Source organism: Peromyscus eremicus, chromosome 20 (assembly GCF_949786415.1).
Source record: "Peromyscus eremicus chromosome 20, PerEre_H2_v1, whole genome shotgun sequence".
NCBI classification, from domain to species: Eukaryota; Metazoa; Chordata; class Mammalia; order Rodentia; family Cricetidae; genus Peromyscus; species Peromyscus eremicus.
Window position 1 is genome coordinate 2,775,395 of NC_081436.1, and position 121,896 is coordinate 2,897,290.

Genomic DNA, 121,896 nt, shown 5'->3' on the forward strand with positions numbered 1-121,896 from the left:
CTATGGGTTAGCAACTCGTGGTGCATCCAGATGCCCTGGGTGTGTAGCAGGACCAGGCACCTTCCACCTCAGATCATCTATGAGTCTCCAGATCTGTCCCCATCCCCAGAGCCACCTTTAGAGGTCACCCAAGGTTTCCTAAAACTCCAGCAGCAGAAATGCTTCCTTTCCTCCTTGAGCTGTTCTGTCTCGATTCTTTCCCATTCTACTCGATAATAATTTAGTTAACCTTCTATCCTCATTCCAGACATTATTGCTGCCTCTAAATTTACTGTTCTCTTCCACAGAGATAGATTTTAATACCCCAGCTCCCTGTGATGCCGGCAGTCTCCAGTCTGAAGATTTTATCTCTGAGATTACCCTAATCTCCTCAGCAAAGGCAGGTCTTGCAGAACCCCGGCAATGGGGACGGTACCGCTCACTCCTTTCTGCTGCAACCCGTGTGAATTCCCATGATGCCATGCCTCCTATGTTAGCTGCACAGCTTTCTCCTCTTATCTGGCTTTTGATTGTTGCATTGCAAAAAAAAAACAACAAAAAAAAAAAAAACAAAAAAAAAACAAAAAAAAAACTTTCCCAGGCTGCCAAGATGGCTCAGCAGGTGAAGGTGCCTGCTGCCAAGCCTGACCACCTGAGTCAATCCCCCAGACCTACATGGTTGGAAGGAATGAGTCAACTCCCACAAATTATCCTCTGACTTCCACATGCCCACTGTGCATATGCTATACACACACATGTACACACACCCACATACATGTGCACACACACATGCATACATGTGCATACACACACATTTTTTAAATTATTTTAAGTCCCTAGCTAATTTGCATCCGTAGGAATATGCCTCATGCCTGAAGCTTGGCATCTAGACCCCACTGATGGTTCCACAGAGCATTTCCTGTAGGCTTCACTCTACAATAGGCCTAGTTGAGAGGCAATGTTTGCTGTGATCATGCATGTAGACCATAGTGACAGACATAACGGATTCAAATCCACACTTCACCATAGCCTTTTAATCTTGCTCAGTTATATAACTACCAAGCTTTGGTTTCCTCGCCTCCGAAGTGGAGAAAATGTTGGTTCTTGGATCCTGGTGGTTTTGACAGGATCTCATTGGTCTGTGTACATAAGCACTTAGTGTGCTGTTTATCCCTACTAAGCACCTAACAGGTGTTAGTAGATTTTAAATATGGCCAAGAGAGATCTCACTTATAGAAGACCGCCAAGATCCTTAATACCAAAGGTCCTTAGTTCCCTGTGTCCCAATTTCCTCTGTCATTGCCCTAATTAGCTCGTGCTACTACTACAGTGATGAGAGAATTTTTAACAGAGCGATTCTTTCTCCTTTCCATCGCAGGGTCCTAGAGAGGGCAGAGCACATTGATCTGCCACGGTGGCTTTGGATCAGCTACGGACTCCGTTCAGTGAGCAGGGACGGTAATAGCAAAGGCTTTCCACGTGCCTTCACATGAGCTAAGTCTGTGGCACAGAGGTCAACTCTAAGAGCAACCTGCCCTGATTAGTCCCTGACAGAACTCTGAGGAGGTCAAGGAAGAGATCGGGAGCTGCCCCAAACCAGCCTGGAACCCCTCAGCCAACCTGTAGGCTCATTATCGAGGAAAAACCTGGAGTGAAAACACATTGTCACAGAATTAATTCAGCAATGGCTGACTCACATGGCCACCCTTTAGTCTCTGTACCAGCTGCTCCCCGTTCCTGCTGGTCTCCATGCTGACATATTTGTCTTTCTGAAATTGATCACATCAGTCACCATAGGATTCTCTGACAGCTCCCTGTAGTTGACATAATAGAGTTTAAACTCCACAGTACCTCATTCAAATCTAGTCGTAGTTAGGCTCTGGGTTACCTCCCTCTCCTCCTCCTTTGGCCTGTATATGTGGCATGTAAGCATGTGTGTACGCATGGGCACACATGTGAGTGTGGGCGAGCATGCACATGTGTGTGTGTGCGTGTAGAGGCTTGAGGTTGGCATCAAGTATCTTCCCAGACTACTCTCCACTTTATATGCTGAGGCAGGGTCTCTTGAGGAACCCAGAGGACACTATCCCGGCTTGTCTGGCTGCCCAGCTTGCTACAGGGCTTCAGTCTTTGCCACCTACTTGCTGAAATGGCAGACGGCTGCCACACCCACCTGGCTTTTTATGTGGGTTCTACAGGTCCACACTCTGGTCCTCAGGCTCACACACAAGGTGCTTTATCCACTGGTGGTTTGAATGGAAAATGTCCCCCATGGGCTCCTGTAGTTGAACACCCAGCTCCCAAATGAGGACGCTGTTTTGGAGAGGTTATGAAGTCTTCAGCAAGTGGAGTCTTGCTGAAGGAAGTATGTCATGACCCTCACCCCACTTCTAGGGTTTTCCCCCCCCCTCTTTCTCTGCTTTGTGTCTGCAGTTGACGGTGTGATCTCTCAGCATCCTGCTCTGACTACCTGCTGTCATGCCTCCCCCACCACCATGGACTCTCCTCCTGGAACTGTAAGTTCCTTCTGGAATTCTGGATCTTCCTAAATAGCCTTGGCACATGGTCACTGCAACAGAAAAGTAACTGATACACCACTGAGCCCCCTACCCACCTGCCAGAGACTACCCATCCACTCTTCACCTGTGGTTTTAATCCATGGGCCCAGATCACACGGTCCTGTATCATTCTCAGATGTGCTAAGCAGCACCACATCTGCACAGTTGCTTATACAGTTCACCCTTTCTTGCCTTGATTTTTTTTCTTTTCCTGTGTAGCCCAGGCTGGCCTCAAACTTGCAATCCTTCTGCCTCAGCCTCTTCATTGCTGGGATTTAAGCATGCAGCATCATGCCTGGCCTGGTCAGCTGTCCATTGCAGCTCAAGGTCTAACATCCATCCCATGGTTTATAAAGCTAAGCCTTCTCTAACTTCCTATCAAGTCAAAAATCAATAATATATAGTTAAAATTTTAAGATACTTCATTTTGTGCATGTGGTTGTTAGAGGACAACTAGCAGGAATCAGTTCTGTCCCTCCACCGTGAAGGACCCTGGGGATGAGGTCATCACAATGCGTTATGGCTATTCGTGCGTATGTGTGAATACATATGCTTGCTTGTCTTTCTGTCTGCCTATTATCTATCTCCTGTCATCATTATGCACCTATCACATGTGTTTTCCAGAGACTGTGTGTGCCCAGTGTTCCAGCTGCCTAGATAGAACATCACTAACCAATCATTCACAAGCGCCCCATGTCTGATACTTACCCTTCCTTTCACTCCCCACAGCCCTGGAATGCTTTTTGTTCCTTTAAATGCCCAAAGCCTTCAGCTTCCTAACTACGCATCAAGGCATCCCAGGACACGAAACTGCCAGGGGCTTTGGAAGATATTTTGGCTTTTTGAGAGAAATGCCAACATTTAGTGTCTGTCACACACCATGCAACCTTTAGCTTGAAGGTGCTCACAATTTCAGCATTACACGACAAACTTTCTTTTAAGTGGTATCAACTCTTTATAAAGCTGCATTTTCAACACTCTTTACAAAGAAAAGACTGTGGCAATCAATACAGAAAAGGAAAGTGGGGTGGTGGATCTAAACCTAAGGTCAGACAGGGAACCTGTGTGATGCTCAGAATGCACCTGCTGGAGTAAACTATTACTGATGTATGGGTAAAGTTATCGCTTGATTTCAGGTTAAGGAAGCAACCCTAACTGTTGGGGGCATCGCTGCTTATTACGTTTTCGGGGTCTAAGTAGCCAATAATGGGATGCTTCCCAGGGATACCATTCAAAAGTTGCCAAGACATTAAGGATTCAGTAAACTCAGAAGGTTCGGGAATGTCTGCCCCATGATGTACCCCTTTTGCAGACCTTTCCCCAAGATGCAGCCACACCTAGATGCCCCGGACCATCTGGAAAACTTTATGCTTCAAAGGGATGAGCCGAGGTTCAGTCTCCCTCAAGATATCTGGCTTTCACAGATGGGGACAGAGGGGATGCAGACATCCTGGCCCAGCACCTGCATCCCAGGGACGCCTGCATCTCTGCTTGTCAGCGTTCTATGTATAGTGGAGCTCATCAAATAATAAAAACTTTGCCCATTTGTGGGAACTGTCTCCAAGAAAAAACCCCGGAGCCACGGCTGAGTGCTGTCTCTCTCTCTCAGCCCTCTCAATGGAACTGTCAGCAAATCCAGGCTTTAAATTCTCCCCGGCGCCCCTCCCACAAGTAGCTGGCATTTTTCACCAGACTTGTCTCAAAGGCTTCTTGGCTGGTGTCTTCACCTGGGCCCTTCCGCAGTCTCACTCCGCCCGACAGGCACAGGGATCCTCTAGAATAGAGGTCAGACCGAGCTATTCTACTTAAAACCCTCTTTTGGCATAAAAAGTCAAAGGCTGAGCCAGGCAGTGCCGCAGGCCTTTAATCCCAGCACTCGAGAGGCAGAGCCAGGTGGATCTCTGTGAGTTCGAGGCCAGCCTGGTCTATAGAGCGAGATCCAGGAAAGGCAGGGCTACACACTGAGACCCTATCTAATATATAGTTGTCTTACTCCAAGCAGACTCATAAAACTTACATGAACGGATAGCTTAAATTTCAGGAATTTTGTGAACATTTTGCTTAACATAGTCTTCATTAAGTAAATGATGCAAACTTAGATTTTGGAAAATTTTACTGAAGATCATAAACACTACCAAATTATCACTTCCTGGTCACTATTCCTGTCTGTCATTTTTTTTTATTCTTTACTCTCTTGGGGGGCCTGCCTCCCCACTCCCAAATAAATACACATGGAGTTTTATTCTTTCTTATAAATGCCTGGCCTTAGCTTGGCTTGTTTCTTGCCAGCTTTTCTTAAATTATCCTATGTATCTTTTGCCTCTGGGCTTTTACCCTTTTCTATTCTTGTATTTTTTTTTTTTTTTTTTTTTACTTCTTTCTCCATGGCTTGCTGTGTAGGTGGGTGGCTGATTCCTGGAGTCTTCCTCTCCTCCTTTTCTTGCTCCTTGATCTCTCTCACTTCCCATCCCTCTTTTTCTCCCCCTATTTATTCTCTCTGCTTGTCAGCCCTGGCTATCCTTTACCCTGCCTTGCTATTGGCTGTTCAGCTCTTTATTAGACCAATCAGGTATCTTAGGCAGGCACAGTAACACAGCTTCACAGAGTTAAACAAATGTAACATAAAATAATACAGCACATTTTTGCATCATTGAACAAATATTCCACAGCATAAACAAATGTAACACATCTTAAAATAATATTCTACAATACCTGTCTTCACTGTTGCTAATGCTTTATGGTTATTTACCTCCCTTGTGTATATGAGGAATGCCATAAAATGGTATTACTGTTCACCTCTTCCCAGGTCCACTTTCCATTCAGTGAGGTCGTACTGAGAGTTTGAGACTGGCCAAGAGCCGAAGGCCTGCATTTCCCCAGCTGTCTCACAGTGAGAAGGCAGTGGGAAATATTAATAATGCAGGGTAAGCGTCGATGTGCCGTGTCCGTAGCTGCTGCATTTTGCATAAGGCAAAAGCACCAAGGAAATAATCATCCCTCCACGAGCTTTGTCTCCCACGCTGCTCTTTTTCATGAAAGTAAATAAAGCATCAGCCAATCGTCACCTCAGAAGTGTGCTAACTCATCATTTGCAAACGCATATTGGTGAAGGGCACAGAGCTCAGGAAAAAAATTTTCAAAGTGTTGCAATAATCAACTGACAACTCACTAATGCCAGAATATTATACAGTGTGTGTAAATCATCTGTTACACGTATGTTGTGTGGCACTGTTCCAGGGGAGGGCTGAGCAACATCTAATCACCCCAGACAGGGAACTGATGACCCACTGAAGTGCGGCTACCACCAAGTCAGCTATATGGTCAATGAATTTTATCGGGGTTCCTTACAGAAGTGACTAAAGACAGCTGCATCACCAAAGCCCACCCCGTGCGCATGTTTTCACATTTTTATTACATTCATGCATTTTGTGTATGTGTGCATGTATGTGTGTATGTGTGCCATTGTGTGTGTGTGTGTGTGTGTGTGTGTGTGTGTGTGTGTGTGTGTAAGTCTAAGGACAACTTGTGGGACTTTGTTCTCTCCTTCCACCATGTGAGTTCTGGGCACAGAACTCAGGCGTGACAGCAAGTGCTTTTAGACTGAGCTATCTTGCAGCTCCTCATATATTTCACATCAGTGAAATGGGTAAAGAGCGCATGTTAAAGTGGTTCTTAGGAAGAAGTCTGTAATAAAACCACCTAGATCTTTGGGGAAAGGTGTGATATATACACCTTTTTGCTAAACACTCGTGAGAACTTTGCCGCTCTAAGCAAAGGACCATGTCACCCAGTGGGAAGGGAGTGAACCCCATTTCTTCATATCACTTTAGCCACACCGACCTCCAATGAGCACAGTCAGTTTGTCTCATTTGACCCATTCCCTAATTTTCTTCCTGGTCCCTGGAATGAATACATCATCACCTATTATTCCCCAATTCCACACATGTAAGACTCCTCTTAACTCCATAAATAGTAATTTTCTGATTTTGCTTTTTCCCTCTAATACCCCGACTCATCAATTCTAAGATGTCGGCCTGACCAGTTTTATTTTCTTCTTCTACACAGATGTTTCACATCAAACGTTATGCATTGCTTGGCACATATATCAAATGCCTTGTAGGTTTTGATACTTCACTTGAGAAGTCCAATGGCGACTTTGAAACTAAACGAAGCTTGTGGACATGACACTTTCTAACTCCATCACGCCTGTGTGTTTATGTCATTAATAATACAACACAGCTAAGTGTAGCAGTCACCTCTGTAATCCCAACACAGAAGAGGCTGAGAGCATCACTGTGAGTCTGAGACCAGCCTGGATAACACAGCAAGTACCAGGACAGCCTGGGCTACAGAGTAGGAGCCTGTCTCGAGAACAAACAAGTGGAAAAGATTATAACGTAAGATCATATTTTGTTGTTTGAGACTGAACGTCTCTGGCTTCAAACTCTCAGTCTTCCTGCCTCAGCCTCCAAGTGCTGAGGTGAGAGGTACCACACCTGACCTAAACTTTTCCAATTAACTTTGAGGTTTATGGATGTTCTATACCTGAGACAATGCAAACATTGTAAGTGTATTTTCAATGAATTATCACAGAGTGAACTCCACCACATAAAAAGAGAGGACATCTCAGAAGCCCGTGTAGATTCTTCTTATTCACTATCTGCTCCATGAAGTTAACATTACCCCAACTTCTCACTCCACAGACTAGTCCTGCCCATTTTAAAACTATAAACAAATGAACCAGCTTTTTTTCCCTTTGGCTTCTTTTGCTCAGTAATACTGTGAAATTCATAAACGTTATTCTGTGTAGTCTTAACTCACTTGTTTTCATTTTATTATTTTATTGCGTCAGTCTCGTTACCGTAACAAACTGTTTGAGATAATCACCTTTAATAAAGAAGAACGGTCTGTTTTGCTCACAGTTTTGGAGGCATCAATCAAAAAAACCACTGACCCTGTCACTTTGGGTCTGTGATGACACAGTGTGACATCACAGCCGAGCTCATGATGAGGAAACTCACTCCAAGGTTGAGTGCTGAAGGAAGAGGGGTTCCCACAATTCCCACCAAAGGCACACTCACACCGATTGGGCCCTGACAAGGCCCCACTGTGGTAGCACCTAGCTAGTGTCCAAGCCTTCAGGGGACAATCTAGATCAAGCTGTAGCAAGTGGACCTTCCCTCCTTTGTCTAACCTGCCACCACTAGGGCGTCTCCATGTGGAGCTGTTTTTAACACAGCTTCAGTAGACACTCTACTATGTCTTTGGGGCCAGTGTGAATGCGTTTCTGATTGTATACATTAGGAGTGGCTTTAGTGGCCACTGCGACTGTTTCAGTCCAGTCCACACGGCCACGTGCCTTGGATGTCCACCAAAGGCACCACAGGCAAACAACAGGGTAAGAACTTTTACAGACCAGCTGAACCTTTGTCCTTACTACACACCACACACAAAAATCAGCTCCAGGTGAACGTCATGTACAGGTCAGCAGTATGTGCCACCATGCATCTGACAGCGTGGGTTCTGTCCCTGGAACCCACAGTAAAGTGGAAGGAGAGAACTGAACCAGCTCCACAAAGGTGTCCTCTGACCTCTGCAAGTACAGTGTGGACCACACATTTCTCTCACATCTCTCTCTCTCTCTCTCTCTCTCTCTCTCTCTCTCTCTCTCTCTCTCTCTCTCTCTCTCACACACACACACACACACACACACACACACACACACACACACACACAACAATAATACATTTTTAAAAGAAAAATCTTAATGTGTATGAAAAAATACTCTATCTTCTAAGAGGCCACAGGACAATAAACAAAAAATTCAGTAAAAACACTTCCCTGTTTTGTTCTTTTGTTTTAGTGCCTGGATGGAGCTCAGGGTCTTCCCCTAGGTGAAGACTCTCCCACTGGGCCACACCAGCAATGCAAGGCAGTTTTCAAAGGCACAGGGGTCATTCCTGAGGCTTCCAGGCCTTCCTGTAACTGTTCACAGTCCCCTGGGCCTCCTGTCTGTCCATCCCTCCCATCTGTGTCTAAGTCCCCCACTAGCTGGGAACTTCTGGTGTATTTTCCACTTCTTGTTTTTATTTTGAGACACCATGTAGCCCTGCCTTGCCTGGAACTCACTATGTAGACCAGATTGGCCTTGACCTCACAGAGATTCTCCTGCCTCCTGAGTGCTGGGATTAAAGATGCACACAACTGTGTTTGCTTTTTTTTTTTTTTAATTGTTAACAGCAAAGAAAGATTTGAGGGTTTATCCCCCTTTTCCTACGGGGATTATAAACACAGATAACCAGACAGGTAATGAGAAGGTCTCTTTATGAAACCATTGCATTTAATAAAGAAGGAATGGCAGAGTTAAAATATTGTCACTAGAAATACATTGGGCACAATCACCAGCTTTGCCAAAGGAGACACAACCACAACCACGGGGTTGTTGTTGTTGTTGTTGTTGTTGTTGTTGTTGTTATTCTTCTTCTTCTTCTTCTTCTTCTTCTTCTTCTTCTTCTTCTTCTTCTTCTTCTTCTTCTTCTTCTTCTTCTTCAATGTTTTTGGTTTGGTTTGGTTTTTCGAGACAGAGTTTCTCTGTGAAACAGTCCTGGCCATCCTGGAGCTTACTCTGTAGACCAGGCTGGCCTTGAACTCACAGAGATCTGCCTGCATCTACCTCCTGAGTGCTGGGATTAAAGGCGTGCACCACCACCGCCCGGCCACAACCATGTATTTTATATCAATCTAAAAGAGTCCTTTCTTCAACTAAGCCAAATTACTAACTTGACATACAAGCGGTAGGAATATAAAAACACAGGCTTACAGTCAGCCAGGTCCTGAGAGGACAAATGATCTACTTTGTCTTGGGAAAATTACAAGGGAAAAGAAAAAGGAGAGAAGAGATGGACTGAAAAAAAATTGACAATCTGGAAAAAGGGCTCAGTGGTTAAGAGAGCTTACTGCTGTCGCAGAGAACCAGGGTTCACTTCTCAGCACCCACACGGCAGCTCACAACTGCCTGCAACCCCAGTTCCAGGGGATCCAATGCCGCCTTCTGGCCTCTACAGGTACTGCACACACATGGTACACATACACTCACCAGGCAAACACACATACATGTAAGTTTAAAAAAAAACAAACTAGGAAGACATGAAAATCAGCTGCAGTATGTAAGCCTTATTTGGATCTCTACTTGAACAACAATAAGCGTGCAATCCTTGATATTAACACCTGATGTTAAGTAAATATTGTTTGTTTTTTGTTTAATTTTCCAAAACAGAGTTTCTCCGTGTGGCCTTGGCTGTCCTGGAACTTGCTCTGTAGACCAGGCTGGACTTGAACTCACAGAGATCTGCCCACACCTGGCCTTTTGAATATTGTTAGTATGTAATATATGGTAACAATACTGTATATTACATATTATGTTATGTTATGAGTCCTTGTCTTGAGTTACTGCAAGAAGTGGGTAAGGTGGGAGGCGTGGTGGGCTAGGAAACCAGAGCTTTAGAAAACACAGCAATCCCACAAAAGCCTTGGTTTGTAACATTTGCTCTTCCTGGGTGGCAACACTCTCATTATAACCAATTTGCAAACAACGAGAAGAGGAAAAGGGAAGGGAGTGCAGCACTCTAAATAATTGATTAAGATTTAATTAATGATTATGGGGAATTGTGTGACCCATTGAATAAAGAATCCAAGAGTCCATGGGAATGAAAAAAATAAACAATTTGATGGTTAATGGCTAATATGGAAGAGATTAATTTTTTTTTAGGAATGAGCATTTTAAACTAATCATTTTGCAGACATAAAGTCAGTCATCTGTTGATGTTAAATTTTTTCCATTTTAATTCCAGCACTTAAGAGGTAGAGGCACCCTGGGCGGTGGTGGCGCACACCTTTAATCCCAGCACTCGGGAGGCAGAGGCAGGCAGATCTCTGTGAGTTTGAGGCCAGCCTGGTCTACAGAATGAGATCCAGGAAAGGTGCAAAGCTACACAGAGAAACTGTCTCGAAAAACAAAAAAACAAAAACAAAAACAAAAAAAAAAAAGAGGTAGAGGCAGGAGGGTCAAGCTAGCTACAACTGTGTAGCAAGTCTGAGGTCACCCTGAGCTACACATAGATACACACACACTGAATTTGATTACTATAAGGTGGGAATGGAAGCATATATCCCCACTTAAGCAATGTATACTGGGGCTGGAGAGATGGCTTAGCTGTTAAGAGTACTGGCTGAAAAGGTCCCAGCAATCACATGGTGGCTCACAACCATCTGTAATGAGATCTGGTGCCCTCTTCTGTCATGAAGACATGCATGTAGGCAGAACACTGTATACATAATAAATAAACACGTCTCAAAGAAAAAAGAAAAAAGAATGTATACCAAAGGACTCACATGCAATCTTTTCTCAGATTGCTTAGACAAACATCACTGTGTCTCTACATAGTATAGACAGGCGTGTCTGCTTATAATGCTTATAACACAGAAGAGGGCTGAGAGAGAGAGAAGAAAATACAGCATGATGTTCAAACTTGGTAAACATGCATTACACTCACACTGAACTCTCTGTACCATTTTGAAATTTCTCTGTAAATCTGAAATGATTTCAAACATTTCCAAAGCCTTAAACCATGGCGAATGAGCTGGCTCAGAGGTTAAAGGCCCTTGTTCTCAAGCCTGGTGACCTGGGGATAACATGTGGACTCACATGGCAAAAGAAGAGAGCCAACCTGTGCAGCATGCCCTCTGACCTCTACACTCATGTTAAAACAGGAGTGAAAACTATCCAAAAGGTAACGAACCATAGTTAACCAGGGACGCTGCCAATCAAAGTTGATAACCAGGGACACTGCCCATCAAAGTCCTTAACCAGGGACACCGCCAATCAAAGTCCTTAACCAGGGCCACTGCCCATCAAAGTCCTTAACCAGGGACGCTGCCAATCAAAGTGAAACATGAACACAAGCTGAAAGCCTGGGGTGGGGGTGGGGCAGCTATTTGCGGACAGGACTCTTAGTGTGGTCCCACCAAGGGACAGAGAAGGCAGGCGGAGGCTCTGAAAGACATCGTGGTCTGGACACCTGCCAAGTGCCCAAAGCCACTGCCAGGAGGCTGAGTCCCCTTCTGCCCCCTGGTCCCCTCAACCACTCTGTACAGTGTCACTTTGGAGAGCACTTGGTCTGGGACATACATGAACAGCTGTTGTGTTTTCTGTCTTCTGTTGCTGAACTCCACCTGGAGGTCTGAACCATCCATCTGTGGATAGAACTGAGGGAAACGATAAGCCTGCATGTGAAAGGGAAAAAAAAAACTATTTTTTTTTCCTGATTACTAATGTAGAATTGGCATTATATTTAATTATAAATGCAGTCAACAAACCCCAGCAGAATTACCAGTCCTGAATCTGTCACCAGCAAATCCCACCGAGCCTGCCATATCATGCCACAGCTGTGGCAGATGCTGTAACAGATTTATCTGTATTGGTTGCCTCCTGTGACCTGGGTGTCTAGTTGCCAGGAGCTCTGCCGTGACCTGCTCCAGACAGACACTGAGCAGTGGGTGCTGAGCTGTGGGTGTGGGTCTCCAGCACAGGCTGTGTTCTTGGCGGATGCTCGGGACTGGCTGCTGGAAGGGTTTGAGACTAACTTCGTCCACATTCACCATCTGAGGTGCCCTTCTCTTCACCCCGCAGCAGGCCGCCACTTGGCCCCTTCCATCTGCCGCTGCGCCTCCCTTGGCGAGCTCACTTCCTCCCGCACAGTGTCAGGCTGGAGACACCAGCCACTGAAGAACACACTATTCTTGTGTGGCTTCAGACATCCTGCTTCTCTATGACAACTGCCACTGAAGCAGGGGTCTAGTTTCCCAGGGAGGGCAGCTCATTCCCAAGATGGGTGCGAATTCCCGACGGGGGCGGCAGAGCTGCTGGGTGTCCTGGCAAGCTGAGCTCTCTTCTCCTGGGGCACGGTCTGAAGCCGGGGACCGGGTCAGGAGCAGCAGGAGGAAACACCCGCTCTGGGTGAGTGTGGAGTCAAGCCCGTGGTGAGCCTACTTCGGCACACAGCGGTCGCTGTGTCTGCTCTCCCTGGACTCCCGCCCGGCCGGCTGCCCTCTGTGCCGACACAGCTGCACTGTCTTCTCTCCAAGGGTCTTGTTCGTGCATCTCTGCTGCCTGAGGGGTACTGTGGAGAGCTGTCTCCGGGAACAGACCAGGCCCTGCTATTGGCAGCTCCAGCTGATAGGAATTGGCCACTGTGGCTCCCACACCAGGCAGCAGGCATGGAGGAGGACCGAGGCCCAAGTCATCCACTCCTCAGGTCTTCTATGGATAGGAAACCTGGGGCTGGTTTGCAACATTTCTGCTTAGTTACTGGCCAAGCTGGAAGTGTGTGTGTCAAAGTCAGTCTAGAGACTGTGTCACATGACCCTGTCCCCAAAGTGCAAAATAAATGACAACAAAAGCCCGAACCATCAGCGAGACTTGTCAGAAGGCAACCCTCGTTGCTGATTGGCTGGGAAAGGTGGGTTACCTGTGACCTCACTCCTAGCTAAATGCTGTACTTTGGGAGGATGGGAAGTGGAGAGCAAATGTTCAGAGAGCCTGCCAGAGCCGGGAGATAACTCAGTAAGGTGCTTGCCACACACGGATGAGGACCTGAGTTATAGCTCTGTACCCACGCTGTTGTGGTGGCCACCTGGGATGAGAATGGGCCCCCTAGGCTCATACATGTGAATGCTTAATCATCAGTTGGTAGATTGTTTGGGGAAGTTTAGGAGGTGTGGCCTTGTTGGAGGAAGCATGAGGCTGGGAGTGCACATTGGGCTTGGAGGTTTCAAAAGACCACACCAGGCCCAGGCCCAGGCCCAGGCTCTCTCTCTCTCTGCAGATCAGGATGTAGCGCTCAGCGTCTTCTCCAGCACCATGCCTGCCTGCACGCCACCATGGTCCCCACCATGATAATGGACTAACCCTCTGAAACTATAAACAAGCCTCAAATCAAATGCCTTCCTTTATAAGAGTTGCCTTGGTCGTGGTATCTCTTCACAGCAATAGAACAGTGTCTAAGAGACCACCCCAGTGCTGGGAATGCAGAAACAGGTGGATCCTTGGGGCTTTCTGGCCGGCCAGCATAAACTATGTTGACAGCCTCTGGCCAAAGAGAGACTCTGCCTCAAAACACAAACCAAATGAAATCCCCAAACCAAACAGAACGAACAAGTAGACCCAAGGTGAACAGTGCCTCAAGAATGCAAGACAAAGTTGACTCTAAAATCCCACACCTGCACCCAAACCTAAGTGTACACACACACACACACACACACACACACACACACACACACACACAAGGTCATAGAGTCAAAGATCTGTAGAGGCAGAGAGTAAGGAAGTGCTCAGAAAACTCAAAGGTAGGATTGGTGGAACATTTGCCCAGCCTGTGCAAGGCCCTGGGTTCAATCCCCATTACTGGAGGGGAAAAAAGATGCCATGACTTAGATGTTGTTTATGCCACAAGAATTCATGTGCTAAAGAACCCGGTCTCAGTGTGGAAGGGGGTTTATTGAACCGTGAGTCCGGTGACGGTGCTGCCCTTGGGCCCTCAGGAAGAGCTGAAGTCGCTCCTGTGTGATTGGTAGCCTGGCCTGCACGGATCCCTGGCTTCCTGAAGGCACGGTCCCACACACGTCCTGTCATCGGCGTCTGTCATCAGGTGACACCGCCAGTGAGGAGCCCTCTTTGGAGTCTGTGCCACGCTATTTGGATTTCCAGCCTCTGTGATGGGTAACATTAGTCACCAGCGTCACTGGATCTGGGACCAACGAAAAGGCAAGCCAGTTAGCATGCCTGTGAGGGATCTCCTTGTCTTGGTTATTTAAAATGAGTGGGGCCACTCTCACGTGGGCAGCACCTTCCACGGGCGGCCAGATGAAACGAGGTCCGGCACAAAGAGCTTGGCTTCCGCCAGCTCCTGCTTGCCTTTGCTGGTGCGCTAGCCCATCCTGTGGCTGCGGCTGCCACTGCTGCCATTGCTACCTCAACACCACGGCTGCTGGGGCAGGACCGCGGAGGTACCCAGCCTCGTGGACTGACCAGCTACAGAGTTCTCTACTGGGACAGCTGTTGCTGGACTGCTCAGACCATACTGTATTATATTAACTCTGTGAGCGATGTTCATCGTCCACTTGACCAGAATCACCTGGGAGATGGTCTCCGGGCATGTCTGTGGAAGAGTATCTTGATTGCTTCAGTGTGGAAGACCTGCCGCCGTGGATGACCCCAGACTCTGTAAATGGAGGGATGGAACTGAGCAACCGTATTTATTCACGGACCTCTGCTTCCTGAGCGTGGGCGCCGTATGATTGGCTCCTGCTGCTCTCTCTGGCTTCCCCACCATGATAGACTGTAACCTCGAACTGTCAGCCAAATAAACTCACCCTGCCTCAGCTGCTTCTGTCAAGATATTTTGTCACAGCGAAGGGAAAGGAAACTCAGGCAGCCTCCACCTCTGCATGCTTGTGAATGTCTGTTAGCCCACCCTGGGTAAGCATTGTACCCACAGAAAGGGGACTAATGATGTCAGACACAGAAACCAACTCTAAAAAGCTCCCAGTGGCTGAGGCTAAAATCATTTGGTCAATAAGTGATGTGGTATTTGATAGGAGCCCAAAATATAGTCTATAAATGAATCTATATGGTATAAATTAATGATTCGATAAATAGGTGAGAATAAGGAACAAACCTTCCTTAAAGCTGAATTATAAATAATATATAATCCCCTCTTGGAGGTGGAATTTGTGCCCTTTATGTGTGGGAGAGACTCCTATCCAAACACATCATGGAAGGGAGAGTAGTGACTTTACCAGGGGACACTTGGCAAACTCTGTGAGGGCCAGAAGTTAGCATCCCCAGCGATGCTGTGTGGTGTCACGCCCCTGATAGGATACAATGAACAGGGCACTTAACTTCTGTGCTATTCTTCCCCAAAGCCACAGCCCTCGCCCAAGCCTGAGAAAAACATCAGGTAGATCTAAATGGAGGGACATTCTGCAAAACTCTGCAACCGACCTGCTTCCGGTGGGAACGAAGTCACAGGTGGGAGCTCCTGTGCTAACCACTGATTCTAGGGTCCTAAGGATCTCCCCCCTGCAGATCACACCACCCCTCTCAAGCCTACAGGGCACAGGGGGCACCAGAGGGCTGAGAAACTGTCACAGACCAGGTGGCTACAGAAACGGATAATTAAAGGTAAGTGGTTCCCTAGATCAGATCATGATACCACTATAAAAATTGGTGAAATCCAAATGAATTCTAGAGTTAATCGTTAGTGTCATTCATGGTTTCTTGGTTTTAGCGGTACTGTTACACAACACAGGAGGGGAAATGGGTGAAGAGGGACAAGGGACTCCACCGTCTTTATAACCTTTCTGTAAATCTGAAATTATCCCCCAAATAAAAGTTTATTACTAAATATATATGCACATGGTATGTATGACGTGAGACCAGACAGGACTGTGGTAGCACTGGGGGTGAAACTGTAAAATCCTGAAGGAAACTGGCCTTTGATATGCAGGGCCATTTGACAGACTTGGTAAGTCCCAGGGACCCCCAGTTTTATTATAGTAAGTATACTAAAATGCACTCACACTCTACATTAAGCACAATTTGCCCTGGAAACTTGAGAGAGGGGGATTATAATTTTGGTTTGGAACTTCTGTGGCGATGAGTAATATTTAATTGCAATTGGCTACAATTCCCCAGGAGTCAACCATTTCTACCCGGGAATTCTTATGAAGTGAGAGAATCTAACCCTAACCCTTTAAAACGGAATGAATATTTATCAACGCCAGATTTAACATTTAATAAACTTGACATAACGTTGTTTTACAGACATTCAGTTAAGACTACTGGTTGCATTTCACTAGACCTTTCCGCGTTTGGACCCAATTCATTTCTTTTGAAGTCCTTTGAGATAACCACCCCCAGAGCGAGTATGAAATACTGTTCTGGCCCCCTCCAGCTCTTAAGTCTCCCCAGCCCTCCCCAGTCACCTTGCTTCAGAGTTCCTGTTCCTCAACCCTCTCTTCCTTTATTCTAGATTTTCTTCCTTTTCTTGTCTTTGCTACTTAACAGTATTTCCCATAATGTCATTGGCTCTGAGCTCTGGACTCAGCTAATGTGTCAACACCCTGAGTGGTTAATGACTCACTGTCCAGGCAATTTGTTTACATCTTTTAATAGATGTATTTTAAGTGGGCCTCTTTGGAGATGTGGCATTTGAATTCAAAGGACTCCCTTCAATTATGTGAATTTAGCACTTAGTTATAACAGGCATTTCTAGGCAGGTGCAAATTCCTTTGGGAGTAAACTTTTTAAAAATATCCTTTCTTCCTGGGAACTCATAAATTAGTAGAAGAGAGGACGTAGGCAGTGTCTTCCTGCGGCATAGGTGGGCAAAATCAGCAGGGAAAAGCAAAAAGAGAGGCTGTGGGTGCTCATGGCCGAGCCTTTGTGCAGCATGCAGCAGCAGGCATGAAACAGGCTTCCTGGAGGGAGTGGCCTTTCAGGGGGACCCTGGAGGGTCAGTGGGACTGGGTAGGGGCTCTGGAGCCCTCCCGGTTCCTTCTCCCCTGACCAGCTGCTGATCATGAATTGTTCCAGCAGAGGGCATGCCACACAAAGACCGGTTTCTTTAGCCAAGTCTGTGGATCTCTGTGCTGCTCTGCATGGACAGAGCTCTCTCGACTTACTATGAAGGACAAGTAGTCTCTCGGAGATATTTAGAGTTGCTTGCTCCCAATTTGGACTCCAGGGCTCCACCTTGTGTTTGCCTGGAATTAGCAATGAATTTGCATTTTCTATCAACTTCACGTACTTCCAGGGCAGCCTGGTGCCATCTGTCCGATTCTACCTCCCCACCAGCATTAACATACCCTTCTGGGAGAAGCCAATCTTGCGAGTCTGGGCTGTCTAGGCTGGAGAAGGGAGTAGAAGGCCTCTGTGGGTTGTCATGGGAACGGGTTCAGCCCTCCTTCTTAGAGAATTATGAGCCAGAATCTAGTCTGTTTGGCATTTGAATTATTTCTTGGTGTGCCAGGTGTGGCAGCGCATGTCTGTGCCCCAGCTCTCTGGAGGTGGAGGTAAGGGGATCAAGAGTTCAAAGGTATGGTGGCTCACACCTTTAATCCCAGCACTGACAGTGACAGGCAGATCTCTGTGAGTTCAAGGCCAGCCTGGTCTACAGACTGAGTTCCAGGACAGCTAGAGCTGTTTGTTACACAGAGAAATCCTATCTCAAAACAAAACAAAACCAACCAACTAAACAAACAAAGAGTTCAAGGTCGGAGCTAGTGCAGTGACTCAGCTGTTAAGAGCACCCCGGCTTTATTCTTGCTGAAGACCCTACTTTATCGCCCTGATCCATGTCAGATGTCTCATAAATGCCTGCAGCTCCAGCTCTCGAGGGATCTGATGCTCTTTTCTGGACTCCAAAGGCGACTGTACGCACACACGCACACACTCACACACAGACACATAATTAAAAATGTAAAATAAACCTTAAAGCAAACCAACCAAACCTGAGTTCAAGGTCATCCTTGGCTACATTAAAAAAAAAAAATCTGGAGAAGAGATGAGACAGAATTTTGAGCACAAGTAACTAACTCAGGAATAACCTCAGGAAAACCCTAGAGAGAGCAGTTAAAACAGAACAAGGAAGGAGAAGACAAGTGTCACCTCTGGGGCACCCTAGCCTATGTACAGACGGGAGGCAACGCCCTATTCCTGGCTCTGCGGAGCTTATGTGGCTTGGGGCAAAGTCCCCAGGCTTCGTGCCCTGTCCCTTACAGGCTGTTATTGTCCCAGGAACATAAGCTGACCAGCACCTCTGGTTCTTGATGCGTTCTCATGAAGGGGCTCTGAGGGCCCATGCTTCATCCTCTGCAGACAACTGTGGTCATCAGCCCTTGGCCACTGAGTGCAGAGCTGCCAGAGGACTGTGTCAGATCCAAAGGAAACTTCAACCCTCCAAACTCCAAAAGGTGTCCAAATACCCAGAAATGAACTCAACCTGCACTATAAGAGAATTTCTGGTGGTTATACAAAAGCCAAAAGCCAGTCTTCCTCAGGAACTTGTGAAATGGGTTCCCTTCTGCCAAAAAGAGCGATTTCCCTTCCCTCTGGCAGAAAGGGCATTGGCTACCTATCGCCTATCAAAGCACACGCTGGCCTCCAGGTGCTCTCAGAATCACAAATAGCTGTTACATAGTTTAAAGTCTGCTCTAGCATCCTCGGCCACCTCACCTCCCCAGGCTTCCCACCTTCCAGCTATTCTTTTGTTCTTAGGCGTGTGCTACTACCACCCGGCTTGATTGATATGTATTTCTGACATAGTATTTTCTCAGTGTTTGTTAAAATTTTTTAAAAGATTTGGGTCTGGTTAATTTCAGTATGTGATGATTTTTTTTATTTGCAACTTTTAAAAATAAGTTAAAAATAAAGTTATTTTTAAATAACAAAAAAAAATATCCTTTTGTTCTTTATGGTAGCAAAGTTTCCCCTACACCTGGTTCTCCCTGAGCTCTCTCTATCCTCTATCTCCTGCGATTCTCCTCTCTCCCTCCAGCAGTTCTGGCCACATCCAGTCTGCTGGCCATGTTCAGTCTTCTTTCTCTTTCTGCTCTGGACTCTTCAGATGCCTCTGGACATGTTCTCTCTTATTTATAGTACTGCCCCACCCCCGCCCCAACCGCACCACGGAGTGGTCATGTGGGAAGTTTTTTACTGCACCCCTTGCATACGGACTTGAGGACAGCGGGGTACAGCTAGGACAACGGTTGAGGCTCACCAAGGCCCCTCCTATCGACGTCCTTCATGGTCTCTTCCTAATTGGTCCCTTTCATTACCTTCTTAAGGACACTTTCACTTTTTTGTGAGTCTACCCACCGCATTCGAAAGTGTCCCTGCGAAGGTCCCTTGCAGCTGGCTTTCACCGCAGCTCAGCACATCCCTGGATATGCTGTTGCTCAGCCCAGGGAAGCAACACTTGGGAAACCTCAAGGTAGAAAAATGCAGAAAAGCTCCGCCCCCATTCTCTTCTCCCATAAAGCCAGTAGACCGGTGGTTCTCAACCTTCCTAACGCTGCGACCTTTTAATATAGCTCCTCATGTTGTGGTGATCCCCAACCATACAATTATTTCATTTCTCTTTCATAACTGCAATTTTGCTACTGTTATGAACCATAATGTAAATATCTGATATGCGATCCCCCAAAGGGGTCACGACCCACAAGTTGCACCAGACTATGGCAAAGCCAGGAACAACAGTTCTCCGACACAAAGGCACAGTGAGGCCTAGCTGTGGCGGTAGGCTGCCGCAGTTCTCGGGGCCTCCTGCCACTTTGACTATGCCGAGGAAGGTTATAAGAAAAAGCTCTGGGGACAACCCCAGAACTAGAAGCATAAGGAGGGAGCAGACTTCATCCGCAGGCTGTGGTCTCAAGAGCAAGGGGGGGAGAAAGCAGATTGCCTCACTCCATCCTCCCTGAGACAGCCATGTCCCAGTTCTGATCCTCATCATTGCTTCTGTGTCCCTGTGCACAGCATCAGGTCCACTCACACCCAATAAGTACTTGTGGATTAAACACCAAGAACCATTCTCTCTGAGGATGCCATCTGTCTGATACTCATGTACCCAAAAATAAACAGTAAAGATGCGGCGTGGAGCAATCTCAGATATACGACAGGGACCAAATGAAAGACCTTAAAATACACAGGAATTCAATAGTTTCTTTTTGCAGAAGAGGAAATTGATAGAGTTGGGAAATATCTCTTGGGGTGGGCACACAACACACTCCAGACAGAGCTGAAGCAGAAAGGCAGCTCAGAGTGTGCCTTCTTGATGGGAGTCTAGATAAGGAAGGAGAGTGCTGCTCTCCAACGCACTGATGTGTATGTGGGAGGGCTCTCCCAGGGTCTGGACACAACACTGCACCGGCAGGTATGTGGCAGCAGGTGTACCCCTAAAGGTGGAGAACCCACACGTTCTTTTCTACTATTAGGATGACCAGAGGAGGTCCCGCCCAGCGTGCTTCCTCTGGCCCGGGAAAGGCTGTGCACCTTGGTAAAGACGCTGTTCAACTCTGGTGGATGATGAGGAAGCTGGGCCCCTGCCTGGGTGTGGGGGGCTGAAAGCTCAGTCTGGTGGAGACATGGAGATCCTGCTCAGGATTGATTGACCGTCTCCACCCAACCGAAGTCCACACGGTTCCTAGCACAGTGTGCGTGCTCAGCCTGGGGAGGGAGTTTGCTTGGCACTTGAGCAGTCAATCCAAGCAGGAGCTTTACAAATTGGCATGTCCTTTAAGCCAATAATTCTCATTACAAAATCTGTTCTAAGGAAACAGTGTGACATACAGAAAAACCTTTATGCTAAAAAGTGTTTGTTACAATGTTGACAAAAGGCAAAAATTATAGAAGCAGCGGAGGCCAGCTATGGTGAATTAGTGAAGTGAGTCACAAAATATCCCATAATAAGCTGCTGTGTACGCATGCAGGAGTCACAGTAAAGAAACTACTAAAATGACCGTTCCGTGGTTGTGGCTAAGGGGAGGTTTTTATTGTGGGTAAGAGAAAGAAAGTAGCCAGAGGCATCAGGAAGAGTCCAGAGCAGAGAGAAAGGACGCAGGCTGGACAAGGCCAGGGCTCTCTGGGAGAGGCAGGAGGATGGTCGGAGTCAGGAGGGAGCATGGCCAGGGAGGGGCAGATGGCATAGAGAGCAGGGATCTGAGGTGAGAAGGGCCAGGATGCCAGCATGGACTTTGAAATGTAGAGCAGGGCCTGAGGGAGCTGGCACAGAGCCTGACAGGCAGCCACAGGTAACGTCAATGGAACCTTCCGCCCCCTCTGCCAGCAGCAAGGGAAATGACTCCTTTTGGCAAGTGGGAACCGGTTTCACACGTTCCTGAGGAAGGCTGGCTTTCATCTGACCACCAGACATCCTCCTATGGTCCAGCGGGAGCTCATTTCTAGACATACAGACTATATATGGACTGCCTGAGACCTACTAGTGCAGTCACTAACCAGGGTGTTTGTAATGATTTTTTTTTTTTTTATCAGTACTGGGGTTTAAACCCAAGACTCACCCATGCTGGGCCAAGGCTGTTCACCAGCTCTACATTCACAGCCTTAGAACAACTTTCGATGACTTCACAACCAAAATAATTCCATGCTGTCACCACAATTTTTTAATTTTATTTTATGTGCGTGGGTGTTTCACCTGCATGTTTATGTCTGTGCACCACACGCATGCCCAGAGCCTTCAAAAACCAGAAATGGGCACCAGATTCCCTGCACCTGGAGTTACAGACAGTTGTGAGCTGCCCTGTGGGTGCAGGGAACCAAATCCAGGTCCTCTGGAAGAGCAGCCAGTGTTTTTCACCATTAAGCCAATAATTACACAAGTTGTTATATATGATAATGAGCTTGATATTGTTGTCATTTTGCAATGCATATGAAGATAGAAACCTTGGGTTGGGTCAGGCATGGTGACCCCCCCCCCCAGTACTGGGCTTTTTCCTTTGGGCCACCAACCAACTCCCAAATCATGACACAGAGACTTATTAGTTTTGAATGTTCCAGCTAGCTTAGGCACATTTCTGACTAGCTCTTTTAACTTAAATTAACCTGTTTCTCTTTATCTACTGTTTTGCCTCGGGGGTTTTTACCTTTCTTCCTTGTGTCTGGCTGGTGGTGGCAGCCTGGCGCCTGGTACCTGGCTTCTGGCTCCAGGGTTTCCCTCGTTCTCTCCTCCTCCTCTCATTCCTTCTTCTCCTCCTATTTATTCTCTCTGCCTGCCAGCCCCGCCTATCCCTCTCCTGCCTAGCTACTGGCCAATTAGCTTCTTATTAGACCAATCAGGTGCCTTAGTCAGGCAAGGTGGAACAGATGCAATGCATCTTTACATAATTAAACACACATTCTTACATCATTAAACAAATGCAGCATAAACAAATATAACACATCTTTACACAGTTAAAATAATATTCTACAACACCCACCTTTAATCCCAGAACTCAGAAGGCAAAAGCAGGCAGATCTTTGAGTTCAAGGCCAGCCTGGTCTACATAGTGAATTCCCAGACAGCCGGAGCTACACAGTGAGACACTATCTCTGAATAAAACAACGAAAGCACATTAAGTTGTATACCTTACATATTTCATTTTTGTCAGTTAAACACCATACAGCTGGAAAAGAAAATCCAGGTTCAAATAGCACATACTGAGTGATTTTAATAACATGAAAAGAAATGGCCAGAAAAAGACTAGGAGGAAATGTACCAAATGCTAATGGCTCCCTTCAGCAATAGAGCCATGTGGAAGATTTTCTTCTTGTACGATGGCATGGCATTTTACTGTGGCAGACAGTCTTCTCAGGTGGTTCCTGTGACTGTCCTCAGGCATCTTATTTTGTTTCTAGTATAAACTGATAGCATAACCACTCCATGGTATGGTTAAAGAGAAAGTTTTTATTGTAGCTGTGAGAGACATCTGGAAGAGTCCAGAGCTGAGTAGTAGACTGAACATGGCCAGGAGAGAAGCAGGGGCAGAGAGAGAGAGAGAGAGAGAGAGAGAGAGAGAGAGAGAGAGAGAGAGAGAGAATATAAAAAATAGCAGGGTTATAAGGAGAATGGGTAGCTGGGGGAGGAGGTGGGAAGCCTGTGAACTGGAGACAGTTTAAGGTGAGAAGGGCTAGAAGGCCAGCATGGGCTTTAACACATACACCGGGTACTTGTGGTACTGAGGGAGCCTGGAGGGCAGCATATGCTTTGGTATGCTAATAGCACCACAGGTAACCATTTGTCCCTTCTGCTGGTGATAAGGGAAATGGCTCCTTCAGGTGGAAGAACTAACTTCACCAGTTCCTGAAGAATGCTGTCTTTTATCTAACTGCCAGAAATTCACCTCTAGTCCAGGACTGCCTGCTGTGGTTCCTGGTTGAGATGCATCAGATTTGATCAATCGAGACCTCCTGAACCTGGACAGATGGTATCTATCAGCCAAGGTTATTGTAGTGGTATTTGTTCTGCCCATGACCCTGGGCTATATGGCCCAAAGGAGGCGATGCTTCCTGCCTTATAAGAGGTCATACACAACGGCAGGAAGCACTTCCTCCTTTGGGCCATATAGCCCAAGGTCATGGGCAGAGCAAATACCACTACAGGTTATAGCTGGTCTTCCCAGGACTTGACCATTATCTCAAATTTTCTCAGGATCCCCATAAGATTACCAGGGCCCCTAATCAGTAGGAAGTAGTATAGAAAACTATACCCAAATTCCCAAAATATTATTTATGAATGTTTGTTTCCATTTAAAGGTTATAAATGGTTAATGGTCATAGTCAATCTCTTTATAAAGAAAAAAGGGGGATATGATATAGAAATGATGAAAAAAAAAGGTAGATTATTGGGTCTACTTTAATCCAAAAAACAACTATTGGTCTCAAAATACTTTACATTGGTGTGGATTTTGGTTTATTAATACAGGTTTAGGGTCAATTTTGTAATATTATATGTATATTTCTGCTCTTGTTTGGGGTATTATGTTTATGCAGCTCATTTGAAATTGTAATGTATAATTAAGAAATACAGATTAATAGTTATAATAGTCAAACTTATAGTCATATTACTTAGGTTTTCTAGGTATACAAAGATATATTTCAGATAGATAGGTAATCTTCAAACACTTCAAAGACCTACAGAATATGGCATTTAAAATGTTTTAAGAACTTAGACTCTTCTGGACAATTAGACATGTCTGTTCCTGGCAGCACCAATTACTTCAAAGAGGATGATGGGGGCTGGAGAGATGGCTCAGTGGTTAAGAGCACTGGCTGTTCTTCCACAGGTTATGAGTTCAATTCCCAACAACCACATGGTGGCTCACAACCATCTGTAATGAGATCTGGTGCCCTCTCCTGGCCATGCAGACAGAGCACTGTATACCTAATAAATAAATAAATAAACCTTAAAAAAAAAAAAAGAGGATGATGAGCATCGAAGAAACTCATTATGGAGTTTGCTTACAATGTGGAAAAGGCCAGCCATTTGGGAAAGAAACTGTTCCTGGAATGCTTGACAGTATGTTGTGTAAACTGGACATGCAGGACCCATGGGAAGATGGCCACTGAACTTTGCCAAAACAAGGCGGGATGGTCCTTTAGGTTCCTGCTTCACAGAAGAGTCTGCCAGACATTCTGCAGGACACAGAGGAAAGCAGCTGACAAACTTTGCCAAAATAGGCAGGACAGTCCTTCAAATTTCCTTCTTCACTGAAAAGTCTGCCAGAGACTGTAGGCCTGTTGGCTGAAGATGGATGCCCCAACGTTACAGAGGAACTTTGGATGACTGTCCAGGCAGCTAGATGTCTCTGTCACTTCTAGAATTTTGGAAGTTTTTTGCAATGCACTTCCTGTTTACTCAGATAATATCCCTCTGTGGTCTTTGATAGAGTTGAAGACTAGATAGTTATAGTTATAATTATACTTTTCCTTGGTTATGATAAAAGGTAAACTAGATATGAAACTTTAGACTCACAAATATAGGATAGATGATAGAGTATTTTCTTTAATTTTGCCAAATACAAAGACTAGATCTTGTAACTGCAATTCTTGCTTGATAACTGTTTTGTTATATTTAATTTTAATATGTTAAAATGAAAACCTTCCTTTTTGGTTAGACAGACAGAAAAGGGGAAATGCTGTGGGATGGTCTTTCTGTATGCTGTGAATATGTGTTGCTACTATTGGTTAATAAAGAAGCTGTTTTGGCCTATGGCAAGGCAGGATAAGAACCAGGTGGGAAATCCAAGAGAGATACAGGGAGAAGAAAGGTGGAGTCAGGGCAGATGCCATCCAGCTGCCCAAGAAACAGGATGCCAGCTGACCAGTAATGTCATGGCCACATGGCAATATATAGATTAATAGAAATGGGTTAATTTAAGATGTAATAGGTAGCTAGCAATAAGCCTGAGCCATAGACCAAATAGCTTGTAATTAATACTAAGCTTTTGAGTGATTATTTTATAAAAATGGCTGCTGCCTGAGTGGGACCAGGTGGGACCAGGCAGGACTAAGAAACCTCAGGCTACAACTGCCTTTTAGAGTCTGGGGAGCCGGTGTTTCCTTTGGCCCTAGCATCCAGGTTCTATGGTTCTGGGATCCAACCCAGGGCTTCATCCAAGCTAGGTGAGCACTCTACTAACTGAGCTACATCCCCTGCCTCTCTTTGAAGACAGGGTCCCACTCTGTATCCTAGGCTAGCCTGAAACCATGTAGCCCAGGTTAGTCTCAAACTTGTAATCCTCCTGCATGAATTGCTAAGCCCAGTACATATCTTTAAGCTAAAATAGTCACAGACTACTAGTGGATAGCAGATTGGACATCGCAGTTCTGTAGGTTAAATGTCTGTGTTCTGAGAATCCGCAAACCTCACAAGAAGTCTCGGGACAAGAGGGACGGCACTGAATGACCCTCTGACCCTGAATGTTCTTGTCTGTGAGAAGGAAATGGCTCCCTCAGTTTCAAGAGTCTCCTGTGTGAAGACACCTGCTGAGAAGGAGGCCATGCCTGTGACTCTCCACCAGAACAGGCCACATGGAATGCCAGGGAGCTGCTGCCTGGGACTGTAGATGCTTTCTAACCAAGAGCAGGTGAGGCAGGGAGGCCCCACAGCCTGTGTCCCTCCTGGGGGCTGAGCAGGTCTGTCTTCTGAATGTTGGTTATGATTCCAGCTCAGAGGTTCTTATGCCTCCCACCCTGGTTCTCTGGCTCTTCCCTGTTCTCCATGGCATGCTCCTCTGAGTCTAGGGGAATGCAGACTTTTCCCAGAGGGAACTATTTCCCTGAGGCAGCTCCCGCACCCCGCAGCTAGAGCTGGGGTGGGGGTGGTGAGAACCTCTTTTGGGAATGCCTGGCAGACTCCTTGGCAGGGGCAGGGAGGGAGCAGGATGCAGAGTGAGGAAAAGTATATTTAATATTATGAAATAATTGTATATTTGGATAATGAAAAAATAGCTGTTTTCCTTGTGCTACAGGAATAAAAGCAAGGAGAAATCCTGTCCCTGGGGAGTGTTGGAAAGCAAGGGAAACTCCCCCTGGAGGCTCTGGGAGGCCAAAGAAGCCACTTAATTTTTTTTTTTTAGGTTGTGTGTGTCGGGGTGGGGGGGGCACCTGTGAAGGACAGAACACAGTGCTGGACCCCTGATACTGGAGTTACAGACAGTTATGAGCCATGTGGGTGCTGGAAACCCAACCCGGGTCCTCTGCAAGAGAAGCCAGTGCTTTTTTTTTTTTTTTTTTTTTTTTGGAGACAGGGTTTCTCTGTGTAGCTTTGCACCTTTCCTGGAACTCACTCTGTAGCCCAGGCTGGCCTCAAACTCACAGAAATCCACCTGGCTCTGCCTCCCGAGTGCTGGGATTAAAGGCATGCTCCACCTCTTAACTGCTGAACTGTTCATGACAGAAGGGCCTTGAAGACAGATCAGTCACTCTATAAGCTGTGCTGTTTCGGGGAAATTACTCAGCATCTGGAACCTCAGTGTCTTTAATCCATAAAATAGGAATAATTATGCCTCCTACACAGAACTCCACACATGGTATGTTTTATTTGAAACGACGTCTAGCCAAAAGCATCCCCTTGCCTTGTTAGTCCCAGGAGGAGTATGGAGAGGAGGTGGAGCTTGAGGTCCTGCAGGCAGGCAAAGACTGCAGGGTCAGCATGAGGGAGCGGGGTGGGGGTGGGGGGGTGGGGATGGGGAACGGGGGGACCTGGAGTTGGGGGTCGAAGAGAATAAGGCCCCACTTTCTACAACGTATGACACGTCTAGTGTATTTGTCCTACTCAAGGGGAGGGAAGTAGGTGAGGAGCTGGGAGTTGAAGGTGTAGCAGGGAGAGGGGCTTCCTTCCAGGAGCAGCTGAAGAGCGCGCAGGACCAGAGGTAGATGGACGCCAGGCTCCCCCTTCCCAGAGCAGCTGCTGAGACAGACGTGGTGTACACAGTATGACAGTAGTCCGAGGCCGGTCCCTTTTTCCTTTATGGTGTTCATGTCCTCCCTTCTTGTTTGGGGCCTTGCTGGTGGGATAGACTCCTGTCCAGGGATGTATTTGATCTAAAGGGTCAGTATAATGGCCAGGTGGTGGGTAGGGCTCTTCCCACACTAATGCAGGGTTCACCTGGTCAGATTTTTTCGATCGTCCCCAACCCTGTGATAATATGAAGCTGTGTTCTCCAGACCAAAGACTGAAGGTCACACACTCTTTACTTTGTTTTTATCAACATCAATGTGTCAGTGCCAGAAGACACACAGGGTCACAAGAACTAAATGGTCTCTTTTGAAGCTTTGAAGGTCTAAGGACTCAGGTTCTTGGCTGCTGGGTTCCAGACTCCAGTCTGCTGGAGCCTTCTGATGGTCCCTGGTCCCTTCCCCTGACTCTCAGGATGCACCTGTCCACTCTGGCAGTCTTGTCAAATGTGTGTGGCTTCTGGCTCCCCAACGACTGAGCCTGCTGAATGATTCCCGACCTCATTCTAGACTCAGGGAATGGTGGGACTGTAAGAGAGCTTAGAAGCCATGTAAACACAGCTCCTCAATTATACTGAAGAGGAAACTGGATCCCAGGGAAGGCAATGGAAGCTCCCAACAAGCAGCATCAGGACCAGAACCAGCATGGAATCTACTGACTCCTCCCTGGCCAAGATCATGGGACAAACGTGATGCAGGGGTCACTTGCGAAGGTTTTTTCAGCTGTCCCATCAATATGATCAGCCTCCCGGGGCTGGAGAGACGGCTCAACAGTTAAGAGCTCTCTTCCAGAGTCTGGGGTTTGATTCCCAGCATCCCATGATGGCTCAGTAACCATCTGTAACTCCAGTTCCAGAGGATCTGATGTCCTCTTCTGGCCTCCTCGGGCACTGCATGCAAGTGGTGTGCCTGCATACATACATGCAGACAAAACACCCATACACATAAAATAAACCTTTTTTTTAAAAAAAAGACCAGCCTCCTCCTCAATTCATATTCATGTATGCCACCCCCTTCCCCGTGTGTCCTAAGCATAGGGGACAGTGTGTGGCACAGTGGAAATGTCATCAATGCAATCCATGCAGATATGACCAAAGCAAAGTACTCCACTCTCCAAGGGTCTTTGGGGCCTGGAAAATACACTGAACCCACTTTGCCAGGACAGTGAACTGAAGCATGACTATGCTTGGGACCTAGAAAAGTCTCATCTTACGTCCCAGCTCTGTCACCTGCTGCACAGGGGCAGCCAGAGTGCTTCACTTCCAGCCTCAGTTTCCACATTTAAGAATCAGGTGCATAGCTCAACAGGCCGCTGTGGCAGCTACACCGTCCAAGAAGCTGACTCAGCCCCGCCTGCACACCGAGCACTCACACTGTGGGGTTTTCTATAGGAGAGAAGCAACATGCTGCCGGCCCTGCCCTTGCCTCTTCCTAGGAGCAATGCCACTCTGCACATGACCTGGCCACCGGCCAGAGGAGGGAATCAGGGGAGGGGTCACGCTACTCAGTCGCCTTCTTTGAGACTTGGGCCTTGTAGGCAGTTGCTGCCTTGTGCTGAAACCTCTTTTGGCTCATTGCCCCCAACCAAAAGAATCCACAGGTAGAAGGTACCTGAACCCTGGCAGCAAAGGCTCCGAGCCTTTGGATCATGGCACTGCTGTGCTGAGGGCCTGAAGTCAATGCCATCGTACACAGGGCTGTTGGCCCGGCGTGAAGTGGGCTGGCACAGCACATCTGTGGGTGGTGGAGATGATGGCCGCAGCAGGGGCTTGCTCCATGTGGGCATGACAAAGACAAAACTGGAGCCTGAGCAGCCGACACCGGGGTTTCCATCCTCGTCAGGGGGCAGGATTCAGCCCAGGGCTCTTGTAAAGGGGACCAGGAAGTACAGTAGCAGGCAGGCACAGGGACCATCGGGGCAGCATTCTCCTCTGGTCTTGTGGAATCCTATTTTTTTTAACCTGTGTCTCATGGAATCCAAAGACACAGCCAAGAGCAACGGAGATGTGAATGCCAAGGCCCTCACCCACCTGCTCTGCCTCAGACGCAGACAGCCTCATCCATCCCACCCTCTCTTCCCAACACCCATGTGCTCCCTCCTCTCAGCTCAGACATCTGTTCCCCACCCACTCTTCATCACCACCCTCCCATCTCCCAGCCTGCTCCCAGGAAACGCTGTCTGTCTGCAGCACCCTCCTTATCCCTGCCAGAGAACCATGTACTCCGCTGTCCACCCTTCCACACCTACAGCACCCCAGCACCCTCTCCTCTAGTGCTAGCATGGTCAGTACCAAGACACGGATTGAATTTTTGGGCAGTGTTGGCCGAAAGGTCCTTGAACCGGGTCAGGGGTGTGGTCCATGTGTGACATTTGCTTATGTGGAAATATCACCGTGAACTCCATGGATTTGTACAAGTAATAGTTTTAAACAGGTGGCTGGGTAGATGGCTGAGGAGGTAGGGTGCTTGCTGTGCACAATGATGTGTGGACCCTCAGCATCCACGTAGAAAGATGAGCATGCTCGTGTCTACCTGTAATCCCAGAGCTGGGGGGCAGAGACAGGAGGGTCCAGGGGGCTGCTGGACAGCCAATCTAGCCAATCAGTGAACTCCAAGTTCAGTGAGAGACCCTGTCTGGAAAAGCAGAGAGTAATAGAGGGAGATACCCCATGTTGACCTCTGGCCTCCATGTATGTACTACATACAGGCACGTGCACACATGAAAAATACACACACACACACACACACACACACACACACACACCCCTAAATAATTTTAATAATTTCTTGGCAATACTAGAGATTGAACCCAGAGTTTCATGAATGGTAGGCAAGAGCTCTACTGAATTACATCTCCAGATCAGTGATTATTAATCTTAAGAAAACAGATTTTAAAAGATTTTATTTTGTATGTATGTGTTTTCCCTGCATGTATGTGCATGTATTGCATGCATGCCTGGCCCCTGCAGAGACCAGGAGGAGGGTATCAGGTCTCCTGGAACTGGAGTTACAGATGGTTGTGAGTTACCATGGGGATGCTGGGAACCAAACCAGAGTCCTCTGCAAGAACAGCAAGTGCTCTTAACTGCTGAGCCATCTCTCCTGACTCCAAGAAAACAATTTTTAAAAGGCAAAAATGTCGAGAGGCTGGGGAGATGGTTCAGTGGTTAAGAACACTTGATGTAAAAGCAAGAAGTCCTGAGTTCAAAGTCCCCAGGTCCCATATAAGAAGCCAGAAGTGGGCACATACGCCTATGAGCCCAGCATCAGGGTGGGGCCAGGGGCAGGATCCAGGAGCTCTCTGCACACTCACACGGGCACACACAACACAAGCATGGGCCTGTGTACACACAGCTTCCCAGGAGACAACCTGGCCCTAGCATGTCTTTGGAGCCTTTTCCTCCCAGGTCAGTGGTCCTGAGCGCGGTTCCACTCCACCTGCCTGCTGGACCCCAGCTGCTCCTTGGATCCAGCCTCCTGTTTTCTTGTGTCTCCATCAGTCTCGTCCCTGTCACCACTTGTCTTTATGTTGGCCCAGCTAGGTCAAGCCTTCTCCATCGCTACACCACGAGTTGTTTTCAAAACATCAACATATCCCAAAGCATTCATCTACGCCACTGGAGTCCTGCGCAGCAGTTAAGGCCTTCCTTTGGCTCCTACGTTTTATGATCCGTGGCTTCTGACCCAGGATCCTTCATGGTGAGCACATCCCTCAGCACCCTGTTGTCTCAACCTCCTGCCCACACTCCCACCCCTGAGCTCCCGGCTCCTCTTTGGCTTCCCTGGCTCTGAAAGGACCCTTCTGCCCACAGGACTTTGCAGGTGCCATTTTATTTCCAATGCTAGTCTAATTGCAGGTCCTCTGAGAACTCTGACGTTCCCTTTTACAGAATGAGAGCATCCCAGCTGTCAGGATTCTGAGTGTCTCTCCCATTCCTCTCAGGAGCACCTTTTAAAAACGTGTTTGGTTGCCGGGCGGTGGTGGCACACACCTTTAATCCCAGCACTCGGGAGGCAGGGGCAGGCGGATCTCTGTGAGTTCGAGGCCGGCCTGGTCTACCAAGTGAGTTCCAGGAAAGGTGCAAAGCTACACAGAGAAACCCTGTTTTGAAAAAAACAAAAAACAAACAAACAAAAAACAAGACAAACAAACAAACAAAATGTGTTTGGTCATCTCTATTTCTCCAGTGGCCTCTGAACAGCCCATACTATTCACTGTGAGGTCTGGCCACCACCAAGCCCAGTGAGACCAGAGGGGAGCCAGGCAGGTGGTGGCTTCTGATGTGACAATTTGGTCACCCACAATTATTGCATTCTGCTGCCAAGACACCCAATCAGTGCTTTGTTTCCTGGCATCCGAACCCTGCACCCTGGTGCCCTTTATCCTGGGAAAGATCTTCTAGATTGTTTGGGAGTAGCCATTGAGCCTTAGCTTTTCACGAGGGGGACAAGCTGCATGTCCAGCATTTGTAACAAATGCTTTCAGGGCATATATTTTATTCTTTGAATTTGTTGGATCATTCCCGAATAAGAATTTGGGTTCTTGTTTGTTTTCTTGACTTCTGTTATTTATAGGCAGCTGGGATGCTTTCCCTCAGTGTTGTGTTCTGCAGTACGGCCTTTTCTTGATCCCTCTGTATCAAGCTGCGTTTTAGATGCAGACCCAGAGTCAGGCACTGTCCTGTTTTGCTCTCTTGCTGTGACAAACACCATGACCAAAAGTAACACGAGAGTTTGTTTGGTTAGTACATCATATTACAACCCATCATAGGGGGACATCAGGGCAGGAACCTGGAGGCAGGAAGTGAAGCAGAGGCCATGGAGGGGTGCTGCTCACTGGCTTGCTCAACCTGGCTTGCTCAACCTGCTTTCATGTAGAACCCAGGACCACCTGTCCAGGGTGACACCACAAGAAAATGCCCTATTGGTATTTTTGAAGACTTTTTGTTTTCTTTTCTTTTTTCTTTTGGTCTTATTGGTCTTTAGCATCTTTGGTTTTTGTTTTTGTGGGGTTCTTGTGTGTGTGTGTGTGTGTTTCTTGGGAATATTTTGTTTGTTCGTTTCTTGTTTCTTTGTTTTTCTTTTCTGGGAGAGAAAGAAAGAAAACTGTATGGATAGGGAATGGAGAGGATCTGAGAAAGTTGAGGGAAGGAAAAACATGATCAAAATATATTTTATGAAAAGATATTTTTAATATAAAAAGGATTAAAAAAGAAAGAGAATGCCTTACAGGGAATTTGATGGAGGCATTTTCTCAACTTAAATTCCTCTTTCTAGACAACTTTAGCTGTGTCAAATTGAAAAATGAACAAAACCCCCACAAAAACAGGACAGGAACCCTCTGGAGTCAGCAGAGTGGAAGCTGAGAGCACAGATCTGAAGAAAAACCAGGCTCCACCCTTGGCTCTGCTGCTTAGCTGTGCGAGCATCACAATGAGCACCACGTTCCTCATCCGCAGCGCCCACTGCATGAGCTGCAAACACTGGATCAGAATGACTCTGAAGCACACAGAACACAGACACTGGCCCTCACTGCAGCACACACTGACACCCTGGATCAGAATGACTCTGAAGCACACAGAACAGCAGACACTGGCCCTCACTGCAGCACACACTGACACACTGGATCAGAGTGACTCTGAAGAACACAGAACAGCAGACACTGGCCCTCACTGCAGCACACACTGACACACTGGATCAGAGTGACTCTGAAGCACAGAACACAGACACTGGCCCTCACTGCAGCACACACTGACACACTGGATCAGAGTGACTCTGAAGAACACAGAACAGCAGACACTGGCCCTCACTGCAGCACACACTGACACACTGCATCAGAGTGACTCTGAAGCACAGAACACAGACACTGGCCCTCACTGCAGCACACACTGACACACTGGATCAGAGTGACTCTGGAGCACAGAACACAGACACTGACCACTTGCAGTGATTCTCAGGTTGAGAGCTTCAGCACTGCACAGTAAGAGGACAGCAATGACTGGACTGCTGGAGCAAGGCAGGGAAGCCCTTGTGACCCTGTGGTGGTTTGCAAGAATGATGGCTCCCTAGGGTCATGTTTGGGATGCTTAGTCATCAGGGAATGGCACTGCTTGGGAGGGGCTAGGAGGTGTGGCCTTGTTGGAGGAAGTGTGTTACAGGGTGGGCTCTCAGTCTCTCTCTTCCTGCTGCCTATGGATCCAGATGTGGAACTCTCAACTACATCTTCCACGACTGTGTCTGCCTGTGTGCTGCCGTGCTCCCCACCATGGCAGTGGACTAAACTGCTGAAACTGTACGCCAGCCCCCATGAAATGCTTTCCTTTGTAAGGGTTGCTGTGGTCATGGTGTCTCTTCACAGCAACAGAACACTAAGACAGACCCCAAACTAATGCTAGACTCTCACAACTCAGGGTTACATGAAAAGCAGCCAAGCTGGGCACTTCTGTCTTTCCCACCATGACTGTTAGGGAAATTAGATAAGGACCGCCCACTGGGATTCCTTAGCTGATGGGTGGGTTTTGGAATTAGGGTAATAACAGAGGTCACTAACCTGTAGGAGCTTGGGAAACCTACTCAATGGCCCTCTCCCCTCCAGGCAAAGTGTTGACAAACCTGGGAACTAGTGTCCCATGACCTCACAGGTGATAGCTAGACCCCTAAGCTGGAGAGCATGTGTATCCCAAGAGCCCTGAATGTGGTGCTTTCTTCCTATGAATAATGCAAACCGCTCAGAAACCAGTTACAGACTCTGGGTCATGGAGGCCAACCCAGCACACAGCTGCAGTGCCACAGGGCAAGAAGATGGGGGTACACTGACTAGAGGGGGTGTGCTGGGGGGCACACTGAGACTAGAGGGGATGTGCTGGGGGGCACAGACTAGAGGGAGTGTGCTGGGGGGCACAGACTAGAGGGGATGTGCTGGGGGGCACAGACTAGAGGGAGTGTGCTGGGGGGCACACTGAGACTAGAGGGGATGTGCTGGGGGGCACACTGAGACTAGAGGGGGTGTGCTGGGGGGCACAGACTAGAGGGGGTGTGCTGGGGGGCACACTGAGACTAGAGGGGGTGTGCTGGGGGGCACAGACTAGAGGGGGTGTGCTGGGGGGCACACTGAGACTAGAGGGGGTGTGCTGGGGGGCACAGACTAGAGGGGGTGTGCTGGGGGGCACACTGAGACTAGAGGGGGTGTGCTGGGGGGCACAGACTAGAGGGAGTGTGCTGGGGGGCACACTGAGACTAGAGGGGATGTGCTGGGGGGGCACACTGAGACTAGAGGGGGTGTGCTGGGGGGCACAGACTAGAGGGGGTGTGCTGGGGGGCACACTGAGACTAGAGGGGATGTGCTGGGGGGCACACTGAGACTAGAGGGGGTGTGCTGGGGGGCACAGACTAGAGGGGGTGTGCCTGCTGTCCCCCCTCCCTCTGCCTCTACTGCTGGCTGTGTAAATTATCTTTCCCATTTTGCAGGTGAAGAAACTGAGGCACAGTTGGAGTGAACCGCCCGAGGTCAATTGGCTGTAGAAACACAGCTGGGCTTGACCTCAGGCAGGCTGGCTGCTGACGGATGGCTGCAGGCCAGGTGTCTTCTGGGGGTCTCAGCAGCAATTTTCAGCCTCCCAGCAGGTGCTTCCCTCCATCAGAAATACTAGAAAGTGAGGGTTAGCGTCCGTGGCATGTTTGGTGGACAAGCGGGCAGTGGAGTGTCCTGCAAGCTTGTACCTGTATGCAGTTAACCCCAGCCGACTGTAAACGGAATGCTGTGTCCCAGCTGGAACCTGAAGAATGGCCTTTGGCCACGACTAAGGTGTCTCTTGGGCCCTTGCCTGCTGAGGGAAACTGACAAGCACAGTCCTTCCCAGCCACGTTTGTTGGTTTGTTTCAATTTGATTTTTTATTTAGGTGTGTGAGCATCTGCCTGCGTGTGTGCCCGGTGCCTGGGCAGGCCAGAGGTGGGTTTCAGATGCCCTGGAACTGGAGTTAGAGGGCTGTGAGCTGCCACGTGGGCCCCAGGAAGAGCAGCCAGTGCTCCTAACTGCTGAGCCATCTCTCCAGCCCCACAACCCTATTCTTTTTTTTTTTCACCAATTTTCTTTTTCTTATTAATTAATTTTTTTCTAATTAATTAATTTTTTCATTCATTTTACACACTAATCAAAGCTCCCCCTCTTCCCTCCTCCTGCTCCCCCCAGCCTCCCCCTCCCAACCCAAACCCACTCCCATCCACAAGAAGGCAAGGCCTCCCATGGGGAGGCACATCCAGTAGAGGCAAGTCCAAGCCCTTCCCCTGCCTCGAGGCTGCACGAGGTGTCCCACCATAGGTAGAGGGCTCCAAAAAGCCGCTCGTGCACCAGAGATGGATTCTGATCCTACCGCCAGGGGGTCCCTCAAGCAGATCAAGCTACGCAACTGTCTCACCATGCAGAGGGCCTAGTCCAGTCCCATGTAGGCTCCACAGCCACTGATCCAACTCTCAACAACCCACACCTGCTTCACCCACACCTTTCTCCTACTGCCCGAGCTGTCAGGGCCCTACACTGTGGCTAATAAAAAATGACAAGTAGGAACCCAGAGCTTTGTCAGGCTTGGGAATCATTTTGTAAGTGCAGAGACAATGAAGCTGGGAGCATCTGGAGGTGGTAAGGCTGTGAGAGCCTGGGCAAGAGCTCAAATGCTGGGGAACATTCTAGAACCGGGTGGGAACAAGCACCAAGCTAGCTGGAGGTGAAGCCTGGCAGCACCGAGCCACAGTGAGCAAAGGTGAGGTGCTCTAGCAGCTGACGCTCAGCCTGGCTGCAGAGTGGGGCCACCTGGAGAGTTCCGGTGCCTGTGCTCCCCAGCATCTGTTTATTTCATGTGGAGCAGCGTGTGGATACTGGAAATCCCCTCAGGGTGGAGGAGCTGACCTTGGCGCTGAGAGCTCCTGCTGTTCTCTCCAGCGAGGTCCAGCTATGCCAGAGGCTCCTACCAGCTTATTCTTTGCTACGGAATTTTGTACAGGGTTAGGACAGAATGTGACCAGGCGCTGACCCCAAAGCGCATCCTTGTTTCCCACCTTAAGAGACAGGTGTGTGATCCAGCTCTGGCCAGTGCTGTGTTGGCTGCTTCTGGGATCCTCCCCATGATTTAATGAATGAGAGATGGAGAGGATGAGAGAGGGAGAGAGAGACTGGAATACCACCTATCCTGCATGTGGCAGTGATCTTGACCAATGTAACTCCTACTAGAGTTTCAGGAGCCATCTTGTAACCCAGAGACTAGCAAAGGAAGACGCATCGAAGAAACTGACCAGCACCCTGATGCGGTCGCTGCTGAATTAGCCTAGGAACCCTCGACCTTTGTGTCTCTCACGGCTCCTTCCGCTGCTATGAGCCAGGTGCTTCCTAAGGACACCTGACTTATCAGCTAATGGACTCCTTAACCCTGGGTGTGGGGTGACGATGCCCTCTGGAGCTTGAGGCATCGGAGCTGCCTGTGTCCCACAGGAGCAGCTTCCCCAGTACTGGCACCTCACGTGGCACACCTCTGGGAAGTAGGCAGAGGGCGTGTGCACACGGAAGGGGTTGAACAAACAGCCAAAGGCAGCCCAAGTCTGGGAGCTGGTGAGTCCCAGGCCTACAGACTGCAGGTCCAGCATGGCTGACTCTCACCTCTGTGAACGTCCACACTGGATGCTCCCCAGGATGCTTTTCTTGTCATCCAGTCGGGCATCCTGCCTGGCTCCCCACACTCCCCTCCCCCCCCCAGCTCTGTTTCTACTCCACCCTGTCCATCTTCCCCTTGTCTCTAACCCTTGAACTGAAGTTTGAGAGTTAAAGTAATCAAGTGCCCCCCCCACTCTCCCAGAACCAACCTTTAACAGCCAGATTCTAAAATCTGTATTTTGAAGCACTGGATAGTGTTTAGATATTGGTCTCCATAGCCCAGGGGTGTCTTCAAAACACCCCTTTTCCTTTCCTGCTGATCCTAAGAGAGAGGCCCCAGTAGCCCGTGCCATGGCTCAGCCTAGGTGCTCTGCTCAGAACTGCACCAGGGAGGACTGTACACAGAAGCCACAAGGCCCTTCTGCAGTATCCTTGGCAGATAAACACCCCCCACACACACACACACCTGTCCACCGTCTTCAGGAATGTTCTCCACACAACCTGAACTCAGGCCCAAAAACAGCACAGAAGCAAACAGTTTCTGCAGACTTTATTTGTCACCCAAAGAGGTGACCACACACGAGAGTGGGCAGGCAGGGGGCTGGAGATACACTGCCACAGTTACCTGCCCTGGTCACAGACAGACCAGAAGGGGGTCTTGTTTTTAGCACATATTGCTATGGGATAATCACAATGACACATTTTATTCCCAGTTCTATTTACACCGTGGAGTGTGGAGAGGGTACACTTCTTACACTAAAAATATAGACTTTGGAATCTCTAAAACAAAAATATCTGCCTCTACATGAGACCTAGAGAGAAGCACACAGAAAATGAGGAAATGTACCAGCACCTCAAGCTGCCCCTTCCGTGGGAAGGTTGCCCTGCTTTCCACCAGACACCATCAGCCACTTCTAACCAACGACAGACAAGAGACAGGAGGAGGCGTGGCATCTCTGAGGAGTGGGGAGGACAGGAAGGATTTTGGCTTCTCTCACAAAAGGCATGATTGCACGTTCAGGTTAGTGCTTCTGGTCCCAACAGAAGTAAAAAACCTGCTGCAGAAGTCACCCATGAGCCTGCTAAGCAATGCCCAAGCCAGCCAATTGCTCCTGGGCTTAGAAAGGGGTTGTAGGAGGGTAGGAGGGTGCGTTCTCCCTCTTGCTCAGAAAACATCAGCTAGGGAAAACACTCTCTATTTGCTAATGCTGGAAGTGGGTTAGATTTGGGGGAGGGTGCTCTTCCTTTTCTCTTCAGAAGGACCCAAAACCATTCCATTCTTATTGAGCACAGAATCTCCTCAAAGGATCATGCTTATGGATGGATGACTCACTTCTGACGGCTATGGAAAAGACTCCATTCCTCTCACACACTCCAAACAGCGATAGTTACTTCACACCTCCTTTGCTTATGAAAATTATCCTCCTTTCTGGCCACAAAAAAGGTAACTGAAGAAAAAAATGTAACTGAGTCAGCCATCCATTCTCTATAATTAATGCTAAGAGAGACCAACAGCAAGCCAAGTATGGTGGCACATGCTTGGAACCCCAGCACTTGGGAGGCAGGAAATCGGCTGCAGGCTCAAGACTAGCTTGGTCTACACAGTGAGACCCTATCTCACAGAGCAAGAGTGTTGGAGGCGGGAACCAAGAGTCACTTAAAAATAGTCAAAGCAGAAAAGTTGCTTCTGTTTGAATTTCGAATGTTTTTCTGTTTACAATGAATGTAGAACAATACAGACGAACATGGGAGCTTAAAAATGCTTAGTCCGTCCCCAACATGTCATGTCAGAGCATAACCATCCAGTCCCGAACATAACCATCCAGTCCAGAACATAACCATCCAGTCCTGAACATAACCATCCAGTCCAGGACATAACCATCCAGTCCCGAACATAACCATCCAGTCCAGAACATAACCATCCAGTCCAGAACATAACCATCCAGTCCTGAACATAACCATCCAGTCCAGGGCATAACCATCCAGTCCTGAACATAACCATCCAGTCCAGGACATAACCATCCAGTCCAGGACATAACCATCCAGTCCAGGACATAACCATCCAGTCCAGGACATAACCATCCAGTCCAGGACATAACCATCCAGTCCAGGACATAACCATCCAGTCCAGGACATAACCATCCAGTCCCAAACATAACCATCCAGTCCCAAACATAACCATCCAGTCCCAAACATAACCATCCAGTCCAGGACATAACCATCCAGTCCTGAACATAACCATCCAGTCCAGAACATAACCATCCAGTCCCGAACATAACCATCCAGTCCCGAACATAACCATCCAGTCCTGAACATAACCATCCAGTCCCGAACATAACCATCCAGTCCAGGACATAACCATCCAGTCCCGAACATAACCATCCAGTCCAGGACATAACCATCCAGTCCAGGACATAACCATCCAGTCCAGAACATAACCATCCAGTCCCAAACATAACCATCCAGTCCAGGACATAACCATCCAGTCCTGAACATAACCATCCAGTCCAGGATATAACCATCCAGTCCAGGACATAACCATCCAGTCCAGGACATAACCATCCAGTCCAGAACATAACCATCCAGTCCCAAACATAACCATCCAGTCCAGGACATAACCATCCAGTCCTGAACATAACCATCCAGTCCAGGACATAACCATCCAGTCCCAAACATAACCATCCAGTCCCAAACATAACCATCCAGTCCCAAACATAACCATCCAGTCCAGGACATAACCATCCAGTCCTGAACATAACCATCCAGTCCCGAACATAACCATCCAGTCCAGGACATAACCATCCAGTCCCGAACATAACCATCCAGTCCAGGACATAACCATCCAGTCCAGGACATAACCATCCAGTCCAGAACATAACCATCCAGTCCCAAACATAACCATCCAGTCCAGGACATAACCATCCAGTCCTGAACATAACCATCCAGTCCAGGACATAACCATCCAGTCCAGGACATAACCATCCAGTCCAGGACATAACCATCCAGTCCAGGACATAACCATCCAGTCCAGGACATAACCATCCAGTCCCAAACATAACCATCCAGGCCCGAGAGGTGTCAGCAGCCCCTGAACTCAAAGCTCTCACCACCTCAACTGGTGGCGCTGTCAGGAGCTCTGATTATGACTCTTTCCTCAGAGGGAACTTGAACAATGGCCAGAAGAGCTGAAGGAGAGAGAGTTCTTGGAAAGCTGAGGCAGAACAAGCAATAGCATGGGTGAAGTCTCACCTGACCAGCCAGAGCCGGCTAAAAGATTTCCACCAAGAGAAAGTCAAGATGGTGGAGAACACTCAGTGCAGGGCCTGTGAATGTCCAACAAGGATGGAGCTTGGAAACTTGAAGGAGAGTATGAGAGAGAAGAGGGACAAACTGGCTCAACCCCACAGTTTAAGAGCCCTGGGAGCTGAGGACATGGTTCAACAGTTAAGAGAAGGACCCAGGTTCAATTCCCAGCACCTACATGGCAGTTCACAACTATCTATAAATTCGATTGTAGGAGATCTGACGCCCTCTCTGTCTCTTCAGCAGCAGGCACACACAGGTACAAAGACATACATGTAGGCAAACACCCTCACATACACAGTTAAAGTAAAATTAAAATTCCTAGGAGGTGCTGTCACTCTTGCAAAAGACCTTCAGAGACACTGTAAAGTCTTAGGGGACACGTGTGACATGATGTCTCTGATGCTCATTAAAGACTAAAGGAAACCCAGGGGCCTAGATCCTAGCTAGCCCTGTGCTTCAGGATCACTAGAGAGGACACAAGGACAATCACCGCTTCCCTGGCTAGGAAGGGAGTCTGGAGAGCTGAGCAGGTGGAGGAGAAAGTGGAATGAATTGTCCTTTTTTGGATGATTGTAAACCACGGACTCTCCAGAGGGGAGACTGGAAGGCTGCAGCCATCAGCACCCCAGCCTGAGGGCAAGTCAGGGACTTAGTCGATGCCAGATCTTTATCCAACATTTATAAGTAATTTAAAAGTCTGTTCTATCACCAACAAAGAGAAATTACAACTATTCACATTGTCTTTGGGAAGATATGGCTCACTTTCCCTCCACCATGAAGGCAAGTTTCCTGAATTAAGGAGACCTGGGATGGGGCTGTGAGTGGCAAAGCCCAGAGCCTCCTGATCCCTCCCAAGCTGCACGGGTATTACCCAACCAAACACAACAGGCAACCTCACAGCTATCTCTTCGGGTCTTCACCCTCTCCCTAGAGCGACCCTTCCCGGATCGGCATCAGGAAGCAACCTGGCCACTTAGGAACCCCACATCTTTTCCTTTAGAGTCAAGGCTTCACTACCAACATGTTCTTGAACCTCAGCCTCCCCCCACTCACTCTGTTCACGTCACCAGTTGACATCACCAGGATGTCAGGACATTGGCTGGCAACACTCAAGAAGCTTCCCTTGTCAGAGAAGAGGTGATCACTTCTCTGGTCCCAGCAAATGTTGGCATGAGAAAAAAAAATCAGAGGTCCCATAGCTGCACTGCTCAGAGCTAACAAAGGCAGCCCCCACCCTCCAGCAGCTAAACATGTAGAGGGCAACTCAAGAATCAGTGCTTGGAAAGAGGTATTTCCCTAGGGACACTGTCACCGGCTTCCTTGCACGATGGGCCCCTCACTGTTACACGCCTCTCAGGCGCACCGAGTCCAGAACAGTGGGTGAAGCAGTCACCAATTCCCTACACACGTGCACGCGGTTGCATGGGAATACAGGAGGAAAACGACGGGGGTGTTCCCAGGGCACTAAAGCAATGGAGGAGACGGAAGTTCAAGGAAGTAGCCAGAGGGGGGGGAAGTCATCAAGACAGTTTTCCCACTGACAGGTGCTTCTGAATCATTCTGAGCTGGGTAAGGGCTACAACTGTTAGATCTGGCCTGAAGTGATGCGCTCTGGAATTTGGCTCACAGAGACTTTATAGCCCACTGACTTCTGTGACACCTGCCTGTTCCAGTGTGTAGTCCCTGAGAGCAAGCCAGGGCTGCTGCTGAGACACAACAGAGATCTCTCATGTGCAGAGATCAGACAAACCAGGAACAATACCTACATTTCAGAGGATGTCATTTTAGGATTTGAGAGTAGCGAGGCATTCATTCATCCACCAAGCACTGAACAGCAATGCCTGCTACTATTTTACAAAGGATATCTGCTCTGCGTGGCTTGCGTCTGTCCTGTACCAATTGTTAAATATCTTGAAAATCATCTCTGCATCAAAATGGCAGTGGTCCTAACAGGCAGAGAAGTAGTGATAACACAGGTTCCCTTCAACACCAAAGGCCTGCAGAGAATGACCAGATGCCTTAGAGTACGTGCAGAGTCCAAGGTGCAAACTGCAATAAAATGATGCAGCGCTTCTTCACCCAGGAATGACAGCACGCACTCACTGTGTGTGTGTGTGTGTGTGTGTGTGTGTGTGTGTGTGTGGTGTCTTCTGTACAACGATGCAGGTGGACAACCAGTGTGACCAGCTCGCTGGTCACTTCTGTGCACAGAGGAAGGAGGAGTCCACAGCGCTGAGGCCCAAACCCTTGATGACAGTTTTAGAACACAGAAAAGAAAAATCATACATATACTTTTAAACTTAGTGTCCAAATTGACTTCACCACTTACAGTTCATTTCTTAGCATGGCTTTTTACATCTGAGAGCCAGAACTTCTGTCAACCAAAAGGAATCTGTGGCGAGGAAGCCACATGGCTGAAGGCAGTTTTGATCCACTGAGTGATGATGATGGAGTTCGCTACGAAGGCAGCTAAGGAGATGTCCATGAGCACTTGGGTCTCTCCAGGGTGAAGAAGCAATGTAGCCTCATGAGACAGCAGCAGAATGTCAAACAGTCCCACAAAACAGCCAACAACCCCAGATTCACCTTTCTACCCACAAACAACTGGTATCAGATCTTTCCTAGATGGCTACAAACAGACCTGGTAACAAATCCCCAGGCTAGGGAGTCTTCCCTGGTCTCTAGATTAATTCCTCGGCTAGCAGGCTCCTTCTTCCTCAAGGAAACCCAAGGAAAGACATTCATCCTCCTACTTTGCTGGTGTCCCCGAGGCCTTTCCTTTAATCAGCTGAGCTCTCGCTCTCACACTTGGCCCTGCTTCTTCCAAGGGTCTCATCGCCGTGTGTTGACTGCTTCTGGGGAGTGATATGGATGACCCCAGGCCAGCAGCATCTTGCCAGCTCTGGTGGTGGCCATTGTTGATGCTCGGACGGCCGACCTCAGACAGCAGACCTGCTACAGTGTCTGGTCTGACCAGCACCCCTTCCCAAGTAGAAATGGAACCGAGGCCCAGGCTTCTCAGGAGCCTGCAGCTGGCAGCAGGCCCAGGAGCCTCCCCTCTCCGGCTTCTCTGCTACCACCCCAAGCCACCATTCACGAAGAGGGACCTCAAGAAGGAATCCTCAATGACAGAATGGACTCATGTGGCTCACTAGGCCAGCAGAGAGCACTGGAGAAAATGTCTGAAAATGGGAAGCTGGCTCTTTAATGGTGGCAGTTCTGAAGAGAAGGAAGAAAGAGGAGAGGAGGCAGCAGGAAGCCAGCCTGACGGTGGCCCCGCTGGTGCCTGGCTGCTGGTATGAGGGGAGCTGGGTATCCTCCAAAACGCACACCGACAGTGACTGAATGCTTCCGTGTGGCATGGCTTTGAGATGACCAAGGACGGGGCCAGACTCAGCCCGGCTTTTCTCTGATAGACTCACCATTTTCTCGAAAACCAGAACTTCTCTGAGGCACCTCATGGCCCAAATCTTCTACCCCAGCAGAGGCTCTCAATTGAAGAGGCTGGATGACAAAGTTACAGTGAGACAAAGGGGCACAGGACTCGCGCCTGCTCTCAACACGGTACTCTGAAGATGCCACAACTTGGCTGTATCTTAAGTTCATTTACAAGTAGACTAGTTCTCAACTAAAAATAACCACATGTGTTATACATTTCCACAGCTGCCTGGATTTTCCTCTGAGAGAAGCCAGATTCTGTGTCTCACCTGCATTCAGCACAGATCTATTTAACCCACTCAGGGAAGGAATGGGGGACCCACATGCCGGTAGCCGTGACTCTGAGGAGACTTTGGTTGCTGCTTAGCACCCACATTCTACCACTGAGCCAAATGCCACAAGTGGCAAAATGCCAAGTTACGCCCAGAAGTAGGAGCAGGACCAGTTTTCCCAGTTCCTGGCTTGTATGTTTTAACAAAACCTGTTATCCGTATCAAGACCTCGAATTTTTGCCTTCATTTTTCTGAGGACTTAAATGTCAGTGGTGTTCGGGCTAAAATCGTAACTTATATACATAGCATTCCTTAATGCAGGCAAAGACGCCTCCAATCCTTTCTGATTAAAACTGATCTATGTTCTATTAAATGATACAGAGAAATTTCTTTGCAGAATAAGAAAACTGTTATGTTTAGCAAAATTCTAATTTCAGAACCTAAGTTAAGTGAGTTAAAGTCTGAGCCAATACTATCATTATTTATTAGTGTTAATGGTATTGATACAGGCTTTTAGCAATTTTCCAGTTTGTGTGGTTGCAGTAACAAGAGACAACCTTCAGATTCTGAAATGAGAAACTTTCTCCAAGTAGATTAAAGAAACTAAGCAGTTAAAGCAAATTTACATTCCAAAATAATTACAGCCTGCCCTTGGGACCAAAGGAAATGGGCAGTTCAGAACAACCTGCCTTTTCAAATATTTGGAAACTTTTTATTTTTATTTGTCTTACTGTACAGTTAGCAGAAAGAGTTTTGTTATTTACTAGGCAAATTCAATCCTGTAAGTAATGTACATCTTACCTTTAACATTATTGCCATTCCAAAAGCCAGAAGTAAATAAAAATGGGAAGTTAGAATTCTCTTTACCTTTTTTCCTTTGTATTTCCAGAATTTATACTGAGAGCCTTCCAGACCGTGGTTTTAGGCATTTCATCTGATATATTAATCTCAGAGGGGTCACATCTGAAATCAAAGCTTAGGCAGTGAATATCGAATATGTGAGTAAAGGACACACCCCAGTTTACCGTGACCACCACCCCGTGAGAAGGGAGAGTGGCCTGAGGATGAGTCTGAGAGGCAGGGCATAAAAAGAGGCTATGTATAGGGCTGCAGGCCGCTGATGCCCAGGTGGTGGCTGGTGCTTTAAAAGAGTTCACAGAGGACGTGATACTGAAGCCAGGAGCCACCGCTCCCTAACTGCTGCTGTGTGGCACTCTGGTTCATCCTCATTTACATAACACAATCTCTTCCGTTTATAGTTTACAAAAGACTTTCACACTCTATGAACTTAACAATCATAGCAACAGAGATCAATCACAACCCTCATTTTGAAGGTGTAAAACCCGAAGGTTTCAGGGCTAAGTGCCCATCCAAAGTTAAACTACAGCACAGAATCAAGACTCTAAACACAGTCCTGGGTCCTGGGAAACCCGACTACTCTAGAGCCATCCATGGGGGCTGATCTCCTGAAACGCACAGAGAAGAGACAGCATCCCACAGGGAAAGGAGCACTGATCCTGCTTCGCTGCCAGAGACATCAAAGCCTATGGTCTCTTCCATAACAGCACAGAGACACCTTCTTAGGGACCCAAGAAAAGGTTCCTGATCTATCCGCAGTATAAACCACAGTCAGTCTAATCATTTAGCAGCTAATGATTCCCTGGGATCCAGATGTGGCACACCAGTCTTTCTTCCTTCTCTAGCTGTCCTTATCTCCAGGCTGCTTCAGCCTGGGTCTGCTGATTCCAGACAGACCCAGACGTCAGGCGTGAACCCACGTTCCAGGCATTCGGTACCCTGTGCTTTGTGGAGAGCAAAGAGCTTGGTAGAAAAAGGGGCTGAGACTCCAGCACAAGCCTTGCCTGGGCTTTGAGATCAGTGTCCCCCTGGCTCCCTGGACTAAAAATGCTATAACCCACACTGCAGTGGCTGTCTCTGCCTGTCCCCAAAGGCAGGCACGACACACCCACCAGGCTGAGGACACACTACTGACCTTGGGGAAGTGGCAGAGAGGTGCCGTCTAAATCCTGACCTGTGTGAGCAGCACTGTAACCCTGGAACAACGTCTCATCAGCTTCCTCACTCGTACAAAGTAGCTAATGAGCCTCTGAGGACCGCTGTACAGCCCCCTGTCCACCCTGACAGGAGAAGGCATTGGGACACTGGCTCCCGCCTCTCTTCCTGTGACTCCCAGCCCTATGAGGCCGGGAGCGCAGCAGGTGTTCAGTGGAATGGGGTGGCATGGCGGCTCCTCAGAGCAGCCGCAGCACGGCAGCAGGAATCCGCAGCAAGCTCTGTGGTATTTGGGGGCTTACCTGAAGCTGATGCTCTTGCCAGGACTATTTAGCAACTTCCTGCTTTCGAGGGGGAACTTATCACCCCCTATGTCCAACATCTTCTCAGCCTCCTGGGAAAAAAAAGGAACCTTAATATTGTCAGGTCCAAAGGAAGCCCCTACTCTCCAAACTTGAAAAAGTACAGCATATGGCCAAAAATGAGTCTCAGCTCAGCTCAAGCTGGACTACAGGACTGCTAAAAGCCTACAGCCAGCATTTCTCAGGAACCCTTGAAATGGGTTTCTGCCTGCCAGAAAGGGCCACTGCCAGCTGGTTACCCGTGGTTGCTAGCTCCCACACTGTGGGAGTTCATAGGCTGCCTGACTCCTGGAGACCTGCTCTGTGTAACAGCAAGGTTTTCCCCACCATTCGTGTGTGTGTGTGTGTGTGTGTGTGTGTGTGTGTGTGTGTGTGTGTGTACATGTGTGTCCCATCAAAACATGCCATTCACAGACAGCCTGGTTATATCCAGGATGCTTCTTTTTCTCTCTGCTCTGGACTCTTCCAGATGCCTCTGAATGTTTTGTCTCTCTTTTACCTACAATAAAACCTTCCCCTTAACCATGGAGTAGCCATTTTGGTGGTTTCTTTACTAAGCCCTAGCTACAATCATATCTTGGACCAAGAAGATCCCATTTTCACAGTTTCCCTCACATTCATAGAGTTAGGTCCTTCTACGGGTTTGACTCCTTGCAAGAGTGAGGCAGTCAAATAATAATACACACGGAAGAGTACTGAAAACAATAATAACCTGAATGTAAGCCTCTACAGCAGTGGTTCTCAACCTGTGGGTCATGACCCCTTTGGGGGTTGCATATCAGATATTTAGGATTCATAGCAGTAGCAAAATTGCAGTTCTGAAGTAGCAATGAAATAGTTTTATGGTTGGGGGTCACCACGACATGAGGAACTGTACTAAAGGGTCGCAGCGTCAGGAAAGTTGAAAACCACTGCTCTAGAGCCAGGTTACTAGGGACACAGGGCACAGAAGAGCATGTCAGTGTTACCAAAGAACTGCCTGATGAGAGAAACATCCTGGGTCGAAGACCCAGTTTCCCAACAAAAAGAAAAAGGAGAGCCCTAAAGTGATATGATGTGGAAATCAGCCAGTTATAATGTATGGTCCTTTGTTAGATCCTGATCCAAATACACAAGCTGTTAAATAGTAATGGAGTCTGGGAAGGTGGCGGAGGTGTGAAGTGTCTGTGGCGTAAGCATGAGGACCTGAGTTCGGGTCACCAGGCCCCATACACAAACCGAGCATGGCAGCGTCCCTGTAACCCTGCTAGGGAGGCAGAGACAAGAGGACTGCAGGCTGGCCGGTCAGCTGACCAGCCCACACAGGCAGCACATGAGGACCACAGGCTGGCCGGCCAGTTGAGCCAGCCCACGCATGAGCTCCAGGTTCAGCCAGAGACCACAGTTCTAAAAATAGGGTCGGACACAAAAGACACCTGACGTTAACCTCTGGCCTCCATCTGCCCATACACACACAAACACACATATCCCAATATGTGAAATTGGGGAAAAGTTTTCTCATTTTTACATATATTAAAATATTTTCTTAAAAATTATGCCAATACAAAAAGATTGGGAGTTTGAGTCCAGCCTGGATTATATAGTGAGACCCTATCTTACTAGTAAAATAAAAAAAAAAAAATTATTTCTTAAAAAAAATAATGCTACTCACTTAAAGGACTAATTATAGAGGGAAAAATTATCTATAAACATGTTTGAAATATAACAATAATAAAACTTAAAAGAACTAAACATTTTAACAAAAGTTTAAATTTTAATAATTCAGTGTATAACACTATAGTGAACACTATTCAGTTATAACTTAATTTTCTTTTTTGTGCTAATAATCACACTTATTTAAAACCTTTATTCATTTATTTATCTATCTATTTGTGCGTGGGAGGTGCTGACGGTGAGGCTGTGCATGTGGGCACTGAGGACAACTTCTGGGAGTCAGTTCTTTCCTGCACTATGTGTGTCCCCAGGATTGAACTCAGTCTATTAGGCTTGGCAATGGGTACCTCTCCCTGCGGAGCCATCTTGCTAGGCGAATTATGTCATAGAAACATGAGTAAAATATTTTTGTCTGTATCGCTTGACTATTCTCAGGATGAGTTCCTGGGTCAAACGGCATAAACATTTTTCTTTCTGATACAAAGTCCAGTGTTGACCAGGCTGAACTCCTCGGTTCAAGCTGTCCCCCTGCCTCAGTCTCCCAAGTGTTGGGAATGTAAGTATATGCTACAGTATCTAGCTTAAGAGGATACATATATGCATTTGTGTGTGTGTTCATGTGTGCCCTTGCGCATGCATACCACGTGTGTATGTCATGTGGCTGTGTGTGTGTGTTGCCTACATGTACGTATTTATATCATGTGGTTGCCTGGTGCCCAGAGAGGCCAGGAGGGGATGCTGTGTCCCTGGACCTGGAGTTAAAGGGAGTGAGCTGCCACTTGTGCTGAGCCAAACTTGGATCCTCTGGAGAAGCAGCCAGTGTCTAAACCAGGAGCATCACTCCAGCTGTGGCAGATGTGCATTTAAGACTTGATGTCTCCCGCTCATACTGCACGTCAGTGTACGCGCGGCCCGTTCCAAACAATGTTGGAGGGTTAGTTCCCATCCGTTTACTTTGTTGTCATTTTGATAAGTGAAAAAACAAACATTCCCAGCCACAACAGGCGGGAGGAACGCAGTTCCGTTTTGGTTTTTCATTGCTTTTGTATCTAAAAATTCAGTTTATCTAACAATATAAGATTTTTTTTTTTTTTTTTTGGTTTTTCGAGACAGGGTTTCTCTGTGTAGCTTTGCGCCTTTCCTGGAACTCACTTGGTAGTCCAGGCTGGCCTCAAACTCACAGAGAATCACCTGGCTCTGCCTCCCGAGTGCTGGGATTAAAGGCGTGCGCCACCACCGCCCGGCCCAATATAAGATTTTTTAAAATTCAAGACATTAGACATTAGGAAATTTTATTTTAAAATATAGTTGAAAAAGACGGCAATGTCTGCTGAGTGACAGACCGGGCATCTCCAGGTCAGAGCTGGCAGCAGGAAAACCACGTGTGTGTATGTGTGTGTGTGTGTGTGTGTGTGTGTGTGTGTAGAAGTGTGTAGATAGACGATAGATAGATAGCCTGAAGGACAGACACTCTTCAGGACACTCCCAGGCCCTTCACTTCTTGGTCTGGTGTTTCCGTCTTGCCACACAACCTTTCTGTATGTGTTTAGGCCACGGCTCGTGGTCCACTGTGCCAACAGCTGAGGGCCATGAAGGACAGAAAGTCCCTCACAAGCTGTGTTTGCATGGTGCCAAGCACAGTACATCTAGGTGTGTAGCCAGTACTCTCAGAAATATGGGTTCTACACACTTGTCAAATCAGATCTTCTGGAGAAAAGGAGCCATTGGATCAGAGAATCACAGAGTGTACGTCCATATTCTAGTACGATCCTGGGGTAAAATCCAAGGGGGAAAGGACTAGTTACCAACTCCAAAACATGATGGTCAGACAGGGCCAGGACCCCTTAACCCTTCGGCAGCTGAGGACACCTTGGGGTAACACTCAGCCCCTCAGTGTAACCCTCAGGATCCCAACACGCTGCCCCACACACGGCCCTCCCTCCCTCTCCAGGCCCTCAAATGCGAGGCTCTACCTCCTCCTCCTTAGCCTTCTTCTTGGCGTCATCCAGCTTCTTCTTTTTGCTTTCAGGCATGAGGTCATCCAGCCAGCTCAGCTCACGCTTGGAGAAGCAGAGATCCATGACTTTCCTGACGAAGACCAAGGCCAGGACCTGACAAGAAGGAGTGAAGTAACGGGAGCTTCTCTGGACGTCCCCAGCGCTCTAGGGCATTTCAAGCAGAACTGGATGACCAGAGCTGCAGTCACTCACTGTGGGCCACTGGCACTCAGCATGAGGCTTTTTATAGAATTTATTTTAAAATGTTATGTATTTTTAAAATATGTTTTTATGTGTGCTACGTATTTATGTATGCATGTGTACTATGTGAATGCCTGGTGCCCATGGAGGTCAGGGAGGCACCAGTTCCCTAGGAACTGACATTTAATCTATAACAGAAATGAACAGGGCATGCATTATTCAAACTTCAGGAAATTCTGACCCAGGGGACAACATGGACAACAGGGAAATGACAATGTCACATGATCACCTAGGGCGGCAGAAGTCCCAAAGGTGGAGAGCAGAACTGTGGGTGCCCACGGGTTTGCAGGAGGAGAGAATGAGGCATGGCAGTTTAATCAGTCTGGAGTTTGTTTTGCAAGAGGAATGTCTAGAGACGGATAGTGACGTGATACCTCAACAGTGTTCTTAATCCCACTGACCTGTACCCTTAAAAATGGTGAACACAGGATGGGTGGTGGTGGTGCACGCCTTTAATCCCAGCATTCAGGAGGCAGGGGCAGGTGGATCTCTGAGTTGGAGGCCAGCCTGGGCTACAGAGTGAGATCCAGGACAGCCAGGGCTACACAGAGAAACCCTGTGTGTGTGTGGGGGGGGGGGGAGGGAAACTTACCATCATTGGGAAAACAATGGCAGCTGGCGATGCCTTGATAACCCAGAGCAGGACGAGGCAGGTGAGCTGGATGAGGGTGAAGAGGTGCACTTTGCGCAGCGGCACGTGCCGCAGGTAGATGAAGTCTGGCTGGTGCTTTGCAGGCATCCCAAAAAGCTTCAGGCGGTCAAAGAACTGGAGGGAAGAACACGCACTGGCTGCGGCAGGTCCCGGGGAGGAGCCTCAAGCCCATTTGTGGCCCTCCCCACCTGCTCTGCACAGCAGCCAGGCCCTGCCTCCAGGAGAGATGGAAGCTGGGTCTCTGAGACAACAGGCGATTTGGTCAGGTCAGTGAGGGGCAGTAAACACGTGACACCACCTTTTCTAACTCCAGGTGCGAACTTCCTTCTCTCCCCACACCGCAGCCCCCCCGCCCCACCCCTACATTGCAGCTGCGGAGAGCGTGTTCCCGGGGTGGGTGACCAACAAGCTAACTGCTTCTTTGTGCAAACCATCAAAACCAGCCCACCCAGGCGTAATTACAGATGGGCTGGGGCAAAAGGATGCCCAAGTGTGAGGCCAGCCTGGGCTATACAGTGGGTCCCGAGTCAAACTGAGCTGCAGAGTAAGGTACTGTTTCAATGGACAAATTCCCTCCCCCCAATCCCTAAGTTCCCAAACCCCAACTCTCCTGCTTGTTCTTTGAAAGATTTGAAGCTACTTATTGACAAGACCAAAAGAGACTCCTAAAATTCTGGCTAGAGGAATGATGACATTTGGGGCCAGTGAGACGGCCCAGGAGAGGTGCGGTACACAAGCCTGAGTCAAATCCTGAGACCCGTATGCTGTGGGATGTTCTGTATGGCAAATGTGTTGCTAATTAATCAATAAAACACTGATTGGCCGTTGGCTAGGCAGGAAGTATAGGCGGGGCAAGGAGGAGAATAAAGCTGGGAAGTGGAAGGCTGAGTCAGAGAGACACTGCCAGCCGCCACGATGAGAAACAGCTTGTGAAGATGCCAGTAAGCCACGAGCCATGTGGCAAGGTATAGATTTATGGAAATGGATTAATTTAAGCTGTAAGAACAGTTAGCAAGAAGCCTGCCACGGCCATACAGTTTGAAAGTAACATAAGTCTCTGTGTTTACTTGGTCGGGTCTGAGAGGCTGTGGGACTGGTAGGTGAAAGAGATATATCCTGACTGTGGGCCAGGCAGGAAAACTTAAGCTACACCCGTATGAAGGTGGAACGAGAGAAACAACTCCACAAAGTTGTCCTCTGACCATAACATGCATGCTGTAGCACGTGTGCCCACACATACCACCCCCCCACACACACATACATACACACCACCACCATGCCGTGGCATGCATGTGGAGGTCAGAGGACTACGTACAGCAGCTAGTTCTCTCCTTCCACCATAGGTTCCAAGGATGGAACTCAGATTGTCAGGCTTGGTGGCGAGCACCTTACAGGCTTGGTAGTCAGCACCTTACAGGCTTGGTGGCGAGCACCTTACAGGCTTGGTGCAGTCAGCCCTTCCTGCTGAGCCACCTCAGTGGTCCTGGTCTACAGGAATTTGGCAAAGCGTCCCTGGTTTAACGCCAACTAACCGCTGTGTAAGAATGACCAGAACTGTGACATCAAGCCGTGTCATTCTGGAGGTCAAGACTCTCACGCCAGCCTGACCTGTTTTGTGCCCCACATCTGAAGACATTGCTTGGCCAAACGGCAAGACAGGAAGTTGTCTCAGGAACTGGCTGTGCCTCCCTTGGGGGACTGTGCCTCTCTGGTCAGGACAAGTGAACACAGGGCAAGAGCCATGGCCCAGCCAAACCACACGATACCTGGATTCCTTGTAGAGAAGAGACTCCCATGTAGAGGAAAACTCCGTAGAGCACTGGCATCGGGATGAACTGCAGGTAAGGGCGGAGACAAGACATGGGGCACCAGCAGGGTTACCGCTAGCTATTCTTCTTTTTGAGACACTCTTACTGTGTAGCCTTGGCTGGCTTGGCTCAATATGTAGACCAGGCTGGCCTTGAACTCATGAACACCTGCCCATCTTTGCCTCCTGAGTGCTGGGATTAAAAGGTGTGTGCCACCATGTACCATCTCTATAAATTTTTAATTTTGAAAGTGAAACAAAGGCACAGACAGCTTCATAAACTTCTCCTTCAGTTAAAGTAGAAACAAAAGGGTGAGCTGGTGATGACCAAAATCATTTTATTCTGAAATGAAATTGTTATCCATAGGTAAGTCATGGGCCTCGCGTCTCCTCCAGCCTCTCCCTCTGCCAGTCTTCCTCCTCCCTAGATATGAGGGCACAGATGGGACAGGCCCACACTCATGGTCATGTGCACACACATGCATACACACTCATGGTCATGTGTGCACACACATGTACACACATGCATACACACTCATGGTCATGTGCACACACACATGTATACCTGTACACATTCGTAGTCACATATACACACATACACACACTCATGGTCATGTGCACACATACATATATACATGTACACACATGCACACACTTGTGGTCATGTGCACACACATGCATACACACACTTGTCATGTACACACACATGCATACACACTTGTGGTCAAGTGCAAACATGCACACACAGGTGCGCACACGCACGCACACGCACACACATACTCACACATACTTCACTGATGTAATTTAAATCTTCTATATTCAACATCACCTCCTCAGGAACTTAGTGTATTTTGACACAAACTGCAAAAAAAAAATCATTTTTACTGACCTAAGATTTGAGGGCACCAGAGAGGAGACTAGCTGAGAACATGTTGTTATACTGTGTGCTTTTTAAGGTGGTGGACACAGCATGTGACTGTGGCTTTCCTGTCACATCATGTCTTTCAACTTAGATAAAGTTGGTCTTGACCTTGCTGTGTACGAAGGATTTCCGACCTCCATCCACATCAGCCCCCGCCTGCTGCTCTAGTGCTGAGGACCAAATCCAGAGCATTCGACAGCCCTAGTCCTCAGTCTGCTTTTATCCTGGCGATAAGAACAACGTAACTCCTCTCAGAGTTAGAAAGTCCACACTGGATTTCTCTGCCGCCCCAGCCCTAGAGAAACCAGGCGTCCCTGTTTGTGGACAAGTCTGTGGCACTGCTGGATGGTGTCTTTACTATCCACTTGACATGAGTTCAGAGTGACCTGGAAAGAGGACATCTCAGTAAGAACTGCCTGTGGGACACTGTCCTGATTAAAGGCGAGTGTGGGAGCCCACTGTGGGCAGTGCCATCCCCGGGCAGCTGAGCACGTGCCAGAGTATGAGCCAGTACACAGCGTTCCTCCATGGTTTCTACTTCTACATGATGCACTGTTACCTGGAAGTGTAAGGTGAAATGAACCCTGTCCTCCCCAAGTTGTTTTGGTCATGGTCTTTATCACAACAATAAAAAACATACTAAAACAATATCTATGATCCCAGCCATCAAGAGGCAGAGGCAGTTAGGACTGCCACAAGTTCAAGGCCAGCCTAGTCTACATAGTGAGTTTTAACCAGTCGGGGCCATATAGACCTGTCTCAAGAACGAAAAGTGAGGGGTGAGAAGGGCCAGGACATAGCTCAGCAACACGGAGCTTGCTAAGCGCTCTGCACGCAGAAGGCCCTGGGCTGGACCTCTAACATGAAGGGAGCTATTCAAACAAAAGGAAACGGCAAGACAATGGTCCATCAGATTATTTACTACATTTTATAATGTTTGTTTTCTTAAGCACATTTAACTGTTTTACCCATAAGAATAAATTCTTCTGGGCTGGAGAGATGGCTCAGAGGTTAAGAGCACTGGCTGCTCTTCCAGAGGTCCTGAGTTCAATTCCCAGCACCCACATGGTGGCTCACAACCATCTGTAATGAGATCTGTCACCCTCTTCTGGCCTGCAGGGATACATGCAGGCAGAACACTGTGTACATAACAAATAAATGAATCTTTAAAAAAAAAAATAGAATCAATTCTTCCAGAGCCGGGGTCTGTGTATGTCTATACTGGAGCCCTGCATTTCCAGCACGGTTCCTGGCACAAAGGCCCTCCATGAGTGGTTACCTTTAAGACAGTCGTCATGAAGACTGAGCAGCCCATCAGCACGAAGATCATTAGGCCTGTGACTCTCTGCTCTCGGATGCCCAGGAACTTAGGCTGTTCCCCAGGAGCAGAGCATTCAGACTCCAGCTTGAGGCTATTCACATGTGTGATGGACAGGACAGTCGCAGCCACAAACCAAGGCAGGCCCATGATGGAGCAAACGCCCAGCATGACGGCCACCATCAGCAGGTCCAGATGGTAGCCACAGCCTTTCTGTGGGGGAAATGGTCGCTTTCAGTGAGCTGGCTGCAGCAGGTCATGGAACAGTGAGCTAAAGGCTTCAGGCTCAAAGCTAGTTGGAGTAGAAAGGGGAAAGAGTCCAGAGAACACTTACAACCCTCCCAGTTTGGAGGGAACAGATAAGAAAAAGCGAAGTTTAGCTTGTCATATATATATATATGCGCCAACATCTGGTCTTTATACAGTTGCCCCTAGCTTCCTCTGATTGAGTTTCAGACATTCAAAACTCAACCCTTCTTTGGAAGAGTAGCAGGAAGCAAGCCACATTGTGACCGTCCTAGAAACTACAGAACAATGCTTTTATTGAGTTCCTGGACACCGTTCCCATCCTTGCCAAATCTGGATTTTGCCATAGAGATGGAAGGCATGTGGCATCTCACTAATACATGAGTTAGAACTAATCCTAGCCTGAGGAACCCTAACTCAAGATTCACAATGGAATTCACATTGAAACCTCACAATGGACCTCAGTGGAAGAATTCTTGCCTCTGGGAAACAGAGGTCCAAAGCCCTGAGCCGAACCATAGGAGGAAAAGCTGTATAGTTGTTGATTCAGAACATGTAGCTATTTAGGGACCACCAGGGCCTCTGGCCACCCCCTCTACCCAGTCTGAGAGGAGAGTAATGGAGTCCAAGTCCCCCCACATCATGCCACATGCTCCGTCTGGTCTCACCTCCAACCAACCTTTGTTATTAACAGGCAAGCAATGAAAAGCCTTCTGAGACTTTCTTCAGCTCAGTTCCTGGTATAGCCAGGCTTAGCCTAAGTGAGGTTAACAGGCTGCCGCTTCAGCCTCGGGTCTGAAGCTTAGTTACCTTGAGCTTATGCTCCTTCCGGTTAATGATGACGGCGGTGATCTGCTGGTCCATGAATATCAGGATGGTGCACAGGAGAGCTGGGATGGTCGCAGCTAGCACCGTCCACCAGGGATTGGGGCCGATGGGATTGATAAACCATCCTCGATCGTCCCTTGTCGGCTAAGAGATAAAACAAGCTGGATTTTTGTGTCTTAACTCTGGACAAAACAAATCAAACTGAATCATTATTCTGCTTTTCTTTTTGTTCTCATTTGAATAAAAATCCTTAGAAAACAAAACAAAACATGAAATACAGCAACCCCTAAGGAAATCTCTGGCCTTTTTTTCCAAATCCCCCTTAGTGGTCAGTCATCACTTATCAGCTTCCTGTGGAATATTCATTAACCCTCCATTTACTCCCCAAGTGCAGAGAAAGCAACTTTATCTCACAATCAGCCCAAGTAAATATATCAGTAACTAAATCTGTTGTTAAAAAAACTGACTTCCCAAGACAAAGTACATAACACAGATGACCCTTACCACTCCTCGCAGGAGCCATGGATTATGTCTGAAGTACAAATAAAAGCCAACTGGACCCATGTGTACTCAGATTCTTGGGCTGAGAGTAGAGTGTCCCTGTGCCCTCATCAGTGGTGAAACAGGAGCCCAGGTACTGGAGACTTAGGAGTCCCAAAGCTTGGGATGTCTGACCTAGGACCCTCTTCAATGGCTTTATAAGCCATTTGTTCAAACTCTCAATCCCACTCACCCTTGGTGCACTCCGAGAAAAGACAAATGGTTCTGGAGGCCAAAAGGCTATCACCCGGAATGACCCCAAAACGCAGCAAGTAAGCGAGAGAGAGATTGCTGAATCGGAAGCATTTGGTTGCTACATTAGATACGACACTCGGGTTAAAGAACTCTTCAATAACACTGGCAAGTCCTGAATTTTGAAGGGGCTAAATAAATTCTAAAAGCTTTAGAACCTATGCTTAGAGACTATGCAGTCTTAGGTAGCAGTTCCGTTCTCAGACCAACACAGAAACTTATTAACGCATTATTGATATCATAAGTAATCACACAGCCAGGCCTGCTAAATCTACTGGTTCATTCTACACCTGCAGACTCAATCAACCGCAGATTAAAGATGCTGAGGACATGCCGCTGTGCTAGACACATTCAGACACGTGCCACTGGTCTCTAAATACTACAGGATAACGCCACTTACACTGCTGTAGATAAAATCGGTCTAAGATGGTTTAAGGACAAAGGAGCTTGCACACAGGTTGTACATAAATATAGCATTTCCCTTCTGGAATGGGGCATCTGTACCCTGGGTCCTGGAACTAATCCCCAATGGATAAGAAGTGATTACGCCAGCCTTCAGCCTGGCCTCGGGAGCTGGGACTGGCTGGTTAAGGAGAGAAGGCAGGAGATGGCTTGCTCTGCTTCCTGGGCGGTCCACACCAGCCATGTCTCCTTGGTCTTCTACTTCCCTCCCTGTCTTTCCCTGCCTCCCAGAGGTCCCAGAAATCAATTCAGGTCTTAAGTCTGTGCATCATGGAACTTTCCCAGACTGCTTAATGCTCCAAATTTGCCATTTTTTATACAAAATCCATTTGTCCTGCAGCCAGCTAGGAATTAGAGAGAAAGCTGATGGTGTCTGTTCATACAGGGATAAGAACACCATGCTCTGGGAGGTGTTACACTTCTGGAGGATGTTTTTCAACCCATTCAGCATTTTAACAAGTTTAACAAAATTAAACAGACAAAATAGAAAAACAGACAAAACAGGGAGAGAGACAGTATGTCTCCTGACAACCGGTGTAAAGACAGTGAGGAAGACGCAGAGTCACTCACCATGCAGCATCCCTGCCTGGCCTGGAACGCACTCTGTAGCCCAGGCTGGCCTACAGATTCACAGAGATCCACCTGCCTCTGCCTCCTGACTGCTGGGTTTAAAGGCGTGCACCATGGAGCACCAAGGACTGCCTCTATACTGTCTGTCTTCGGCCATCCTCAGCCCCTCCTATTCTGGAGTCTTCTGAAGGAGCTAAGCATACCCAGGCTTTCTGACCTCTCCACCCAATGAGGGTCTGTGGAACTAAGCTCAGCTCCCCTGTCTCATCTACTTATTACACTAAGGTAGATTTGGGATCCCAATGATTGATCATTATTTCAGTCTACAAGTAAGTTTTTAAACTACTATGGATTATAAATAACCAAACATAAAATACGGTTGAAGAGATGTCCAGATGACTTCTTAGGTCTTAGGTCATTTCTACTCCTTCCCAATTCCTTACAGCTGCAGCTCTGTGAAGGTGATGTCACCCAAGTGTGCTCCCGGGCCCACCTCTCCACAGCAGCACATCATTATGTAAATGGGCACTTTCTATCCCCTAGAGCTTAGCAGGGCGCGTACTCATAATAACACACAATGCGTTTGGCCTCCTGAACCTCTGAGACCCCTGTCGGATCAGCCTACACTCGGGCATCAGGCTCCCGAGACTACTTACCTTGAACACGCTGGGAACCTGAAGCTTTGGGGACGGAACGCCAATCAAGAAGTCAATGATCACCATTGTGAAGATGGTGAGGAAGACGGCGAAGTCACTCACCATGGAGCGGACCTAGCACAAGAAAGAACCAGAGCAGTTACCACAGCAGAGATGCTACAACCCGAAAGAGCTACGGTTTCCCAGAAAAACACTGTGCAGCTGAACTAATACAAAACCATTCAGACAGACTACTTTAGTATACTCAAAGTAATGCCCACAATGTGTGTGTCTAATATGGAACAACAAACCTCTGACCAAGTCTAACATAGTCAAGACCAGTCTCCAAAGAGCAGAGTCTGGGGTGCACAGGCTCAGGTTCAGATCTGGGTCCAGCCGAGGTTGTCTGTGCTAGCCCAAATCTCAGCAGCACCTTCACACCCTTCCCACATCCTGGATCCAATCCATCCACAGGCCTATCAGCCGCCATTCAGAACATACCCAGAACCTGAGCATGACTCGTCACCCCAGCTGTGCCCACACTCAGCCACAGTCACTGCCATCTCTCACTGGGGTCACCTTTGTCCTCCAGTGTTCTTGAAACAAAAGCTCTGGAGTAATAACCTAAAAGCCAGGTTGCATCATGTCCTTCTGCCCAAACCCCAAGAGGCCTCCTTATTTCACCAAGTTCAAAACCCCAAACCCTCTCCTCCCCGTGAGGTGCACGGAGCCTCCAGAGCTGTCCCACCTGTTCATGCTGCTCCAGCCACACGGGCTCTTGAGTGTGGCTCTCTCATGCTCTGCCAGCCCGGCTCTCTCCAGCTCAGAGTCTCTGTATTGCTCACCTCCCTCCCCCTGTTCATGTCAGGTGATCTCTGGGAACTCCACAAGGCCCTGCAGCTTAACTCAAACACGACCTTCTTTCTGAGATTTTCTTAAGCCAGGACAAAAAGACAGGGACTCTAAGGGGACTGGGAAGGGACAGGGCACCCACTCTGGATCTGCCTGCACGGTGCTTGTCTTCCTGAAGACATGGAGATGGTCCTTCCTCAGGCCTTGAGTGTGGCTGTGTCAGCACACGTCAGGACGACCGCACAGTCTCAGACAAAAGAAAATCTACTTTCGGAGAGTTTTTACGTAAACCAGCTTGTTGGTTGTTTTGTTTGTTTATGAACTCACACATGTGTGGGTACACATGCATATATGTGCACAAGTGTGTGGAGAACCAGAGTCACCTTTGGGTACCACCTTTAGGAACACCATCATCTCCTCTGAGACAGGGAGCCTGGAGCTCACCAATGAGGCCAGAGTGACAGCCAGCAAGCCCCAGAGATCAGTCTCGTCCCCTCCCTACAACTAGAATCACACGTGTGTGCCGTGACACCGGGACTTCTTCCCTGGGTTTGTGACTTTTCCCACCATGGCCTCATGTTTGCAAGGCAAGCACGCTGCTGATAAAACCAGCTCCCAGAGACAGAATACGTTCTTAATTTTAAGCTTCAGTCCTCAAACCTTGCTGTAAATGACATCCTGTGAGCATAGTAACTAGAATGGTACTTAGTAACTAGAATTAGTACTTAGTACATAGTAATTAGAAAAACACAAAATCATACATACGCCTCTAAAAGCCCCAAGTGTGACTCTGCATGTCTTCAGTGTGTATGTCCTTTCCCTACATGACCCTGTCTAAACACGGTACATAAACTCTCCGATCTTCTTCACTCCGGCTTGTCTGAAATTCTTTCTGTGGTGTAGCCAAGGACTGGCTTTAACTGAAACTCCTCATGCTAGTGGCCATGCGGGACGAGTCCTCTCAGCACCGCTGACACCCAACGGTCCTACTGAAAACCCGCCACTGCCCCCAGCACTTCTTTCCTGCTGCATTTTTTCAGTAGTGCTTATTTCCTCTGTGTGTGTGTGTGTGTCTGTGTGTTTGTGTGTGTGGTGTGTAGCTTATGTATTGTATGTGTACATGTGCGTGTGTGGTGTGTGTGCATGTGTGTGGTGTGTACATGTAGTGTGTATGTACATGTATGTGTGTGTGGTGTGTATATGTATACATGTGCTTATGTGTGCGTGTGTGTGTGTATGTGTGTGTGCACATGTATTCCCATCCATTTTACAGCCTGTCCCAGGAGGACCACCCCATTTTAGAGCCTAGGTGAGTTTTAATAAAATATAGGGATGAGCACCCTGGTCTCAGCCTCCCACAGGGAGGAGGTAAAGACATCTTGGCCGCACACAGCATCCCTACTTACTTTACTTTGCTTTGATGTCTCAGATTTGCCACACTCTCCAGGGTTTTGTTAATCCCCGACTGTTCCATGGAGTCTCTAAGGACTCATGCCCATACCTGCACCATGAACCAACCCTGACCCCCCCCCCCCGCCCCAGGACCACATCTTCCTTCTTCCTCTGAATTCCTACGGCACTGACTTTCCAGGTAGATGGGACCAACTGCCCCCTGGACTTTCCCTTCATATCCACTGGAGGACACTACTTTTGAATTACTTTTAAAAGTCTTTATTTACTTATTTATTCTGTGTATACGTACACACACCATGATGCACACGGAGACAGAAGAAGTTGTTCTCTCCACCATGTAGGTCCCAGGGATCGAACTCAGGTCATCAGGCTTGGCAGCGGAGTCTTTACCCACTGAGCGCCTGCCTCACTGGCCCTGCAGATATCTTTAACTCTGTGTCCCCCACGGCACTTACCCAGGCGTGGGCCACTGGTCAGTATGTAGCAGCCACTTGTTAACTATTTGTCCGGACAGGAAACGGATGTGAACTTATTTATTATGTGCTTCCCTCAGCCACGCTGCGGACTCACTAAGGCCTAGGGATGGATTTTAGCCATGGATATGTAGATGGTAAGTAACCAACCGAGCCCTCCACCCACAAATTCAAGTAGTCTGGTGTGTGGATTTGCCTGAAGGAGAGATCTCACAGAAGCCATGACCCACATGGCTGCTCAAACTCAGGCTTCTAATTCTGCTGTCTGAACTGGCAGAGACCCTGATCATGACATAAACAATAGCTCTTGAGGCTTCAGATGGTCAGGAAAGGAATCCAAGCCAGGGACAGGCTGGTTCCTGCAGCCAGGGGGTTCATAATCTATGGCGGGAACCACACCTTGGAAGGGGCTTTGGGGTCCTTTAAAGCACATAAAGCCAATCTCTCCAGCAAGCCTGCTCTAGTTTTACATCCCAAGTGTCTCAGAATCCCACACATGAACTTCAACAGCATTCTGGAGAGACGTAACCTTCAGAGGACATCACCACCACCTTCAACTTACCTGGCCCTTTTCAATCAAAAAGGTTTTAAGCATCCTCATTCCATACCATGGAGCTGAGACGAGGCTACCAAGACGCCTGCCACCGTGCAGCTCCTCAGGACAGCTGGTGCCCTTCACGCTGCCAATCTCTACAGCAGAATCCTAACACAAAAGTAATGTAGGAGCAGCTACCTACTCTGGTCGGGAAATAGCGGCTTGTCTTAAATGTCTTTAAGGTGCTTGAGAGGATGAAGGTGGTGAAGAAGAGGATGCAGGACCAGAACAGCACGTCGGGAGTGTAGGGTCCATGATGACCACACGACGACCCTATGAACTCTCCATGCATGTGCTGGCATTCCTGGAGGGACAACAACTCTGGGTCACAAAAGGCGGGCACACGGGGACAAACAGCTGCTTCCTGAGGTCACCACACTGCCATCCCACGGTTGCGGGAAGCACAGGCCTCCAGCACTATCCACTTGACCACCATGCAGCTAGGGCCCTCACGAGCAGGTCCCTGTCAGGAACACTGGTGGTCCTAACCAATACACTTAGGCATGAGGTTAGAACTATGCGAAACAAACACTTCTTCTGAGGCTCTGGGAAGAACTTAGAAGTTGATATTATTTGTATTATAGAGACCCTTTGAAAGTTGAATATTCTTCAAGTTCCACAAAGCCTGGATCTGTCACTGTCCCCACATAATCTTATCCTCACATGTCCCCAAGTCACAGGACGGGGCATATGTGGAAGAAAAGAAGGGAGCAGCTTTCTTTTCCCTCAAAGTATGAGAGGATTTCAGAAAGGGAAAAGAAAAGTTAGAAATATTTAGGTTTGATTAAGCTTTTGTGTTTACTCTTTCATTCATTTTTGTGAGTTTTTTTTTTAAACGAAAATCAGCTATCGTGTTCATATAAAACAAAGGAATGCAATAAAGCGGTCACTGCCATCAGTGGCAGATTCTCCAGGCGCTGTGGAGAGACTCTGATAGAAACAAGCACACGATGGGAACTGTAGCACTTCAGAACCTGGCAGTCATCTGAAGGATCTCAGGGAAACCCCCGTTACTGGAGGTGCATACACCACCACAAAGATATACCAGTGTTTTCCATAACTTATAAACTCATACAGATTCCAAGGCAGTTTTCAAAAATAAACAAAAGAAGGTGATTCTTGAGTTCATCTTCCAGAAATGAGTACCAGCTAACTGTTGCCACTAAGGGTGATACAGAGATCAATCAATAAATAAAATGTAGCAGTTTTAGCATGATAAAGGCAAAGAAATCGATAAGTGTATCAATATGATGAAACAGAGCTAATCGATAACAGGCCCAGGCCACACAGTCACTGCCGGCATGATCAAAATGGCCCTTTCCAAGACCCCGGTGGGTCTCTTCCGTCAACCCTGGACAGCCTTAAACTTACAAAATGTTCCCACCTCGGGCTCCCAAGGGCTAGGATTACAGGTGTGTGGCACTACATCCAGCTCAAGCTCAAATGCCAGGGTCCAGCAAAGGGCCCCTCTACCTCCATCTAGAAGTCCTTCATAGCCCAGTGGTCACAACAGAGGGCTCTGTCCACACCCACACTTACACTGACAGTCAGGTTCGCCCAGTTCACGTCTGCAGTCACAATGTTGTGATCCTTCCAGTACTGTAAAGTATGGTTGTTGGGACTCTCCGGGAGCGTGCACCTGCAGCTAGGGAAAGAGGAAAACATTCCTAACCAGAAGCAGCCAGCTAACTATTAAGTGCTCTCAGCAATGACTAGGTTAAGGGCTCTGTGGGAGCCTTCCTCCTTTCTTTCTCATAAACTTCAGATCTTGGAGATGGGTCCTATTGGTCAAGACAACTTACCAATACAACCACACTCTGAATTTTCAGTTGGTCATGACTAAAGATGTGTCCAACCCAGTCAGCTTGTGGGTCTTGGATAAAATAGTGTGGACAACCTTCGCCTGGCGTGTGATAAGCCCAGATTCTTAAGCTCTTGCTATGAATCAATCAGCAGAGAGGAGGTCCCGGTGCTCCACTCAGCTCTCAACAACTCCTTCCAGTCTCAATCCCGGACTCCCAGGCCGCCATCAGCCCCTCCTGGAGTGAGTCCCCTGCACAGCCACTTCCTGCCTCCTCCCTCCCTCCCTCATCCATCCAGGTGAGACATGGTGTCCTGGTGTCCGCGGGCCACCATGTTGCCCCCAACCTCAGCAGGCTGACAGCTGCTCTTGCCGCTTTGGCTTCACCTGGACAACCAGAAGCCAGGCCTTCCTTTTATAACAGAATTAAGACGCAGATCTCACCAGAAGGAAGCCTCAAAACTGCACTTAGGTTTTTGTTTTTAAAAGCCAATCTCGGGGCTGGGAAGGCAGCTGAGCGGGCAAAGCGCTTGCTGAGCAAACAGAACCTGAGTTTAAATCTCTAGAATTAGACACTTAGGAATGCCGTGTGCAGCTGCAATCCATCACACTACGATGTAGGTCAAAGTGGAGACAGAGGACCTGGAACCTTGCAGGTCAGCTCACTAGGAACACAGTGTCAAACAACAAAGAGACTATGCCAAACAAAACGGGAGGTTGCTAGAAAAAGGGCGACGATTTCTTCAGTGGTCTAACCATCGGCAAAAGGTCTGTGTTCTTGTAAACAACTCCTACCACCTGTGCTCATGTAAGCAACCCCAATCAAACTCAATGGGACACACACACAAACACGCACATCACACACAGACATACACACACACACATGCACACTCACACACGTGCACACGCACACACATGCACACTCACACACATGCATACTCACACACATGCACACACACACACACACACACACATGAAGATGTAAAAGGAGAAGGAAGACTGGTTGGACAGAAGAAAAGCATCAGTGGAAGGTGGCAGGGTGGAGGAGTATGATGGAAAGTGATTGGGGTGAACATGATCGAGATGCATTACTTAGTACATGTACTACATTGTCAAACATGAAACCGTAAATTACTTGATTACCATGCCTTGGTAAACAGAAAGTTCCTAATTCTATAAGTGAAAAACAAAAGGAAGAGGAAGAAAGGCAGGAAACATACTTACTAATAGAGGCTAAGGTGGTCCAGCTGGCTGTGCATGTGGATGGGGTAGGTCTCCGCCAGGTGAATCAGCTTTTCTATGGCTTCATAGATGAAAATGATGCAGATCAGGGAGGCAAACGCTTCTTCGGTGAAGCGAGTGATGTAGCAGACGAGGGAGCTGGCATCAGTGGCCACAAGGACGACGCACAGGAAGGCAGTCCACAGCCCGATGCAGGCTCGCAGGGAGAGGTACGAGAGGGCGTAGTCCCTGGAAGACACCGAAGCTCATGAACAAACACGGAAGGGAGGCAGGGAGGGACAGACAGACACTGTGGCTGATTCGGCTCAGCGTATCCACACCAGCACTGCAACCCTTTGTCCCTAAGGCTGCACGCACTGCACGTACTGCACGCACTGCACGCACTGCACTCCTCAGCAAAGCCCTGGGACGGCTTGTTCAACATCTTCACAGGAGCTGCTTGCAGGGTAAAGACAGAAGACAGAAAAGGAAGAAAACACTGTGTGCAGCATTTCTGCCGTCACCACCCATGTGATTATAAGCAGGTTGTGCAAAGAGAAGAAGAGGCTGGCTCTGGTCCCATGTGCGTCTACAACGTGGGAAAATGGTCTTCTAGGGTGGAAACCAGAGCATCGCTAGGCCCCAGCACCATCCACAAACAATAAGAAGAAAGGACAGTAGACCCAATTTAAAATTGTCCTAAAACATAAAAGGGAGGGAGTCTGCGTCAGTTAGGATATTGGGCATGGCCGTGCAGCCTGCAATCTAGTGCTCAGGAGATCACAGCAAGAGGAATGTGAGCACAAGGTCACCTGGGCTACACAAAGAGACCTTAGCTCAAAATAAACAGCTGGAGAGATGGCTCAACGGTTAAGAGCACTGGCTGCAATTCTGGAGGACCCGGGTTTGATTCCCAGCTCCCAAATGGTGGCTCACATCCACACGTAACTCCAGCTCCAGAGGCTCCAATGTCCCTTCCGATTTCCACTGTGCACTGTGCACACGATGCACGCAGGCAAAATGCCTGTACACGTACAATACATAAACACACATCTCAAAACTGATACATCTAAGAGACTAAAGATGTAAAGACTTTCAGGAATGGTGAGGAGACACTAAGCAGGCTCTGGAGAGGAGGAGGCCTGCGGCTACATGAACTGTGGGAGGATGGCAGGCCAGAGACTCCCGCCCCTCAGGTTTGTGTCTGCTGTGGGCCTGTACGGAGCTGCTGCTCAGCTTTGGTAGGTGGCAGCCACGTCCACTAACCGTCAGGAAAACAATGTCTTACTTGCAGAACTTGAACAGAATCTTCTCAAACACGAGCACTGGCCCAGTACTCCCCAGAATGGTGAGGGGCTGCCCAGCAAACAAGGAGTAAGCAATCCCCGTCATGGACGCTCCAAACAAGGATTCAATTGCACTCTGAGGAGGAGAAAAAAAATCAGAGTCCACGGCCGTCCACAGACAGGAGCTGCCTTACCTACGCTGACTCAGCTGCTCTATGCCTAGACAATCATTTGCTTCTAAGCAAGAGTGGGGGTACCCAGGGCCTAAAGCTCTCGCAAACAAACACTACTTTAACAATTCAGGTACCCAAACCATCTTCCATGATTCCTTAACTAAGTTTTATCCTTCAGCTCAGTTTGGTATTCAAAGATATATAAAGGCACAATGTCTATACAACATCCTATCACACAGGGTCACTGAATCTTGTTTTCAAATGGATTCATTATCAGTGGATCCATTTTCCATTCTTGGGAAAATGAGCAGTTCACCTAGGCAACCAGCTACTAACAGTGACGTACAAGCAGAAGGTATATGTGTGGGAGGCAGAACTGGGCTCCTCTGTAGGTCGGAAAACCCAGTCACTCAGGACAAAGGACCCCGTCTCCTCAGCACTGACTACGTAAGGTGTCCCCAGAGAACTTGGATGCCACCACAAGATTTGAAGTCTTGTCTTGGGCCATTAGAGACGATGAAAAGCTCTTACTATGCGTCCTTCAGTGGCCTCTCCCAGCAGTCCCCCAAAGGTGATCACAGGCGACATGCAGGCACAGTACAGGAAGAGGAAGGAGGCCAGACACTGTAAGCTGAGCGCGTCCCGGTAGTCACTCCAGTACCAGGGAGCCTTCCGCTTGACGTCCAGCACCAAGCCCCCAAACAGCCTGCAGAGACAGGGCGTCAGGCCTCTAACGCGGTCCTCTTCCGAGGACCCAGCACAGAGCACATCTGAATACTGCAGATGTGCTCGTGACAGTTCAGCTCCAACCTCACCCCAAGCACGTCTCTTTGCACAGACAGACTCTGTTATAATCAAGGGTATGGCATATGGTAAAACTGAAAATGTACCAAGCATTAGAAAGGTTAATTTAGGTATGCATACTGCCCATTTATCAATATCCATAATTAACAAGAAGGCAAACCTTAGCTTCAGTTTCAGTCTCTAAGCTGTTAGGAAGAATTGTGAAAAGCAGCTCAGGTTACTAGTGTTGTTAGGGTTTCCCAGGTATAAAGCACTATGCATGCACATTCCCACTCTGAGCAGCCCCCTGCCAGAGTCTCTGCGGAACCACTGACTCATGCACTGGACAAGCAGAAGACAGCCAGTACCAGGCACGGGGCCGGGCACTGGAGACACAGCACGGAGCAAGACAAACACAGCCCTTGCTCTCCAAGACCAGCAGCCCAGTGCAGGAGACAGGCAAAGTGTGACAATGGGTGCTGTGGCAGCACAGGCTGGGGAGGGGCATCTCAGCAGCGACTCAGCAGGAAGGACGGGGAGACAGCCAGACAAGGCAGAGGGACCAGCACTGGGACACCCCAGGGTTCAAAGTGCTAGCAGAGATCAACAACACAAGGGAAAAGACAAGGTTGGGGAAACTGAGTCACAGAGGCTGCGAATGGTTTCAAGAAACTGGAACCTACTCCTAACAGCATGTCAAGTTACTGATGGATTTTAAACAGTGGAGCAGCAGCACCCAACATGCATTCTAGAATCATCACCCTGCGGCAGTGTGAAGGCAGTGTGGACTGAGCTGAGGGGAGGTGGTGGGTTCAAGGGCTACTGGGGAGAATCAGCAGGACTCCATGGCAGCTTTAGGCGCTCACAGAGGAGGCCAATGAGGAGCAAGACACACACCAAGGAGGAACACTGCCCCCAGCTAGTCAGTTCCTCAGAGTGGAGCCTTAGCGCCACAGCGACCTAGCTTCGGATCGATGGCATGGGGGGCGGGGAAGGAAAGGGATAGGGGATGTTTTAGGGCAGGAACTAATAAACGCAAACTTTGATTGGATCCTACATCAACAAATAAAATCCAAAAGATGTTAATAATCTCAGGAAAAATGAACATGGGCTGAGCACTGGATAATTTAAAGAAAGATAGTTAATCTTGTTAGACTTGAGATCAGCATAATTGTTTTTGAATCATCCTTATTAAATGAGATACATACTGAGGTATTTACAGGAAAAATGATATCGATGATTTAGTTTAAAATAATCTAGAAAATATAAAAACAAGTGAGAGGGAATAAATGAAACAAAATTGGCAAAATGTTGGTAACAGCTGGTGGGTATCTGGGGGACCATTATATAATTAACTCTTCTTCACATTTAGTTTAGAATTTTCTACATAAGGAAACTGCAATAACAAAACTATTTTCTCTATTGGAGGGCAGTGTGGCTGACCCTTGCCTCTTGTCCTAAGAGCTAGGGAACTGTGAAGAGGTCGGGACCTACACCCAGGGGACAAGCCAGGCAACCCTGCCCCACTCAGGCCCTGAGGGTGCGGTGAGAGAGAACACAGGGTAGAAACTCCCCACTCGCCCTCTCCTCTGGCTGTGGCACTGTTCCTCCATTTATACCAGGAACATCACCATCTGGCTGTGGTCTTAAGAAGGGACAGGAAAGCCACCCCCAGGACCTGCTTTAGCATCTGCATGTACCACAAACCAGCTCAGGCAAAGGAGCTATCTCCAGGAGCCAGCCTACATCACCAAAGGTCAGCCTCTGGGTTGGGACCAAAGACCTGTTTAAAACAGAGTGCCATTTTGTCTTGCTCTCTCTGTACAAAGACCCTCAGGGACCTCTGCGGTGGCCATGACTAATCTGGGACATTATACAACTGTTTCAGGGTCCTCCTACAACAGGGTCCTGTACCAGGAACCCATCACCTTTCACCAACAACCTCCCTCTGAAGGGAAAAGAATCTCTACAGCTCACTGAGGCTCCTTGAGACGCTCCCCCAGTGGCCAGCCTCTGGGCACAGGAGGTAAACAACAGACATGTTCTATGAAACAGAAGACATCCGCCTAGTAATGCTTGAGAGGCGGGCCAGGGTCACACTAACAGCATCACTAAAAACTATGAATAATTTCTGATTACTCCTTTTATTTTTGAGATAAGGTCTCTCTATTACGTAGCTCTGGCTGTCCTGAAACTCACTCTGTAGACCAGGTTGGCTTCAAACTCTCAGAGATCCGCCTGCCTCTGCCTCCCGAGTGCTGGGATTAAAGGTGTGCACCACCCACCACCCAACTCTGACTGCTTCTTTTAGAGTCAGCCCCATACCTCACTCATGCATAAAATCAGACCGTAATGCAGACATTAATCAGACGTGGATGCTTCTCTTCATATTTGAAATTTCCTTTCCCTTCAACACGCTCCTTGATGTTCAGTGTTTGGGGCAGAGGCACACAGAGATATGAATTGAAGCTTGATGCAAGAACAGACTTACCCGTGGAGAGGGTCACTAGGCTCTGGACCACTGACTTAGGGAACCCTTCCCTGGAGGGCTTTAGGGACAGGCCAGCCATCCATTTGTCTGGTGTGCTTTGAAAGAAACCTGTTTGAAGTGTGGGGGGATCATCGAGACAGCAGCTCTGGATTTTTTTTCATTAACCCTTCCTTCCCAAAAACGGGTTATTAATCTACCCCAAAAGCCCCTTCCCAGAGGATCCTGCTGTAGAGCTTCTGGGTTGCTAGGAAGCATCCAGTCACACTTTCTGTTTTGTTACATGATAGCCCACCTAAGTCAACATCAGGATGCCTCACGACACGGTCTTAACCCTGGCTCAGAGGGTCAGGAAACAGAACAAAGCAGAGTGCTTCCCACTGACTTCCTGTTCCTTAGACTCCACTCTACCTCATCTCCAAACCCCTCTTCACCCAGCATGAGAACTGTCCCTAAGTCTCTGCGTTTGGCCTCAGGGTTCTACAACATGATATGCAGAAAAAGACATCTGCATTCAAATGGTGTGAAGAATTAGAACTGTGTTTTGTGACTTGCAGTCCAGAAAGCTCCAGAGATGTTTACGTATCCAGGGTCCACACTCACCTTTGACATAGTTAGAAGTGGTCTAGGGGCCAGAGCTGACCTGGAACTGGGATTTCTCACAGAGGCAGTGGGTCACCTGGCCTGAGAGGCTACCGTGACAGGAAGGCCATGGCCCTGCTGCCCTTCCCTAGGTAGTCTGAGGATGACATCATCAGCTCAGGAGGAGGACAGCCAAGCAGAACTTAGGCCACAGCTTTCTCTGAGCAGCGTCAATCCACTGCTGTGTGAAACACGCAGACTCCTCCCAATCCTGCTTGCATTTGTGAGTTAAGATCACTGGGTTTGTGATAAGGGTGTTTTCCTTGGGAAAATCGGATACTATTTCCAAGATCCTATAGCTGTTGAAATCCAATCTAACGGTGGCGGTGGCCCAAAGCCCCACACGGGACTGACTTTAAGCCGTGATTCTCAGGAGAAATTCCTCAGAGAAAACCTTGTGGCCTCAACCCCATGGCTTCAACTATGCCTGGGTACAGATACACTTACACATCAAAAGACACACTGGAACACTGAAACGTTATCAGACCCTGCCTCCTCCCGGACAGCCTCAGCCTTGGAGCCTCGCTCCAGATGCTCCCCTCACTGCCACCAGACACCAGTTCGACTCTTTCTTAGGCTGCTGCTCCCTTTAGTGAGAGCTACCTCCATGAAAGGCTTCTCCTTTCTGCCTATGTTATCCCAGAATGGAGCTACTTTCAAATATCCTCTCAACCAGAAAAACGTACTCCTCCATCAGGACAGTGCTAATTAAGGGCCATTCCCACCCCCCATTTCCTGTCCCCTTCGTGACTTCTCCATAAATTTCTAACAGTAGAAAAATAAATCATGCACTATATTAAAAAATTAAACAAAATCACCTGAGCTTCCAGAAAAGAGGAACAAGCCAAGGGGATGGCGTGAGAATCATCTCCGCGATGCGTCCAGCCCTGAGGACCCCACCCACTGGATCCTCTTAGACAAAACACAACATCTAGAACCAGCCCCAGCCTCTCCCACACCAGTGCCTCATGTCATCCTCTTAATCTCTCTCCTACCTGGGAAATGAACTTCCTAGTCTGTGGACTAGCTACCTTCACCTACCATAGGTAGGACCTCTGCCTTGGACACCTGTCTCTAAACCAACGGCCTGGAACTGTAGGTCTCCCCTCACAGACATCTAATGTAACGCCCATCCTCCTGCCCTCAGCCAGTTTCTCATCCTAAAATGACGACCCAGCATTTACTCATCCCTTGTCCATTCCATGCTGCACATAGGCACCATGCTAAAAGTATTCATTCATCAGATAGTGTGTGTCTACTTGACACTGGGCACTGTGCTGAGTGCCAGGAACACAGTGCAATATTTGACTTTTTGGAGTCAAGAGTCTAGTAGGACACACCCACACACCCACACACACACACACACACACAAGGAATAATAATGAAGTATGATATGGTCTATAATGAAGGGGAGGTAAGAGGGGAGTTTAAGATCAATACTGTAGACGTATGTCATTTTAGCCACAGAGAATACTAGAAGGCTTTCCAAAGGAATTGGTATCTAAGTAGAGACAAAGGATGAGTGGGGAACACCAGGAAATGAGGAAGGAGAAGGGGCTGTGTTCACATCAGAGGAAACAACATCTAGAAAGGACTGGAGGACAGGCAGAACATAATAAATGGTTTAAAAAACCTGAATGAATGAATACAATATTAGACACACCCGTACTATGTACAGTAGATGGTCCCATCTGAAAGTCAACCACAGACAAGGATGCCTCATTCCTTAACACAGGGTCTGCCAGTGAGCAGCACCAGTGAGCAGCACCAGTGAGCAGTGTCTTAGAACTTACCGCCCCGTCCGTTCAAGCTCTGGCCCGCTGTGGCCCCCGTGTGGCTCTGGTTCTACGTGGCAGATGTTTCCATTAGGAACCCCAGGCATCTTCCTCTTCTCCTGTTGACAAAAGACCACAGAGCGAGTCAAGCCAGCGTCTGTCTGTCTTTGCTCTTCTCCTGTGTCCAAAAGCCAGAAAAATGTTCCAATGTTCGCAGCTTCCAAATGTATTCTGATTTGACGCAGCTGGCTTTCATGGGGGTGGGAGATGTGTGTGTTTACATATAGAAAACAACTTCCCCAACAGAATCTGATGCCTAATTAGAACTTTCCAGAAATAAGATATGACCTGCATCCCAGTTTCAAATCTGCATCCCTATAATCTCACCGTCCTTTAAAATCTTATCCTAGAAGATCAGTTAATTCTGTAAACTAGAGATAAGAGCACAAGGGTGGGAGAGTGGGAGAGGGGGATCTGAGAAGGCCAAATTTACATGGCTAGAAATGCCTGGCCTCATCTGGTACATACAGGAGCTCTCTTCCCATCCTTAGTATGTCAGAGAACCATCTGGAAGCCTATTTGCTCTTTCATTATACCATGTTTTTCTCACTTGATTATTTTGTAAATAATGTACTTCTAAGAAATATTTTCTCTCTCCCCTCTGCCATTCTCTATCAGTCCACCCCAAGTTTGGCTTAACATCCACTCCCAGTTAACAATGTCTCATCACATCCGAGCCTACCTGTTATTGTACGTTAATCTTTTATTCCTAGTCTGACATTCAAGAACTCCCAAACAGGGACATGTCTCAGTATATTCAGCACAAACACACATAATATTGCTTGTCTACGGAAGGAACAGCACCCACCAATAGCTTAGATGCATACGTTACCTGGGAAGGGACATTTTTGGGTGGCTCAATTCTAATGGATGGGTCCCACTCCCCCGGAGGGAGTACCGTCACCTGGTCCAGGAACTCGTCAATCCCTGCCAGGAGGTCATCTCGCTCCTTTGCTTTATAAGCCACATCATGAAAGATCTACAGGAGGGAAAAAAACATAGGAAAACTCAAAATTATTTTATTTACAACACTCTCTAATGAATAGTGATGAATGGATACAGCCTCTTGGTTTTTATCTCTGGCATGGACATCTAAGACGTAAAACTTAGTGCTTAAAGAAGCACATGGATTTTAAAAGGAACCTAAAGCTCAGTGTGGAAGCGCATGTGCCTGTGAAGCCAAGTACACCAAAGGCTACGGCAGGAGGATCACCGCGAGTGGAAGGCCAAGCTGGATTACAGAGTGAGACCCTGTGTCAAGGAGATAAGACACAACTCTAAAGTCATCCTATCATCTCCACAGGAGAAAGAGCAAGACACACAGAAATTCTGTTAGTCATGTTTGACTTACTAATGAAGGTCTTCTGGGAAAGAACCAGAGAGAGATCATAAACTCAGCCCACGCTTCTTGCCTTGGAAACCCACTGTCCACCAGTCCTCACCAAGTCCAGAACAATGGTGTGGGCAGACACTTCCGCCTGACACCGCCCGAGGACACATCCTGACCTCATGCAAACCGTTCTCCTTTCCATGGAACAGGAGCATTTCTTTATGCAAATAACTTCACTGTATTTGATTCACCGTATTCTCTAGAAAGGTAACTCAGGCTTCATGAGTTACATTAAATATGAGTCTACACATTCTACTTGGCAATAATAATTCTCCCAGAAAATGATTTCTCTGCATCCTTGATTACTTAAAAGAGTAAAGTGGCCATAGCGGTACATGCTTATAATCCCAGCACTGGGTGTTCAAGGCCAACCTGGGCTACATGTTAAGAACCTGTCTATAAATAAACAAACAAGAGATAGTACAGCCAGGAAAGTCTCCAGAGGGTGTAGTTTGCTCTTGAATGCTCAGAAAAGTTCTCGGAACGCTTCCCAGCAGACACTGTGACAGTCATTATTTTATCCCCAACAACACACACAGTTTCTGCAACAGAGTAAATGCTCAATATTTAGGACATGAGTGAATAGAAGGCAGAAGTGGCGTGTACCTCATCCGTCATGATGGTGGCCATGGATCTGCCAATCTCATGGTACTGCTGACCTTTTCCTACTGGACCCAATAAGATAAACAAAAATCTGCCAAAACACGCAAAAAAAGAGAGAGTTACATAAATAAAGACAGAGAAGTGACATCTTATCCACTCTAAACAGCAATCTCTCTCCCCCACTCCACACAGAGTGTCACTGCCTTCCATAAGAACACGTACTAACATGCAGAGAACATCACTGTGCTACGGCCAGACAGCATTTGGAGCTATTTATACAACATCATTCAATGATGCGGCTGGCTGGATTTCCTAGAGTTACCATAGACACGACTCCTAGCTATAGAAAGGATGTCTTTTCAAACACTACAGCGTTGTGGAAATTCCAGGTTATCTAATTCCCGTTCATTGTTCTAATAAGAAAATGATAGGGAAAGGGAAGGATAAGAAGTAGGAATGACCAAGCCCTGGAGAGGAGCCTGAATTGTGTTCTGGACATCTGAGCACTCTCTATAATTAGTGGGGCTCTGAATCACGGCATCACCACCTCAGGGCACACAAACAGCCAAGCCCTGCCAGCGCTGTGGAAAGACATCAGTACCTTTGCCTAGAGACAGTTCCCTGGATACTGTTCTCTCAAACTGGGAAAGGGAGACCGAGGCCTCCTGGTGTGACAGGCCACTGGTCCATGCTGGACTTCACTGTTCACTAGGCTCCTTTTCCAAGGCCAGCAGTACTCCACGGTCACAGCCCCCACCCCTAGTCGCACCCCCACCCCGCTTTCATAGCTCTGTCCAAACAGCCAGCCCTAACTTCTGGTACTAGCTAGCTTCCGGCACCAGGGCTGGCATACATCTCCAAGTTACCTTGTGGGGATGGGCACTTCCGTCAGGCCTGAGAGAAGCACAGCCGGGGAGAGCCTCACAAAGGCCACGATGGGCCGGTCCAGAGTGTCCACCTCTCCAACCAGGACATTGGAGGCCTCTGCCCCAGTGGGAATTTTTTTCATGAAATGAAGGTCCACCTGAAAGTGCACAAGGCACCGACTTCAGTGCCAATCACGCTCCTCACACCTTACAGTGCATGTGTCACTCAGGGTTAAAGAAGGTTCTCATTGCTTTATTTGATCTCTACAAAAACCCTGAATGGAGGTATCATGGATTATATCAGCCTCACTATTTAAAAAACAAAGGGGTAAAAAAGCGATTAACATTCAGGGAGAGAAAGGTGACTAGAACTAGAGAGCTTAGAATACAGATATATATTTATTTATAATTTATGTCACGTGTAAATTATACATAATTTAGTGTGTGTGTGTGTCTTTCGTTTTTGTTTTCTTTTTTTTTTTTTTTTTTTTTTTTTGGTTTTTCGAGACAGGGTTTCTCTGTGTAGACCAGGCTGGCCTCGAATTCACAGAGATCTGCCTGGCTCTGCCTCCCAAGTGCTGGGATTAAAGGCATGTGCCACCACCACCTGATGTGTGTGTCTACATATGCTGCAGCCCCTGTGTGGAAGCCAGAGAACACCTTGTGAGAATCAGTTCTGCCCTTGCACTGTATGGGTTTCTGGATGGAATTCAGATCATTTGAAAGCAACACCTTTATCCACTGCGCCACCTCAAGAATCAGAGTTTCAATCCACCATGCTCTTCAGAGAGGAGGTGCTTCAGAAGCTCTGGGTCACGTTATTTCTCTTTTCAAATACCTGACTAGTTCATCAATACAGCAGTCACAGCCCCCAAGAAGAGTCCGAAACATTGGGAGCTTTAGGAGGCAGCTGCATACTTGAAGACGAGACGGAACCACAGAGCATCAGATACCAAAAGGCAACTCAAGAAAGTGGGGGGGGGGGGGAGTGGAGCCTCGGGAGTAGTCTGTCTTCACTACGCTGAACCTGGAAGGACACACTGAGGAGCAAGCCTCACCCAGCTGTGCGCGCAAAGGGCGAAGACTAAGAAGACGGCACCCCTTCCCACAGAAGCAGCGCTGGTCTTGGGGGAAAGACCATGAAACATCAGCGCTTACCAGATCCCAGAAAGAGTCCCAAGACACTGGGCTCCACTACAGACAACCTTAGCCTAGATGCCAGCTGGCCACGTCTCCCTCACCTTGCTTAGATCCACAGGACTGTGTTCACAACTCACTCCGTTTTTCACCTCCAGATTCGTAGTTGGAGCAGACTGAGGAGAAACAGTCTGACCTGTTTTGGAGAAAGTCAAACAGAACTCGCTAGGGCTTGCCTCTCCTCTGACACAGACGGTCATCAGAGCCAGCTTGTGACTTCTAGAGGCTGGCAGGTCTACGAAGCAGGGTCCACTCACACCTGTCTCCACACTCAGTGCTAAGAAGAAGGTGATCCTCCTTCACCTTCCTCTCTGGAGGCAGTGACCCTTAACCTCCGTGCATGAGGACCTCTACTGTTGGCCAGCAAAGGTCTAAACTTGATTTACTAAATGAGGAGATAATACAGAGGAGGACTTGCCCAGCCTCAGCAAGAGAGGCAATTAGCAGCTGGAAGACTTTGCAACCCATCTGTGCCTGGGCACAGGCTTTGGACATAAGTTAACTCACAGAAACCCCATAATAAACGGAAGGAAGGTCCTGTCATTGTCCTTGTTTAAGCAAGTTGTGAAGAGCTTTAAGAGATTGTCCAGGGCCATATACTCTCCAGGTGGTAGGCCAAAAGCACAGGCCTGACCACACTACGGTATTTTGTGTCTAAGCAAAGACTTTCATTTAGTTAGAAAACGCTGCAACTCACCTTCTCTGGCCCCAGATCATGATCAATGTGGACATTCTCCCCAAAGCTACAACCTCTCTGGAAGCATGCCGGGAATATATCCCTCATCTTGGAGATCTACTTGGAATGCTTTCCAAGCACACAAGGGAGAGACGGTACCGTTTCCCAGCTGCCCGGCTTACTACCGTCCAAAAGTTCAGGGGTCTATGTGTCACAGCCTCTACTCTCTAGTAACTGCATCTCCAAATGTCCCCAAATGTGTGGTCAATAAAGAGAAACAGACTGAAATCCGTACCGTCTCTATCCATGGAATGTGGGTCAGATTGCTTCTTGCCCACCTCAGCGAAGGAGCGGACGATGGGGATGAGGTTGTTCCTCTTCCTCTCATTCTGATGGTGGTGCTTCTTGAGAAGGGCCTCCCGCACTTTCACCCTCATACTGTCGTTCAGGTCGCTGAACAGTTCTTGCTGGTCCAGGATCAGGTCTGGAAAGCGAGCATGCACAGCAGCATTCAAACTGAGCTCAGGAACCCCAGGGGAATGGCGTCAGGCAGCTGGGGAAGGGGCAGCAGACAGAAGCAAGCTGCTCTACTAGGGTCACCGAGGTGGTCTCAGCTTCCTGTCCGGAAGAGCGTTTGCTTTCTGTAGCTGTGAAACACTGTCCTTTGTTTATTTAACAATGAGAACACATCAGAGATGGGGTGTCACTACGCTATGTACGCTGGTCGTGAATTCCCGAGCTAATGTGACCCTTCTGCAAAAGTGGGGCTTACAGGAGCTGGAGAGATGGCCCAGTGGGTAAGAACACTGGATGCTCTTACAGAGGACCTGGGTTCAATTCCCAGCACCCACACAGTGGCTCACAGCCATCTGTGTTCCAGTTCTAGGAGACCCAACACCCCCTTATAGTCCCCAAGGGCATACACATGCAATCAAAGTACTCATATATATAAAATAAAATTAATTAATTAAAAAAAACTTTAAGGTAGGACTTACATGGTGACGTATGTCCTTATGCTTAGCTCAAATCATTGCTTTGGGGAACAAACCTATTGAGTATTTAATACATACCTAGAACTATACCATGAGCTTTACATCCGTTATCTATACAATACTCACTAAAATTGAAAAAGTGGATATTTTTATGACAATTTTTTTCTATTTTTAAAATGTATTTATTTTTATCTTTCTGTGTGTGTATGTGTGTGTGTGTGTGTGTGTGTGTGTGTGTGTGTGTGTGCCACATGTGTGCAGGTGTCCATGGAGACTAGAAGAGAGTTATCAGATCCCCTGAGGCTGGAGTTACAAGTGGCCGTGAGCCACACAATGTGGTTCTGGGAACCAAATTGGAGTCCTCTGGAAGAGCCGCAGATACTCCTAACTTCTGAGTCAGAGTGTGCTTCCAAATAAGGAAACCAAGGGACGATTGTTACAGAAGTCCGCAAACTCTCACACCCGCTAAGTGGGAGAGCAAGGGTTCATATCCAGTACTGGCTGAGTCAAAAGCCCATGGTTACCCTCTAATTCTATTATCCCTTCTTCCAAGCACTCGGCCCTGATGCAGCTGCCAGGGTGCTGCAGCTGTGAGCTCCAGGGGCTGCCTGAAAGCGGAGCCCGAAAGAAAAGTTAAATTGGAGCTGGAGAGGTGTCAGTGGTCAAGAGCATGGGCTGCTCTTCCAGAGAGTACAGATGCAGGCAAAACACACAGATATGAAATGAAATAATAAGTTTAAAAAGTGTATTTAAATTAACCAACTGCTCACTGAAGGCAATTACCAGCACTTAAACTATTAAGCCCAGTGACTGGGGAGGATAATTACTTGTTTCTGTCAGCAGGACTCTAGATACATGTCTAGAGCTTCAGACCTTACACTTCCTTCCTAGCTCCATTATTCTTGACCCATCTGACCTCGGAATTACATGACCACCCTCTACTCTGTCTCCCCATCTACAGAGAGGTACAGCACCGAAGTCTCCACACCCCCGGGAAGGCTGTCACTGCAGCAGCTAGTTTCCAGCAGTTGGTCTTCCTGCCTGTACTTCCTAAGTCCTGGGGCCACAGGTGTGAACAGTCAATAAGTGCTGGGACCACAGGTGTGAACAGTCAATAAGTGCTGGGGCCACAGGTGTGAACAGTCAATAAGTGCTGGGACCACAGGTGTGAACAGTCAATAAGTGCTGGGGCCACAGGTGTGAACAGTCAATAAGTGCTGGGGCCACAGGTGTGAACAGTCAATAAGTGCTGGGGCCACAGGTGAGAACAGTCAATAAGTGCTGGGGCCACAGGTGTGAACAGTCAATAAGTGCTGGGGCCACAGGTGTGAACAGTCAATAAGTGCTGGGATCACAGGTGTGAACAGTCAGTAAGTGCTGGGATCACAGGTGTGAACAGTCAATAAGTGCTGGGATCACAGGTGTGAACAGTCAATAAGTGCTGGGAACACAGGTGTGAACAGTCAATAAGTGCTGGGATTACAGGTGTGAACCATCACGACCAGGTTCCTGCATATTTAACCTTTATAATGATTGATTTCTTCCCTCCTATTACGCTCATGCTTCCGAATCCTTCATCTTAAAAAGAAAAAAAAATTCTAACCAGGTCCCTCTTCTACGTACTGTTTTTCACTTTTCTCTTCCCACTTAAAATTCTCAAAAGAAGAAAAATCATAATTCAAGAATGACCTGCAGTTCCCACTGGGTGCCAAAGGACCACAGAAAATCGTTTCTGCTCTGGGCCTTTAGGAACACAGCCCTACCTATAACTCACTTCAGATTGCTGGCTTCCAAATGTACTGTTTGACTGTTTTTATTTTGAGATGAGATCTTGCTACAGGCTGGTCTTGAACTTATCTACTTGCCTTAACCTCTGAGTGTTGGGAATACAGGCAGGAGCCACCACACACGTGGCCATGTGTCCCAGCAGTCCTGGCAGGCTAACAGACTCGGCGGTCCTTCTCTGGTTCTCATCTCACCTGCTATGGGCACTCCTGAGCCTGGTCTCCAAGGACGACACTCTTCTGTCAACCTACTTATGGCCCCTGCTGCCAAGCCTTAAATGGCTGGCGTCCACATTTCTGACCTCATTCTCAACTGCCCTTAAGACTGTAAGCACCAAACGCCTATGAACCGATGACCGAAAACTACATTTCAGTTGAGATCTATCTCGAGTCACATCAAAGCTCCAGTCACCTACAGACATCATCTGGATGTCCTCACACCCTAAGACTCGGCGAGCACAGAACGAAACCCATCCTCTTCCCACCCACCAGACCTGCTGATGTTCTAGGCATCCAGCCGTAAGCCAGAATCCTAACACTCTGCCCTTTTTACCCAACCAGTCCATCAAATCATCCCCATCAATTCTGCCTCCTGAGTTGCACTGGAAACTCTCTTGCTGCACCGCCACTGAAGAAACTCTAGTCTACAGGAGGGTGGCACACATGGCTCTGGCAGCCTTCTCCCCCATTCCCTCTGCCTTGCTAAAAATCATTCGATCACCTCCCTAAAGCTGGCCACCGAGGTCCAGTCCCTTATTTGGCCACTTCCTCCTCCTGAGGCTGACTACCAAGGTCCAGCTATCAAAGTGTTGAAGTCCAGCAATCAAAAGCCCCCTTTGGCTCACCTAATTAACACGCCCAATTAAAATTAAACACCTCATCCGAACACAGGGTTTTCCATTTTACCTTTATAAACCATCATTTGCCTATGGGCCACATCTGTCTCCTCTCTATCCAGAGGCGGCCTCTGTCCCTCTGGGACAAATACCTCTGCCTTCCCCTTGTCCCCTTGCCCTTCTCCCTCATCCCCTCTCCTTTACCTTCCCACCCCATCCCATTCTAACACAGACCTCCCCTCTTCTCCTCCTAAAATTACACCTGCGAGGTCATTGGCTGTTGTTTTCTGCCTGAGTCAGAAGCAGCCACTATAACTTTTCTTCCCCACTTAAGAAAGGTTCTCTCTGTGGAAACAGGTGTTTGGATGTGGTCCGGGAGGCAACCCCACCCCCACCCCATGCGGGGGATGGGTCTCCTTCCCCCACATTGCAGGCACCACCTCACCTGGTCTGATCCAGTGGCCTGGTTTACTCTCCCTTCACCCTCCATCATCTTTCTCACAACTAATTTGACCAGGCACTACCCTGCCAAGACATCTGCAGGATCTCCTCATTGTTATAACGCCACTAACTCCCCGGGGTTCCTCCACCGAAAAACAGGCCACAAACGTTCTTGGGAACCTTCATGGGCATTTAGACACAGAGCTAGAAGTCAGTGAAATAGAGATGTGACCTGGTCGGAACACAGTCCAAGAATGGAGTTGTGTGAAGAAAGATTTCTGAATGCTTGTGAGAAAACTCCAAGAAACCAAGACAAGAGTCTTGTGACCTCAGTTTCTTCAAAATCACGGAACTGTTCTTGGACTGTGCTTTCGTGCCCTGTCCGGGTGTACTGGATAGACGTTTGCTTCAGATTACTCATTACGACTGGCTATTGTTATCTGTTAGCCTCTACAGAAAAGCACGTTTTTGCCACATGCCGCACAGCTCACCCGCTGCAGCGCCCTCGGTATAAACTGTATAAACTGTCTGATGCTCATTTTGGGTTCCATTTTCCCAGGTTCCACTGCCTCTAGAGCAGTAAACAGGACCGTGACACGGAACTCACTTTTTTTAAAATTTCCACTTTCCCCACAGTTGGTGGTACATCTGGGGCACCACCTTCCAAAGGAGTCGACACAGGATTCCATCAGTACTGACCTCCAGCCCCCAGAGTCCCCAAAGGTCCTTAGAGAGGCATAATAGGTACTTGGAATGGAGAAATCTTTACTCTGTCCAGTAGAACAGAGTCAATCTGAGGGGAAAGGGTCCAAACGCAGCCAGGTACTCTCCAATGCCGCTCCCCATATACGGTATCTTAATATCCGTTCACATCAGATCTAGCAGACAGGTTTCCCTGTATGCTGTGCTCGAGCACGGGAATGCTATGGCTCACTTTCCCGCATATCTGTTCTAGATGATGTATTTTGTACTTTTAAATCTTTAATTTTCTTCTTAAAGTTATTATTGTTGTTGCAGTTATTAGTGTGTGTGTGATAAAGGCATGCACCATGGCGCGCTCATGAGTGTGGGGGGGGGGGGGGGAGATGAAGGCGTGTGCCATGGTGTGCTCATAAGTGCGTGCGTGCGTGCGTGCGTGCGTGTGTGTGTGTGTGTGTGTGTGTGTGTGTGTGTTTGGTGAAGGCGTGTGCCATGGCATGCTCATGAGTGTGTGTGTGTGTGTGTGTGTGTGTGTGTGTGTGGTGAAGGCGTGTGCCATGGCGTGCTCATGGAGGACAGAGGACAACTCCCATCGGCTCTTCCAGCCCGGGTTCCAGGGGTGGGACCCAGCTTGCCCAGCAAATGCTTTTACCCACTGAGCCCTCTCAACAGCCCTTCAGTTTTCTTTCTGGCTTCATTGTTCTGTTTTGCTTACGATAAAGTATCACTGTATAGGGTAGGCCTCAAACCTGTCATTCTCCTGCTTCAGCCCTTCCAACTTCCAGGATTACCCGAATGCTTGCCTCTCCCACTTCTGCGTTTACACAGAACGTCTCTGCCCTTTGCTCGGCCTTACCTGCAATCTCTTCTATGCTGCTTGCGCGCATGTCCAGGAGGACGGTGCCGTTGATGAGGCAACTCCTCAGCTCAAACAGGCTGTGCAGGGGGAGGGTCGCCACGTACGGCTTGCTCCAGCGCTCTCCCCCGTCTTCCACGTCCTCCTCAAACTTCAGCCACCTGCAGACAACGACCAGACGCCACAGACAGAAGGTGGGTTTTTCAAGAGGGTAAAACATCTGAATGGCAGAGAGAAGACTGCAACCCTGGTCTAAGTCCAGACACAGAAGAACTGGAAGAAAGAAGCTGTGGCACAGTGCCACTCTAATCCACCCCTCCCCCTTTTTGTTTGGTTTGATTTGGTTTTTTGAGACAGAGTTTCTTTGTGTAACAGCCCTGGCTGTCCTGGAACTCGTGCTGTAGACCAGGCTGGCCTCGAACTTATCTGCCTCTGCCTCCTGAGTGCTGGGATTAAAGGCGTGTCCCACCAATGCCCAGCCCCAATCCCATTTTTATTTAAAGCCAAATCTAAAATTACAAATACATGTATGTATAAGACCCCAAAAATATTCCCTGTTTTATCCTTGTGGCAGTAAGACTGAAGGTAACTATCATGTTCTTCCTTTTGTTTATCTTTATTTTCTAATTGTCTATCATAAGTATGACTTTTAAAAATCTAATCTATATCATTTGGACACATTGACAAACCACATTAATAAAACAGTAACATTTTTTTTATCAGTGCTCTTTATGACTTCAGAAATCCACATGGACAGAAACATCAAAGACTGCCTTTCACTTGGCATCATGCAGCTGGCCTGTGTAATTCTCGCGGCCCACGGAAAATGTCCACAGTAGCACAGGCATCAACGCCACACCAACGTGCGCTGGCGCCAGGCTTCCTCGATGCCACCTCACCCACGAAGAGACAAAGGCCGTTGGCCTTTGTCACTTGTGGAGAGGTGTGCATCTATCTGCCTGTCCCTAAGCTCCTGCCGGGTACTGCAGGGCCTCACCTGGCTGTCTCCTTCCACTCAGCCTCTTCCCCCTCTCTCATACATATCTCGTCCAGCTCTGTGAACAGCTCATGAGGCACGTGCTCTTCATCCTCCTCGGTGCCAAGAATGAACTGAACACGCTGAGATGGGGTGTCTAGAAAGCCAACCAGAGAAAGGTCTGGATGTGTATCTATCCTCCCAGTCGGAACAAAAATAGAACTCTGCCTAACCGCTTCGGGAATATATAGACGATGTCCTGAATACAGATTTAAAAGTTCCTTTGTTCTTAGAGAGAAGGCTATTCTGTGGAGGCATTTAAACAAGAGAGCAAAGTTATGAACTAAGACCACTCACAGAAGTCCCATGAGAACTAGAAATCAGGAATGGAGAGACGGCTCAGCAGTTGAGAGCACTTGCTGTTCTTCCAGAGGACCCGGGTTCAGTTCCCAGCTCCCACATGGCAACTCACACCTGTCTAACTTCTGTACTAGGGATCTGACGCCCTCTTCTGGCCTTCAAGGGCACCAGGCATGCATGTGGCACACAAACATAAATGCAGGCAAAATACCCAAACAAATAAAAATAGATTTTTTTTTTTAGTTTTCTAGAAACCTGACAAATTTTAAATAGCAAAGGATTACTTATAGTACTGATTAGGGTGTGGAAATGTCAATTTCAGGAAGACATTTCCAGTTCTTAGAAGCATTCTTTCCTCTTGGGAACCCTAGCCAAGGGCTAGAGAATCAAGACCACCTGCCTATGCCTCCTGCATTCCCATGAATCTCCACACCACCCTGTCATGGACACTGGTCCTCTCTTCCCAGTCATTACTCCCTCTCCCCCCGGGGTGTTAACCCCCCTCTCTCCAGGGTATTACCCCCTCTCCCCAGGGTGTTACCCCCTTTTCCTCAGGGTGTTACCCCCTTTTCCTCAGGGTGTTACCCACCTCTCTCCTCAGGGTATTACCCCGTCTCTCCCCAGGGTGTTACCCCGTCTCCCCCCAGGGTGTTACCCTGTCTCCCCCGAGGGTGTTACCCCGTCTCCCCCCAGGGTGTTACCGTGGGCCAAGGCTTCCAGACCCTCTTCTCCCTGGCTGGCTCCTTTGCCCCGCCCTCCTCGTCTCCGGTGCTTCTGGCCATGAGTGCGGTGATGTCGGTGACTCTGCCGGCCCAGTGGCATCCGAACCCCCACATACAGAGTTCTATGACCTGAATGGAAAGAGAAGACCTATGGAGAGAACTCCTTTTACAAAAGGAGTCTAGCATGATTAAGAGCAAAACATCACCGACTTTCGTATAGCACTTCTGGAATGTTTAAACTCCACAGACCCCGGGACTGAAGACAGTAATCACAAAGTTGACAGTGTCTTCCTCTGTCCTGCACACACCTATAACCTCACACGGATGTTGTGACAACCAAATGAACAAATTGTACTCCATTATGTGCACTAGCTGTGAGAGTGGGAGCCTGAAGGAGCATGTGGAGGGCACAGCTGGTCACACAGTAGAGCATGGGAACGGAGCCTTGGCGTGTGCAAGGCTCTGGGAGGAGGGTGGACGAAGGATAGAGGGGGAAGAGGGAGGGGAAGAGGGAGGGGGGCATATGACTTACAAACTATGAATACATGTTTGTTACTTTTTGCTATTACAAGAGCAAGGTGAATGATTTTTAAAGAGACAATCCCCGTATGGTGACTGTGGCAGGTTTTCGCAGAGAGGTTGTTAGCATAGTCAAGGACCCAGAAAGCCCACCTGGGCTCAAAGCTCCGTTTCAGCACTAGCTAACAGTCTGAGCGTGAGCAAGTCAGCCAGTCTCTCTTGATTAATCCTTTAAAAGTAACACTGACGCTTACTTTTTTAACTCATGGGGTTATCAAGAGCAACAGTAAGATAACACACGGGAAATGCTCAAGGCCATGCCGGGAACTGCAGACCAGCTTCTGCACTGTGGACTGCAGGGCCAGACTACTGCAGACAGACCTTTTAAATCAGGACTGAGGCTGGGTTTTGAGAGTTAAAGTCGGAGCACAAAGAATGGAGATAGAAGTAAGTGACCCGACAGCAACCCCTTCTCACGCCTCCTCCTGCTCCCCTTTCATTTCATCCTCACCTGACTTCCTGCCAAGCCTGGAGCCCGGGATCAGGAGCTCCAGGGCTATTCCCAAACCTGACACTCACAGCCTTGCTGTGCCCATTTCTACCTGGCTCCTGCTGCTCTGCACACCACACCTTAGCTGCGCCCACACTGTCCCCACGGTTCTCGGCATCTTTAGCCAGTGTCTTTGGATCCTACCTATGCCTATCCCTGCCCTTTGACCCCTTCCTCCTCACCTTACTGAGAAGACGAAAGTCCTTTCATGGCAACTCCTCTGTCAGTCTGGCTCCTCTCTGCCAGGCTCGGGAGCTCTCCATCCCATGCCTCCCACTCCGCTGCCCCTCCCCAAGGACGGACGAGCCCCTCACTCCCCTCTCCATCCAGTCCTTCCATGGCTCATCTTTGAAGACTCCCACTGACTGCTGCTCCCACGTTTCCCCCTCTCCTTCCTTCTCCACCAAGAATCATGATTGGCCTCACCCCCTGTCCTTCCCAAGTTCTTGTTCCATGGCCTCTGGCTGTGGCTTCTGTCCCTGACCTCTACTAAAGCTCCTGTCCACAGTGAGGACATCAGATGGTACTTAGTCACCAAGCTCTGTCATAGACATCTCCCAGTTCCACAGACTCTATGGAGAGCATGGCATGTACCCGGGTCTCCAGATGCCTGTCCACCTTGATGTTCTGGGCTCAGCTCTCACGCACTGCCGCCTGACTCCTTCGGATGCCTCATCACCCACCAGAGGAAGGATCCACTCTTGATCCTTCCTCTCTCCTCTGTAGGGATACCCATTCTTTGGATTTCAAGTCTACTTCTACACAGGACTCCCCAGACCCCTTGTTTTAAGTCTTTATGTGCATCCCAGCTTGGCCTACCAGGCTGGCTTCATACAATTATCCTGCCTCAGTCTGGGATTACAGATGTATGCTACCATACAGCTTCAAATCTTTATCTACAGCAGTGGTCCCCAACCTTCCTAATGCTGTGGCCCTTGAATACAGTTCCTCATGCTGTGGTGACCCCAACCATAACATTCTTTTCATTGTTACTTCATAACTGCAATTTTGTTACTGTTATGAATTGTAGTATAAATAACTATGTTTTCTGATGATCTTAGGTGACCCTAGCGAAAGAATTGTTTGACCCCCAAAAGGGGTCATGACCCACAGGTTGAGAATCACTGACCTACACTGATTACCATGCCCCCAAACAAATTTAAAAGCCTCTACCTTCAGAAGTCAAGCTCACTGTGGGTGTGGTATCTCACACCTTGGATCCTAACACATGAAAAGATGAAAACGATTGGCTGAAACTTGGAAGTCAATAAGGGAACATAGTGAGTTTGAGATTAGCCTAGACAATAGTGAGACCCTGTGGTGCCCAATGTGGGGCACAAGAGTGATTATTTTATACGTGGGTTGTGGGACTTCAGGGGCTTGGTGGGACCTGGAGAAAAGCTCTCCAGCAACAACCCTGTCTCAAAAAAAAAAAATCTAAAAATGAAATGAGGCTCCATGTTTATGTCTACAGCCCCACCGGCGTGTAAATTCCTTGGTGGCTGGGAGACGGCCCAGCAGCGAGATGGCCCAGCAGCAAGATGGCCCAGCAGCAAGACAGCCCAGCAGTGAGACGGCCCAGCAGTGAGAGGCTCCTGTTGCTCTTGCAGAGGGTCTGGGTTTCCCAGCAGCTCCACGGTGGCTCACAACTGTGTAAGACTGTTCTGGAGGAGCTCTCGACCTGTGCTGGCCTCCACAGCACTGCACACACGTGACACAATGACATACAAGCAGGGAAACACCCATACACAAAATAAAAATAAGTAATTTTCTTCAGCATTACCTTAGATTCCAGCTCTACTTCTTTGCCCCTTTCACTGTGGCTCCTGTAGATCAGGAATGTCAAGCCTTCCACTGCTCCTACTCTGACAAAGCAGGGTCTCCTTCCTCCCTCCCATATGAACTGAACGCTGCAGAGTCACCCTCCTGGTTACAGACTGATCATAGTTCATCCTATGAGTCCAGAACCCCTGTGCTCAGTTCTCAACCTCTTCTCTGGATTTTCCTTCTTTGGGACAAGTTTACACATTCAACATGGAAATAAATTACCTCTACGGGAACCAGGTGATCAGCTCAAGAGAGTTAAAAGGGTCATCCTACATGCTGGCACAGAACGAACATTCTGGAGAACAATCCATGTGCCCTTCACCAGCACCAAAATGGCTGGTTTCAGCTCCCTCCACCTTCCCCAGCTGCTGCATCCACAGCACTTTATAGTTTCTCTACCTCAGCCAGGCTGCTCTTCCTCAAGCCTGTTGGCACCTTCTGCACACGCATTCACCCGAGAGTCACCGCAAACTCACCTGCCTCCTTGGCATTATCTCTAATTTCCTCGTTGAGAAGTGCGGTCACCTTCCTCCATGTTACCCTAGCTAAAGCTTTTCTCATGCCTTTTTTTCTGCCTTGCATTACAGTTGAGTAGCTGCCTTATTCCCAACTATGCACCTGTGAACGTTCAAGGTCCCGGCTTAGATCTCCTCCAGTACCTATATGTAACCAAGCACATTCTTCAGTCAATGTCAGACCAAGTCTACTGAGGCCATCAGCATGCAAATAAAGCATCCTAATTTAGTAAAACTTGTAAGAAAGATGTTGATGCTTTTAAAAATAAGAATGTACACACACACACATACACACACACACACACACACACAGCAGCCATGAATGAGAAACACTGGATCTTTGGAGCGGAAGAGAACACACAGGTATGAGCCGCACACAGAGATGGGCTGCGGACCACGCTGCTACCTGTGCTGTTTACCAAGCATCCACATGCAACTCATTAGGGAGCACTAATGGATACTCTACTCCTTTGGGCTTACAGGGTAACTCCTACATGTGGAACAATGCACACCTCCTTAAAGTTACAAATATGACCAAGTGGGTCCAGCCTTTGTTAAAGTGTATTAGACAGCATGGTGCTGACACCAGGAGTCATAAATCTAGTGCTTAATCAGGAGTAATGATCTGCCAGAAAAAATGGGAAAAGCCGTTCCTCTGACAGGAGGGCCCTGTTTTCCACAGGGGCCAAGAGAACTCTCTGGAACGTACTATGGATTGTCGCTCGAGTTATCTTTGGAAAGCTGCTGTTCAAAAACCCTTCTCTAACGGATAGAATCAGCTCATTCAAAAAGACCCACATCTACAGTCACTAACACCGTCTCTAAAAATGGTGTTAGGGAACGTGATAGAGCATACGAAATAAAATAGAAGGAAGAGTTGGGATTTCTCAGCAGCTACAGAACTCTGAGAGATGGCATGCACATTACTGAATCGGAAAACAATTTATGGATTGTCCATTAAAGCAGGGCTGTTTTCTCTCTGTGCCTTTAGGCGACACCACTACCCGGCACGCAGCTTCATCAAGTCCGGTAATTACACCTGGAGTGAGTGAGTCTGGCGGAACCCATAGCATGCCCAAGCCCACGGCAGCAAACCCACTTGCTCTCCTCTCCTCAGGCTTTGCTCTTGAGACATTTCAGGTCTGGGCATGGGAGGACCATTAGGTAGTACATTATTTAAGTGCTAACAGAAGAAAGTCCAGTTTCCAGAAAGATCTTGTCATAGAAAGCCATTTCCCAGCAGGGTGTCCTCTGACAACTGTCATCCCGTTAGGTTGCTTTTCTAGCAGAGCAGAGCACGCACCAGAGATGACATTATCTGGAGATGTTGCTCCCAACAGTTCCTCAGCTGACCTCGATGGATGAGACCTGGCCCTCAGATTCCAAGAGAGCTTGCCCAGATTCTTTATTCTATTCCCAAGCACACACAAATTTTTACATACGTTCACTTCCCAGTGGAGGACTAAGATCCACGGGTAAATGCTAGAGGACAATGGACCTGCTAGCGATGCACTTCAAGGTGTTGGGATAGCAGGAAGAAATGTCTGCGCGGTGAAGCAGGGTGCCAAGGCCCGGAGGGTAAGGCTATACCTACCTGCCTTGTAGTCCAGAGGGGAAAAAGAGGGATTCCACCCCAGTCTCCCCTACCATCAAGTCAGTTCCCACAGCTACAGAGGGTAATGGCACCAACATGTGTCTGGGGTACTGTGAGGACTAAATTATGTTTTAAGTTTAAATTACTGAGGTTAAGGGATTTATAAAACAAAATTGCTTCTAACCTGTAAGCCCCACTTGCCCAGGGACAGGTAACTTCCTGGAATGCTGGGGCTGTTGTTCAAGTAAAACAACAAGGCACCTGTTTTCGCTTCTGTAAACAAGGTTGTTGCCCCAGCTGCACAGTAGATGGGAGGTACGTAGGCAGGAAGTATGTCATGATGTATGCTTGCCCCTGACTGGACGAAGGCAGGAAGTACATAGTCTTGTGGGGTTTGCCTTTATAAGCCACTGGCTAGTGTAATTTGGCACCATACTCTGGGAATCCCGGGTATGGACCTGGCCAGTGTCTATCATCCTAGCCAGAATTTAATAAAGCTTGCTTCAATTTTATCTCAGAAATTGTGGTAGTGGTCTTATTTTTGCCCACTGGGATTAACAGTACTACAGACAAAAGGGTGGCTGGTATAAAATACCTAATTCAATGCTAACACCTGAGGACTCCCCCAATAGCACACACTTCGTGCTCCCACATTCTCCCTGTCCCTTCATCCATCTGGCCAAAATAACTTGGAGAACTTGACCTTGATCTATCCACACACCAGTGACTCTGCAGAGCCACCCACACACAGGTTTTCACAGTATCCAAGCTGGAGCCGCAGCCAGCCTCCCCAGCCAGCCTCCCCAGCCAGCCTCCCCAGCCAGCCTCCCCAGCCAGCCTCCCCAGCCAGCCTCCCCAGCCAGCCTCCCCAGCTTTCCCCCACTTCCCATCCAAAGGCCGAGGTTTCCCTGTGGTGGCACAAGGTTGATAAAACCCATGACGGGAACAAGCAGTACAGAGAAAACATCATGGCCTCTGACAGCCGGAAGTGCTGCAACCTCCAGTGTGCAGGGGGAGCAGCGGCCATCTCACACGGAGCAGACGTGGCTCCTTGGACGGGAACCCTCCTCCAGGATAAAGGAATGTCGCCTCTAATGAGGAGCCATGGTTGGACAGGTGGAAGGAGATGCCAGGGCACAGTCAGGAACAAGAAAGGCTCCTCCTGCCTCCATCTCACTGGGGTTTTTCCATAACTCTGTGCTGAGAACTCCGAGTCTTTGCTGGTCTGTTTCTGCATTCCCTTTCCTTGTTTACATTTTTTTTTTAAATCTGGTACAAATGGGCACGGTTAGAAAACGAAGAGCCAATAATGGAAATGTGGTTTAAAAAAAAAAAGGTTTTACAGCCAAACTGAACTTTTAAACTGATGATATTCTATTTTCTTTTAAATTTGTGTAGATACTTATCTTTCCGTGCAGTTATGAAGACTCAGTGAACTAAATGAGCACTTCACATTCTCAAAGAAAGGGTTATTTGCTATTGTTAACATTTATGTTGAGCACTGAGTCTCATGCTGCCTACTGGGCCCCGTGATAAGCCTGTCACACATGTGGGTAAAACTGTTAGCTCTGCTCTTATTTCAAGACAAGGACTAGGAGGCAGGTTCTTACCTTCCAACTCTTCTTTCTCATAGTGAATGTTGAGAATTGTGCTGGTCCCACCCTGGTCCACCACAGCTTCCTCATCTGGTCTCTGTTTGAAAACAGACATGCAAATAGTTACAGAAATACACCGATATCCATTCACTCATTCGAATACTTCAAACCAAGGCTCCTTTGAGAGGCCTGAAAACACAGTGGTTTACATAGATTTTAACTTGGAACCTCACAATAACCAGGAGATGAAAATATGGCAGCCATTCTCTTTCCCATTCTGTGAGTAGCCTAGACCCGAAGCACATTAAAGAACTACGCCCCAAGGTCACAGCTGTGGTAGAAGGGAGTTAAGACTGAACAGCTCCATCCTCTCCAGTGACCCAGCTACTCTCTGCAGAGCCAACACCAGCAGGCACTTGCCTTGAATGGCAACTGCCCCTCACTTCCAAACTAGCCCAGCCCCCAGTTTTTATGTCCCAATGGCATACTGCAATTCTGCTTAGTAATGAAACATATATACAGGGGCTGGAGAGACGGACCAGTGAGTGGTTAAGAGTGTGTATGCTCTCGCAGTTTCTACCCTATAACTCCACCTCCAGGAGACTGACACCCTCTTCTGGCCTCCATGGGCAACTGCACTCATGCACATATACTCACACACATAGACCTAATTCAAAACAAAACAAGCCAGGTATGATATTGCATGCCTAATCTCAGCACTCAGGAGGCGAAGACCAACCTGGTCTATAGAGCAAGTTCCAGGTCAGCCAATGCTGCACAGTGAGACCCTGTCTCAAAAAGAAAATAAATCTTTTAAAAAGATTACAGCCCCCCCCCCCCGATAGCACAGAAATGCTTACATAGTAAGTGCTCACTATTGGTGAAATTATTAAGGCCACTCCACGAAGTTAAAAGGGAGATTTATTTAGTGGCGTAACTTACAAATGAAGGGATAGGTAACAGGGTCTGGGAAGACGCAGCGCAGTCTGGCGGTGTTCTCTGGAGAACTCTGTTTGGTCTACCTCCAGCGTCCAGGGTCCGGAAAACAAGAGAGGGCGGCACATCCGGATCTCTGGTCTCAGGGCCCTCTCTTGGCCCCACTTTGTAGGCGTGATAGTTACCGAAGCCTCAGTGGGGGTTGGAACTTCCAGATCAAAGCTGGAATGGCTACCCACTAAAGCTCACATAAATGCTCACATATAAGTGCTCACATGAACACTCACATAGTGAGTACTCAGTAAGTCTTTTTTTAAAAAGATTTAAGTTAGTTAGTTAGTTTATGTGCACTGGTGTTTTTCCTACGTGTCTGTGTGAGGGAGTCAGATCTCCTGGAACTGGAGTTACAGACAGTTGTGAGCTGCCATGTAGGTGCTGGGAATTGAACCCAGGTCCTCTGGAAGAGCAGCCAGTGCTCTGAACCCCTGAGCCATCTCTCCAGCTGCCAGAAAGACTTTCTTAAAAGAATGCTGTGATCACCATCCCTCCTTCCTCACAAGGCATCGACTTACGAAGACAAACACACTTAACTGATACTCTGGCACTTACTTTCCTGGTGTGTGGCTCTGGCCAGGCTACTTTACCACAGGGACACGGGCACACTCTCGCCTCCACGTGGGCCTGTGCATACCGTCAGGCTTTGTGCTCCCCCCCACGCTCCACTCAGATCTCCAACTCACTCTTCCAAGTCCCCACTTAACCATCCTCATGCTGAGGACAGACAATCTAGTTCCCCAATGACAAGGTATTTTTAATGAGGTTAACTTAAATAAACTCTTAGAGAAATAGAATGTCAAAGGTCACTTAGAGTGATTAATTTGATAATTTACTTTCATAGATATTTAAAAATACATATTATTACTACCATGAAAAAAATCTCCAAGATAGAATACTAAGTTTTAAAGGCAAAGTGGAAAAAACTGTGATTTGCTACATTTTAACAAAGAAAGGGCAGCTGGAACATAAATGCCTGGTTATACTTTAGAGTGAACGGGTCTGGAGAGATGGCTCAATGGTGAAGAGCTGGCTGCTCCTCCAGAGGACCCAAGTTCAATTCCCAGCACCCACCTGATAGTTTACAACCATCTACAAACTCCAGTTCCAAAGAATCCAGCACCCTCCTCTGGCCTCCACATAGTACACAGACATAGACGTGGGCAACACCCAGACACAAGTAAAAAAATTAAAAAAAATCTTAAAAAGAAAGAATATTTACAAAAGATTGATTTTTTTTAACGATTTGTTTTTAATTTTATACACATTGGTATTTTGCCTACATGTATGTCTGTGTGAGGCTATCAAATTCCCTTTTTTTGTTTTGTTTTGTTTTTCAAGACAGGGTTTCTCTGTGTAGTTTTGGTGCCTGTCCTGGAACTCGCTCTGTAGACCAGGCTGGCCTTGAACTCACAGAGATCCACCTGCCTCTGCCTCCTGAGTGCTGGGATTAAAGGCATGCGCCACTGCTGCCTGGCTTCAAATCCCCTTTTTAAACAACTACTTACAAAGGAGAAAAAGAAAAAAAAGAAACAAAGACAGAAGGCAGCCTTCCTTGAATATCTTATGAATGTTTTATATAAATTCAGATTTAAGGAAGAAATTCTCAGGGATGGAGAGATGGCTCACTCAATGGTCAAGCGTGTACTGCTCTTCCATAGAACCCAAGCTCAGCTCCCAGCATCCACCTGAGATGGCCTAAAATCACTGGTAAGTCCAGCTCTGGGGTACCCAACATCCTCTACTAGCCTCAGCCACAGGAACCTGCACACACGGCAGATATTCACACAGACACACATGAAGAGAAGTAAATCTTTTTGAAAAAGGAATTCCCAAAATAAAAAACAAGACAGAAACAGATGTGACATTGGTGGTGTGACTATCTCAGAAGAACTATTGAAGTACACAGTGTGATGGTGTGACTATCTCAGAAGAACTCTTTAAGTACACAGTGTGATGATGTGACCATCTCAGAAGAACTATTGAAGTACACAGTACTGTGGTATGACCATCTCAGAAGAACTATTCCAGGTACACAGTGTTGTGGTGTGACTGTCTCAGAAGAACTAATTAAGTACACAGTGCTGTAGTGTGACCATCTCAGAACTATTTAAGTACACAGTGCTGTAGTGTGACCATCTCAGAACTATTTAAGTGCACAGTGCTGTGGTGTGACCATCTCAGAATTATTTAAGTACACAGTACTATGGTGTAACCATCTCAGAAGAACTATTTAAGTACACAGTGCTGTGGTGTGACTATCTCAGAAGAACTATTCCAAGAAACACAGTGCAGGAGCTGGGATCGGGGCTGAGGCTGGGGCTCCGCTCCAGATCAGTCCCTGACGAAATGTAAGACAAAGAGAAATCAGGACAAATGTCCAGTCACCCCAAGCAATACACACACTCAGAACAATAAACAGACAAATGATGACTGCGAATATCATAAACTGTTCTTTTCCTTTTTCGGTTTTTGAGAAGTCTCTCTCTGTAGCCCAGGCTGGCCTCCCAGTGGCTGTCTTGCTTCAGCCACCCTGAGAGCAGGGATTAGCCTACGCCACTGCGTGCAGCCTCCTGAGCTGGCTTTAGTTACCACACTGTTGGCTGCAGTGCTGAGGCTGCGTCTCTGGAGGGCACTGTGTGTTGTGACATGAGTGATTTTGGGAATCTATTGTCATACCCAGTGTGGCCGAGAAGAGGATTCTCCAAGGGTTAGTGATGAAATGAGACATGATTGCAAACCAGAAGGTAAATAAAAGCGACATCTTTTCCGAGTAGAAAGCATCAATAAAATATATGACATTTCCTTTGTCCATAAATTAGCTGATTTTTTTTAACTCTATCCTTTCAAAGGGCCTATAACATATGATCACCCAGTAGCTGTAAGGATCATTAGCACCAAGATTATGATTTCTAAAAATATCATTCTCCACTTAAAGGATCAGAGTTTCTTGGGGGAAAAAAAAGTGACTGATGGAAGGACAATGGTGTTCACCTTTAACCCCCGCACTCCAGAAGCAGGCTCTGGGAGATCTGTGAAGGTTATAGGCCAGCCAGGGCTACACAGTAAGACCCTCTCTCAAAACAAAACAAAACAAAAATTGGCTGTTACAGGTCTTAGTGAAGAATACACAAGCTGTGTTTGAAACCTCCCATTTTATCAGACAGTAAGGAAACACAAAAGAGCAGCAGACACATGGCCAGACACATGGCCAAGGCACCAGCAGCCACCTTAGACAGGGTCCTTGCCAACAGCATGGTGGAAAGAGAACTGACTTCCACAAGTTGTCTTCTGACCTCCACATGGGCACCATGGCATGCACACATGTGCACAAGCACACAAAACCAACAAATAATTTTAAAATACATCTAGAGTCAGTCATGGTAGTATATATCTATAATCCCAGCACTTGGGAGGCTGAGCGAGGGGATCAATGGCTCCACCCCAGTCTGGGCTACGAAGTACACCGCCAGACCCTGTCCAAACACAAAGCCTGCACAGCTATTGGGATGGCCAAATCCAGGACACCAGTAACAACAGACCTCTTCTTCGCTGCTGGGGAAAAACAAAAGTCTGCAGCTCCACTGGAAGAGTTTCTTCCCAAAATATATTCTTACTTTATAATTTAGTGTTTATTGATATTTACCACCCAAAAACCTAAATATAATGTTTACAGAAGTTTATTCATAATTGCTAAAATTTAGAAGCCACCAAGATGTCCTTCTAGGTGAACAGATAAACTTCGGTGCATCTAGACAATGGAGTACTGTTTGGGACAAAAAAGAAATGACCTATTAAGCCATAAAAAGACAAACACATTTTATGAAGTGAAAGAAGTCTATTCAAAAGGCTCCGAGTGCTGGAGCTGCCCCTTGGTGGCACAGGACTCGCCTGGCATGCAAGAGGCCCTGGGCTCCATCTCTAGCACTAAAGAGAGAGGAGAAAAGAAAATTGGGAAAGAATTATTAGCTCTCCATAAACTTTAACCCAGTGTGGTAGGTAGCACACTACTGGGAGCCATCCCCGGTGGTAGACAAGCCCAGAGAGGAGGTAAGGATCCGGCGAGGGGAGGATGAGCCAAGTATGGTGGGAGAATTGTGCAGCTGACTGACTAGCAGCCAGTGTTTCTTATTTATACAGAATTCAGTAAGCAGGGATAGGTTACTCTTGTTCCAAAACATAGATCATATCATTTTGGTTTTGGACCTCCAGTGTTTCTTATTTATACAGAATTCAGTAAGCAGGGATAGGTTACTCTTGTTCCAAAACATAAATCATATCATTTTGGTTTTGGACCTGTGTCCTACTTCCTCTTGCATATCCTGTAGTCATCATTGATAAACCGTGACAGAACAGAGTTATCTTTTCCAATCATTTTCCCTCAAGTTTAATCATTATTAATAAACAGTTATCCTTTATAACCATTTTTACTCATTAACACCATGACCCATTTTTAAGAATCTAGAGGCATATGACAGCCTGTTCTCAGGCTGGTAGCTCTGGTTGCTTCAAGGACACCAGACCAAAACAAAATCTTCAAGCCAGCCCAGGCATACTGCCATGTCCCAAGCAGTGTATTATTAACTCTTAATGGTCAGAGTGCCCAGAAAAGTCCTCAGGCCAAAGCTGCTGCAGTTATTTTCAAATTCTGGCAAAATACAATGTTTACATTTTATATCTTTATAGAATTTGTTTATAAGCCTAATCCTAGCATTCTGTTGTTCCTTGGTCATATGACATCACAGGGGCTCTGTGTGTGCTAACTTTTCTAAGAAAAGGAGGCCCTGATAGCTCTTTCTTTTATCATCTTTCTACATCATTCTTTGCCCATCAATATAAGTCTCTGTTGGGCAGAGGTAACTTCAGATAATCTCACTTTGTTGCTGTACACGCCACGTAATTGCCTGAGTGTACAGTGGGAAGAGGCTTGCAGTCTGAACTGTGGCCAACTCTTCTAGCCCAACGACTCTTGTTGACCTTTTTAATTTTACTTTGTTTTGATTATCTTGTTCCTGAGTAATTACAGGGACAGATGTTTCAAGAATGTCTCATAGCCCCCATAAAGAGACCTCTGGCTTCTTTATGTGTCACAACCTCCAAGGCATAAGGAAGACCTTTAAGTAGACAAGGATATCTCCTTAAAAGTGGGAGGGGTAATATGCTCAGGACTTTCCTGGGGAAGCTTAGAAGCAATACTCCTAGGAGAAGGCATAAAAGATTCACAAGAAATTTTCCATCAATCCACTATTCCCAAATTGTACAAATATTAAAAGTCCCGCAAGTATGCACAGGTAGAGATGAAAACCAAAGGTGGCATGGCGGCCACCATGTGGCTCAGCTTTGCTGGATCTTTGTCAAGCAGCTGGGCTGGCTTTATGACTTCTGCCATTCCATTCAGATATGGCTGTGCCAGCACACACCTGTGATCTCAGAACTCAGGAAGCTGAGGCAGGAGGATCACTAGTTCTAGGCAAGTTAGTTTTTGGGTTTTGTTGGAAGGAAGGAAGGAAGGAAGGAAGGAAGGAAGGAAGGAAGGAAAGAAGGAAGGAAGGCAGGCACAGGAAGGAAGGAAGGAAGGAAGGAAGGAAAGGTTTGTCCTGGGGGCTGGGGAAGGGGCTAAATAGGTCAGGTGCAGAAAGTAGATTTGGGGCAGGTAATGAGTCTGTATGGTCCAAGCATGGGGGATCCATGTCCTCAAACATTTGTCCAAGCCCACAGAATGCCCAACACCAAGGCCCCACCCTAACGCAAGCTATGGACTTAGCATAAAAAGCTGCTCTGGTGCAGATGTGGATAGTAAAGGGGGGGTAACTAAAGGGAACATTCTGTGCCTTCTGTAGTGTATGGTGGAAATGAAGCGGTTTGTTACAAAGTCTCTAAGATCAGAACCAACAAGAGACATACGGGACCAGCGCACACTTGAATGCTGACAGGACACTCACGGTGGGACAAAGTGTCTCCCTTTAGCTGTATCAGGCTGATGATACAGAGGACTTAGATTTTAGACACACTGAAGTACTTTCAGACGAAACTAACCTTTTTAAAGCCAAGCATGACGTTCACGCTTGTAATCACAGATGAGACAGATGGACTGCCATGAGTTCAAGGCCAGCATGGGCTCTATAGTGAGTACCAGACCTGGAGGTGACACAGAGAGACCCTGGAGAGGGGCAGGAGGAGGAGGGAAAAGGCTGGAATTGGCCTGTACTGCACTATTTTAATAACACTCAAAATCTTCAGATGTACATTTTAACCCCGTACCTCCCTGAGCCCCGTGGTGCTGCGGTTTGATGAACACCATTTCCAGAGCACACCAGCTCTACCTCCTGCAAAGCATTTCCCCTTCCTTTTTCCTTTTGTGCTGTTCTAGGGGCTAGACCTGGGGCCTTGTACATGTAGGCAAGTCACACCCCAGCTTTTTTCTGTTTCAATTGTATGTGTATGGGTGTTTTTATGTGGAGGGGTGTTTTTTATGTATGGGGTCTTTTTTAAGTGTAGGGTATCTTTTATGAATGGGACTGTTTTTTATGTGTATGAATGTTTTGCCTACGTATCTGTGTACCCTTTATGTGCCTGATGCTGGGGGAGGCCAAAAGAGGGCATCAGGTCCCCTGGAACCAGGGATGAGATTGCTGTGAGCAGCCATGTGGGTGCTAGGAACTGAGCCTGGGTCCTCTACAAGACCATCCAGTGTTCTTACCAATGAGCCATCTCTCCACCTAACGAGGAACCATTTTTAAGAAGAAAAACAACCAGCTTATTCTGCACATGTTATCTGCTTACCTAGCTCATCCTTCAGGTCATGAGTTCCCTCCCTCCTTCCCTCTCTCCCTCTCTCCTCCTTCCCTCCCTTCTACCTCCCTCCTTCTTGATTTGTTTTTTAAGACAGGGTCTCAGCATGCAGCCCTGGCTGGCCTGGAACTCAGGAACCCACCCACCTCTGCTGGGTTCACAGGCATAGACCACCACGCCCAGCATGGGCCGTGGGTTTCTAACAGCTAGGAACACATATCTCATCCTCAAGTGTCTCCTAGAGTCCAGCACAGTGGCCGACACTGTACTCAGCATGCACCCCTGTAAGCTCCAGGACAGGGTGCTGTTTCCTGCCCACCACTGAGTAGACAGTACCCAGGACAATGCCCAGAACATGACAAGTAACTTCCAATGAATGACACTAGTTTCTGAATTCTTTATATGTCATCATACAGTCTCTTGAAGCCAGCAATAATTTTATACAGAAGTAATTTTTTTTAAGGGGGGAGGGTTTGAGACAGGGTTTCTCTGTATAGTTTGGGAGCCTGTCCTGGATCTCGCTCTGTAGCTCAGGCTGGCCTCGAACTCACAGAGATTCGCCTGCCTCTGCCTCCCGAGTGCTGGCATTAAAGGCGTGCACCACCACCACCTGGCTTATAGAAGTAATTATTATGTTGGCTACCAAGCTAGTTTTTAATATGCAGAATCACTTATAACAGTCGGCACTCTCTCAACAAACACCCGGTAGAGCACAGAACAAGGTGGCAACATGGAGGGGGGGAAGGGAGGTAGAAATCACATTTCTCCAAGACTATAAATCAAGAGGCCTGGAGGGAGGAAAGGGAAGGGGTAGCTGATGGAACTATATTATAATCTCAAAATACAAACTAAATTACAATAATTTTAAAAGCACATCTTTAAGATTAAAAATATAAAGAGTAAAGTCAACTATTTGAAAACTTCATGTTTCTTTAACTTGGTTACCTACAGCTGAGTTCACTGACAGACTGTCTGTCCTCTTCGCCTTGCCAAAGGAAACAGCCACAATCAGTGAACATTAGCAGCTAGAGCATTATAACAGCCACACTGGAGTGTAAACGTGGGGCCCTGGCTCACATAAACTAATGCTTAAAAAAGAAAAGAAAAATAAGTATAACTAATTCACAGAAACTTAAATAAAATGGATATTTGATTGTATTCCTTTATTTATTTTTGTTCTTTATTTATTTATTTTTGAGACAGGGTTTCTCTGTGCAGTCCTGGCTGTCCTGGAACTCACTTGTAGACCAGGCTGGCCTCAAACTCACAGGAACCTGCCTGCCTCTCAGATACTTTTCAAAGTATGGCAATAATCTTGCGATGTGGCATCAGTACATTTTAAAGAGTCCTTCAGCTGGTATTTGAGACTGGAGGGAGACAGAGGAAACAAGTTGTGTTCATCGCTGACGCCGAGTCATTGGTTCGTGATGATTCACTATGCAAATGCTTCTCCTTTGATACACTTGAAATGTCCCCCAAATTTCAAGCATATGTCAAATTTGTCTGAAATTGTTAAACTGAAGAGAAAGAAATACCAGTTCTCCTGGTCTATGCTTGCTGCAGATCCACAAAGGTTAGTGGCATTTGCCTCTGCTGCCATTGCTGTTCACAGTAAGCAAGATTTACCAACTTGGAGTCCATAAACTTCTAGGAAACCTATGGATGCTTAGAGGAGAGGGACAATATGTCTGCATGTACATTTGGTGGTGTGGGGGCTGTCCATAAGTTTTACCGGAGTCTCAGAGGAGCTTGTGACTTGGGAAAGATTAGAAGCACATTAAACAAGCCTACGAGAAAAAGGAAGGGAGGGAGGGAATTGGAAAAAAAAATCTTCAAGTAATCCTTTTTCCTATATTTCCTCCGAGGGGGTCACTGATGACGCCTCCTATTAAACCCGAATCAGAGGGTCCCAGGACTAGGTAAGAACTGAGGGGGTTAATTCACACTAAAGCATCGACAAGGGGGGGGGTGCCTGGAAAGAGAGCTCAGCGGCTAAGCACGTGCTGTCCTTATGGAGGACCAGAGCTTGGTTCCCAGCACGCACATCAGGCAGCTCACAACCACCAGTAACTCCAGTCCTAGGTGATCTGACACTCTCTTCTGTCCTCCACAAGCACGTGTGCTCTGGCGTGCACGCATGCGCGGGCACACACACATACACACACACACACACACACACAGAAGACAAACACATATACACATAAACAAAAATGAAAATAAACCTTCCTCACTAAATCACTGACATTGCATGGCAGGTCTTGAGAGACAAAGCACTGTTATAGCCTTGGAAAGTGGTCTTTTCTAGGGAAGAGGCCCCCAAACTAGTTATCCAACACCGAATGGTCAGCCCTGAGAACATACACACAGCTAACATGTGGACGGAGCAGGTTGTATTTATATATTTATATACTCTGTGTGTGTGTGTGTGTGTGTGTGTGTGTGTGTGTGTGTGTTAACAAAGAGGGTGCATGAGAAGAGTTGGAGGGAGGAAAGGAAAAGGAAGATATGATGTACTTGTATTATAATTTCAAAAAATAAAAATTTATTATTAAAGAAAATGAGTGAAGCTGGGCATGGTGACACACATCTGTAATCCCTGCACTCGGGAGGCACAGACAGGTGGATCTCTGAGTTCAAGATCAACCTGGTCTACAAACTGAGTTCCAGGCCAGCAAGGGCTACACAGTGAAACCCTGTCTCGAAAAGAATGAGTCAGACCCCGGTAAATCAAAGCCTTGCTTCCAGTAATGAGCAAATGGAGCAGGGCTGAATATTACATAATGGCCCCAACTCCCAGACACAGCCAAGGAGCTCCAGGGACAGTGAAGGTTGAGGCACAGCCACTTAGAGCCCTTCCTGACACAGTGCCCTTGCTGTCCTTGCTGGATTGTGATGGCCTGCCCACATGAACCCCATCACCCTTCTGGTAAGAGCTTCTGGACTTTATCTCAAACACCTCTTCTACTACCCCCCCCCACTCCACTCCATGGAGCTAATGTTTTCAAGGTCTCTACATGTTGCATGCCCACCCCCACCCAACCATCATTCGCCCAGAACAACAACAAAAACATCAACAGAGCCTTGCTGAGTGCTAATGCAGAGTTCCAGGTTCCCCAGGCATTCCCCAGGCAAGCACTCTGCACAGAGGACACTCTCAGCCCCACCTCCTGGGTTTCTAGTCAACAAAAGAATTAGGAAGTCATTTACTCATGCCTGCCATTTTTGCTATAGCTATTGCCTTACTTAATCTTCAACACAGTCCTGAATCAGGGCTAAATATGATCTCACAGGAGCTAGGAGGGCTGGAAGGCTCAAGTTTCGTTATTAATTTTTAATAATTTATTTTTATTTTATGTGCATTGGTATTTTGCCTGAATACATGTCTGTGTGAGGGTGTCAGATCCCCTGGAACTGGAGTTACACACAGTTGAGAGCTGCCATGTGGGGGCTGGGAATTGAACCTAGGTTCTCTGGAAGAGCAGCCAGTGCTCTTAACCACTAAGCCATCTCTCCAGCCCTTCGTTATTAATTATGCATTAACAGTGCCCAAAGCAAAGAAACTGGTCATTGGTGAGAGCTCCAGAAACCTAATCATGGACTCATGCCCGCAGTGAGAACAGGCTGAGATTCACACCGCCTTCCCCAGCCATCAGTGCCCCAGAACCTCACACACCCAAGTGTCCTGCTCAGCAGCCCTCCTGTGGTTTCCTAGCCCCTCATCTCCACCATCTGCCTCTTCAGTCAACATCTGAATTCTAGGCCCCGGGGAAGCCTAGTCACTGAGACTGACCCATACTTCTACTTCTCTTGTGGTATGTCTACCTTTGGATTAAAACAAATGAAGCCAAAGATGAGATCTTTTTGGTGACTTTTTGTAACTCAAGGGCTGTTCAGTTCTCAAGCATGAACTTTGTGGATGACGATGTGCCACACGTCAAAAGGTTGGGCATGACTGAGTGCCTTCAGTTACTTCCACACAGCCTACAGACACCCAGCAGCCAGAAAGAGTGATCCACAAGGCCTCGCAGCAGGAGACCCTAGCCACGAGCCGTCCTTCCCACTCTCCAGCAGTCTGCTGGGAAACGAGACTGCACAGTGGCTCTCTGACTCTTTCCTTGAATCCCACTTAGAGTCTCTCCCACTTAGGACAGACGTGGAGAATAACGGCCCCTGTAGAGATGCACATCTAATCCTCGGTGACCTCAGAGTTTGTGACTTCACCTGAGAGAAGGGAATTAAGATTACAGCTAAAGGTCACACTGCTGATCAACTGACCTTCCAAGAAGACTATTGAAAATTATGTAAACTACAAAGTAACCTCATGTAATCAAAAGCACTGTAGAGCCAGGTGTGGTGATACAGGCTTCTAATCCAGGACCTGGGAGACTAAAGCAGTGAGATCACTAGTTCAAGGCCAGCCTGGTCTACACAGTGAATTCCAGACCAGCCTGGGCTACAAAGGAAGAGCCTTTCTTTTTGAGGCTGGAGAGATAGTCTGTTGGGTAGGAGAAACAAACACTTCTTGTTCTTGCCAAGGACCTGGGTTCAGCTCCCAGCACCCACATGACTGTCCATAACCACCTATAACTCCAGTTCCAGGGAATCCAGTGCCGCCTTCTGGCCTCTGTGGTAACTACATACATCACACACACACACCACACACCACACACACACACACACAAGGAAAACTCTCATCCATGTAAATATTTTCCAAAACATCACCCACAGAAGAGAGAAGCAGAAAAGTGGAATCAGAGAGAAGATCTGAGGGGGAAATCAGGGCCTGAGAAACCACAGTTTCCGGCCTGAAGCAGGAAGCACGGAGGGAGGAAACTAAGCCAAAGAATGCAGGCAGGTCTTAGTCTAACAAGACATGAACAAAGAGATTCTGTCCAGAGGCTTCCAGAGCCCCAGCCCTGGCGACAGTTTATGCTCACAAGCACAGGCAAATCAAGTTCTCAACCGCAGAACTGTTCCCATGAACACATACGTTTGAGCCACTCAGCCCCTGGTAGTGTCATGGAAGCAATAAGAGGCTTGTACAGTGTATATATTTTGATTCCCTAACTACCAAAGCTAGAGTGAACTGGTTCTTACCTTATGGGAAATGACCGCGGCTCCGTTATCTAAGGTGTGCTGCCGTAACCTAGCAGCAGATTTAGAACAGACTCGCTGTGGGCCCTGGCTACCCTGCCAAGGCAAACAACACCAAGATGGTTATCTAAGGCTCTGAAGGAAGTAAATGTACAGCCTGAACTGCCCCCATTTCTGACCAAGGCTCTGCTTGACAAGTCAGTCCACAGCTCTGACAGAGGATACCCACGGTTCTCACATCACTTAGGTGTTGGGAGAGGTTAAGGGGTCTGGACTGTCTACTGCAATGAGGTGACAGGGAAAACTTCCATCTAGGATTGGCATTTCTGTTCAGTAGTGTTGAGCAAATACTTACCATCTGCTTACCACAAACTGGCCGTGACCCTCAGGAAGCCGATCTGCTCTCAATGGAGCCTCTCAATCACTTGTTCAACAAATATGTACTGTGTTCCATGTGCCAAAGTCACTGGACACCACAAAGCACAGCTCCTTGGGAACTCTTGTCCTGCAAATTTGTTTTATGTCTACTGTAAGAGAGAGGTGTGATGCTCTTCCCATCAGCTGTACTTCTCAGTTATCACCTGCATGCCAGGGTTTGGCAATTTCTCTTTGCTGTTTCTTTAGCCAAAGTCTCACATAGCCCAGGCTGGCCTTGAACTCTCTACGTAGCCAAGATTAACTGTGAATTTTTTTTCTAGATTTATGTGTATGAGTGTTTTGCCTGCAAGCATGTGTGCAACACTTGGGCCTGGTTTCAGAAGAGGGCAGCAGAGCCCCTGAACTGGAGGTACGGTTGTCTGGCCACCATATGGTGCTGGGAATTGAACTAGGGTGCTCTGCAAGAGCATCAAGTGTCCTTAACTACTGATCCATCTTTTTTTAGGTATTACACAACTCTGTGTGTGTGTGTGTGTGTGTGTGTGTGTGTGTGTGTGTGTGTGTGTGTGGTGTATGTGGGCATGTGCTTGCCATGGTGCAACTAACTATTGGGGTCAGAGGACAACTCTGTGAGTCTGTCTTTCCTTCCACCTTTGTGTGGGCCCCACGGTTCAAGCTCAAAGGGTCACACTTGTCCAGAAATGCTCTATCCATTGCATCATCTCCCTGGCTTTGACCTTGAACTAACCCTCAGGTTTCTACCTTCCAAGTGCTGGGATCGCAGTCATTTGCTCCTATGGCCAGCTCCAGGGTTTGGGTTTGGTATTCTAAAGATTTCTACAAAGTGTTCCAGGGCTGATGTACATAAAAGCCAGGCTTCCTTGTCACTGTCTCCACGATCCCTGGATGTCCTAGTGATGACCTCTCCTCTTACAGTCTCCACACTCCCTGGACGTCCCAGGGATGCCAGGCAGTACCTTCCTCAGATGCCACAGTGACCAACCTCCCAACACTTCTTCCTTCTGGTCAGTTCTGAAAGTGCTGATCAGCAGATCTGTGAGGCTTTAAGATGGTCCAGCACAAAGAGGCTTTTCCTAAAGCTATCTGGTTGCCTTCCTCTATTGCTGCCCCCTTTGAAGAGCTCATCTTTCCTAAAATGTCAGTAACGCCCCCAGAGAGCTTATCGAGGTGGATGATGTAGGCCACGTTAACACAGCCTACATCATGCCAGCAGCCTCGGGCTGGCCTCCCTCACTCCAGTCTGCTGCACTCTAATACATTCCTTGTAAGCTTTCCCAAGCACCTCTGGTGCTCACTCAGGGCCAGGCGCTACAGCAAGGCTGCTCTAGGCAAGGCTACAGCTGTGGTGATGTCCAGTGGTTGAGGACTCAGCATTTGGAGAGAGGTAGCTTGGCCCTTTCCAGAAGTCACTGCCTCTTGCTACGCTTCCATTTCTTTATTTGTGAAGTCGGAACAATAAAGGTGCACAATTCTTGGGGCTACAGAAAAAGTTAACTGGGATCTGAGTTTGGGAGGTCCAGTCCAGTGACAGAGTGCTTGCCAAGCATGTTCGAGGCGTGGGTGCAATCCTCAGCCTCTTTGTAACTAAAGAAGAAAAGGTAAGCATGAGAATACATGGAAAGTACCCAGCATGGTGCCTGGCACACAGGAAGCACTCGGTGCCAACACAGTAATAAAGGGAAGTACCAGGTAAGTGGCAGAAAGGGGCCTGCGTGGTCCAGCAGGGGTGAAAACAAGCATGTGGCAGGTGCGTGAACAGAGGAGAATGAGCGGCAGATTCTAGCAGAGCTACATGGAGCCAGCCTGGAAGGTCAGGGTGGGATTCCTCAGAGGAGGGGACAGATCCTGCAGCTTGCTAACCTGAGTAAAGGCACCATATCAAAGAAGAGAGAGCTTGTGTGTGAGTCGCAGACTGCTGCCTGTGGGCTGCTTCATGCCAATCCTGCCTGGCAGACCACTAGCTCCTAAGAGAAACACTTTAGCCTTGGATCCAAAAGTCATTCACTGACTCAGCAGCCGAGCACTAACTAGACACTAGGCAGTGTGTGAGACAGGACTGGGGCCACTGCCCTGCCCTCCTGAAACTTCTACCTAACAGGGCATCATGACAGGAACACTCACATGCAGTGTGCTAGGGAGAGAGACACAAGAGGATCCCACGGAGGAGTGTGACTCGGGGGTGGAGGTCAGAGGAAGCTATTCTTCAGCAGATACAAATGAGTCAAGAGGAGGTCAAGCTAGACAGTGTCCCAGAAAGAGGACAAATTCCCGAGCTGTGAGGGAGCCTGTCGTACCAAAGAAACACAAAGCAAGCCAGAGTCGGAGTGCATGGTGAGAGAGAGAGGATGAGTCCAGGGAGGGTGGGCAAAGCCTCGATCATGTCAAACCTTGGTAAGCCATGGCAGAGTTTGGATTTTATTCTAAAATGCACCAGGAAGCCACTGACAGGTTCCAAGCAAGGACATGCCATGGTCTGGCTTGCAGCTCTAAACCCCCGCGGGCTGGACCGTGGAGAATGTAGAGTCAGTCAGAAGGGCAGGGCAGGAGTCCGGCCCTGAGAAAACAGTCTAGACTCGTGGTGTGGGGATGTGACGTCTGGAACCTCTCTGCTTCCATCAAGTCACTCACTCTGCAGGTCCAACTCTCTCAAGGTGGCACACAGGAAGTTTGGTCTTGAAGGTCACTGCCCATCGGTTAACTGTGTCTCCTCAGGGCCATCCCCATTCCCTCCCCCTTCTAGCCCCCATTCTCTTTCCCTCCCTAAATCTCAACTTCCTCTGTCTAATGCCTGACTTCACGAAGACCTGCTGTCCCTCTCTTTCTTTCTCTACTCCATGACCCACAAAGTGTCTTAGCTTTGTGTAAAGAGCATACTTACTGTCTGTCCAGAACACAAACCACAGACCATTAACAGAAACCTGAGGGTGACACATACTTCATAAAACCCAAACACACTGTGCATGTTAAACACGGGGTCTCCTCACATCCCAGTCCCATCGCCCACAGCACCAGAGACATCTTTCAACAGAGGAAATCTCGTCAGGACCTCATCGTGTGTCTCCTGAGCCCTCTTGGGTCTCCCCTCCCCTCATTTGCTTCAAGCTCACCAATGACCGCTCTTGGTCCTCACACAAATATCAATTCCTCGGTGGGGCCACAGTGTCTCGCTATGTTACGTACCCGGAACACAACTATCCATTTCCTCACTGCTCCCTGTGGCTCTCCCACACTGTCCTTGCAGAACATGCCCTGTATCTGCCACCAGACTTCTGCACATCCTGTTCTCTGTGTCCAAGTTCTTTGACCGCCCCCCCCTTTCCTTCAGTTATATTCATTCTTCAGACCTTTGCCCCAATTTTCTTCTTAGAAAGATCTCTTGTGGTCTGAGTCATGTATGGTCTCAGAGGACTGTCTGAGAAGCTGTCAGAGCACTTGAGTTTATAATAAAGTATTTCCTTTGTGCACATTTTTTAAGACAGGGTCTCATCGCATAGTCTATTTTAACCCCCAAAAGATGTTCCTCCGGCCTCAGGCTCCTAGCATTAGGACTACAGTATTTGGGTGCCATGAAGAAGGCTCCGTGGGTGAAAGCCGCACAGCATGAAGACCTGAATTCAGATCCCGCTCCCATGTAAGAACTCAGCATGGCAGTGCTTGTCTGGGCCCCCAGCACTGGAGGGCAGAGGAGGCGCGAGTGGGGTGGGGACAGACAAGCAGATCCCAAGGGCTCACTGGCCAGCTGAAATGGCAAGCTCCAGGTTCAGTGCAAGAATGTATTTCAATAAATAAAGGTAGCCAGGCGGCGGTGACACATGCTTTAATGCCAGCACTCGAGAGACAGAGCCAGGAGGATCTCTGTGAGTTCGAGGCCAGCCTGGTCTTCAGAGCGAGATCCAGGATAGGCACCAAAGCTACACAGAAAAACCCTGTCTTGAAAAAAAATACCTAAATAAATAAAGGTAGAGTGATAGACACCAGATATCAAACTCTGGCCAACACACACACACACACACACACACACACACACACACACACACACACACCTCTTACTTTAGGCTAGGGATATGGCTCAGCAGTAGAGTGTTTTCCTAGCAAGTCAGGAGGCAGGCCATCCCCAGCACCAGCAAAGGCGAAACAAGAAAAGCTAATTCTGCTCCTTCCCCAGCTGGGACAGGCAAGACGGTGGCCTCTTTCTGCTCCCAAACGGAAGTTGACTATAACATAGCATGTCATGAGATCAGAGATGGAAAGATCCCCCCAAAATCTTAGATCTATTTATTGTGACTGGCGAGCAAAGATTGTTGTCTGGAAGAGAGGTAGGGAGTGTCACACCCATCTTGCTGCACTCAGGAAGTTCTCCCTGCCTCTTCCCAGACCTCACTCCCGATGTCAACATGTATGGCATTTGCTTCCAAGTCCCGTCACCCTTCCTGAAACAGGTCTTGTCTTGGTTCCCTTCCCTCCTTCAAACCCTCTTTCCAGGGCAGCAATCACACCTGATCAGGGTTTAAGAAAGTGGTGGTGGGGTAAATAAACCAACCGAGTCCTTAAAACAGTCCTGTGAAGTAACCCGTACAAAGATTACTATTTTATTTATTTCCATTTTAATAGATGGGGAAACCGAGGTTCAAAGAGGCAAGCAGGTTTGCGCAAAAGGTCACGAAACCTATGAGAAACAGATTGGGATTTGAACCCACAGACTCTTAATATAACCTAGTCCAACGCTTCCTAATATTAGCCGCCCCTGCAGTTCTAGTATCAACAACTTAAGGCTGGTGGTGTTGTTCCTGACCCCTCACCGCTTCCCTGGTCCATGTGCATCCCTATCCATAACTTATCAGCTGTCTGGGAAGCAGGGCGGGGATGCACAAAGCCGGCCACCTTCTCAGGAGCTGTTCCCAGCCTCCCGGGCTTTGCAAGGCTTCCTCTGAGCCACTGAGGAACCAGAATAAAAAACACAATGACCCGCGAAGGTCCCCAGATACCCTCTAGTCCACCTACGGTAGAAGGAGGCAAGGCCAGAAGCCGGTGTCTGCCGCCAAAGGGGACCCGCGGACAGAGGTCACTGCTCCGGGACACCGGGCAGCAGGCGACGCAGGGGATGCGGCGGTGCCGGCGGCTCCGGGCTCGGCCCAAGGTCACCCTCCCCGGCCGCCGGAGCGCCCCCTGGCGTCCCACGCCAGCCTCCCCCGGCCCTGGGGGACACGCCTGGAGCCCCGGCAGGAGCCGGAGCCGGGCGGTGGGCAGCGGACCCAGGCTGAGCCGGGGAGGAGCGGGAGGCGGGGCCCACCTGATAGCTGAGGACGCCGTCCGGCTCGTTGCTCCCGGCGGGCATGGCCGGGCGGAGCCTGGGCTCGCCGGTGGGTTCCAGCTTGAGCTGCAGCAGTGTGCGCGCCCTGGTCCTCGGTGAGCCGATCGCACACGCGGCGACCCCCAACCCTGAAGCCAACGGTCAACCATCCACCGGCGCCACCTTCATAGCCACCAGCCGGCGAGGCGCCCGCCGCAGCCAATCAGAGAGCGGCCCGAGCAGCCAATCAGGGCGCGGAGCACGGGAGGACGCTGTCCGGCGGTACCCTGGGCTACCGGGAAGAGGGGAGGAGGGCGCCAGAGAGCCAACCCCTCCCAGGGCCGGTTGCCATGGAAATCGCCTCCCGCCGCCCTCCCTTGGCGGGGGGCGGGGCGGGGGGGGTTCTCTGGGCTCAGAGGTCCTTCCAACCGCTTGCTAGGAACGAAAAATCACAACTGCCGCTGTTTGCAGTTGCACCCGACTCTTGGGCAAGTGTCGGGTTTGCCTCTCCTGATTTTATTCCTCGGAGGATGGGTTTTAAATCAGGAGAAAATTTCCCTCAGAAACAAAGATGGCAGGAGGAAGCAATGATGAGAAGAGAGGGACTCCTAAAATTACTTGTTAACCCTTGAGCTAGTGGCCAGATTGAAAAGCGTTAAAGAGCAGCCGACAGGGAACAGTCAGGCCCCTCCACAGGCTATGAGACTTAGGCTTCCCTTGCCTCTCAGATTGACAGCAGACGGAGTTTGAGCTGAGGACGACTTCAACTTGTCAAAAAAAAAAAAAAAAAAAAAAAAAAAAAAAAAAAAAAAAAACTTTAAGACAAATTATTATCTAACAGCGGAACTAACAGATCTGAGGCAAGGTTGCAAATGATGAGTAATTCGTTCGATTTGATCTGGTTTTGAAAGAAAACAAAGTAGTTAATCATCCGCGGCTTAAGAGAAAGAAAGGGCCTTTTGTCTTATATGCACTATCACTTGAGACTGGAGGTGAGTCCACACTGTTGGGGGAAAGGGACCACTGCAAATCAGTCTCAGCCTCTGCCAAAACCGCAGAAGGGAACGTGACAAGCCAAAGTTCAACCCTAGGGTGGTGCGGGCCTCTCCTCTAGCATTCAAGGGGCCGAGGCAGGCCAGCAGCAAATTCAAGGCCAACTTGGACTTCATGGTGATACCCTATCTCAAAAAAAAAAAAAAAATCAACTTCTGCATACCATTCTTTGTATTATCACCCAAACTAGAAACAAGACGGAGCCTAGATGTCCCTGAAAAGAAACTATAGTTCTGGAGCTGGGGAGAGGCTCTGTCTAAGAAGTTCTTCTTTGTAAGTGTAAGGACCTGAGTCCAATGCCCAGAACCCGCGGAAAATCTGCGTCTGGAGGCAAAAGCTCGTATCTGCGTTGCTGAGGAAGGTAGAGAAAGCAGGGCCTCTGGAGCTTGCTACCCAACCAGTCCAGACCAGTCCATGACGAGCTCCAGGTCTGGTGAGAGACTCTGTCCTAACAAACAAGGTGGAGAGGGCTGGAGAGATGGCTCAGCAGTTAAGAGAAGTTGTTGCTCTCGTAGGGGACCCGGGTTGGGTTCCCAGGGCCTACATGGTGGCTCACAGCCATCCATAATGGCAGTTGCGGGAATCTGTCCACCTCTTCTGGCCTCCTCAGGCACAAGAAATGAGTGTGGTACACAGACATACGTGCAGGCAAATCACTAATGCACATTAAAAAAAAATAAATGGAGAGCTATTGAGGAAGACATCTGACACAGACCTCTGGTCTCTAAATGTGTACTCACACATGAGTCACACAGGAATGTGTAACACACACACACACACACACACACACACACACACACACACAGGCTTATTCTTAATTATGAATGCCCGGCCTTAGCTTGGCTTGTTTCTTGCCAACTTTCCTTAACTTAAATTATCTCATCTGTCTTTTGCCTCTGGGCTTTTCCTTTTCTATTCCTATAGACCTTTCTTAGTTTCTTACTCTGTTGCTGATTGTGTAGCTGGGTGGCTGGTCCCTGGAGTCCTCCTCCTCCTCTGGCTATTTCTTCTTTTTCTCCAGATTTCTCCTTCATTTATCCTCTCTGCCTGCCAGCCCCACCTATCCTTTCTCTTGCCTCACTATTGGCCCGTGCAGCTCTTCATTAGACTATGGGGTGTTTTACACAGGCATAGTAACACAGCTTCACAGAGTTAAACAAATGCAACACAAACAAAAGTAAGCCGGGCAGCGGTGGTGCATGCCTTTAATCCCAGCACTCGGGGGGCAGAGCCAGGCGGATCTCTGTGAGTTCAAGGCCAGCCTGCGCTACAGAGTGAGTTCCAGGAAAGGTGCAAAGCTACACAGAGAAACCCTGTCTTGATTTTTTTTTTTTCCTCGTGCCTCTGTACTCTGCATAGCCTTAAAGGATGCTGAGCATCTAAGAGATTGCAAATATATGTACATTTACTTCAATCTCCTTATAAATGTAATGAGGTCCAGTAGGTAAAGGCCGTTGTCACCAAGCCTCATTATCTGAGTTTGATCTGCAGAACCTACATGAAATAAAAAGAAAACCGATTCTTGGGAGCTGTCCTCAGGCCTCCACATGCACAGCATGGCATGTGTGCGTGTGCACACATTTTATTGAGCCAAAAGGAAGAGAGCAAGCAAGCGTTCACGTCTGGGGGGAGGATTTAAGAGTGGTAACGCATGCCGGGTAGCCACAATCGGGCCAACACAGAAAGTGACATTGAAAAGAACAGTAGGAGCGAGTGTTGCCATTATAAAATGCTCCTGTCATGCTGTGGGGGATGGATAATGAGTTCAGACTGCATTTCCCTTGTATAATAAAAAACTAGGCTGCTAAAGGTTTTGGGGAGCCCTTCCAATGCACCAGGACGTAATGACATAAAATGTGTCTGTCATTCCTGGCAGTAGCCATGGCATCTCTATTCTCTCTGTCCACTGCCAAGAAAGCTGAGTCACAGGAAAACTAAACAATGTCTAGATCAGGCAGTCATTAGGCAGGGCCTGGATCATCCTTTGTTGATTAAAATGGCCTTGTTGAGATCCCCTGTACCCAGCCCTGGGTGTCTGGAGCTGGCGAACCAGCAATGAGACTTCGAATTTAGAGAGGAGACAGGAATTAAGTCAACAAGACTGTTGTAGGTTATGGCAGCCACCGTGAAGGGAAGTACAGGGCTATGTGACAGAAGGAACCCGGTCACGTGACAGGGGGCGCCTCTTTGTGGAGCTGAGGACAGCCTAGTGAGACAGATGAGTCAAGGTGAGCCTGTCTGACCCTGGAGTTCCTGGACAGTGCGCTGCACGATCTTGAGAAAGCTGCCAGATGGATTACAGGGCAGCCCTGAAGCAGGGCGTTCATTAGACTGAACTTCAAGAGAGGCCAACGGGGCAGCCAAAGGGAGGGTGTGGCTGAATGCTTCACCACCCATAAGACAGGTCTCAGCCACAGTGAGAGAGGGCAGGGTAGGGCAAGGGATGTGATCTCCAGGAGCCCTTTAGTTCAGATGTGGAGGCAGAGCCTCGGGCCCTTGACTTCAGGGTCAAGAGCCCCATCTTCTGGCCTCTTGTGAGAATTACAAAAGGAAAGCAGGCCAGAGCCAGAGCGGACGAGGCTGCTGCTGAGGGAACCCTGAAGACCCTCTCCTAAGGCTCATCTGTCTTCCCTTCCCAAGCTGGGCTGGCATGGTACCAGGCATCGGCCTTAGTGTAAGACTTACATTCCCTACACTGGTGTAAAAAGTGCAAATGAGTGACTGAGCCTGGCCAGCAAATGCGCCCTGGAGGAGCTGGAAAAAACACTCAACTAAGGAGCCGCACTAGCAGCCCCTTGTGGGGCCTGCAGTTGGCCTGGAACAGGAATAAAGTGGACAGGAAAATGCCAGAACACAAGTGCTGAGACAGAAGCCACACAGGCACGTCAAACTCACAGGACAGTCGATGGGGAGCCACTTGATGGGGTGACCTCATCTAGCCCTTGCCACACCTCGTGAGGTGCATTCCGTCATCCCATTTCACAGATGTGAACCTGGAGCTTAGAGAAGTTGGTGGCCCCGGGTCACCCTGCCAGGGAAGGAAGTGCACGGGGATGCTGGGGGCCGAGGTCAGGTGCGTCTGGTCCAGGAGAGAATCTGCTTATACTCCTCCCAAGGGGCTCCCCTGTCTTATACAGACCCCACCCTCTCTCTATGTCTTCTTGTCTCTGCTTCTCTCTCCTCTCACATTTTGGGAGAAAGAGGGGGATCTTAAAACTCCTGGATACAGGATACATCATTTAAGTCTCTGTCCGGGTGAGTACACAGAGCACACAAATCGGCATACTGTACACAGACGGAGCTAGTTGACAAGGATGGTTCTGAGAAACTCACTGGTGGGCAAGTCCATGACTGCAAATATTGTAAAGTACACTTCACACAAACGGAGTCTACCTACACAAACTAAGAGGACTACCACGTCACTCAGCCATACAATCCTAAAGGATCACCATTGTTCACGTGTTCTATCCTCAACCAAAATGTCTTTGTGTGTGTATGTGAGTATGTAAGTGTGAATGCATGTGAGTGTGACTGTGTATGCATGTGTGTATGTGTATGCATATGTGTGTGAATGTGTATGCATGTGTGAGTATGTGTGAATTGTATGCATGTGTGTGTGAGTATGTGAGTGTAATTGTATTACTGGAAGACATTAGCATTCTCTTAACTAAGAGACAAAATGACAAAAATACAAGAAACAAAGATGAAAATGTTCTATAATTGCAATCAATTTTTTTTTCATCAAAAGCATCTTAATTTTTTCCCATCAGCTTGCTTTTCTGTTCCAGTGCTTGGTATCCAATCAGGTACCTCGCCCACGTTAGGCAAGAGCCTCTACCTCTAGACTGCACCCCAGGCTCTCCAGCTGAATCCTATACCGGATTTTGTTTCTTTGTTTTTTTTATTTGTTTGTTTCTCCCCACTCCTGTGGTGGTATTGTGTTCCCCAAAATATTGTGCACCCTAATAAACTTATCTGGGGTCAGAAACAGAACAGCCATTAGATACAAAGGCTAGAAAATGGTGGCACTCACACCTTTAATCCTAGCTTTCCAGAGGCAGAAATCCATGTGTTCAAGGATACAGCCAAGCATGGTGACTCACGCCTTTAATCCCAGAAAGCAGCCTTTAATCCCAGGGAGTGATGGAAGATAGCAGAAAGGTATATAAGGCCTGAGGACCAGAAACTAGATGCATTTGGCTGGTTAATCTTTCAGGCTTCTAGCAGCACAGTTCAGCTGAAAGCCATTCGGATATGAGGACACAGAGGCTTCCAGTCTGAGGAAACAAGACCAGCTGAGAAGTTGGCCAGGTAAGGTTAGCTGTGGCTTGTTCTGTCTCTCTGACCATCCAGCATTTCACCCCAATAACTGGCCCCGGGTTTGATTTTATTAATAAGAACTTTTTAAGATTCCTGCTACACAGCCCCACTCCCAACCCCACCTCACCCCAGCACTGAGGATTGAACTCAGCACACTGTACATGCTAGGCGAGCACTCTACCAATTGAGCTACATCCCAGCCCTTTCTGTCATCAGGAAAAATGTTGTCTCCTGATAGTCCTCTTAATTACACACCTAAGCCCAAGGAAAGGTTGGAGAAAAGATGGATCCAGGAAAGACTTAATTAGGTCTTGTTCGTGTGCGGTCTGGGAGCACTTCCCGTGGAAGAGACGGCGGGGTGTGTGTGGGGGGGACTTCTTTGTCATGCCAGAAAGGTTAAGCAGGTGCACGATTTGCTTTCAGCCTCTGCCAACTCACAGCCTATCTAACGGGATGAGAGAATGCAATTTTCTTTGTTCACAGCATGCTGCCAACCTGGAACACTACATGTCACAGGAAAGAAAATGAAACGCCACCAAAAAAAAAAAAAAAAACCCTGAGCGCCAGCTCCCGACTGCAGATCACTCCCCCTCACCATCAGCACCATCCAGAGAGCTTCCTTGTGCCCGACTCATTTACACCTTGCTCCAGACAGATTCTGAGAGGAAGCACAGAGGCAAAGACCCGCCCCACCCCACCCCCACCCCCACCCCCGCCTTCTTTGCAACTCTGATTAAGACATCTAGACAGAAGCAGAGGAGGGAGAGGAGAGAGCAGAACACAACAGAAAAACATGTCATAGGAAATTGTCACATGTAAGTGAAGGGCTCAAGAAAAGGAGCTGTGGGACTCCAGGACCCGATGGGAAGCCGGTGGGAACTGGCAAGAAGCAGGTGTTCGCAGAGGACCACTTGCCAAAGCTCTTGATACCAAATCTGAGCCCTTGTATGTTATGCTAAACACATTTGTCTTATCTGTTTCTAACCAAGCCTAACCCTGCTCAGAAATGTTTGTTTAAAGTAGTTTCACTCCATATCTTATCTTCTTGGGATAAGATCTGTGTGTGACACTCAGGCAGGAAGTTCTTGGCTCACTTCTAGCCCTCGGGCCTGGCCTGGCCTTGAGGTGGCAGCGAATCCAACCTCTGTAGAGCTCAGGCAGAGTGTGTGTGTGTGTGTGTGTGTGTGTGTGTGTGTGTGTGTGTGTCTGTCTGTCTGTCTGTGTCTGTGTGTTTGGTGGTGGTGGTGGTGTGTGTGTGTGCTGGTCCTCCTTGGATGGAGGAAGGAAGGAAGAGAAAAGTTGAGTATCTGCCTTTTGACTTCTGGTGAAGATGTTAAGTAGAGCTGGTACTGTCCTCTTGTTCCCATTCGGCAGTTCTGACTGCTGAGCACAGCTAGGGCACAGGTGCTGTGTTTTCCACGCCATCTCCTCACATCTGGAGACTGAGGTGGCACAGCTGGGCGGGGCTCTGTGATCTGGGGAAGCCGGCTGTTCTTCCTGGACTTTCTTGTACACTAGCCAGCAAGGGGGTAAAAGTACATGAGTCCGGCATGCAGAGTACATGTCAGCGTTTCTACCTTTGGACACAGTCAATGCTGGGGACCACTGTGACCTCAGGATGTCCAGGCAGAGGCTGCCATTGCTGTTGATAGCAGGGTGATAGATGTTGGTAGTGAAAGCCCCTTTGGGGGCTTGAACGGATGGTCTGTAGGGAAGTGGATGGTCAGGAAAAAACACCTCCCTGGTAGCACTGCCATTAGCCATCCCCCACGGGTCCTACAGAACACTGAGCAGGAGGAGCCCTCTGTGAGTCAGTGCCTTCTGGATCCCATTCAGAGCCGTGCTCCGGCTGCTCGGGCCTACCAGGCCCCACCAGGCCCCACAGGGCTGCCCGAGGCAGCCAGCCAGGCCACAGGTGTTTCTGTGGGGTTTTTGTCAACTTGAAACAAGCTAGTCATCTGAGATGAGGGGTTTCTCCCCATCAGGTTAGCCTGTAGGCGAGCCTGAGAGACATCACCCTGATTAATGATTGATGTAGGAAGACTTAGCCTATTGTGGATGGGACCACCCTCGGTTGGTGATCCAGGGCTGATAAGAAAACAGGCTGAAGAAAACTATGAGAGCAAGTCCACTGCTAAGTAGCCTTCCTCCATGATCTCTGCTTCTGTTCCTGCCTCCAGGCTCCCGCCCTGACTCCTCATGCACGTCTTTTATTCCAGCACTCAGGAAGCATAGGCAGGCAGATCTCTTGGTTCGAGGCCAGCCTGGTCTACATAGAGAGTTCTAATGACGGTGAGGACAACATAGAGAGACCCTATCTCAAAAAACCCATAAATAAATATTACACACACACACACACACACACACTTAACAATGCATTTCACTTAATTGTGTGGTTTCCTACAAATATAACTCCAATTGGCCTGAACCGTGAAAATCACAGTCCCCTTGAGCGGTTCACTCCCACCACCACAAGGCCAAGCCTGGGCGTGATTCCTTCTCTGCCGATGAGAGTTTCATGTCTCTTTCTTTTTCCAGTGCTGAGGACCAAACCCAAGTGTTTGTTTGGAGCCTCTAGCTCACCCCTGCATGATCCGAGAAGCCCCAATCCTCTCTCTGTCCCATGTGGGAGGCCAGCTCCCACCTTTTCCAGGGTTCCTATGAGGAGGAGAGAGGGATAAGAAACTTTTAGATAGAGCCGGGTGGCGGTGGCGCACGCCTTTGATCCCAGCACTCAGGAGGCAGAGCCAGGCAGATCTCTGTGAGTTCGAGGCCAGCCTGGGCTACAGAATGAGATCTAGGACAGGCACTAAAACTACACATAGAAACCCTGTCCTGAAAAAAACAAAAAAAAAAAAAAAGAGAAACTTTTAGATAGAAAGATAGTGAAGAGGAGACAGAAACACTGGATAGCTTCGGGAGGACCTAGGCCAAAACCCAAGGGCCTTTTCCTTATTCAAAAGGCTTTTTATAACATGCCAAAAGACCGCCCCCTTGCTAGATCAAAGCACACCATACAGCCAAGTGTAGCCCCTTCCAAACACCTGGTAACCACACCATGGTCAAATCATCCCCTTAAACTGTCCTGCTGGGTAGAGCAGGCTCAGATCCTCTGACCCTGAGTAATTTGGGCCTCCACACTCCCACTCCAAACCCTGCCTATTCAGACAGTCTCCAACAAAGGAAAGGCACCAAAAGGCCCAGTTCCGAGTTCTTGGTGGCTACCGCAGCTTCCTCCCTGAAGTTGCCAGCGCCCATGTCCCAGCCTAAGCGGTCAGCTTTTGACCATACTTGGGCACACCCCCCAGCTTGTGGTTGACACATCATCACCCCTCACCTACAACCTATAAAATCTCCCTGCTTTCATCTGGGGGCACAACTCCTCCGGCCCTGACCTCTGGGACCTAAGCACCTGCCCAGGAGTTGCATTGTTCAAATAAACATGTTGTTATACTTTTTCAATTCGGCTTGATCTGGCTTACTGCATCAGTGGAGAAACCTATTATGGGGATGGGGCAGGGAACCTATTACCGAGACCTTGGACTTGCTAGGCAAGCATTCTACCATTGAGCTGCAACCCCAGCCCCATAATTTCCACTTTGAAAAGTCTATCCGTGACACACATAAGCTTACTGAACAAATTCTCACAACGTTCTGAAAATAACCGTGACGACTACTTGCCTCTAGAAGCACGATGTCTGGCGTAGACATAAATCCAATCCAGGCCTCTCTTCCAGTGCTACAGCCCCCGAGGCCTTCTATTTTGCAGTTAATAAGAAAGAAGAGAGAGTCAGTCAAACGTCTGGGCTGGAGCACAGGGGATCAGGCGTAGACGGTGACCCTATTGCCCTGATGTATCTTTCCCTATGGCCTTTTGCCAAACAGAAAAGGCCAGACTCCTTTCACAGGAGGCAGATTGCTCCGGTCTCTTCTGCCCCTCAACAGATAAAAGGAGCAAGTATTTGCCAGATTCACCAGAAACCACAAAGGAAAAAAAAAGTCCGACTCAGGGACTGGGGTGTAGCTTAGAGGAGGAACACTTGCTAGTGTGGACGAGGCTTGGTTTGACTATTAGTATGTGGGGCGGGAGCCTCTAGTCTTGAAACACATTGGAGTCAGACGTGATGGATAACGCCTATAATCCCAGCACGGAGAGGCTGAGGCAGGGAGATGGGGAGTTCCAGGCCAGGCTACAGAGTGAAGCCCTATTAAAACAATCAAAAAGCCCTCAGCTGGGTCTCCGGGAGGTGGGCGGGGCTAGACTAGCCCCTTTAGAACCTGTATGTCAGTCCCCGTCTCTCCAGAACTTCTTGCCCTTAGCCCTAGAAGAGGGAGACTTAAAAGTCCTACAAACCATTTTCTAGTACCATTTTTTTCCCCACAGCGACCCAGAAAAGGAGCCATCCAGGCACCCCGGGACACCTGACAATGACAGCCCCTTCCCAGGATCAACTGGCCTCACTGGAACTTCTGCCTGTCCAGGGGTTCTCAACCTTCCTAAGGCAGCGACAACATGCCCAGCTTTTCCATGGAACTCCTCCAGTCCTCCGGTCCTTGCGCCTGCACGGCATTTCACCCACAGTCATTTCCTTGGTGCCCCTTGGGATCCTCGTCAGAGCTGGCAGCTTTCTCGGGCAGAATTCCCAGAGATAATGTTCGGTTGGAACCTCCAGCTTGCTCCTGCACGATCTGGAAAGCCCCATTCCTCTCTCTTTCTCTTTCTCTCTCTCTCTCTCTCTCTCTCTCTCTCTCTCTCTCTCTCTCTCTCTCCCTCCCCCTCCCCCCCCCTCCAAACCTTGCCCCCCACTCAGAGAATCTCCAAGGAAGAAAAGGCATCAGAAAGCCCAGTTAGGCATTCTTGCCGATTATCACAATTTCCTCCCCTGTTGCCTCCAGCAGCCCAAACCCCTTGCCTAAGTGGTCAGTTTTTGACCATACTTGGGCACAAACCCAGCTTGTGGCAGACCGTCATCATCCCTCACCTACAACCTATAAAGTCTCCCTGCTTTAGCTCAGGGGTGTAGCTTCTCCAGCTTCAATCTCTGGGGCTAGAGAACTTGCCTGGGAGTTGCTTTGCTCAAACCTGTTGTTATACTTTTTCAGTTCGGCTTGATCTGGCCTACTGGTCAGCAGAGAAACTTAATATCGAGAGGCAGAAAAACCTATTAGATAGGAATGCAAATTCTCTGCTTCTTCTGGCCCACTTATACAGAAACAAGGAGACTGACTGCTGCTGTCCCTGCCACGTCCTGGTTGGGTTTTGTTGTTATGTCAACGTGAGGCAAACTAGAGTTCTATGTGAAGAACCTCAATTAAGAAAAATTGGCCTGGAGGCATGTCTGTAGGCCATTTTCTTGATTATGCTTGATGTGCAAGGGCCCAGCTCACTGTAAGTAGTGCCAGCCCTGGGCAGGTGGTCATGGGTTACATAAAAAAGCCAGCTGAGCCGGGCGTTGGTGGCGCACGCCTTTAATCCCAGCACTCGGGAGGCAGAGCCAGGCGGATCTCTGTGAGTTCGAGGCCGGCCTGGGCTACCAAGTGAGTTCCAGGAAAGGCGCAAAGCTACACAAAGAAACCCTGTCTCGAAAAACCAAAAAAAAAAAAAAAAAAAAAAAAGCCAGCTGAGTGAGCCATAGAAAGCAACTCAGTAAGAGAGTAAGTCAGTGTTTGTCCACGGCCTCTGCTTCAGGTCCTGCCTCCAGGTTCCTGGCCCGAGTTCCTGCCCTGATGTCCCCTCATAGTGGACTGTAAGCTGTAAGGTGGTAAAATAAACCCTTTCCTCCCCAAGTTTCTTTTCCCGGTGTTGTTTGTCACAGCAACACAAAGCAGACTAATGTACATCACCACCCTGCTCCCTACTTCTGAGATAGAGAGGAAATACGCTCATGACCCACTTACATCACCTCAGCTGTTTTCTGTCCTGTATGTCTCCAGGGAGACAAGAAGCCCAATTGGTTTAATGCCATATGATCTACCACACTCACGCCACATTTTGCCACCGTAATTTAATTTATTATAGATATTGTGACATGGATCTGTTTTTTCTGAGTAGGTCCTCTCTTACATCCATTATCTGGCAATTAACTCTCTAATTGATAAGGACTGGAACTTTTCACATTTTTCCCCCTACAAATGGATAATGTTTACACATGGGGTGTGAATCAAAAACATTAAGAATGGCCGGGCGGTGGTGGCGCATGCCTTTAATCCCAGCACTCGGGAGGCAGAGCCAGGCGGATCTCTGTGAGTTCGAGGCCAGCCTGGGCTACCAAGTGAGTTCCAGGAAAGGCGCAAAGCTACACAGAGAAACCCTGTCTCAAAAAACCAAAAAAAAAAAAAAAAAAACATTAAGAATGGCTTTTTTAGTTTTGTGTTTATGGGAGGTTGGTTTCCTTTTGTTTTGTTGAGGCTGGTTGGTTTGGGTTTTGTTTTGTTTCTTCATCTTGAGGACAATCTTGTCAGAGTTAAAAGAAAGCACCAAGGTGGGCAAGCTGTAAGTCCCAGCAGCTGGGGGGCATGGGGCGGGGGAGACAGAGTGGTGCATGGGGCGGGGGCGGGGGGGGGGGGGGGTGCGTGTGCTGTGTGCATGCGGCCACACAGCAGAAAGTGAAGAGGAT

At 48.1% G+C, this 121,896-nt stretch overlaps 1 protein-coding gene across 3 annotated transcripts; it reads right to left on the minus strand.

Annotated features, from left to right (window-relative positions):
- Positions 1-43,736: 43,736 nt before the first annotated feature.
- Positions 43,737-110,208, minus strand: Slc4a8 (solute carrier family 4 member 8). 3 transcript variants are annotated; one of them, XM_059247795.1, is made up of 25 exons: positions 109,907-110,203; positions 91,357-91,438; positions 84,721-84,870; positions 83,681-83,816; positions 82,684-82,844; positions 77,371-77,559; positions 76,444-76,535; positions 75,203-75,360; positions 74,340-74,427; positions 73,176-73,322; positions 72,302-72,402; positions 67,127-67,301; positions 66,425-66,558; positions 65,140-65,385; positions 63,654-63,759; positions 62,257-62,418; positions 58,803-58,916; positions 56,305-56,466; positions 55,210-55,461; positions 52,968-53,036; positions 51,142-51,315; positions 50,265-50,402; positions 46,579-46,670; positions 45,131-45,226; positions 43,737-44,057 (listed from the first exon to the last, which is right to left on the minus strand). In XM_059247795.1, the coding sequence occupies exons 1-25, from the start codon at positions 109,949-109,951 to the stop codon at positions 44,045-44,047; spliced, it is 3,282 nt and encodes a 1,093-aa protein (XP_059103778.1). In that variant the 5' UTR covers positions 109,952-110,203; the 3' UTR covers positions 43,737-44,044. The 3 variants fall into 3 exon arrangements, with proteins under 3 accessions (XP_059103778.1, XP_059103780.1, XP_059103779.1); XM_059247797.1 differs by lacking the exons at positions 43,737-44,057; positions 45,131-45,226; positions 46,579-46,670; ... (1 more) ...; positions 51,142-51,315; positions 52,968-53,036 and adding an exon at positions 53,874-54,154 and having other exon boundaries at positions 109,907-110,207; XM_059247796.1 differs by lacking the exons at positions 43,737-44,057; positions 45,131-45,226; positions 46,579-46,670; ... (1 more) ...; positions 51,142-51,315; positions 52,968-53,036 and adding an exon at positions 54,161-54,316 and having other exon boundaries at positions 109,907-110,208.
- Positions 110,209-121,896: the final 11,688 nt, after the last annotated feature.

Excerpts from the sequence above, each read along its gene's own strand:
- Slc4a8 (XM_059247795.1), bottom strand. The coding sequence starts at position 109,951 with ATGCCCGCCGGGAGCAACGAGCCGGACGGCGTCCTCAGCTATCAG. Across the intron at positions 77,560-82,683 it reads CAGCATAGAAGAGATTGCAG|ACCTGATCCTGGACCAGCAA; the intron begins GTAAGGCCGAGC and ends CTCGCTTTCCAG. Across the intron at positions 51,316-52,967 it reads CTTCTCTACAAGGAATCCAG|TTCTTTGACCGCCTGAAGCT; the intron begins GTATCGTGTGGT and ends TCTTCCCTCCAG.